Below are 143,130 nucleotides of genomic sequence, written 5' to 3'. Positions count from 1 at the left end.
TGGAATGGCTACATGGCCCAGGGGGGAACTCCAGGTTCCCACAGCAGCCTCAGTGAAAGCCTCTGCACAGCACTAGTGGAGAGATCCCGACCAGCAATCACAAGGCTGGAAGGCCCTGGGGCAAAAGTAACACAGCTAGGTGAGCTAACGACAGACTGCAGAAGATACTGATAGCTCTGCTGGGACCTATAGTGGACAAGTGTGATCTTGTGGGCTCTGACAGTGACAGAGCTGCGATTATAGGTGATCCTGCTCCCGGCTGCTGGGAAAGCCCATAACACCACTGCAGACCCCAAGGAGGGAGCGTGTCTAGGTGGTCCGCAACAGTAGGCACCAGCAGCCTGAGGCCCCCTTGTGATTGCCCCCACAACTGACGAGGGACCCCACAGGACCACTGTGACTACGAGGAGGGGCTCAGGTCCAGTCAGTAACAGCTGACAGGGTTCCTGGTTGGTGCAGTCTAAACAGCTGCTCCCCCACACACACCAGTTGCAACAAGTGGAAGCAGCGACTAAACTCTATCTCTATGTGGAGGCACAAATCCATGCCATCAAGCAGTATGAAAAAATATATTAAATCTCCAGAACAGAAGGAAAATGATAAGTACCCAGAAAACAATCCCAAAGACAATGAAATCTATAACCTAAATGATGATGATTTCAAAACAGCCATTATTAAAAAACTCAATGAGTTCAAAGAGAATTCAGATAGACAACTCAATGAGTTCAGCAGCTATGTCACAAAAGAGCTTCATACTATAAAGAAGAACCAATCAGAAATACTGGAGATGAAGAACACAATGGAGGAGATTAAGAAAAATCTGGGCTCTCTGAACAGTTGGGTCGATAATATGGAGGACAGAATTAGCAATTTGGAGGATAGGAGTATAGAAATGCAGACAGAGGAGGAGAGAGAACTAAGACTAAAAAGAAATGAAGAAACTCTCCAAGAATTATCCGACTCAATTAGGAGATGCAACATAAGGGTTATAGGTATCCCAGAGGGAGAAGAGAGGGAGAAGGGGGCAGAAGGCCTGTTCAAAGAAATAATGGCTGAGAACTTTCCAAACTTGGGAAGAGAGATGGAACTTCATGTGACAGAAGACAATAGATCTCCAAACTTTGTCAATGTAAGAAGACCAATCCCAAGGCATATAGTAGTGAAGCTAGCAAAAGTCAATGACAAAGAGAAAATACTAAGGGCAGCCAGGCAGAAGAAAATAACCTACAAAGGAACCCCCATAAGGCTATCAGCAGATTTCTCAGGAGATACCTTACAGGCTAGAAGAGATTGGAATGAAATATTCAAAACTCTGAAGGACAAAAACCTGCAGCCAAGAATACTCTATGCAGTGAAAATATCCTTCAAATACGATGGAGAAATAAAAACTTTCCCAGATAAACAAAAGTTAAGGGAGTTCATTGCCACAAGACCTCCTCTTCAAGAAATGCTCAGGAAGAACCTCATACCTGAAAAATCAAAAAAAGGAAAGGGGTTACAAAATCCAGAACAAAGGAGATAAGCAGAAGGACAATAACAGAAAGTAGCAGCTCTCCATCAGAACAGGTTAGCAAAAGTTAAATAAAACATTAAAGATAAACAGAATGGAAACACCAAGAATAAATATAACCTAGTCAGTTTAACCACAAACTCACAACACAAAAAGAAGAGGAAAAAAATCTGACAATAACAACCTAGAAGGAGAAGAGAAAAGGGATGGAATGTTTTAATTTAAGGAAATAAGAGGCTATTGGAAAAAGAACTATCTCATCTACGAGATGTGTTATACAAACCACCTGGTAACCACTAAACAAATAACAAGAGTAAAGACACAAATTACAAATAAGAAGAAAGCCAATACAGAAATTTACCTACTTGAATTAGGAATCCAGAAATCATGGGACCAGAAACAAAGGAAATGCAAAAGAACCAGAAAACAAGTGATAAAATGGCAGCAGTAGGCCCCCACGTTTCAATAATCACTCTAAATGTAAGTGGATTGAACTCTCCAATCAAAAGACACAGAGTGGCAGGATGGATAAAAGAACAAGATCCAACAATATGCTGCCTCCAGGAAACACACCTCAGCCCCAAAGACAAACACAGACTCAGAGTGAAGGGATGGAAGACAATACTCCAAGCTACTAATGAACAAAAGAAAGCAGATCTTGCCATACTTATATCAGACAAAGTAGACTTCAAAGCAAAACAGATAAAGAAAGACAACGAGGGGCAATATATAATGATAAAAGGGACACTCCACCAAGATGACATAACACTTATACACGCACCCAACACAGGAGCACCAAAATTTGTAAAGCAACTATTAACAAAACTAAAAGGAGACATCAACAACAGTACAATAATAGTAGGGGACCTCAACACCCCATTAACACCAATGCATAGATCATCCAGACAGAAAATCAACAAGAAAATTATAATTAAATGAAAAATTAGACCAGATGGACTTAATAGATATATATAGAACACTTCATCCAAAAACAGCAGGTTACACATTCTTCTCAAGCACGCATGGAATGTTCTGAAGGATAGACCATATCTTTGGAAACAAAGCAAGCATCAATAAATTCAAGAGGGTTGAAATAATATCAAGTATCTTTTCAGATCATAATGCTATGAAACTAGAAATCAACTACAAGAATAAAGCTGGGGAAGGGGCAAAAATGTGGAGACTAAACAACATGCTACTGAACAAACAATGGATTATTGAAGAAATTAAAGAAGAAATCAAATATTATCTGGAGACAAATGAAAATGAAAACACACCATACCAACATATTTGGGATGCAGCAAAGGCAGTCCTAAGAGGGAAATTCATTGCAATACAGGCTCACCTCAATAATAAAGAAAAATCTTACATAAACAACCTCAAACAACACCTAAGAGAATTAGAAAAAGAAGAACAAATAAAGCCCAAAATCAGTAGAAGAAGGGAAATAATAAAAATTAGAGCAGAAATAAATGACATTGAAACAAAAAAGACAGTAGAAAGGATCAATGAAACAAAAAGTTGGTTCTTTGAAAAAATTAACAAAATCGATAAACCCTTAACCAGACTCACTAAGAAAAAAAGAAGTCTCAAATAAATAAAATTAGAAATGAGAGAGGAGAAATCACAACAGATACCAAAAAAATACAAAGGATCATAAGAGAATACTATGAAAAACTATATGCCAACAAATTGAACAACCTAGAAGAAATGGATAAATTCCTAGACTCATACAACCTCCCCAAACTGAATCAGGAAGAAATAGAGAATCTGAATAGACCAGTCACAAGTAAAGAAATAGAAACAGTAATCAAAAACCTCCCCAAAAATAAGAGTCCAGGACCAGACGGCTTCTCTGGAGAATTCTACCAAACATTCAAAGAAGATTTAATATCTATCCTTCTCAAACTATTCCAGAAATTTGAGGAAGATGGAACACTCCCTAACACATTCTATGAAGCCAACATCACCCTGATCCCCAAACCTAACAAGGACACCACAAAGAAGGAAAACTACAGGCCAATATCACTGATGAACATAGATGCAAAAATCCTCAACAAAATTTTGGCAAACCAAATACAGCAATACATCAAAAAGATTATACACCATGATCAAGTGGGATTTATACCAGGGACACAGGGATGGTTCAACATCTGCAAGTCAATCAACATGATTCACTACATTAACAAATTGAGAAACAAAAACCACATGATCATCTCAATAGATGCAGAGAAAGCATTCAACAAGATCCAAAATCCATTTATGATAAAAAAAAAACCCTCAATAAAATAGGTATAGAAGGAAAGTACCTCAACATGATAAAGGCCATATATGACAAACCCACAGCCAACATCATACTCAACGGACAAAAACTGAAACCCATCCCTCTCAGAACAGGAACAAGACAAGTGTGCCCACTTTCACCACTCTTATTCAACATAGTACTGGAGGTTTTGGCCAGAGCAATTCGGCAGAAAAAAGAAATAAAAGGAATCCAAATAGGCAACGAAGAAGTAAAACTCTCACTGTTTGCAGATGACATGATCTTATATATAGAAAACCCCAAAGAATCCATAGGAAAAATATTAGAAACAATCAACAGCAACAGCAAAGTTGAAGGATATAAAATCAACATACATAAATCAGTAGCATTTCTATACACTAACAGTGAACTAACAGAAAAAGATCTCAAGAACTCAATCCCATTCATGACCGCAACAAAAAGAATAAAATACCTTGGGATAAATTTAACCAAGGAAGTGAAAGATCTATACAACGAAAACTACAAGACTTTCTTGAAAGAAATCAATGACGACATAAAGAGATGGAAAGACATTCCATGCACATGGATTGGAAGAATAAACATAGCTAAAATGTCCATACTACCTAAAGCAATCTACAGATTCAACGCTATCCCAATCAGAATCCCAATGACATTCTTTACAGAAATTGAACAAAGAATCCTAAAATTCATATGGGGCAACAAAAGACCCTGAATTGCTAAAGCAATCCTGAGAAAGAAGAACAAAGCCGGAGGCAACACAATCCCTGACTTCAAAGCATACTACAAAGCTACAGTAATCAAAACAGCATGGTACTGGTACAAAAACAGGTGCACAGATCAGTGGAACAGAATTGAAAGCTCAGAAATAAAACCACACATCTATGGACAGCTAATCTTCAACAAAGGAGCTGAGGGCATACAATGAAGAAAAGAAGGTCTCTTCAACAAATGGTGCTGGGAAAACTGGACAGCCACATGCAAAAGATTGAAAATTGACTATTTTTGTTCACCATTCACTAAAATAAACTCAAAATGGATCAAAGACCTAAAGATTAGGCCTGAAACAATAAGTCTTCTAGAAGAGAATATAGGCAGTACACTCTTTGACATCAGTTTCAAAAGAATCTTTTCAGACATCATAACCCCTCACATGAGGGAAACAATAGAAATAATAAACAAATGGGACTTCATCAGACTAAAGAGCTTCTTCAAGGCAAGGGAAAACAGGATTGAAACAAAAAAACAGCCCACTAATTGGGAAAAAATATTTACAAGTTATTTATCTGACAAAGGGTTAATCTCCATAATATGTAAAGAACTCACACAGCTCAACAACAAAAAATCAAACAACCCAATCAAAAAATGGGCAGGGGACATGAACAGACATTTCTCCAAAGATATACGGATGGCCAATAGACACATGAAAAGATGCTCATCATCACTAATCATCAGGGAAATGCAAATCAAAACTACACTAAGATATCACCTTACACCTGTTAGAATGGCGAAAATATCCAAAACCAAGAGTGACAAATGTTGGAGAGGCTATGGAGAAAAAGGAACCCTCCTACACTGTTGGTGGGAATGCAAACTGGTGCAGCCACTATGCAAAACAGTATAGAGATTTCTCAAAAAGTTAAAAATAGAAATACCTTATGACCCAGCCATCCCACTACTGGGTATCTATCCTATGAACCTGAAATCAGCAATTCCAAAAGTCCCATGCACCCCTATGTTCATCGCAGCGTTATTCACAATAGTCAAGTCATGGAACCAACCTAAGTGCCCAGCAACTGATGATTGGATAAAGAAGATATTGTATATATATATATATATACACACACAATGGAATACTACTCAGCCGTAAAAAAGGACAAAGTCGTCCCATTCACAACAACATGGATAGACCTTGAGGGTATTATGTTGAGTGAAATAAGCCAGACAGAGAAAGACGAACTCTGTATGACTCCACTCATAGGTGGTAGTTAACATATAAACAAAGAGAACTGATGGGTGGTTACCAGGGGAAGGGGGGGGTGGAGGGAGGGCACTAGGGGTGAAGTGGTGTACCTACAACATGACTAATAATGATGTACAACTGTAATTTCACAAGGTTGTTAACTACCATAATCTTAATAAAAAAATTTAGGCAATTACATTAAAAAAATCTTTTTGATAACTTGAAAACTTAAAGTTATACTAAGTCAAATGATGGATTTTCATTGATTATCTAGATCATCTTCAAATAAGATGAAATATTGAAACATTAACTGTTAAACATAAGTTTATTTACTTTTGGCACCTTGTTTTTATATAGTATAGAGAAGCTAAATATATTTGAGTCTGTAAATAGATATAAGAAATTGTATTATGAAAAGACATATGTCTTTAGAAATTATGAAATGATGTCTTCATTTCATATGTGGGAGACAGTTCACAAGTGATTACTTCCTAGTTTTCTCTGTAAAAGAAAGGTTACTGATGGTTAAAAATTCTGATCAATATATGTAAATGAAACTACTAGCAATAATAAGCGTAAAGAAAAAAACTCTGTGTGCAAGGAAAATGAGATGTGTTTTTGATAAGGAAAGGTATGAAGGACGTGCTTTTGTTAAGGGGAAAATAGAGTGATTTTATCCTAAAGTAGAATGACTGATTGTCCCAGAATGACAAAGAAGAAGAAAATAGGGCAAAAGCTGAATAGATTTTTTTTGAGGTAACATTGGTTTACAACATTATGTAAATTTCAGGTGTACATCATTATATTTTGATTTCTGTGTAGATTACACCATGTTCTCCACCCAAAGACTAATTACCACCCATCATAGTACACGTGCCCTATTACCCTTCTCATCCTCCTCCCTCCCCCTTCTTCTCTGATAACCACCAATGTAATCTCTGTATCTGTTTGTTGTTGTTGTTGTTGTTTTAATCTTTCACTTATGAGTGAAATCATACAGTATTTGACTTTCTCCATCTGACTTATTTCACTTATCATATTGTCACAAATGGCAAGATTTCATCATGTTTATGGCTGGGTAGTATACCATTGTGTACTTATACCACATCTTCTTTACCTATTCATCCATTGATGGGCACTTATGTTGTTTCCAAGTCTTGGCTATTGAGAACAATGCTGCTATGAACATAGGGGTGCAAATATCTTTTCCAATTAGTGTTTTCATGTCCTTTGGATAAATACCTAGAAGTGGAATAGCTGGATCATATAGTAGTTCTATTCTTAATTTTTTGAGGAATCTTCACACTGTTTTCCATAGTGGTTGCACCAATTTACCTTCCCACCAGCAGTGTACAAGGGTTCTCTCTTCTCCACATCCTCTCTAACACCTGGTATTTCTTGGCTTGTTAATTATAGCCATTCTGATGGGTGTGAGGTGATGTCTCATTGTACTTTTGATTTGCATTTTCCTAATAATTAGTGATGTTGAACATCTTTTCATGTGCCTGTTGGTCATCTGTATATCTTCCTTGGAAAAATGTTCAGATCCTTTGCCCATTTTTTAACTGGGTTGTTTGGTTTTTTTTGTTGTTGAGTTGTATGAGTTCTCTATATATTTTGGATATTAACTCTTTATTGGATACATGATTTTAAAATATCTTCTCCCACTTGTTAGGTTGTATTTTTGTTTTCTTGATGGTTTCCTTTGCTGTGCAGAAGCTTTTTAGTTTGATGTAGTCCTATTTATTTTTTCTTTTGTTTCCCTTGCCTGGTGAGACATCATATTCAAAAAGATACTGCTAAGACAGATGTTGAAGAGCGTACTGCCTATGTTTTCTTCTAGAAACTTTATGGGTTAAGGTCTTACATTTAAGTCTTTAATTCATTTTGAGTTAATTTTTGTGTATGGTGTAAGATCATTAAGTAAGTAAGACCACTGTCTACTTTCATTCTTTTGCATGTGGCTGTCCAGTTTTCCCAACACCATGTATTAAAGAGTCTTTCCTTTCTCCATTGTATGTTCTTGGCTCCTTTGTCAAAGATTAGCTGTCCATAGATGGGTGGTTTTATTTCTGGGCTCTTGATTCCTTTCCATTGATCTATGTGTCTGTTTATCTGCCAGGACCATGCTGTTTTGATTACTATAGCTTTGTAGTCTGTTTTGAAATCAGGGAGTGTGATACCTCCAGCTTTGTTCTTTTATCTCAGGAATGTTTTGACTACTGGGGGTCTTTTGTTCCTCCACTGAAGTTTTAGGATTCTTTGTTCTATTTCCCTGAAAAATGTCTTTGAAACTTTGATTGGGATTGCATTGAATCTATGAATGCTTTAGGAAGTATGGACATTTTAACTATGTTAATTCTTCCAATCCATGTGCACAGAATATCTTTCCATTTCTTAGTGTCTTCTTCGATTTCTTTCAACAGTGTTTTATAATTTTCAGTATACAGGGCTTTCATCTCTTCAGTTAAATTTGTGACTAGGTATTTTATATTCTTTTTGTTGTGATTGTAAGTGGGATTGTATTCTTCATTTCTCTTTCTGCTATTTCATCTTTAGTGTATAGAAATGCAACTGATTTTTGTATGTTGATTTTGTACCCTACAACTTTAACGTATTCATTTATTGTTTCTAATAGATTTTTGTTGCATTCCTTAGGGGTTTCTGTATATAAAATCATGTCATCTTCAAGTATTGACAGTTTTATTTCTTCCTTTCCAGTTTGGATCCCTTTTATTTCTTTTTCTTGCCTGATCACTCTGGCTAGGACTTTCAATACTATGTTAAATAAGAGTGGCGAGAGTGGGCATCCTTATCTTGCTCCTGTTCTTAGAGGGATAGCTTTCAGTTTTTTACCATTGAGTATGATTTTATCTGTAGGTTTTTCATATATGGCCTTTATTGTGTTGAGGTCTTTTCCTTCTATACCCATTTTATTCAGAGTTTTTATCATAAATGGTTGCTGAAGCATGTCAAATGCTTTCTCTGTGTCTGAGATGATCATCTCATTTTTGTTCTTCATTTTGTTAATGTGCTGTATCACATTAATTGATTTGTGGATATTGAACCATCCCTGCATCCCTGGAATAAATCCCACTTGAACATGGTGTATGACCTTTTTAATGTATTGCTGTATTCAATTTGCTAGTATTTTGTTGAGGATTTTTGCATCTATTTTCATCAGTGATATTGGCCTGTAATTTTCTTTTTTTGTGTTGTCCTTGTCTAGTTTTGGTATCAGGGTAATGTTGGCCTTGTAAAATGAGTTAGGAAGTGTCCTGTCCTCTTCAATTTTTTGGAAGTATTTGAGAAGGATAGGTATTAAATCTTTGAATTTTTGGTGGAATTAACCGTGGAGGCCGTCTGGTCCTGGACTTTTGTTTTTTTGGGAAGTTTCTGATTACTGTTTCAATCTTCTTACTAGTGATTGGTCTATTCAGATTTCCTATTTCTTCTTGACTTAGTTTTGGAAGGTCGTATGATTCTAAGAATTTATCCATTTCCTCTTGGTTATGCAATTTGTTGGCATATAACTTTTCATAGCATTCTCTTATAATCCTTTGTATTTCTGTGGTATCCATTGTAATTTTTCCTCTTACCTTTCTGATTTTATTTATTTGAGCCTCCTCTCTTTTTTTGAGTCCAGCTAAAGGTTTGTTAGTTTTGTTTGTCTTTTCAAAGAGTCAACTCTTATTTCATTCATCTTTTCTATTGTCTTTTTAGTTTCTATTTCATTTATTTCTACTATGATTTTTATTATTTCTTTCCTTCTGCTGATTTTGGACTTCATTTTTTCTTCTTTTTCTAGTTGTTTTAGGTGTAATGTTAGACTGTTTATTTGAGATTTTTCTTTTTTTTTATTGTTTCTTGCTGTAAGCCTGTATTACTTTAACCTTCCTCTTAGTACCACTTTTGCTGTATCCCATAAATTTTGGTATGTCGTGTTTTCATTTTCATTTATCTCCAGGTATTGTTTGATTTCCTCATTGAACCAATAGCTTTTCAGTAGCATTTTGTTTTATCTCCACATATTTGTGGCTCTTCCAGTTTTCTTCTTGTAGTTGACTTCTAGTGTCACACCATTGTGGTCAGAAAAACATGCTTGATGTTATTTCAATCTTCTTAACTTTATTGAGACTTGTATTGTGGCCTCATATGTGATCTATCCTGGAAAATGTTCCATGTACATTTGAAAAGAGTGTGTATTCTGCCATTTTTGGATGGAATGTTCTGTGTATATTTACTAAGTCCATCTAGTCTAATGTGTCATTTAAGGCCAATGTTTCCTTATTGATCTTCTGTTTGGATTATCTATCTATTGATGTAAGTGGAATGTTAAAGTCCACTACTATTATTGTGTTACTGCAAATTTCTCCTTTTTTGTCTGTTAATATTTGCTTTATATATTTAGGTGCTTCTATGCTGGGTGCATAGATATTTACAAATGTTATGTCCTCTTGTCAGATTGCTCCCTTGTCAGATTGTTACCATTATGTAATGCCCTTCTTTGTTGTTACAGTTTCTGTTTTAAAGTCCACTGTATCTGACATAAATATTGCTACCCCAGCTTTCTTTTTGTTTCCATTTGCATGAATTATCTCCCTCCCTCCCTTTACTTTCAGTTTCTGTATGTCTTTAGGTCTGAAGTGTGTCTCTTGTATGCAGCATATATACAGGTCTTATTTTTTAATCCATTCAGCCACCTGATATCTTTTGATTGTAGAATTTCATCCATTGACATTTAAAGTAGCTATTGATAAGTATGTACTTACTGCCATTTTGTTACTTTTTTCTGGGTGTTCTAGTAGTTCTTCTTTGTTTCTTTCTTCTCTTGCTCACTTCCCATGTGATTTGATGGCTTTCTTTAGTATTATGTTTGGGTTCCTTTCTCTTGATTTTTTGTATATTTATTATAGGTTTCTGGTTGGTGGTTACCATGAGGTTCATATACAATAACCTATGTATATAGCAATCTGTATAAAGTTGATGATCTCTTAAGTTTGACCTCTTACTAATAACCCTACACTTTTACTCCTCTCCCCCACGTTTTATGTTTTTGATATCATATATAACCACTTTTTTGTGTGTGTATCCCTTAACCTCTTATCATGGAGATAGACATTTTTAGTACTTTTGTCTTTTGACCTTCATACTAGCTTTATAGGTGGTTTATCTGCTGCTTTATCAGTGATTTTTGTTTCTTTGATAATTTTCTTATTCCTATGTGTGGCTTTTCTTTTCCACTTAAATAAGTCCATTTAACATTTGGGTTTTTAAAAAATATATAACCATACTTTTATTCAGGAATTCTTTGGTCAGGTCCACTGACTGAAAATTCTTGCATAAGTCACCCATACTGCATTGGATAAAATTTCCAATCTATTTTTAAAAGAAGAGCAGGAATTTAAGATGTGTGAAACAATCTGTGTACAGAATCTTTCAGGATGTTTTTTATTTTTTCCCCAAATCTTTTCTAATTCTTAATTATACCTTTTGCAGCAACTGTTAAAATCTGTTCACCTATATTAAGTCTTCCAAAACAGTCAACTTAGTTTTCTTACAAATAGTTCTCCTTAACGCTGAAGTTTAATCATTTTATCTGATATTTAATTACACCACATATTGCAATAACAAGCAGAAATAAGTTCAGGAGCAAACACAGCTCACTGTGGGTAAATGTTCAACACAACTGGCAAAAACAAAGTATTTGGATGTACTGGTGAGTAGCCTTCAGCCACGAGCATTCAGCATGCTATGGGTATCAGCCGGTATATTTTATAGAGAAAATGGAGAATGATGGTTAATTTAGTGAGGCACTTAAGTGAAGGTAAAAGAACAAGTCTGCATATTAAAGCCATGTTAAATCAGGAGTCTTATGGAGGTAAGAACAATATTCAATCCTAGATCTCCTTACCTCTACACTTTTTTCAGTAGCATAATACTTCTAAACTTAAAAAATCTTGAGTGATTTTAAGATTTATACATGGAATGATAATCTATTTTAAAAATTAAAGTGGAAAAATGATGAATAATCCCTAAATAACAGGCATGTCTATTCATTGCCAATTTCTCATGTCTTTAAGGACTGTGAAAACTTATTTACTCTACATGTGCTTACAATAATGGAATTCTGTCCCCATTGAAAATAAAAAATTAAGGCTTAAGATCTTACCTTTCTTTTTCTATTGTTTAATATTCAAGTGACTATCACTAAAAAGTTGAAAGGAATACAATATTTGGGGAACACAGAAAACTTTCCTGCTGCCAATATTAAAAAATAGACAAGAAATAACTAATTCCAATAATATTGTAGAGATTTGCTGTATGTAGTACAAGTGAAAGGTGAACTTAACTCATTAACCTCAATGGAGTATAGAAGGAAGAATCCAGAACTCAGTGGATGATGCTGATCTATGTTACTAACTTTGAGGGTTATTAATTTTGTGTTTTTGTCCCCAAAAGTTAGTTTTTCACCAACTTAGAAAAGAGTTTCCAAAACAATTACAAGTTGAATAAAATAATTGGAGGAAGTAACACCTTTTGTTTTTCTGCAACCTTTTGCAAATTGCTGGTCTCTTTTTCTGTGAACATTGTCATACTTTGAAGGTTTCAAGTTCCCTCCTCTTATTTTTCTTATAATTTTCCAGTTGTTGGGACTGCATATGTTTGTATCTTTCTAAGTCACATTGTCCACATAAATCCTTCACAGTCAGCAGGTGGTTTTCTGCCTCCTCAAAACTAGCCTCTAAATGAGTCAGATTTGCTGTCATGGATTCTAAATCTGCTATTAAACCTGGAAGCTGCTGCAGCTGCTCCTGCAACTCTATTAGGCTTGTCCTCTCTTTCTCCCAGCGTGCTGAAAGCATAACCACCTCGGTGTCCACCAGCTCTCCAGCACTTACACATTCCTCAACTATTTTTTGAAGTGTAGCCCACATATCTTCATACCTGCCCTGATTTTTTTCTCGACCTCTCAGTGGCCTCTAATGCAGTTCCTTATCCCATTCTTAAGAGACGTTCTTCTCCTGCCTTCAAGGACGCCATACTTCCACTCTCCCTTCCTTTCCACTCCTTCTCCTATTTCCTAACATTTAAGGCCAGTTTAGTGGTGGTGAACTCCTTCAGTTTTTGCTCGTTTGGAAAACTCTTTATCTTTCCTTCCGTTGTGAATGATAACCTTGCCAGGTATTCTTAGTTGTAGGTTTTTCCTTTCAGCACTTTTTGAGAATATTGGGCCACTCCCTTCTAGCCTGCAAGGTTTCTGCTGAGAAGTCAGCTGATAGCCTATGGGTTTCCTTTGTATGTAACTTGCTGCCTTTCTCTTACAGCTTTTAGGATTCTCTCTCTATCTTTAATTCTTGACATTTTAATATAATGTGTCTTAGTGTGGGCCTCTTTAGGTTCATCTTGTTTGGTACTCACGTGCTTCCTGTACCTGGTTTTCTGTTTCCTTCCTCAGGTTAGAGAAGTTTTCAGCAATTATTCTTCAAACAGGTTCTCTGCCCCTCTTCTCTCTCTTCTCCTTCTGGGACACCTATAATACAGATGTTAGTATGCTTGATGTTGTCCTGGAGGTCCTTTAGACTGTCCTCATTCTTTTTAATTCTTTTTTCCTTCTTCTGTTCAGCTTGGGTGATTTCCTCTACTCTTTCATCTAGATCACTGATCCATTTTGTGTCATCTACTCTGCTATTGATTCCCTAGTCTAGTGAATTTTTCATTTCCATTATTGCATTCTTCAGTTATGATTGGTTCTTTTTTATATTTTCCAGTTCTCACTGTGTTCATCTATTCTTCTCCCAAGGCCAGTGAGCATCCTTATGAGTATTAATTTGTACTCTTTATCAGGTAGATTGTTTATCTCTGTTTCATTTAGTTCTTTTTCTGAGGATTTGTTCTGTTCCCTTATTTGGAACATATTCCTTTGTCTCCTCATTTTGCCTACTTCTCTGTGCTTATATCTATGTATTAGGTAGATCAACTATGTCCCCTGATCTTGGAAATGTGGCCTTCTGTAAGAGATGCCATATGGGGCCCAGCAATGTGCTTCCCTCTTGTCACCTGTTCCAAATGTTCTAGCAGTGTCCCCTTTATGGTCTTTGTGTGCCCTTATGTTGTGGCAGAGTTGGTCTTGCTATAGACACATAGGTAAGCTAGACTAGCCCCCAGCCCAGTTGGTTGTAAGCCTCAGTTGTGTGTGGCTGCTAAGGTTGCTTTATCAGGCAGGGCAAGACACACCATGTCTGGCTGTGAGGTCTAATACCACACAATTACTGCTGTTTTGCTGTTAAGTGAGTCAGGCCCCCAGTGTGGCTGGTATCTAGGCTCAATGGTCAAAATTGCTGCAGGCCTCCGGTGCAGCTCTCTGCAGCATGTGGCTGTTGTGGACTCTCTCAGGAGTGCAGATGGGTGGGGCTAGCCCCAGGCACAGCAGTGCCCAATCAGTTCAGGTGTTGGAAGGCAGAGCAGATCCCCTGTGTGGCTGTTTGAGGTGGCCAGCGTCACAAGTCTGCTGCAGCTGGCACACCCCACTGCCCACAGGCCAACATATCCCACTAATGCAGGGCCGCATGCAGGCACACCCTACCAAGGCAAGACAGACCCACTCCCCCTGCTTCAGAGGTCCTATACACCCCTGGCTAAGTGGACCTACAAGTTCGCCACAGGCTTACTGGTAGTTGGGACCAGTCCCTGGGGCAGGCTGCCTACCCTGGCTGTGCTCAATTAAATCGGTGCTCTAGCGGGTGGGGCAAACCCCTGCATTAACAGGCTAGAGGAAAGAATCCAATGACGACTGCCTGTGTCTGTGTCAGCACTATTGAATTAGGTCACAATAATGGCTGCCACCAGTGTCTTAGTCCCTGAGATGGGGGGACCAGCTGCCTCCTGCCTCTCTGAGATGCACTCTGAGCTCAGTAAGTGAATCTCTTTTGCCAGTGGACTATGAACTTTTCTTTCTGGTGTTTTTGTGTTGATATCTGGAATGGGTGAATCTGTGCATGTGCCCTTTAAGAGCGGGTTTTTCTTTCTCTAAAGTTTGATAGTTTTTCTGGGTGTATTCCCCATTGGCTTTCAAACTTAGCAAAACCAGGTATTATAGGACCTCATCACAGTTGTTCTGAATCTAAAGGCTGGGATGCTTATTATGGCATAGATCCCCCACTCAGATCCCCCTGCTCCTCTGGGAAAAGCTTCGTACCTTTGAAATTGCTCCCAGCCGTGAAGCACCACAGCCAGAATGTGGTTTTTTCCTCAGTGGAGGTGTATTTCTGCCTCTTCCACCCCTGTCAGTGTTGTCCCTTGTTGTGGGAGTTCTTTTTATGCAGTGTCCAGATCTCTCTCAGAGGACACTGTTCCACAGGTAGTTGTAGATTTGTTGTGTCTGTGGGAGGAAGTGAGTTCAGAGTCCTCCTATGTCACCATGTTTCCAGAATCCAAACTAAATGGATATTTAAAAAATAAGTTATAGAATGTTTGTGGAAAAGGAATTTAATGTGTGTCAAGTTGCTAAGATTGAGTAGATTTATAAGATTTTTTTATGAGCCTTAATATCAGATGTACACTGGTGCAAAATTAGAATTTGGTTTTCTCTCTGTTAAAAATGACAAAGTTTTCTTAGCTTATAGGTCTGCTTTTTTAAAAAAATTGTGAAAATGTTTTTCTTTACTTTTTAACTAATCTGCCTTGGCAACCAAGATTTTATGTCCTCTCAAAATAGTTTCCTCTGCTTCATGTTGTCTTTATCAGGCCTTTGATTACTTTAGAAAACTGACTCTTCTCAATATTAAGGGCTAACATTTCTTATAGCTGTGTGATTTTCTGTTTTTGCCTTTGAATTCTTTTAAGTGTCACTTTGGTTACCTGGATAACTTAATATTGTTTCACAGTGATCTGTGATCCCAGAAAACCCCTGAAAAATCTCAACGGGATTTGTCTCTTACCTTGTAAAAGAGAGATATTAAACCAATTAGATTTATTTGATTTGTTAAATTACATGGGAAGCATTGTCAAACAAGAAGTGATGATAAACTTTCTTAGGTTATATGTGTTCGGGGACGTGTTACAAAAATAGATATTCCTGAAATTGTATGAAGTTAATAGAAATTTGTCAATACCTTCATTGTCCAGTTATGTTAAAATATTGTATGTCACAGAAATAATTAAATTTCCTTATCAAATGAACTCTCATTAGATCTTTAACCATGGCCATTTTAAGTTATTTGTCATTCATAGACAGTTATTCTTCTCAGAACGCATTTACAGTCAGCTACAGCAAGAATGCTCTGTGACAGTATCACTTGAATAACTTTGAGACCATGCCACTGAACTAAGAATTTCCAGAACTATTGAAAAAGCTGAAAGATTCATAAAACTGCTAACTGAAGAGTAAGCAGAAGAAGAATTGAATTGGTTACATGGGACTGAATGAACTAATGAGGATGGTTATAACCTTTTTGATGACTCTTTGTTTGAAACATTGATGGTTCTTTAATATTTTGTTTTACAAATTTAAGGAAACTTTTTTCTTTTTTCTGTTAAACTATCTATAACTTACAGCATTTTGATAAAGTATACCTTTGTGAACAAAGATGAAACAATTACTTTTTCTCCCTACCTTATCTCTCCAGAATTCAGAAACTCTTAGTGAGTATTCTTATTTTTATGGCAATATAGTTATTTGCATAAGTTCAATGAGAATCTTTTTGTAACAGGACACAACTAGAAACATTGGTTATATTACCAAGGCTTTGGCTTGAATATTATATTTGATAGTATGCATAGAATCAGATATGAACAGACAGCATTAGGGAACTAAGGGTGATTTTATGAAGCAAATAAAGCTGCTTGGAAACACTGCCTGGTATCTTGCTTACTGAGTTCCAAGGCTTACCAGGTGAGTAGGGAAGATCACTTCCTGGCAGGCCCAGGAACCTCAGGATATTTTGGAGACCTCAAGAAGAGCAGAATTCATCGAAATCTATAGATATTGCATGCAAAGTTTGATGGCAACTTCTTGGCTTGGCTTCCTAGCCTTGAGAGATTATTGAAAAACCAAACTGAGATTTGTTATGAAAAGATCCAGCAAAGCAAACTCAAAAGATCTATGTGGTCAGTCACTATTCTTGCTGCACTTATGTAAATAATCATGCCAATTTTAATGAACCTAGACTTATTTTGCAAAAAAATGTAGTCTTATTATGATCATCATTGGTAGAAATGGGAGTAAGTGTAGAGAGAAAAATTATGTTTAGTAGAAAACTATAGCACACTCTTGTAAGTGTTAAATTCTAGTCTTGTTCATTGTCATTAAGTTTTTGTTATATACTTATAAACTGGACTGGATCCTGAATTCTTTTAGTATCCTCCAATATCTGGATACAACTCTCCAAATTAATGTTTTCAATTTTTCTCCCTTCTGACTTGGAATCATTGAGAATCAAAACTGCCCTTCTCCGAAAGTCCTGCAAGCCGAAGCTGGATGACTTGGTACAAGCTTCAAGAAATCACCATAACAGATCATGTATGGGCAACCTTTATACCTGCTGCTGGGTAGGCCACTCAGAAAGTTCACTGGAACATGATGCCATCACCACAGACATTCAAACTGCAAACCGGGAAATCCATGGAATTACCACTTCTGTTCTCACTTCACCCCATTTAAAAAAGCTTCAAACCCAACATCTAGAAATCTCAACTGCATGCCTTCTGGACTCAGAAACAGGGTTTTTATTTATTAATCTTTGTATTTCTTTTAGTTTTATAGAAACTTTCCTCATTAAATGCCTGACTGCTAGCACCATCCAGCAAATACCCCCTACTACTAAGTCCCAATTGATCATTCAGGTGGTGCTTAATAAAAAAAAAGGCAATCAAATGAGAAATGGACTTATATTGTTCAAAGTAAAGAAGAATGTCTCTTCTTTCCTTGAACAAGGAGTGACTGACAAAGATTCTTTTTTTAATCAAAGTTTTTTACTGTTGAAGTATAATTGATATACAATATCTTAGTTTCAGGTGTACATCATAGCGATTCGATATTTATATACATTATGAAATGATCACTACAATAAGTCTAGTTACCATCTGTCCCATACAAAGCAATCATAATATTGTTGACTATATTCCCTATGCTGTACATTACATCCCCATGATTTATTTATTTTATAACTGGAAATTTGTACCTCTTAATCTTCTTCACCTATTTCACCAACTCCCTCCCTCCTCTGGCAACCACCAGTTTGTTTCCTGCATCTATGAGTCTGTTTCTGTTTTGTTGTATTTGTTCATTTGTTTTGTTTTTTAGATTCCACATATAAGTGAAATCATATGGTATTTGTCTTTTTTTGTTGTTTTTGGCCCTGAGCTAACATCTGTTGCCAATGTTCCTCTTTTTGCTTGAGGAAGATTGTCGCTGAGCTAACATCTGTGCCAATCTTCCTCTATTTTTTGTATGTGGGATGCCACCACAACATGGCTTGATGAGCAGGATATAGGTCTGCACCTGGCATCCAAACCTGTGAACTCCAGGTTGCTGAAGCAGAGCGCATGAACTTAACTACTACACCACCAGGCTGGCCCTGGTATTTGTCTTTTTATGTCTGACTGATTTCACTTAGCACAAGACCCTCTAGGTCCATCCATGTTGTTGCAAATGGCAAGACTGCATTCTTTTTCATGGCTGAGTAATATTCCATTGTATGTATATACCACATCTTTATCCATTCATCTATTGATGTACACTTAGGTTGCTTCTTTATCTTTGCTATTGTAAATAATGTTGCAATGAACATAGAGGTGCATATAGCTCTTCAAATTAGTTTTTTGGTTGTCTTTGCTTAAATACCCAGAAGTGGAATTGTGGATCATATGGTGGCTCTAATTTTAATTATTTGAGGAACTTCCATACTGTTTCCCAAAAGTGGCTGTACCAATTTACATTCTCACCAACAATGTATGAGGGTTCCCTTTTCTCCACATTCTTGCCAACACTTGTTACTTTTTGTCTTTTTGATAATAGCCATTTTGACAGGTGCTAGGTGATAGTTCGTTATGGTTTTTATTTCTATTTCCCTGATGATTAGTGATGTAAAGCATCTGTTCATGTGCCTGTTGGCCATCTGTACGTCTTCTTTGGAAAAATATCTAAATATTTTTACTTCCTTTCAATTTTGGATGTCTTTTATTTCTTGTTCTTGCCTAATTGGCAAGGACTTCCAATACTATGTTGAATAAAAATGGTGAGAGTGGGCATCCTTGTCTTGTTCCTAATCTTAGAGGAAAAGCTTTCAGCTTTTCACCATTGAGTATGGTGTTAGCTATGGGTTTGTCATATATGGTATTTATTATGTTGAGGTACGTTCCTTCTATACGCACTTTGTTGAGATTTTTTATCACAAATGGATTTGAATTTTGTCAAATGCTTTTTCTGCATCTATTGAGATGATTATAAAATTTTTATCCTTCATTTTATTAGTGTTCTGTATTTCATTGAATGTTTTGTGGATGTTGAACTATCCTTGCATCCCTGGATGAAATCTCACTTGATCATGGTGTTTGATCCCTTTAATGTATTATTGAATTCAGTTTGCTAATATTTTATTGAGGATTTTTGTAGTCATGTTCACCAGGGATAATGGCCTCTAATTTTGTATGTGTGGTGTCTTTGTCTGGTTTTTGTGTCAGGGTAATGCTGACCTCGTAAAATGAGTATGGAAGCATTCTTTCCTCTTCAATTTTTTAGAATAATTCGAGAAGGGTAGGTATTAACTCTTCTTTAAATGTTTGATGGAATTCACACGTGAAGCTGTCTTGTCCTGGACTTTAGCTTTTTGGGAGTTTTTAAATTACTGATTCAATTTCATTACTTGTAATTGATCTATTCAGATTTTCTATTTCTTCATGATTCAGTCTTGGAAGGTTGTGTATTTCTAGGAATTTATTCATTTCATACTAGGTTTTCCAATTTGTTGGCATATAATTGTTCATAGTAGTCTCTTAGGATCCCTTGTATTTCTGATGTGTCAGTTGTAACTTCTTTTTCATTTCTGATTTTATTTACTTGGAACTTCTCTCTTTTTTCTTGATGAATTTGGCTAAATGTTCATCAATTTTGTTTATCTTTTCAAAGAACCAGCTTTTAGTTTCATTAATCTTTTCTATTTCTTTTAGTCTGTTTCATTTATTTCCACTCTGATCTTTGTTATTTCTCTCCTTCTACTAACTTTGAATTTTGTTTGTTCTTTTTCTAGTTCCTTTAGGTGTAAAGTTAGATTGTTTATTTGAGATTTTTCAAGTTTTATGAGGTAGGCCTGTATCACTATGAACTTCCCTCTTAGAACTGCTTTTGCTGTATCCCTTAAGTTTTGGAAAATTGTGTCTCTATTTTCCTTTGTCTCAAAGTATACTTTGATTTCTTCATTGACCCATTGGTTGTTTAGTAGCATGTTGTTTAATCTCCATGTGTTTGTGTTTTTTCCAGTTTTCTTCTTGTAACTGATTTCTAGTTTCATACCACTGTGTTCGGAAAAGATGCTTGATATGATTTTAATCTTCTTGAATTTATTGAGACTAGTTTTGTGGCCTAACATGTGATCTATCCTGGAGATTGTTCCATGTGCTCTTGAAAAGAAAGTGTACTCTGCAGTTTGGGGATGGAATGTTCTCTGTGTGTGTGTGCGTATATAGATGTATATAAAGTCCTTCTGCTGTAATGTGTCATTTAAGACCAATGTTTTCTTATTAACTTTTTGTCTTGATGATCTATCCATTGACGCAAGTAGAGTATTAAATTCCCAAATATTATTGTATTTCTGTCAATTTCTCCCTTTATGTCAGTTAATATTTGCTTTGTATATTTAGGTGCATTAAGTATTTATGAATGTTATATCCTCTTTTTGGATCTACTCCCTTATCATTATCTAATGTTTTTGTTTGTCTTTTGTTACAGTCCATTTTGAAGTCTGTTATGTCTGGTAAGAATATTGGTACCCCAGCTTTCTTTTCATTTCCATTTGCACATAATATCTTTTTTATCCCTAAACTTTCAGTCTGTATGTGTCTTTAGATCTGAAGTGAGTCTCTTGTAGGCAGCATATAGATTGGTCTTGTTTTTTCATTCATTCAGCCACTCTATGTCTTTTGAATGGAGCATGTAGTCTATTTACGTTTAAAGTAATTATTGATAGGTGTGTGCTTATTGCCATTTTGTTGTTTTCTGTTAATTGTTAATTAATTATTAATTGCTTTTTTAATTGTTTGTTGTAGTTCTTCTTTCTTCCTTTCTTCTTCTTTTGGCCTCTTATCTTGTGTTTGATGGCTTTCTGTAGTATTATTTTTTAGTTCCCTTCTCTTTATTTTTTCTGTATCTATAGTAGGTTTTTGGGTTTTGGTTACCATAAGGTTTATATATACTAACCTCTACATATAGTGGTCTATTTTAAGTGGATAGTCACTTAAGTTTGAATACATTCTAAAAGCATTACATTTTTACTCACCCCCCTACAAATTTTGTGCTTTTGATGTCATATTTTACATCTTCTTATTTTGTGTATCCCTTAACTACTTAGTGTAGTTATAGTTGATTTTACCACTTTTGTCTTTTATCCTTCATACTAACTTTTAAAGTGGCTGATTCACTGCCTTTACTATATATTTGCCTGTACCAGTGAGATTTTGTCTTTCATATATTTTATTATTTCTAATTATAGTCTTTTCTTTTCCACTTAAAGAAGACCCTTTAACATTTCTTATAAGGCTGGTTTAGTGGTCATGAACTCCTTTAGTTTTTCCTTGTCTGGGAAACTCTTTGTCTCTCCTTCATTTATGAATAAGAACCTTGCCAGGCAGAGTATTCTTGATTGTAAGTTTTTTCACTTCAGTACTTTAAATATATCCTGCCACTCCCTTTTGGCCTGCAAAGTTTCTGCTGAAAAATCAGCTTATAGTCTTTTGGGGTTTCCCTTGTATGTGACTGGTTGTTTTTTTCTTGCTGCCTTTAAGATTGTCTCCTTATCTTTAACTTTGACATTTTAGTTATAATATGTCCTGGTGTGGTTCTATTTGAGTTCATCTTGTTTGGGACTTTCTGTGCTTCTTGAACCTGGATATCTGTTTCCTTCCCCAGGTTAGGGAAGTTTTCAGCCATTATTTCTTCATATAAGTTTTTCTGCCACTTTCTCTCTATATACTCCTCGTGGGACCCCTATAATGCAAATATCAATATGCTTGATTTTGTCTCAGAGGCCCCTTACTATCCTCATTTTTTAAATTCTTTTTTCTTATTGCTGTTCTAATTGGGTGATTTCCACTATTCTGTCTTCCAGATTACTGATCTGTTCTTCTCTATCATCTAATCTGCTGTTGATTTTCTCTGGTGTATTTTTTTGTTTAAGTTATTGGATTCTTCAACTCTGGTTGGTTCTTATATTTTATAACTCTGTTGAAATTCTCAGTGTGTTTCTTCATTCTTCTCCCAAGTTCTGTGAGCATCTTTATGGCAATTATGTTGAACTCCTTATCAGGTAAATTAGTTATCTCCATTTTATTAGGGTTTTTTTTCTGGGGCTTTATCTTGTTCTTTCATTTGGAACATATTCTTCTGTCTCTTCATTTTGTTTGGCTTTCTGTGTTTGTTCTACAAGTTAGGGGAAAAAGCTACCTCTCCTGGTCTTGAAGGAGTGGGCTTGTGTAAGAATCTCCCCTGTGTAGACTGTGTGTGCCAGGCAGCTTTGGCAGGCTGGCTGGAATTGGAGTGGGTGAGGACCAGGGGCATCCCAGAGCACATCATGCCTGCACCACCTTGGCAGCACAGCTGGATCAGGTTCAGGTCAGGGGCATCCCAGGGCATGCTGTGCTGGGGCCACTTTGGCAAGATGGCTGGAGTTGGTGTGTGCCAGGGGTCTGGGGCATGCTGGGGCAGGCTTGGCAGCTGGATAGAGCACCTGCACCACGCTCCTACCTATTCCATCAAGGTCGATGGGGAATGCAAAAAATAGCATGCACCAGTACCTCCGGCCCCAGAGAGAGTTCCAGCAGTTCCCCAACTATTTGGCAAATGCTTTAGGGTTAGTAAATAGATTTCTTTCATGTATAGTCTAGGTGCCCTTAAGTCGCTGTGTTTTTTTTTTTATTATTGTGCCCTGGGGCAGGCAAGACTGAGCACAGGTCCCTCAGTGATATCCCTCCCCACTGCAGGTCACTGTGTTGGGGGTAGGGTTCCTGTTGATACTGTGTCTCCATCTCTCCTACTGGTCTCTATGTGGTTCTTCTATCATTTGTGTGCAAACGCTGTTCATTCAGCCCTCAGGTCTTCTTCAAGAAGAATTGGTCTACACGTGGGTATAGATCTGGTGTATCTGTGGGAAGAGGTGAATTCGGGGTCTTCCTATGCTGCCATCTTGGACCCTCCTCTGACAAAGATTCTTTGCTTTGCCAAACTTTAGTGAGGCTTCTGAACCTTCTCCTAGGCCCATTTGTACACTTCCTTGTAAAATCCAGTTTTAGCAAGAACCCCGCTAAGTCAGTTTAACTGGAACTCTCTGTCCTTGATATCTGATAGAGTTTCTCATCCTCCATGATCTCCCAGGTGAAGTCTGATCACCCTGGCCTGTCTTCAGCAAAGAATCCTGTTAGGTTGGTTTAACCAGAATTTCCCTTATCCACAATATTTCCTTTTAGTAATTTTCCATCCATGGACTTCCATCCTCCTCCTTGGCTATAAATCCCCACTTGCTCATGCTGTATTTAGAATTGAGCCCAGTTTTATGCTGAGATCTCTTTCCCCCTATTACAATAGTCCTGAATAAAATCTGCTTTTACCACTTTAATTCCTGTCAAGGTCTGGTTTTCCTTTGATACTGAGAACTAAAACCCAGATCGTTGTTAGGATTCTAGGTTGTCTTATAGTTGACCTTTCCTCCAGGATCTAAAGAAGCCCTGCATGCAAAGCTAAATGTGTTCATATCAATTTCAAAGGACTCGTCACCACAACAGATCATATATAGACAATCTTTGTGCCTGGAGCTGCTGCTGTGCAGGCCACTCAGAAAGTTCACTGAACTCCCACATCTTCCATACTATGCTCTGGGGAATAACCATAACTGTGGAAAATCTTACTGAAACCTCACTGATGTCTATCACCAAAAACATTCAAACTGCAAATGAGGAAATCCATTGGAGTGCCACAGCCATCCTCACCATGCTTGAAGCCCAACATCTAGAAATCTTCTCAACTGGCTGTCCTCTGGACTCAGAAATCAGATTTATAGTCTGCCCCAACCATTAACCTTTTTTTTCTCTTATATTCATAGGAATCCCCCTCATTAAATGCCTAATGGCTTGAACCATCCAGCAAATATCCTCTACCACCAAGTCTCAACAGATGGTTCAGCTCGTCCTCAGTGAACAAAACACAATCAAATGAGAAATGGACCTATATTGTTTGGAGGAAAGAAGAATGTCTCTTCTTTCCTTGAACAAGAAGAGTAACTGACAAAGCCTCCTTCCTTGACAAAATTCTAGTTAGGCTCTTCTGAGCCTTCTTCTCTACTAGGCCTCAACCTTGGCCTGCCTTTAGCAAAGAGTCCTGTTAAGTCAGTTTATCAAGATCTTCACTCTTGATATCTGATCAAGTTCCTCATTCTCCATCTTTGATGTCTAGGTTCTTGGCCTGCCTTTAGCAAGAACTCTGTTAGGCCAGTTTAGCAAGAATTCCCCTACCATTGATGTCTCCTCTTAGTAATTTTCTATCCACTGACCCTCTCATTCTATTTATTGGCTGTAAATCCCCAGTTGTCTTTGCTATATTCAGAGTTGAGTTCAGTCTTTCTCCTCATTGCAATAGTCTCTCCCCTATTGCAATAATCTTGAATAAAATCTGCGTTACCACTTTAACAAGTGTCAGAATAATTTTTCTTAGACATTTCTTCCAAATTTACTGATGACAAGCTTATTAATAATTTCATCCAAGCTAAATTTTGCTTTTTCTTGGTTCCTCCAGCTTGATGGTGGCCTAAGTATGTGCTTAGTCTGCCTAATGGGAAATCTAACACTGTCCACTCCCACTCTTTAATTGAGACTACCATCACATACTGCCAAAGCAACATGGTTCCTATGACCTTGAGTCATTTATATCTGCTGTTCCTTGTATCTGGAATCCCTTTATCTGTCTTCAAAATTTGATGGACTAACTTTTGCTTTCCTTCAAATCTCTTCTTCAACATAATTCACTTTGGGAGGCCTTCTCTACCCCAATGTCATACTAGAGTTAGCTTGGTCTGACTTTCAAGAGCCTATTGTGCACATCTCTTCCCAACTCCGTGTTCAGTGACATTAAGTTGATAGCTTGAAATTGGCCATGATGAAAGGATTTACACCATGAAAATCAGCAAACACTACAAATCAGGGCTTTTATTTTTTCAGGGGACCAATTGTTAAACATTTACCAGCACACCACTGCCCTGCCTCCTCCCTATCTATCCCAAATTTGGGTTGGATGGCTCTCCTATGGGCTCTGATAATACCTAAAATCTATCACTATGTGCTATATGTTACTTGCCTGTCTCTTCCTCCAGGCTGAAATTTTCTTGAGGGTAGAGATACTCTATCTCTAGAATCTTATCCAGTATCTGGCTCACAGAGGGTACCAGTTAGTATTCTTTGACAGACTGGTTATCAGAATGAATGACTAGAATGCATGCTTGTTAAACATTTGCCAACCCTGAGAGAATCGTTAGCAGAGAAGACAGTTCCTGGCTGTCATCTGCAGTGATCACTTGTTTGATTGAAAAGCATGGAATCAAAGCAAAGGAAATGGATGGGATACTTTCCATGGCCTGTGCCACAAAGTTGTGACTTGATGTAGATATTTCATCTGCACCACAGCTATAGGTCTGCCCTACAGAATGGACCATGCTATCCACAGTCCAGGGCTCCCTCCTTCTCCTCTCTGTCAAGCAGCAGAAAAGACTATAGCATTCACCTCTCCGATTCACCCTCTTCTTGGCTGCCATTATTCATCAGCTACCCATTATGGTTAACATCAAGGGACTGCAATAGCATGTGGACCCTCTAATACTTGGCATAGCAGATTTCCAAGTCCACTCATATACAGGAGGTAGAAATGATACCATAAGCAGAGTTCTGGTGTGAAGGAGAATCTCTCTAAAATAGCTATGGCCAGAAGCTTAAGAGTTCTAACTCAGCTAGCCATCCTTGATCTATGACTATAAACTCATGGACAGCTAGAAGCACCCCTGGGGATTCAAAGAGTATTTATGGAGGAATACTCCATAGCCTTGCTACTCAAAATATGATCTGAGATCAATCAGCATCAGCATCACCTGAGAGCTTGTTAGAAATGCACAATCTTAGGCCGCAGACCTGTTGGATTAGAGTCTGCATTTTAAACAGATCCCCCAGGTGATCTGTATACACATTTACATTTGAGAAGCACTGGTCTATAGAACACTGAATTTTCTGAAATCAAGCAGTAAGGCTCTTACAGCCGTGGAGTTTAGGGTGTTAATGCTAATGGCACTTTATAATAATAAGTGCTCTTTATGTACCATGAAAAGATTTACATTCATTTTGTAACTGAATCAAAAAACAACTCTAGGGGCCGTACCCATGGCTGAGTGGTTAAGTTCTTGTGTTCCTCTTCAGCGGCCTGGGGTTCACTGGTTTAGATCCTGGGTGCAGACAGGGCATGGCTCATCAGGCCATGCTGAGGCGGGCTCTTACATAGCACAACCAGAGGCACTCACAACTAGAATATACAACTATGTACTCAGGGGCTTTGGGGAGAAGAAGAAATAAAAAAGATTGGCAACAGATTTTAGCTCAGGGCCAATCTTAAAAAAGAAACAAAACAAAACTCTACAACTTAGCCAATTTAAATCAACCTGACCCTGAAGCTTGAAAGCTCACCATCTGAAAGGAAGCACCCTAATAAACTCCACAGACTTGGGAGTTAAACAAAGACTAGGTTTGAGTCCTGCCTGTTCCACTTACTGGTTGAGTGATCCTGAAAGAACTACTTAACAATTCTAAATATCTGTTTTTTCGTCTATAAAGTGGTGATAATAATAGTACTTTATTTTCAAAAGAGTAGGGAGAATTAAATGAGAAAACCTATATAGTGTCTGGCATGTGGTAGTTGCTCATTAAATGTAAGTTCCCTCCCTCCTTGCTACCTGTTTTCGGAAAAGAAATTAATTTGGAATAAAACAAACAGCCCAGTCATGCCATGGCGCACCTTTGGAAATTTAACAGTAAAAAGGAAAGTAAGCACTGTTTTGTACACAATGTGATAAATTCAATACCATTTCTGTGTGGTACAATGAACTGGTCTGATGGAACCAGGGTTGAAAGGAAAACAATTACATTCTTTTCAGATGAATTGGTGGGATTTCCCTTCAGTTTTTAGACCTTCTAGGTACTATCAGAGGTGCATATTGTATTCATCCATGCTCTCTGGGAAGCATGTTTCAGCATGGTATCTTTTCCTATCAAAACACAGACATAAGCACAGACAGGAGGGAGGAAATACTGAGTACCAGGTGGGCAGCCCAGCTCCTAGACAGCCCTTCCCAATCCAGGGCCACCACCATTAAAGCTTCTCCTCTTTACATTTGTTTCCTCATCTGAATGCTTTCTGACATTCCCACCCCCACCTCTCACACTGCTCTATAAACACCAGGGGCAACTTTGTCAGAGTCTTGTTGTTGCTTCTGCTGTGAGGAAACAAAAACAACAACAACTACGCTGCAGCAGCTTCCCCTCCCCTTAAGTGTGGGCTGGACTTAATGACTCACTTCCAGCTAAAAGAATATAGCATAAGCAGCAGTGTTTGGCTAGGTCACAAAAGGCTTCACAGCTTCCTGCCTGATCTCCCTCAGTCAGATCATTCACTCTTCAGGAAGCCAGGAGCCATGCCACGAGGACCCTCAAACAGCCCTGTGAAGAGATCCACATGGTGAGGAACTGAGGCATCTTGCAAATAGCTCTGTGAGCCATCTTGGAAGTGCATCCTTTAACTCCTGTCAAACCTTCAAATGACTTCAGTCCTGGCCAACATCTTAACTCATGAGATACCTGGAGCCAGAATCACCCAACTTCGCCACTCCTGGATTCCTGACCCTCAGAAATATGTGAGATAATAAATGTTTGCTGTTTTAAGCTGCTAAATTTGGGGGTAAGTAGTTATGCAGCAATAGATAACCGATAAGGGACTTTTCAAATAATTTGTTTCCCTCAAAAGGCAGACTTATATATACTACTAGAAGCAATGTATAAAGCTGCCATTCTATGTCCCTCAGGTTTGTTTAACAATTTACCCCGCGGGAGACATCATATATCTGCTCTTCTTCGTGTATTATTCAATCAGCTTTCTATGGAGGCCAAACCGTTTGCTTAGGGACAAAACTGAATGAGCAAAATGAGCACATCCGAAACTATAAGAAACCAACCAAGGGGGACTGAAAATCTGCTCAGAAAGAACCGAGCAACTAGACATCAAGGTTGCTGGAGAAGTAAAAAGTGGTTTCAAAGAGGAGGTAAAACATTTTCAGTATATTCTGCAGAGAATAACATTGTTTTCCTAACCAACAACAAAAAGTAAACTGATATCAATTGAGAAATACTAAATTGGAAACAAATGGAAGAGCCAGCATTCTACGTAGCAAATTTTCCTATCCAGCTCACACAAACTTCCGTAAATTTGAAGATAGTGCTGTAACAGTTGATGAACTATTTGTCCTTGATTTAGTCAGCAATGAGAGCTTTCAGAACAGAAGGAAAATATGTCATCACAATCCATACACAATTACGCCAACTATCAATTGGAAATAAACATGCACTGAGCACCTACTGTGTGTCAGGGAAGGGACTCTGCATGGGGAAAGGTGGCTTACCTTAATTACCCCTACTTGGTAGCTCCAGTGCAAGTACAGATCGCTCCTCCCCACAGTGGGCGCTGCAGGCCCGCCCCCTCCTCTTCTCCCTCCTCGACACCCTTCTTCCACAAAATAGATGAGAGTAGGGGCAAGGAATCTGGAAATAGAGCTGGAAGAGGAGGGACAAATTTCTGCCACTGCTGCTAATGGGACTTCATAATAATAAATACCATTTATGGGGGGCCGGCCCCACGGTCGAGTGGTTAAGTTTGTGTGCTCCACTTTGGCAGCCCAGGGTTTCACCGCTTCAGATCCTGGGCACGGACCTAGCACCTCTCATCTAAGCCATGCTGAGGCAGCGTCCCACATAGCACACCAGAGGCACTCACAACTAGAATATGCAACTATGTACTGAGGGGCTTTGGGGAGAAGAAGAAGGAAAAAAAAGGAAGATTGGCAATTGGTAACAGATGTTAGCTCAGGTGCCAATCTTTAAAAAAAAAAATACCATTTATGTAACTTCAATATAAACTAAAGATGATATATATTCATTTTGTTATTATAACGACTTTATATAACAACTATATAACAACTTTATTTCCTCCACTCCTCTCTAATCTCCAGCCACCTGCTTATTTACCAAAGATAAGTCTGGTTCTCTCCCTCCTTGAGATTTGCTTTCTTCTTCTCTGAATTGAGGGTAACAATGCTCCCTCATGGGGTTGATCTGAGAATGTAATGACATCATGTGTGTGAGGGCCAAGCCCTGTGAAAATTGAACCCTAACATGTTAAAGTGGTGTGGAAAATGCAGGAGTCTCTTGAGGGAACAGACAATGGTACAGTTCGCCAAGAGCACAGAGGGCTTGGGAGAGAGGACTGGAAATGTAATCTGGATGCATGGGGTGGGGAGCATTGAACGCCAGCCCAGGACTTTACAAATAATGTCAGAAAATCCAGCCTAGCTAATATACTGTTGACTGAGGCAGAGGTGGGGATACTTTAACATAAGACTATCAAGAATAATATTATTTCAAGTAATAATGACAATAATAATTATCTTTTGTCTCTTTTCTCTTATTTCAAGATCTTATTTATTGTGGTTAATATATATCATGTCTTATTTTCTAGAATCCTAACTCCTAAGTTTAATCTCAAATAAAGCTGTGTACATATATAATATTTGCATTTTACTCACAACTTTCTGACAGTAATGTTATTCCAAGACCTTTGGGATGAAGGGAGGCAACAGCCAGGGCAAGCAGTGTGCCCTCCTGTTGATAGGCAGTGGGATGCCTCTGAGAGTATCTGGGTGATGAGATCGGAGCCAGTTTCAAGGATGCTCATCTGGGCAGCTGTGAGCTGTTAAAGAGAAATTATTCTGATACTTTTTAAAACAGTAAGGAAGACTTTATTCACGACTATTGCAGTAGGGGAAAGAGATTGAACTCAACGCCAAATACAGCAAAGACAGCTGAGGATTTACAGCCAGGAGTAGAGTGAGGGGGTTAGTGGATGGGAAATTACTAAGAGGAGACATCAAGGGAAGAAGGATTCTTGCTAAAGGCAGGCCAAGGACTTAGACATCAAGGGTGGGGGACAAAGAACTTGATCAGATATCAAGTGTGATCAGATATCAAGGGTAGGGGATTCTTGCTAAACTGACTTAGCAGGATTCTTGCTAAAGGCAGGCCAAGGGCAGCAGGCCAAGGAAATGGCCTAGTTGGGAAGAGAGCTGAGGGGAGCCTGACTAAGGTTTAGTCAAAGAGAGTCTTTATCAGGACACAGTGACCTGGAGAAAGGATGACAAAGGTGAGGGGAAGGCTGGGAAGCTTTTCCAGAGGTGGAGTACTGGGGGCATGGATGAGTGGCTCTCCCTGACAGGCCCTCCCTACAGTGTGGGCAGGTGCCTTGATGAAGGAAAGGAGAGAAGCAGGTCATCTGGGAAAGTGTCCTCTCAATGACCTCCAGCTGTCCAGTCAGGTCAGTGTGGTGGTCTGATAATAGCTCCCAAGGATATGTTCGTGTCCTAATCCCCAGAACCTTTGAATGTTAGCTTGTTTGGGAAATGAGTCTTTACAGATGTAATTAAATTAAGGCTTTTGAGATGAGGAGATTATCCTGGATTATCTGGGTGAGCCCTAAATGCCATTACAAACGAGTTTACAAGAGGGAGGCAGAGGGAGATTTTACACACAGAAGAGGAGACAATGTGACCATGGAGACAGAGATTGGAGTGATGAAGCCACAAGCCAAGGAATGCTGACAGCCACTAGAACCTGAGGAGAGGCAAGGAACAGATTCCCCCCTAGAACCTCCAGAGCGGGTACAGCCCTGCCAACCCCTTGATTTTGGCTCAGTGAAAGTTATATTGAATGTCTGGCCTCCAGAATTGTTTGAGAATACATTTCTGTTGTTCTAACCACCAAGTTGGTGGCAATTTGTTACAACAGCCTCAGTAAACTAATACAGTCAGGCAGAGCAATAGAAGCTGGCTGAGCCTCAGGGCTATGTCAGCATACCTGTCTTCCTGCCTGGCACACACCAGCCACTCAGTATGTGGTCATGAATAAATGGAGATGACTGCCGAGCTCAGTCTCTGAACACTCACATCCTCTCACAGGGGCCTGCAAGGAAGCAGGGTCTGAGGACCTCTATCCCGTGACTGCAGGATGCCATGTGCTCCAGAGTCAAAGGGCAGCATCTTCAGGAGTCCTGAACCTTCTCCCCTGTAAACCCAGTCAGGCCCCTTAGGGGAGCCTAAACGCAACCCTGCTTCCCATCTTGGGCATTGAATTGGAGTCTCTCTGTACCAAGGCCTTTTGGGAAACGGCTCTCAGGAATCTGACAAAAATACTCAGAATGTCGAGATCTAATTGGTCTCTCCTTCGAGGGTGGGAGATTTAGCAGGCCTATCTTGGAGAAAGTCCCTTTTTGCTGAAAATCACTGATTTCGGCTGGACGAAACAGGAACCCAATCATAAACATGCACTCACACGTAAGGCATGATCAGCCTTTACTGGTAATGGCAAAGATACTAAAAAACCTTGAGAAGATGGAGTGATCTCCAGAACATTCCTCCACTGCTACTCGTCTGTGGAGATGATGGCTTAGAACCTCAGCAGAGGTTCTTTGCTGTTACAAATTGAAGGCTGGACACTATGATGTAGTGCAGCTGTGCGCAGCCAGAGATGGGAGCAGCTGGACTGCAATTACTGTCCTATTGGCCTCCGAGCCATCTCTTCCTCTTTTCAGGAAGGGAGCCTGGGCCTCAGTGGGTTCCGGGGGTGTCCCTGCCTTGCCCCCGCCCTCTGATGCTCCTCCTCTTTCTTTCTTCAAAGTCATGCCTGCCCTTCCCTCCTGGTCTCTTTCTTCACTCTCTAAATTCAAGTCTAAATCCAAAGGTTTGCAGGATGTAAGAAAGTGTATCCACACTGGCACCTGTCAATTCTAGGGGTGCCAGAATTGAGACAGAGATGATTGCTGCCTGGCAAATGGACCTACTGTAGGTTGATGAATGTTCTTAGATGAGTTTGGAATTTACTTAATATGTGACAGGTAGTGTTCCAGCTTGCTATACGTATCATATCACAAATTGCAACAACAACATGGAAGAGCAATATTACTATCTCAGTGTAACAGATGAGGAAACTGGCTCAGATAGGTTTTCATGTCCAAAGTCACAGAGCAAATAACAGGATTGAAACAGGATGCTGACCAACATCTGTCTGACTGCTAAGTAGTATTGACTTCATCCTAAAATGTATTCCAGTCTATCAGATTCAACAGCCATGTTTCCACTCCCCAGTGCCTCCGCTAACAGCTGTGTAACCCTAATCTGTGAAATCTAAATTTCAGAACAAAATAACCCCTAATCATTAAGCCTGGGATACAGAAACAGCTATGCTCCTTCATCATACCTACAGCTCTGCCCCAACCCCACTCCCACCTCCCACATACATGTACGTGAACTTTCACACTGGCATATCCCTTGCCTGTGCAGCTCGAATGATCTTTTCTTGCCCCTCTCAATCATGGACATAGACCTCTTTTTGCCCATTTAGCTTATCTTGGCCCTCTGCCATCCATGTGCCTCAGGCAAACCTTCTTTCTGGGACCTGACTTTTGGTCAGGTGGAGCCAAATCCTGTGTATTCTTAGAACATATCCCTTCTCCCATCCCTGAGTTTCAGGAGCTTTACACAGGTCCCCCACAGTCAGGAGGCCGGGTGGGGTGTGCCCAGGGGTGAAGAAGGTGCACAAGAAAAGAAGGAGGCATGGCCTAGGAAAGGCTGACACTCTGACACCCAGGGAGTCATTCATTTGCTGAATTTACCAAGTCTTCAGCATGGTGGAGGTCAGAAACCTGCTTTGTAGCCTGGGTCTGTCTCTCTTCAGGGGCCGATTCCTTTGCCTATGCTTGGGAACCTACTGGGACTGGGCAGATTTGAAAGACTGCAGAGAAAGACTTGCCCAAGTGCACTTGTGTGGGGCTGGAGAGCCTCCTTGGAAGGTACTCATGATTTGTATATTTGGGGGGAGCCTAGGAGGCTGTTGGTAGTCAGACACCCCTGGAGCAACTAGTGAAGTGGACCCAATGAAAGTCTACTCACAGTAGAGGCTCAGAAGTCCCCAGGAAAAAATTCAAGGTACATCCACTGCTTGAGACAAGGCATGTCTGGAGAACTGGTGGGGAGATCTGGCACAAGACTATTTCAGGTCATAATGGGGGATAGAGAGGTCTGCTGCAAATGAAAATTCATCCTGAGGGAGAACAGAGCCAGGCACGATGATGACGTGCGTCCAGGAACAAAGCCTTGTCATTAGGGGAGTATAGCTATTCCAATGGCAGCACTGGGACTAGGTCTCCTGCTTGTGCCTGTTCCAACACCTCTTAGTCTAGTATAGGTAAATGGTTCAGAAATAATTATTCAATACATTACAGTGATTCTTAGATGTTGCTGCTCTTTCAGAAGCCTAATATTCTCTTTTCAAATGGCTGGTGGGAGGTATGTCCTGTGTGTCTGTCTGTGCAGATCACTGCTTGGGGGACCGGGGCTTCCAGACAGGCTTTAGGCACAAGCTAACCCCTCACCTCCCCAATGAGGTCCTGCACCCAGCTAACCTGGCGATCCCATGGACTTGCCTCCTTTGCATTCATTTTACAAGACTGAATTTTGGTCTGTGTGGAGGCAGGTTGTGAAATGGCCCTTGAGACACTCCCAGCCTCGTATCAGGCACAGCAAGTGGAATTGTATTCCATCTGCAACTGTTTTGCCATAGCCCTCGAGGCCCGTCTTGGAGAAATCTTTGTTTTTGCTGACAGCCTCGGAATTCTCCCTGATGGAAAAGGACCTTGATTTGGAAACAGATTTGCAACGCATTTTCCTATCAGTTTGCAGGGGTGGGCAGTACAGAAGATGTGCCACACTTACAGATAGGATTGTCTCTGGTTTAGTGACCTCCTTTATGATTGGACGAATGAATGCAGGAACAAACGAGTGGGTGAATAGCGGAATCCATGCATAAGCCAGTGGTTCTGAGCAGCAGAATCACGCGGAAGGCTTGTTAAAACGCAGAGTTTGGGCCCCACCGCCAGAGTTTCTGATTCAGTCGGCCTGGAATGGGGCCTGTGACTTTGCATTTCTAACAATCTCCCAGGTCGTGCTGGTGCTGATGGTCCAGGAACCACAGCCTGAGAACCACTGGCATAAGCCATCAGTGGAGACCCCATTAGGCCATGATTTTTGTGGCTGCAGACTTTCAGCCTGATCCTGCCAAGTAGCTTGCGGGTGTAATCTAAAATGAATCCTCTGACTTGGTGGTTGGGCGGTATGGTTGGGTTGCCCACTTTACCTCCCGGCAAACTCTCCTGAGTAGTATTAGTGTTAGATTTTAGAGAGTTAGAGGTGTGTGTGTGTGTCTGTGCTGCTGCCCTGACGGGTACTGCTGTCCCTTTCCACACCTCTAGTGTTGACCTTCTGCAGGATCTCTCTCTTTTGATTTTCTTGAAATCAGGGACTTTCCAAGGTGAAGGAAACAGTAGGCTGCCTACTCCCCTGAGCCCTGCAGTAAGCCCACCATCATGGTGGAATGAGAGAACCATGGGCTAGAGCCAGGTACTCTGGGGGTTTGCATGCAGGTTCTGCCTCTTGGGAGTTATGTGACATTCTAAAATATTTGGGACTTATCTGAGGTTCAGATTCATATTCAGTAAAGTTAGGATTGTCACTCTTACCTCACAATAGTGTTGAGAGCATTAAATGAGAAACCCTGGGGGAATCATTTGACACAGTGTCAGGCACATAGTAGGCATTCAGAAAATGTTAGTTCCCTTTCTACCCTCTGCTCCTCTGTCCTCATCTGATGTTTTGTAAGGAGAAGGCTCTAAGGTAAAATGTTCTCTGAGGTGGTCTCAAGGGTCTCTGACCCAGCCTGGTGTCTACCATAATAGTCCAATATGCATAAAGCAAGTGGATTTTGCAGGGGAATATTTTTTTGGTATCATGATTAATCACCACTTCTAGGTTCTGCCCTGTTTTCTCCACTCAAGCTATACTTCTCCACATGAGGTCATTGAACAGGCAATAGTAATAATAGCTGACACATATGGAGCACATTCTATGTGCCAAACACTGGGATTGGTTTCTAGGCCTTTTCTCATTTATTCACCACAACTCAATGAAGCAGTACTCTTGTGATCCATGTGACAGATAAGGAAACTCAGGCTCAGAGAAATTGAGGACCTTTCCCAAAAAAGTATTTATTAAGACCTTCCTATCACACAACACTAGGTGCTTTAAAATATATATAGAAGGCAACTCAAAGATAAGGCTGGTGTCTTGGAGGATGTGGTACACACTATCCAGGAAGGCTGAACTCCTTCACATGAAAACACTACTAAGGGTTAGAGAATGAGGGACTCATCTTTAGGTTAACCAGTTCTGGAGGCAGGAAATATATGGGCAGGAATGGGCAGAAAGGGCTTCAAGGCTAAGGTGTGGTTAAGTGAACCCACCTATAGCCATAAGAGGGATAGTATGCAAACCTTGAAACAAGTGTATATGAGAACTTTTTAATGAAACAGGAAAATGCACATTATAATGTTAGCTTTTAAAGAGGGATTCAAGATTGTATGTTCAGCACGACACATTAAAACCTATGGGAGTTGCAAAAGCAGTTCTAGGAGGACAGTTTATAGTGATAAATGCTCATATTTAAAAAAAAAGAAAGATCTCAAATAACCAACCTCGCTTTACACCTTAAGGAACTAGAAAAAGAAGAACAAACTAAGCCCAAAGTTAGCAAAAGAAAGGATCTAACAAAGATCAGAGTAGAAGGAAATGAAATAGAGACCAGAAAAACAGTAGAAAAGATCAACGAAAGAGCTGGTCTTTTGAAAAGATAAACAAAATCAATAAACCTTTAGCCAGACTCATCAAGAAAAAAAGAGAGAGAGCCCAAATAAATAAAACCAAGACTGAATCAGGAAGAAATAGAAAATCTGAACAGATCAATACCGTGTAAGGGGTTTGAATCAGTAATCAAAAACTTTCCAAAATAGAAAAGCCTAGGACCAGATGGCTTCACTAGTAAATTCTGCCAGACCTTTAAAGAATTAATGCCAATCCTTCTCAAACTCCTCAAAAAAATTGAAGAGGAGGGAACACACCCAAAGTGATTTTACAAGGTCAATAGATAAGGACACTACAAGAAAAGAAAATTGCAGACCAATATTCCTGATGAATATAGATGCAAAAATCCTCAAAAAAATATAAGCAAACCAAATTCAACAGCACATTAAAAGGATCATTCATCATGATCCAGTGGGGTTTATCGCTGAGATGTAAATCAATAAATGTGACACACCACATTAACAAAATGAAGGATAAAAGTCATATAATCATCTCAATAGATGCAGAAAAAGCATTTGACAAAATTCAACATCCTTTTATGATAAAAACTCTCAACAAATTGGGTATAGAAGGAACATACCTCAACACAATAAAGGTCATATATGACAAATCCACAACCAACAATGGTGAAAGGTTTAAAGCTTTTCCTCTAAGGTCAGGGACAAGACAAGGGTGCCTGCTCTCACCACTCCTATTCAACCTAGTACTGGAAGTCCTAGACAGAGTAATCAGGCAAGATAGAGAAATAAAAGGCATCCAAATAGAAAAGGAAGAAGTAAAATTGTCCTTGTTTGCAGCTGACCTGATCTTTTTTTTCTTTTTTGGTGAAGAAGATTGGCCCTGAGCCAACATCTGTGCCAATCTTTCTCTATTTTGTATGTGGGACGCCACCACAGCATGGCTTGATGAGGGGTGTGTAGGTCCATGTCCAGGATCTGAACCTGTGAACCCCAGGCCACCTAAGCAAAGTGTGTGAACTTAACCTCTGCCCTGATCTTATATATATAAAATCCTAAGCATTCCATCAAAAAACTGCTAGAATCAATTAACAAATTCAGTAAAGTTGCAGGATACAAAATCAACATACAGAAAACAGTTGTGTTTCTATACACTAACAACAAAACATCTGAAAAACAAATAAAGAAAACAATCCTATTTACAATAGCATCAAAAACAATAAAATACTTCAGAATAAATCTAACCAAGGAGGCGAAAGATCTGTACACTGAAAATTATAAGACTGTGATGAAAGAAATTGAAGATACAAATAAATGGAAAGATATCTTGTGTTCATGGATCGGGAGAATTAATATTGTTAAAATGTCCATATTACCCAAAGCCATCTACAGACTCAATGAAATCCCTATCAAAATTCCAATGGCATTTTTCACAAACATAGAAAATACAATTGTAAAATTTGTATGGAGCCACAAAAGACCCCAAATAGCCAAAGCAATCCTGAGAAAGAAGAACAAAGCTGGAGGCATCACACTTCTTGATTTGAAACTATAAAACAAAGCTATAGTAATCAAAACAATATGGTATTGACTTAAACATAGACACATAGCTCAATGGAACAGAATCAAGAGCCCAGAAACAAACTCCTGCCTATTCAGTCAACTAACATTTTACAAGGGAGCCAAGGATACTCAATGGGCAAAGCATAGTCTCTTCAATAAATGGTGTTGGAAAAACTGGATAACCACATGCAGAAGAATGAAATTGGACTCTTATTTTACACCACTTACAAAAAGGAACTCAAAATAGATTAAAGACTTAAATTTAAGATCCGAAACCATAAAACTTCTAGAAGAAAACATAAGGAAAAAGCTCCTTGGCATTGGTCTCAGCAGCAATTTCCTGAAAATGAGAGAAAAAGCAAAGACAACAAAAGTAAAAAGCAACAAATGGGACTACAACAAACTAAAAAGCTTCTGCACAGCAAAATAAACAGTCAACGAAAAGACAAGGCAACCTACAGAATGGGAGAAGATATATATTCAAGATTTGGGGTTTTTTTGTTTTTTTAAAGTTTGGCACCTGAGCTAACAAGTGTTGCCAATCTTTTTTTTTCTGCTTTTTTTCTCCCAAAATCCCCCCAGTACGTAGTTGTATATTTTAGTTGTGGGTCCTTCTAGTTGTGGCATGTGGGACGCTGCCTCAACATGGCCTGATGAGTGGTCCCATGTCCGCACCCAGGATCCGAACCAGCCAAACCCTGGGCCACCGAAGCGGAGCGCATGAACTTAACCACTCTGCCACGGGGCCAGCCCCCAAGATTTGTCTTTTAAAACTGGAGGAAAATATACCAGAATTTCAGCAGTAATTTCTTCTGGCTCATATATACGTATGTATATATACTTTCATGCATTTTCACAGAGAACATTGTTACTGCATGATCAGCAAATATAAACTACTAGCAAAACAGGAAAAAAAGTAATCATTATATCTGCCTTTAAGGAATTTGGTACATAAACTTTTGTAAGACCAAATGTGAGGCAATTCCTTAACTTCTCATCAGTGGTTTAGGACACACTGTGAACTTCTGAGAAGGAAGTACAGAGTGTAATCGAGCCATCAAATGATGCGCAAGATAATACAGAAAATCTGTATTGAGGGACACCTCCGTGCAAGGCAGTTAATCTTGAATCCAAACCTTGGACATAGTCATAGATTTCTGTACTCGTTTTGGTTTGCCTTACCCAGGGGAGGGAGGCCCAACAAATTCATTTTCCCAGAATAACTGTACGTTCTGACAGTCCCTCTCAAGGCAAGGAGGTCCAATTTCAAGTCTGACCACCCCAAGTGAATAAGATATCCTTACAGCACAGAAGACAATTAACATTTACTAAAAAGTAGAGTTTGGATACAGAGACAAGCATGACCATCTGAGACCCAGGTGTACAGGGAGTGGGAGGAGAGGGAGCTCAAAGCAGGTATATCTGAACCTCAGACCTTTCAGCACCCCATCTCCAGGGCAGCCCCCCAAAATGCTGCTGCCTGGAGCTGAAAACCAAGAATCATCTTGGGAGTTAATGAGCTTCCCAGGATCCCAAGGATCAGACACAATTCGTGCTCAGTAAACATTTCTTTTCTTCCTTCTGAGACTCTATCCCCACTTCTTACCCTAACCCCAAAGCTGCTCATTCCTAACACGGTTTCCTATAGGGGCCACGATTCATTTGTGGAAGATAAATGGTTCCACTCTGGGGCTAACAGTCACATCTCATACGAGGTCTAGCACATGGTCAGTGCTCAATAAATATCTGTTAAACAAATGAACAAATGGATGGATAGGTCGAGGGATGTTTGCCCAAAGTTTTATCTAGATATTATGGGTCATCAGTGTTTGATGTGCTTCTGTGGTTAAGCTGAATGGTTTTGGTTTCAGGCAGACACCTTGGCTGATGGTGACTGCAATGGAGCTGAGTTAGAAAAAGGCTGGTCTATCTGTCACATGCTCTTTATTCAAATATAAAGCCAAAAAAATAAAATCAATGGATGGGGATAAGGAATACTGGCTCTGCCACATAGTAGCTGAGTGACTGTCTAGAAACTAATTCTCTTTTCCAAAATCAAGTTTCCTCATCTCTGAAATCCAATAGTGGTACTTATATCATAGGGTTGTTTAGACCCCCTGTAAAACAATTAGCCCCATGTTTGACACAGAGCAGTCATTCAACAAATATCCATTCTCTTTCCACTGAACCTTTCCTACAGGAGACAACTTTGAGATCAACGAAATAGCATGGCTAATGTAAAAAGCGCTCAAGAGTAGGTCAGCAAGGAGGGAAATAAGTAGGTATGTGTGTTATGGTTGACTTTCACGGTCATTTCCATGTGGTAGGAATGAGTTGTCTGGAGCAGGAAGAAAAATCATAACCCCATTTTTATTTACTTAGGCATCTGTAATGTCTTATTATGCCCCGACAAGGCAATATACAGAACATTTGTCAGTGTTAGAGCTATCACTAAGTATGGGCTCTCGGCAAAGTTAAGATGCCTCTCCCATCTTCACTTCTGTAAGAGGACAGCAACAACTAGCTGTCTCGAAGTGACCATCCAGGAACATTGTGGAAGCCAATGAAAAAGCCCTCTCCATTCTTATTTGGTAGGAAAGAGGCTATATGAGGCCAAGGACAGGTTTTGCTTTTGGTTTTTCTTTTAAAAGATTGGCACCTGAGCTAACAACTGTTGCCAATCTTTTTTTTTTTCTTCTCCCCAAAGACCCCCAGTACATAGTTGTATATTCTAGCTGTAGGCCCTTCTGGTTGTGCTATGTGGGATGCTGCCTCAGCATGGCCTGATGAGTGGTGCCATGTCCGCGTCCAGGATCCGGATCCACAAAACCCTGGGCCGCCGAAGCGCAGTGCGCAAACTTAACCACTGGGCCACAGGGCCAGCCCCTGCAGGGCAGGTTTAAGAGTCACACTGCAAGTATAAATCTTCCTCCTAGTTGTTGTAGTAGTAATGATAAGAAGGGTTATTTAATTTCCAATGGAGCAGGACCAGATGTCACCCGACAGTCAAAGGTCACAAGTTCACAACCTGTAGGGCAATAAGAGAGCCATCCAAAATTAAGTGGTTTCTCTGCATCAGGCAAAGTGCTTTACTTGTCTGAAGAATTTACTGAATTTTTAAAACAAGTTTAGGAAGTTAAGATTATCATACCCATGCTGCGAATGAGAAAACTGAGGATCAGGAGTTGTCATTTCCCTAGGGTCAAACGTCTAGTAAGTGGTGCACCAGGGACTCAAGGGCAAGTCTGTCTGATTCCAAGACACCAGCTCTTAGATAAATACCATGAGAGAACTGAGGGCCCAAAGATACATATCTAATCCAAGCACAAGGGAAGAGGAAGAAATGTTCACTCCCAGGAGCCCTTCTTTAACCACAGACTTCTTGGATCCTACTTTCTGAGTAAACTGTCCTCCGCATTCTCCATTTGTCTGGCAGGATTAGGGATAGAATCAGCATCAGTGCCTGGATGCACTATCAACTCTCTCCCAAAAGGACACAAGAATCACAGAAGAGAGAGGGATGGAGAGAAGGAGCTAGAGAAGAAAGGAGCAAAGGAAGGAGGAAAAAGACTGACAAAAGCAGTTGCATCTTCTTTTAACCTTTCTATTGAGGACAACATGCACACAATAAAGTGCACAAATCTTAAACGTACAGCTCAATGAACGTTACAGATGTATCCTCCCATGTAACCAGATCAAGGCATAGAACATTTCCATCACCTCCTAAGGTTCCCTGGGGCCCCTTCCCAGCTAATCCCCACCCCCAGAGGTAACCACGGATCTGATTACTGTAAATATACTTTAATTTGCATTTCCTAGAATGTTATATAAATGGAATAAGACAGTATATACTCTCTTTTTTGGTTTGGCTTCTTCCACTCAGCATAATTATTTTGAGATTTATTCCATTTTATTACTAAGTAGTATTCCATTGCATGGATGTACCACAGTTTATTCATTTATTTATGCATATTAGAGTTGTTTCTAGGTTGGGCCAATTATGAATAGCGTTGTTATGAGCATTCGTATACAAGTCTTTGTATACAAATATGCTTTCATTTCTCTTGGGTATACACCTAGGGATGGAATTGTTGAGTCACAGACAAGCGTATCTAGCTATAGTAGAGTCAAAAGCACTGAATCTTAGACCTCTGTCCTCTGCCTAGTCTGGCTTTTTATTTTAGAGAAGTTAACTTCATTTTTCCCCACAAAGTGAAAGTTACATATACTCTCTATAGAAAATTGGAAAACACAGCAAAGCAGATAGAGGGGAATTACTCCTGTAACCCAGCCTCAAATAAGCTCTTTTCTTTCTGGAATTCGGTGTTGTCTAGTGGCTGACTTGAGAATGCAGAATCACAGCTAGAGAGCTTCTGGAAAACTAACCGAACAGACTGTGAAGCATAAAACCAACTTAGAAATGCAGGAGATGCTCTCTGTGAAGGAGTTAGATCCAGTACACTGCAGGCTTGGTTTGGACAGAGCCTCTGGTCAGGCCCAGAAAGGCAAACAACTCCATGTTCTCTGCCAGCCTTCCTGAGCTTTCTCATACACAGCACGGTGGGCAAAGGAACACACACACACGTTCTTCCTGCCCTGGCAACTGAGCTTGTGCCTATGAAGAGAAAAAATGCTTAGATCAGGTCCAAACATGTGCTACATCCATACAATGGCATACAGTGCAGTCATTAAATATGGTTTTGGAGGTCTATATTTAGTGATAGTAAAGTGTGGTCCAGACCTATTTTGGGGACATAACTTAGTGTAGTGGTTAAGACCATGGGCTTTGGAGACAGACAGTCTGGGTTCAATACCTAGCTCCAACCCTAGCTCTTTGACCTTCAACAAGTGACATCGTTTAGCTGTACCTCCACTTCAACATCTGTGAAAAGAGACGGATGATGCAGCCTACGTCCTGGGGCTGCTTTGAAGACTAAATAAGATAAAACACTGAGACACTTAGAAAAGCACTTAGAAAAAGTAAAGCTTGGTTCATGACAAACTTACCATCAACAACAGGAAATGGGCCATCAGCATTACCCCACAGTCCTTCTATATTTCTCTGGTCCACCCACTCTCACCCTTACAACTAATTAAACCTTCTCCATTCTCTTCCAACTTCCAACACCTCCTCTTTCTCATTCTCTCTACATGCAGATGATGCCCATTTACAGAGAAAATAATAGAGCGAGTCTTCAGAAGGGAGCTCCCTCATCTTCCTAACACTAAACACAAACCTGCTGACACCTGCACACATCCTGTCAGCAGTCCCTTAATTTAGAGAGATGCTCTCTCCTCCTACTGAGCACTAAGTCTTTCACCTGTGCTTTGGGTTGCAGAACCTTCTCTTTCTCAACAAATGTACACTATAATTTATTAATTAATTTACTGTCTTTTCAACCACTCACTCCCAACAGACCCTTTCTTGTAAACTATACATTTCAACAAAATTTCTCCCCGTTGTTAAAAAAAAAAAAAGGCCTCTCTGGACTCCAAATCCCACTCCTGCTACTACCCTGATGATTCCACACCCTTCTCAGCCAAACTGCTACCAATAATTGCCTATACCCCTTGTTTCCACTTCTTTGCCTTCCCTTCTCTGCTAACCATACTTCAATCCATTCCAATCCAGACTTCTGCCCTGTCACTCCACAAAAAGAGATCTGGCTAAGGTCACCAGTGACCTCCATATTCCTAAATGCAACACATACTTACCAGTCCACATCTTATTTGACCCCTCAGCACCAAAGGACACTGTTGACAGTCCACTCCCTACTTCTTAAAGTCTCTTCCTTTGGCTTCAATGACACAAGTCCCTCCTGACATTCTTTTACACTTCCCTGGCGGCTCTTTCCCTGTCTCCTTTGCAGGTTAATCCTCCTCTCCTCCACAATAAATCCTGGAGTTTCTCAAGGCTCCTTCTGATTCTATGCTCTCCTACATTCTCCCTCTGATACTCTCTGACCTGGACAACTTTATCCCCACACATGACTTCAATTACTAGCTACGTGCAATTTATATCTCCAGGCTAGATTTTTCTTCTGAGCTCCAGGTCCATCCATTGAACTATCTATCTGGCTGTCTTGGTGTTCTCAAAAGCATCTTCAACACAACATGTCTAAGACCAAACTCACAATCTTCATCCGTGAACTTGTTATTAGTGTCTCTGATCAGGACTCACAAACATCCAGTTGTACAAACCAGAAACTGAGAAGTCATCCTTGATCTCTCACTCTCCCTCACTCCCAATTCCAATTGATTGCCATGTTTTGTGGATTTTACTTCCTAATTCTGAAATTTACCATTCTCTCCATCTAAACCATGACTACCTTAGTCCAAGCTACCATCACTTCTACTCTAGATTGTTGCAATGGTTCCTAATGGGACTCCTCAATACCTTCTGACCCCTCCCACCCCTTTGTCCACATTGTAGCCAGGGTGATATTTTCAAAAGACAAATCCAATTCATTACTCCCACCCCACGGGGCTTCCAATGGCTCTTAGGATATAGACAAAACTGTTTAAGCTGGCTTATAAGGTCCTGCATATCCTGACTCCTACATACTGGCACAGCCACAAATCCCACCACACTGCTCTCCCACTGCCTCTTGAACTCTAGCCATACTGGCATTCTTTCAGTCTGTTGCTCACCATGCTCTCTCTGAACACAGCCTTAAGCCTTCTCCCCAACTCCAATCTCCAACTGAATTAGCTTCTACTCTTCCTATACCTCTCAGCTCAATAATCCTATTCTCATGATGTAATCTATACAGAAGTCGAAATATAATGAAATTTATATAATGTCATAAACCAATGCTACCTCAATCAAAATAATAAAATAATAATAATAATGCCCTCAGGGTAGCATTCCTGACCACTTTCACTAGTTAAATTCCCCTGTTTTATAGGCTCTTAGGGCATCGTGGACCTCTTCTTCCAGTACTTGTCCTTACTGCAAGTGCACACTTGTGTGGGTATTTGCATGCTATTTGGCTCCCCCACTAGACTATGAGCTCCATGAAGACAGAGCCCATGTAGATGATTTTTACCCACATCTGTTTCCTGAGCACCCAGCCCAGTGCCTGGTAATAAGCAGACCCTCAACAAGTATTTTGTGAACGAATGACTGAGTAGTCACTTTTTGGTGGTCTCTTAAAAAAGAATGGCCCCCTAGCAGGCCAGACAGATATATACTACCAGAAGCACTGTCTAAGGGTGTTTTCTGTCAAAGAGAAACAGAGCCAGACACTAATCAAAAGCAGTAAAGACAGATTTTACTCAGTACTGTTGCAATAGAGGAAAAGAGACTTCAGTATGGAACTGGGCTCAATTCTGAATACAACAAGGACAAGTGGGGATTTACAGCCAGGGAACAGAGTAAGAGAGTCAGTGGATGGAATATTACTAAGAGGAGACATCAAGGGGAGGAGGATTCTTGCTAAACCAACTTAAAAGGATTCTTGCTAAAGGCAGGCCAAGGTGATCAGGTATCAAGGGTAGGGGGATGACTTAGCAGGACTCTTGCTAAAACTGGGCTAGGCAAGCCCAGGACAGGACTCCAGACAGTGCCCCAAGACAAGGCCTAGTTGAAAAGAGAGCTTAGAAAAGCCTGTCTAAAGTTTGGTCAAGGAAAGTCTTTGTCATTTCCTTAAGCCGTTGTATTTTTCTCTATAATTATGACCCACCTTTCCTGCTAGTCTCCCTACAAAATCTATCTCCACCATTCTTTACTTATTACTGCACAGGCATTTTATCTTTGAGATATAATTTATATTCATCAAGCTGACCCATTTTAAGTCTACAATTCAATGTTTTTTAGTAAATTTAGAGTTGTGCAAACCATCACCACAATCTAAGTTTAGGACATTTTCATTACCTCTAAAAGACCCTGCATGCCCATTTGCAGTCACTCCTCCTGTCCCTGCCTCATAGGCACTTTTGAAGACCCTCATATTTGCCTAAGGATAAAAGGTACAGCCTAACCAGACAAGCAAAAATCAAAACCACCAGACGTGAAATAATTTGAAAACCACCAGGTAGTCACTGTGCAGTCTGATTATTTGCTCAAAAAGATTTACGAGAAGACAAATCACTGTGAACTGAGGAGTGGGAGGAAGTGTCAAGGAAGAGGTAGACCATTTCACGGCTTTGCTGCAAGGGGAAAAAAAAGCACAAAGAGAAACGAAAATAAAATGAGTTGAGAAATAAACAAAAGAACCAACATGTTTTCGGAACTTGCTGAAGTTCCAATATGGTGTTGTGACAGTTGGCGAACTGTTTGTCCTTGATCCAATCGGCAACTTGAGTTTCTAGAACAGAAGGAAAAGGATTAATCACAAGCCATAAAAGTTGAATCAACACTCAACTGAAAATAAACATGTATTGAGCGCCTACTGTGTGCCAGGCAAAGGGCTCTGAGTAGGGAAACGCGGCTTCCGGCGGCCCCCCAGGGGCGCTGGCCTGCCTGCTCTCCGACTGGCCGGAGCGCTGGGAGCGGGAGGCAGGGCTCCCGGGGGGCCGGCCCGAGATAACCCGGGAAGGGCGCCCAGGGCGACCCCAGTGCGGCTCCTGCACTGCCGCGGAGCCCGGCTCGGCCTTGGCCTCCCGCGCCCGACGCCCGGCTGGACCGAAAGGAGCGAGAGGGACGTGGCGAGGGGGCGGAATGCCCGGAGCAGCAAAACGTGCCCGCCGCGCTCGGTAAAATGGTCGCCTCTCCACGGCGCTCCGCCCACAGCCGCCTTCCCGCGCGCGCCCCCGCCCCCCCATTCGCCACGCTGACCACGCCCCCTCCGCAGCGCCGAGAGCAGACCCCGCCCCCGGCCGCCAGGCCCCGCCCCCCGGCCGCCAGTCCCCGAGGACCTCGGCCTGGTCCATTTCCGGAAGCGAATGTACTGCTGGCATGGCGGGGGCTGGGATCGAGGGTCTCTGAAAAGCGGGAAGCGAGAGGGAGAAATCGATTCTTATCAAACTCTGTCTTAGCCCTCTTGAGGCCCCCTGCCTGACCCTTGCCCCGCCTCTCAGCGGGCTTGCGGTAGGGAAAGGGGTCTACGAGCAGAGGAGCGAGAGAAGGGACCCTCTCCTGGCTGGACCCAGCGCTGGTCACCGCCACCCTCACCACCCAGGTCCCAGAGTGGATCTGAGCCGTGTCCTTCTCTTCCCTCGCCAGACATCATTTCCTCCCCCACGCCAGCATCCTGTTTCTTTTCCACAAAGTTGATTCTCACCCTCCCTGAGACTCAGTTTCCTCATCTCTAAAGTGGGGATGGCATTGACATGTAATGACCTCGAGTGTTTGAGAAACAAGCCCTGTGCAAAGGAGGGAGGCAGGAAGAGGGAGGGAGAGAGGAAGTAAGAAAAAGGACCCTAGAAAAGGCTCCTCACGATATGCCGGCAGATGTCCTAATTAGTGTATTGGTCAGACAAAGCACTGGAATAGATAAACAGTTCAGAAAATAATTACTGAATAAATTACACTGATTCTCAGATGTTGTCTCTCAATACCCATCTCTTCCTTAAGAAGCGCAACATTCTTTTTTCAGACTGCTGGTGGCTGGTGGGAGGTATGTCCTGTGCATCTGTCTGTGCAGATCACTGCTAGGGGGACGGGGGCTTCCAGACAGGCTTTAGGTACAAGCTAACCCCTCACCTCCCCAATGAGGTCCTGCACCCGGCTAACCTGGCGATCCCATGGACTTGCCTCCTTTGCATTCATTTTACAAGACTGAATTTTGGTCTGTGTGGAGGCAGGTTGTGAAATGGCCCTTGAGACACTCCCAGTATCAGGCACAGCAAGTGGAATTGCATTCCATCTGCAGCTGTTTTGCAATAGCCCTCGAGGCCCGTCTTGGAGAAATCTTTGTTTTTGCTGACAGCCTCGGAATTCTCCCTGATGGAAAAGGACCTTGATTTGGAAACAGCTTTGCAACGCATTTTCCTATCAGTTTGCAGGGGTGGGCAGTACAGAAGATGTGCCACACTTACAGATAGGATTGTCTCTGGTTTAGTGACCTCCTTTATGATTGGACGAATGAATGCAGGAACAAACGAGTGGGTGAATAGCGGAATCCATGCATAAGCCAGTGGTTCTGAGCAGCAGAATAACCCGGAAGGCTTGTTAAAACACAGAGTTTGGGCCCCACTGCCAGAGTTTCTGATTCAGTCGGCCTGGAACGGGGCCTGTGACTTTGCATTTCTAACAATCTCCCAGGTCGTGCTGGTGCTGATGGTCCAGGAACCACAGCCTGAGAACCACTGGCATAAGCCATCAGTGGAGACCCCATTAGGCCATGATTTTTGTGGCTGCAGACTTTCAGCCTTATCCTGCCAAGTGACTCACTACTCTCCTGGGTAGTGTTAGATTTTAGAGAGAGGTGTTGTGTGAGTGTGTGTTTGCACGCGCATGTGTGCATCTGTGCTGCTGTCCCGACAGGTACTGTTGTCCCTTTCCACATCTCTAGTACTGATCGCTGACCTTCTCCAGGGTCTCTCTCTTTTGACTGCTTCCCTGAGCCCTTCTGAGTATTCTCATCCAGCGATGAGGAAGCAAATATCTTTGATCTCAGGGTTCAGCCAATCCTTTCCTGGGATTTGGTGACATCTAGTGGCTAACCAGAGAATCTTTGCTCATAGTTAGAGAACGTTCTGGAAAATTAACTGGGCAGCCTGGAAAGCAAAAACACCTACTTGTGAATCCTCTGAGAAAGGTTTCCTGGAGGGCTTAGGAGGACAAGGTAACGACTGCTTCAGTATGACACGAGTCAAAATGGATTTCTTGCTCTCTTGGCAGCTATGACAGAAATTAGAAGTCATCCTAGAATCTCAAATCACCTCCCACTGTATCCTCAGTGTGAATTACTTCCTAGAAATGGTGCTCAATAAAAAGTGTCCTTGAATAAAGTGAAGTCAGGTCATACCAATTTGATATTTGCTTCCCGTCTCAGCATTTCACTGGGCCCCAAGCTCTAGCAGACTAAGGATAACAGTCCACTTCCAGGCTGGTCAGGAGATCTACAAAGAGATCTGTACAAGTTTATGGGCAGCTGTACTAACTCAGGGCATCCAGACCTGAAGGTCATTGAGAGGTGTAATTAACAGCCATTACGATGTGGGCAGAAGTGTGCGATAACCCGATTCAGAAGCGTTGTAATTCCCCATGGGAAGTGCAAGGTGTTGCAAATAATCATACACAATTTGTACTTTAATGGAAAGTTTAAACTACTTTTACAGGATTGGAGGCGAGGCAATCAGGAATCATGAAGGAAGCGGCTTCTTAAAGTTGCTATTTTGGGGTTTGTACAGGCCTTCAGCCATTAGAGAGCTGTAATAGGTCTCAAAATGTGGTCCTGAACCAGCGGCATCAGATTCTTAAGCACCACTCCAGAACGACCGAAACTCTAGGAGTGGAGCCCAGTAATCAATATTTTAACAAGCCCTGCAAGATGATTCTGGTGCACACTAACGTTTGAGAACCACTGCTTTAAAACAAGCCTTAAATGCCCTGAAAAACGTTAAAGGGTGCTAAGAGACTCTATTAATGAATTCATGGAGGAGACAATTATTTCTACAACATAGGCCTACTTCTTTTTTAAAACATAACAAGCTGTCTTAGATCTTCTAATTTATGGTTAAATGAAAGAAGATTACTTATTTGCTTTCACTTCTTTGCGTTTTGAAGAAGTACAAAAGCTACTTGTCTTGATAAAGTACAAAGCTAGATAAACCTAGATAGTCCTGTGGACATAATGATAAGTTCAGAAACAAACAGAAAGAAGCTCCACCTCAGTATTAATCAAAGAAATACAAATTAAAATAGTAACAGGATACCATTTTTCAACTAACAAATAGGCCAAGATCAAGAAGGATAATGTGCATCATTGAGAAGACTATGGGGGGGGGGAATTAAAAAAAAACACACACTCCTGGTGGAAACACCAACTACCATAATCTTTTTGATAATACAAATCAAATGCCTTAAAAATGTGGTGGGGAGCCCCAGCCCCAAGGCCGAGTGGTTATGTTCACACGCTGCGCTTCGGTGGCCCAGGGTTTCGCCGGTCCAGATCCCAGGCACGGACCTAGCATTGCTCATCAAGCCATGCTGAGGCAGTGTCCCACACTGCAGAACTAGAAGGACCTACAACTAGAATATACAATTATGTATTAGGGGGCTTTGGGGAGAAGACGGGGAAAAAAAAGATTGGTAAGGATGTTAGCTCAGGGCCAATCTTTAAAAAAACGAAAAAGTGTGGACCTTTGACTCAGCAATTCCACTTTCAGGAATGTATCTTAGAAATAATTAATGATATATGCAATGATGTATGTATAAAGATGCTAGTGTATGCTTATAATAATTAAAAAACTAAAAACAATTTAAATTTCAACAGAGGATAGTATAAAAGAAATGGCTCATATGATAGAACATAATAAAAATCAAGCTGTACAAGATTGTATTTCCAGTTTTTAAAAGGAAGATTTATTTAACAAGTTTCACTTAGTACAATACATCTAATGGAAATCACAATACAAGGAAAGATTTAAATGAAAGCCTCAGAATTTCATACAAACGACACGACCAAACTCCTAAAGTATTGGTATTACATCTCAAAGTTGTCCCAGATCTTTAAAAAAAAAAAAAGTAAAAGTGTACACTCACGTGCCTTACAGGATATTAAACCGAAAAGCTAGAATTAACAAACATGCCAAATGTTTTCACTTTGAATCGTAGACACAGCTCCTATAGTTGAGTTTTACAGAAAAGCATGTTTCTCAACATGCATCCAAAGGTTTCAATGTATTGTGGTATAAGAGCAACATTTAACATAAGTGAAACTGCTTTAACCTAAATACGCTTACTGCTTAGGTACACTCCTACAACATAACTAACTTGAGGAAAGCTGAAAATTGTTTTAACAGTTATGGTCAATACTGAACTTTGTTTATTACATCCTAGATGAATGTTTCAGTGTTCGAAATTACTGAGCTTGAAGTTTTAAAACAATCTTGACTTCCACTTTACAGTAAGCATGAATCACAAGCCTGTAATGCAAAACTGTTAAACTTAATTTTTGTTTTCTTAAAAAAAGAGAAAGAAAAAGAAAGAAAGAGAAAGAAAGAAAGCTGACCAAGAGTGATCAGAATCAATGATATTTCCCAGTTACCAATCATACTGGATATGCTAGACATCCCTCCCGTTCTATTCAGCTCCCATAAACGCACAGCTTTTATTCCGGAGTAGCTGTTTACTGCCCCTTCCCTGCCTAGGCGAGGTTGGACTGGTAATCACTGGAGTTCTCCTGCAGAACTTGGTCATAACCACTCATACTGCTCTGACCACCATAACCACCTCCGTAACCACCACTCAGCTGCTGGCTAGCAGGACCCCCATAACTAGACTGATTGGATAAGCCCATCCCTCCCATCATTTGGCTACCATACGCACCACCACTTGCCCCTGCTGTAGAATTCAAAAAGAGCTCTACATAGCTGTGATCGTAAGCCCCCCCGCTTGTTCCTGCAGTAGAATTCAAGAAAAGCTCCACATATCTGTGTTGCATATTAGCTTTGTCTTTTGCCATAGCTGCCACAGCATCTTCATGAGTAGCAAATTCAACGTCTGCCTCCCCAGTAACTCTGCCATCGGGTCCAATTTCAATGTGTACTCTCATGGGGTTAAGAGGTGAGAAAAAATTGTAAATATCATTCTCAGTGGCTCTGTAAGGTAACCCCCTCATGTGTACACAGTGCCCTGTGGTGCTCTGGAAACTGGACCCACCATCTCCATATCTATGATCAGACATTCCCGAAAAGCAGTAATTGAGGTCTCTTCCAAATCTATCAGACCCAAAGCCGTACCCATCATTATAGCCACCGTAATCATCATAGCCTCCATACCCTCCACCATAGGCACCCCGCCTCATCCTTTCAAATCCAGCCCCTCTGCCAATGCTATTATACCCTCTGCCAGCCCCCGGCCTATCATAGGGACCCGGCCGCTGCATAGCCATGAGCTTTCGAGGGGGGTCATAGTGGGTTCGGACTTCAGCTCGGCTACTCTTGAAGATCTCAATGTACCTGTGCCCTATTCTTTCCTTGTGTTTCTTTAAGGCCTTTTCAGCTATCTCCTGTGAAGCAAACTGCACAAAGGCCTCCCCTGTGCTCCGCCCCTGAAAGTCCACCGGCAGTGTCATCCCATTTGGCACAATTTCCAACCCTGAAAAGAACTGAACAATCTCTTCCTTGCTACAGCCAAATGGGAGTCCTCTAAGCCGGACGAAGCCATCGTTGGCAGTATCAGGACTATTCGGACCTGTATGCTTCAACACCCAATCCATTTCAACACTGTTGGACTTGAATACTTCAACATATCTGTGTCCCATGGTTTCTCTGTCCTTCTTCAAAGCCAATTTCACTTCATCTTCAGATTCAAGTTCGACAAATGCTTCACCGCTTGGTCTGCCTTCTCTGGTGTAGATGAAACGAATGCCAGATGTGCCATTTTGGATTTTGCAATCGGAGAAGAAGCGCATCACTTCGTCAGCTGAGCAGGACCAGGGTAGGCCCCTGACCTTCACCACGAACCCCTCCCTGCCTTCTGTGCTCAGCATCATGGTGACTGTTGGGCTCTTGGTGGCAAACTCAGCTCAACGCAATTTCGGTATACCTGAAAAAAATTAGAAAACTATTGTCATGGAAAAATGTTCAGGATACATAGAGAAAAAAGCAAACTATTAATACAAAACAATTACACTAAAAGCTTTTTTGTAAAACATTCATATAAACAAGACGACTGCACCAAATTTCTAACTCATTCATTTATTCAACGATTACTTATTCAATACCTATTATGTGTTGGATACCAATAATGGTGGTTATTTCTGGGTGGTAGGATTATGGGAGCTTTTTGTTTCAGGGAATGCTTTCTTTGGACACTTCTATATGTTCTAAGTTTTCTGCGTTGACCATATATTAACATTATAGTCAGAAAATACAGGGGCTGCCCCCTGGCCAAGTGGTTAAGTTCGCACGCTCCGCTTTGGTGGCCCAGGGTTTCGCCGGTTCGGATCCTGAGCATGGACATGGAACCGCTCATCAAGCCATGCTGAGGTGGCATCCCACATGCCACAACTAGAAGGACCCACAACTAAAAATACACAACTATGTACAGGGGAGCTTTGGGGAGAAAAAGGAAAAATAAGATCTTAAAAAAATATTTTAAAAAAGAAAAGAAAAGAAAAAGGCATAAAAAACAGCAACAAAATCGGTGAAAGACGTCAACATATCAAACATGGCTATATCTGATTACATAAAAATGAAAAACTTCATTGCATCCAAAGTAAGATTAAACAGAATTAAAAACAAACAATATACTTGAGAAGATACCTTCAACAAATACACGAATACCCTTATTATATAAAGAACTCATGCAAATTAATAAAATCAAGGAGATAGTAAGGCCTAAGAGATAAATGGAAAAAAGACATTATGGGGAATTCACGCATTCACTTTATGTTTTTCAGTTGCCAGGTCCAGTACTTGGCTCTGGCATACAAGGATCAATAAGCCCAGAAAGGCCTTATGGTCCTACAGGGGCACTGTACATCTTTACTAAAGACAAAGGGCAAATAAACATTATCCCTGCTACGAGAGAATTCCATGTAGGGTGAAAGGGTGGTATAAAGCAGGGATTGGTTAGGCAATTCTATCAGTTGGCGCAGAATGGTCAAATGAAACAGACTAACAGGTTCAGGGATCCGTGAACAAATTCTAAAAATTATGATGGAGCATACAATAGGAGGCGGCAAAGGAAGAGATAAAGGCTGGCAAGGTAGAGATCACATCCCAAAGGCCTTATTTGATAGACAAAGGCCAGGGACCTTTTAAGGGTTTTAAACACGGGAGTCAAGGGAAGGGAGTGACGTCATCAGAACCTTTTCAGATAGATCGCCCTGGCAACAGTGTAGCACTCAAACAGAGGGGGTTGTGGTGACACGAGCAAGATCAGTTAGAATCTCAGTCTCTCAGAGACATGTTAAGGGATTCACCAAAGGCAACAACAGTTTAAAAAACACAGGAAAGATGTGACCTACACATTCAAAGCAGTAGACTCTGCGGGACTTGATAAGATTAAATATAGGGGGAATACAGAGATGAGGACACAGGAGAGGAGTCTGGGAAATGTTCAAACCTCATCAATCATCAGAAATGCAAATTAAAACCAGAATTAATGGCCACTTTTCACCCATCAAGATAGTAAAAATTAAGCAGTGAGGATAAGTCAATGCTGACATTCAAGGTTCACAAACTAATACACTCTTAGAGGAGTAAAAGTTGATCCAGTATTTCTGGAAAGCAACTTGGAAATATGTATCATGCCTTTTGATATAGTAAATCTACTTCAGGTTATGTGCCCTAAGGAGATGATCTGAAATTCACACAACGATTTATGGAACTATATATTCTTTGCAAGGTATTTTATTAAGAAAGATAGACTATTACACACAATTTAAAGGTTACAAAAATATTTAGCAACATGAAAAATTACTTGTGCTATAATCTTACGTGACCCAAGATCACAGCTACTTTATAATCTCAACTATGTAAAAAATATATGTTCACATATCCTTCCACCCTGCTAGAATTCCTTCCAGGAAGCTGGTCAACAGAAATACTCTCAAATGTTCAATGCAGCACTGTTAGTAACGGCAGAAAATTAGAAAGCTAACTAGCCATTAACAGGAGAATGGCTGAATGAATTACACTTTATCCTTAAAATGGAATGATATGCAGCTGTTAAAAAAAAGACCTGCCCTGAGCTACGAAGATGCTCAAAATATATTAAATGAAAGAATATGCATAGTATGATCCTGCTTATTTTAAAGTATAAGCATGCATGTATATATATATGTAAATGCATATAAGATGATCCAGAGGCACATGATACAAACTTGTTTTTTAAGAAAAGAAGACCGGGAGGGGAGAAGAGTGAAGTGGATTTTCACTTTTTATCCTATGTACTTCTATATAGTTTTAATTTTTAAAAATCACTGTAACTGGAATAAAAAAACAATGTTAGAAAAAAATATATGCTTGACAAATATGTCAAATGTTAATAGTGATTACTCTGAATGGTGAGTTTACAGCTTTTTCAATTTGATTTTTCAATTTTTTGTGCATTCTTAACTTTCTACAGAGAAAGGAATTACTTTTATTTCAGCAAAAAAATAACATAAAACAAAATGTTTGTTTTTCTGGGATTTGGTATAACAAATTTTATAAAACTTTTTAATTTTGTATGTGGATGGCTTACCTGACATAGTTTGGAGACACTGGGCCTCTTGGAAAGAAAGTACAAAGTGTAAAAACTGACATAAAACTACAGCAAGGATTCAACAAACATTCGCTAATTGCCTATTATGTGCCTGGCACACTGCATCTGCGGTGATAACAAGTCTTCCTATAAACATCTTTCGGTCTGAGTGACAGATTTACGGGCTGTATTTTTGCCTGCCTAAGCTCTTGGATGACCCATCCCATTCAATGTCCCCGCAGCACTCTAGGCCTTAGCATCACCTCTGTAGTGGCAGGGAGGTTCTGCTTCGTTACTGTTATCTCCTGGGAAGGCCACCAGGGCTCTGTTGGCTGAAGTAGGAACGAGGATTCCATCTGCGAGTTAAGAATTTGTGTATGTATATGTGTGCTATACACATACTTTCTATACACCACAATGCTGAGTAGTTATCTCCGAGTGATGAATTACTTGTATTTTTCAAATTTAGAGTATACTGTTATTTTTCGAATGTTCAAAATTGAACATGTAGGTTATTGTTATAAGCAGAAAAATAAACGTTATTTAAATATTCAATTCAATAAAAACATTTATTGGGCGCCTCTGTCACACACGCAGCATTTGCCTGGATGTGCCTCCCCCTACAGACAATCAGGCAGTGGAGACTGAGTGCCTGAATGGATGGACCAGCACTCAGACCACTGGTCTCAATATCTGTTTTTCCTAATCCAGGGACGTGGTTTTCAAACGTTTTTCACCTTACGTTTTCTCTTAAGAGTCCCCTGAGACCCGCCCAGACAGACAGATAGACAAAAACACACACACAGTCACGAACGTCCACCATTTCCCCACCAGGCGCAGCAAAGACGGCTTCCCGGCACTGAGATGGGGGAGGGGGAAGCGGGGGAGGGGAAAGCAAGCAACGAAAAAGGCGGAGGCGGCCCGAAGACCCCGCTCTGGTCTCCATCATCACCACCCCCGGGGCCCCAGTTCCCACCCACACACCAACCTCTAACGATACCGGATAATTTTCCTCCTTCTTCCCTCAAACGGCTATAGCGAGATGGTAGACGACGACCAGAACTAGTTCTGCTCACGTAAGCGATTGATCACGTGAGCACCTACGTCATGTGAGATCTCGGTCACGTGAGCAACTCTCGGCTTAAACTCGGGATCACTCAAGTACCGCACTTCCTTCTGGTATGGAAATAGAGAAGGCCCCCGTCGAGAAAGGAAGAAGATGATTGGTTACGGTGCGTCTTCCGCGACTGATCATTGGTCCGCCTCTGGATAACCGTCCGAGTTGCCTGAGAAACAATACCGTCATTATTTAAGAACTCCCCGGTGATTGGTCCGCCCCTAAGGTTAAACTTAAAAGCCCAGGTTACCCATGGAAGTCTGTACTGCCTGATGACAGGGACGATGAACCTGAGGAGCAGAGCCCACCTGCTGGGCTGCGTGCTGGGGCTCCGCTCCCTGGCCCTGGTACTCTGGGGCATCCCTGGGGCCAGGGCCCTGGACAATGGCTTGGCGATGACCCCCACCATGGGCTGGCTGCACTGGGAGCGCTTTATGTGCAACACTGACTGTGAAGAAGACCCGGATTCCTGTGTCAGGTATCAGAGATATTGGGTACCCCCTTCCCTTGGCCTTTCCGTGTGTTTGTGTGGCTGTCTTGGAGGGATGGAGGGTCTCAGCGGGAACATTTAGGCCCGAGGGAGAGCTCCCCTACTGGTGCTTTTTTATCCCCAGCAACTGCCCTGGGTGGGAACTAGCCCTAAACTTTCTCCTTGTGACCCGTTCTAGAGTAGGGGTCAGGCCAGCGGCCCCTGCTTCTCCGTCTCTCAATGCGCGACCATTCAGCTAGGGACTTTCTCCATTTTACCATCCAGTTCCGTTCAGACCCTTCTCGTGAGCTGCTGCGCTACCTCTGCTGGGTACTGGCAGTGAGCACAGCCGCGGTGAGTAGGGGAGACGGAGGACAAAGATGCCCGCCATTTCTTCTCCTTTTTGGGTCACGGGTTCCTTGGCTGTAACTCGAGGGAGTTTAGAGAGACCATGGAGTCTCGGAGATCTCCCCACCACCTTGCCTTTCAGTGTGGCGTCTGGCTGGAGGAACTTTCTATATCGAAGGCGAGGGTTGAGGCTGGATAAGACAGGTATTGAACCCATCAGATCCACACATTCTTTGTAAATTGAGATAACTCTTACCTCACAGAGCCAACTCGGAAGAATCTGTAAAATAGTTCTTATTTGTCAGAGGTGAGCTTTCAATGAGATAGCCCATTTGAAATACATAGCACAGCGCAGTGCCTGATCCCTCAATTAGGCAGATAGAACAAATGTTCTTAACTGGAATCCATGGGGAAATTAATGCAAATCTGCAAATATGAGTATGTGTGTGTTTCTGGAGAGAGGATCTTAGCTTTGTTCAGATTCTCAAAGGGATCACTGATCTAGAAAAGGTTAAGAATCACTGATAGTTATTGTTAAAAACATAATAAAGACACCCGTGGTGCAGAGGTCATGGTACATCCCACTGCCCATAAGTTATTCCATAAATGGCTTTACAGATGAAGTCAGGATGTTAGTCAAACATGACAGTTAATTGGCCTTCTAAGTTTCAGACTAAGTCCATTGTGACCCTGGGGTAAAGTGTGTAGCAACTGTGCCCATCACGTTTCTTTTTGTCTCTTCCTTTTTTTCTAAGTGGTGGTTGTCCTCTTTTTGTATCTGATTATAAAATTAATGCATAATCTTTGCAAAAAATGTTGATAGTAAAGAAGAGTATAATGAAAATAAAGATTCTCCTCATTCCAGCACCCAGAAATAATCATGGTTAAAATGTTAATATGTGACCTTGCAATTTTCTTCTATGTAAATAAAAACACAGATTTCTTTTTATTATTTTCTATAAAAATGAGATCATGTTTATGTTGTTGAGTGTTAACAAGACTCTGAAGTCTGCTTGCCTAGGTTAAAATTGTAGCTTATCATTACTTAGTCATGTAACCTTGGGCAAATTAGTTACCTTTTCTAAATGTAAGCAGAGTAGAGTGCCTGGCGTAGAATAAGAGCTTCATAAATGCAAATTGTGTGTAAATACCATAATTTATTTATGCAATCTCCTGTTGATAGCTAGTCAGGCTCTTCAATTTTATTTTTATTTATTTTTGTGTGTGTAAGGAAGATTGGCCCTGAGCTAACATCTGTTGCCAATCTTCCTCTTTTTGCTTGAGGAAGATTGTCGCTGAGCTAACATCTGTGCCAGTCATCCTCTATTTTTTGTGGGACACCACCACAGCAGTGCTAGGTCCGCGCCTGGGATTCGAACCTGCGAACCCCAGGCTGCCTAAGTGGAGTGCCCAAACTTAACCACTACGCTGCTGCCGAGCCGGCCCCTTAAATTTTTTATTATTGTGAACAAACCTATGGTAACCATGCTTGTACATCATCTCAGTCTTTTTCCTTAGAAGTCTAATTACAAGGTCCAAAGGTATGCTCATTTTGTTACATATCAGATAAACTATCCTCCCCAGAAGTTTTCCAGATGCACATTCCCAACAACAGTGTATGAGAGTGCCTGTTCCCCACACCCTGACCAAAAGTGCATTTTTGTCATTCTTTTAAAACTTTGCGAATCTTGTAGGTGTTTTTATTTTCATTTTTTTAATTACTAATAAGGTTGAACATCTTTTCATATGTTAAATTGGTTCTTTGCATGGTTTCTTTTATGGATTGCCTGTTTGTGCTAGCTCCCTATTTTTCAATTGGAAAATGTTTTTGTGGTTTGTTTTTTTCTCTGTCATACACTGTGAATATGGTAGTTCTTGCTGTATGTTGGTTTTGATACCTATGTGTCAAACATCAACTTTTTTCTTTATGATTTCTGGCTCTAGCATCATGTTGAGAAAGTCCTTTCCTACGTGAAGATTATATAGTCACCTACATTTTCGACTAGTATTTTCATGGATTTTTAAAAATATTTCAATCTTTAATCCACCTGGACTTTATTGCCCTATAAAGAGTGCCACATTTATTTTATTTTTTTTTCTTTTTTTCTCCCAAAGTACCCCAGTACATAGGTGTGTATTTTTAGTTGTGGGTCCTTCCACTGTGGCATGTGGGATGTCGCCCCAGCACGGCCGATGAGCGGTGCCATGTCCGTGCCCAGGATTCAAACTGGCGAAGCCCTGGGCCTCTGAAGCAGAGCGTGCCAACTTAATCACTCAGCCACGGGGCTGGCCCTGGAATGCCACATTTAATATATACTGAATTCCATGGTACCAGATGGCTGGAAGGCTCTCTTTCTGAAGTTTCTCTTTAATTCCATTGATCTGTGTATTCTAATGCTACTGGTACTACACCAGCTTCATTTATCTTTTGTAGAATGTTTACGTGTTTAATCTTTTAGGTGAACTTTTTGAATCATGTTGCCAAGTTCCTTAAAATGTCCTTTTGGGATTTGTTCAGGGTTTTGTTAAATGTATAAAGGTGTGCAGGGAGAATTAGCTTCTTTTTATTACTGAGTTTTCTTATCCAAGAGCAACATAATGTCCCTCCATTTATTCAAATCATTTGGAAACATGATAATTTTATTCATACGGGCTCTGCATATATCTTAAATGTATCTCTAGGTATTTCAGGTTTTTCTCTTGCTTTTTTGGTTGCTCTTGTGAATGGTATCTCTTTCTCCAAATAGATTATTGTTGATATCTAAGGAAGCTGATGATTATGTTGACTTTGTAGTTTCTTACTTTACTGAACTTTTAGTTTTAATAACCTTTTCAATTTCATGTCGTATTTCTCTTCTCATTTTAATTGTTTGGGGTTCTTAGGGTGGAAGTCTTAAGAGGGGAGGGGAGGGAGAAGAAAAAGGTCCCAGTTCATTTTACCTTGCATTGGTTGTGATTACTACTGAACTATTACTGAGTTGAAAAAAATTGTAAAACCCCAAGGTGCCTAACACAAATAGGAGTACCCAACCATTTGTTTAATGAATTGTAATGATTCTTGGAATTTCTCTTTCAGTGAGAAGCTCTTCATGCAGATGGCAGACCTCATGGACTCAGAAGGCTGGAGGGATGTAGGTTATGAGTACCTCTGCATTGATGACTGTTGGATGGCTCCCCAAAGAGATTCAAAAGGCAGACTTCAGGCAGACCCTAAACGCTTTCCTGGTGGGATCCGCCGCCTAGCTGATTATGTGAGTTTATAGATAATTCTCTTTTTCATTCAGGAGACTGTAAGCACCTCTGTACCAAAGCTTGTTCAGAAAAATTTAGAAAGCAAAATAGCTGGTGTCATCTGAACATTGATTGTAAGGCTTATCATGTGGAATTTTCATCCTATCAGCAGATAGATGTTTTGCAATAGCTCTTGAGGCCCATCTTGGAGAAGTTCTCCTTTTGCTGATACCACTGAATTCTCTAGGAGGAAAAAGGAACTTGGTTTTTGACATGTATGCATATATCTCCGTATAAGTTTTAAGCAGCTATTGCAATTGTGCTATAAACTAGAATTTTAGAAGACAGAAGGAATATATTCTGGAGATTGTTAAAGAATAATAGAGCCAGACACTACTCAAAGGCAATGAGGACAGATTTTATTCAGTACTATTGCTATAGGGGAAAGAGCTGAGCTCCGTTCCAAATACAACAAAGGCAAGTGGGGATTTATAGCCAAGGAGCAGATTGAGGGGGTCAGTGGATGAAAACTTAACTAAGAGGAAATATCAGAAAGAGAGGGATTCTTGCGAAAAGCAGGCCAAAGACTGAGACATCAAGGGTGGGGGATGAGGAACTTGATCGGATATCAAGTGTAGGGGACGACTTAGCAGGATGTTTGCTACAACTGGACGCAGAAGGCAAGGTTGAGGCCTACTTGAGAAATGGACTCAAAGGAGCCTAACTAAGGTTTGGTCAAGGAGAGAGTCTTTGTCCAGATAAATCTGCCATCGCCCTGGAGAGGTAACTTTTAGGATCCCATCAGAGGAAGATTTGAGCGACTGATAGCTTTCCCTTCAGTTCTGTGCTATAGCTTACATGTAGTTTGAACTCTGCAGAATTGGAGACTTTGCTCTTTCTCCCCCAACAAATTCATCTAGATAATTTTGGGGGCTTGTGAAAAAAGAAAAAGCCACTGATACTTGGTGCAGTGTACTTGTCTCTGCCCCCAGCCTAGAGTGGTTCTCTCTTTCTACTTCTTGATTGTTCTTCTCCTATGGTGACTCCTTCCTCTCATTTCAGGTCCATGGCAAAGGACTGAAGCTAGGAATTTATGCAGATGTTGGAAAGCTAACCTGTGCAGGCTTCCCTGGGAGTTATGGATACTATGACATTGATGCGAAGACCTTTGCTGACTGGGGAGTAGATCTGCTGAAATTTGATGGTTGTCACTTTGACACTTTGGTAGATTTGGCAGATGGTATGTTTCATTCAAGAGATTTAGCCATGAGTAAAGGGAAAAACTTTAAGGCCAAGGTAACTGAGCATCCAAAGAACTAATCTTCACATTTTAAATACCCAGTCACAATACTGGAAGTAATTATTCTCAATGTGCCAGAGTTCCTACCTCTTCTCTTCCTTCAATTTGTCCATGCGTTCACTCATTCATGCATGTAAAATTCATACATGCCTAACCACGGCTAATATTGTGTCTTTTTAATTCAAGAGGACTGTGAGTCAATTACAAACAGTAATTGTAACTCTCCATAACATGACTTGGGAAAGCATCCAGATTGTCAAACAGTCACAGAGAAAGGAGCATCTTCATTCCTGCCTTTCCTTAATAAATGCACCTCCCGACAATCCCAGCAGTCCGGGAAGTACAAGACGCAATTTAAGCACAGAGCAGCCAACTGTCTCTGCTGCTCATTTAAAATATAAACATGCCTTTCCAGGCAGCCTCTTTTTAAAATATACAGCACCAACTGGAAAGTCCCTTTTTTCCCTTATTTTACCCATTGTTTTCTCATACAGGTTATAAGTACATGTCCTTGGCCCTGAACAGGACTGGCAGAAGCATTGTGTACTCCTGTGAGTGGCCCCTTTATATGATGCCCTTTCGTAAGGTGAGCTAGTGAGCCCAGGATCCAAAAGAGCCATGCTGATTTTCAGAACTTGAGAACAAAGGAGACAAAGGTCTCCTTTGAAGTCCAACCTTACTTAACAGTCTCATCCTACCATCTCCCCTAGGATCCAGCCACTTCTCACATTCCCCACTGCTATAATTGGAATCTAAGCTACCCTCACCTGGGAAGTCATCTTTGATTCTTCCCTGTGTCTCATGGTTCACAACCTAACCACCAGCAATCCTATCAGTCCTATCTACAAAAGATATCCTGAATCAGGCCACTCCTCTTCATCTCTGCTGCATCCACCTGGTCTTCCAAGCCACCATCATCTCCCTCCCAAACTGCTCTGACAGCCTGATCTCTCTACTTCCACTCTCCCCCTACCCCTGTGCATTTCCGAAGCAGCACTGGAGTGACCTTATTGAAATGTAAATGTAATCACATCACTCCCCTGCTTAAAACCCTTAATTGGCCTCCCGTTGCACTTGGAATAAAATCAGACTCCATTGATCTGGCCCTGGCCTGCCCCTCCAACCTCATTTCCCATCACTCTTTCCCTCACTGCACTGGTTTTCTTTCTGTTCCTCAAACACCCCCAAACCTATCGCTGCCTCCAGGCCTTTATGTTTACATTTTGTTTTCTGCCTAGTATGTTCATCCTCCAGGATTTTTAAATGGCTGACTCCTTAATTTTGAGGTCTTAGACCAAATGCCACATACTCAGATGGGTCTTCCCTACTCTAAAATAGCCCTCTATCCCTTCATTCTTTATCGCATTAACCAGTTCCGGTTCCTTCTAAGAGCTTAGCACTATATGGAATTATTTGTTGACTTGCTGATTCTGTCTCCCCCGCTAGAATGTAGGCTCCAGGAAGGCAGGGAACTTGTCTGACTTTATCACTGTATCCCTAGCATATGGTAAGTGTTGAATAATTACTTATTCAATATAAATATATTTATCTATTTGTATATTATTTATTTATAAATATATTTATATTATACATGTTATATTTATATTATAAATATATTTATATTAAATATAAATATATATTTATTTTATTGAATTCCTGTTATTTTCTTTTAATCTCTGCAAAATACTCTTACCTCTTTCTCAACATCTTTAACCTCGGATATTCCACCTGCCTAACTACAAACTTTTATTTATTCTATTTATATTCCTAGGATTCAGATTGCCTTATCCTATGCTTGATGAGTCCTGTGTAATTTTGCAGCTTTTATTTTTACTTAAGATCATTCTAGGGGCTGGCCTGGTGGTGCGGTGGTTAAGTTCGCATGTTCCGCTTGGGGTTTGCCAGTTCGGATCCCGGGTGCGGACATGGCACCGCTTGGCACGCCATGCTGTGGTAGGCGTCCCACATATAAAGTAGAGGAAGATGGGCATGGATGTTAGCTCATGGCCAGTCTTCCTCAGCGAAAAGAGGAGGATTGGCAGCAGTTAGCTCAGGGCTAATCTTCCTCAAAAAAAAAAGATCATTCTGGTTATTTCTGATTATAAAAGTAATACATGTTCATTTTAGAAAAGTTTGAAAATACAGTGAAGTGTGAAAAAAATTAAAATCCTCCATAATCCCAATACCTTGTTACTGTTTGGTAAATTTCCAGCATAAACTGTGTTAAAGCCATCTTAAGTAGAGATTTTAAGTTATATGGCCTACTTCTGCAGCAAACTTCTTAGAATGAAATTTCATTATATGATTTAGCTCTCCTCATGGAGACCTTTAATCTGTAAACTAAAGAGAAAGCTACTAGGGCCTCCCTTAAACTTGACTGTTTTCATCTCACAAGAATATTAGTAGAAAGTAAATAGGAGTAAACAGAAGAGTTATTTGTGTTTTCACAGCCCAATTACACAGAAGTCCGAGAGTACTGCAATCACTGGAGAAATTTTGCTGACATTTATGATGCTTGGCAAAGTGTAAAGAGTGTCTTGGACTGGACGTCTTCTAACCAGGAGAAAATTGTTGATGCCGCAGGACCAGGGGGTTGGAATGACCCAGACATGGTAAGAACCTGAGCCCCCCTGGTTCCACCCTGCACACTGAGCCTGTCTGGTACTTGACATTCAAGGTAAATTAGAAGGGAAGGCTCCTGGGAGCAGGCTTTATGTGCGAGTACTCCGTAGGGTGCCTTGGAAAGTGGCTGTTCTATCTGCGTCTAGGCAACTTGAAGAATATTTCTTCTGGCTCTTGAATTCTTACTTCATTCTTTGTCTCAGTTAGTGATTGGCAACTTTGGCCTCAGCTGGGATCAGCAAATAACTCAGATGGCCCTCTGGGCTATCATGGCAGCTCCATTATTTATGTCCAATGACCTCCGACAGATCAGCCCTCAAGCCAAAGCACTCCTTCAAGATAAGGATGTAATTGCCATCAACCAGGACCCCCTGGGCAAGCAGGGGTACCGGCTTAGAAAGGTATAGTAAATAATGTTCAATGGGAGAAAACAGGAATTGGCTGGGAACCTGTCCTCCTGCCTTCTAGTTTACAATTCATCCGAATGTTTATTTTACTTTAAGATGTGTGTACTTTAAGATGGCTTTATACCCAAGTGCCAAGCTTGTCTTGGGCCTAAATCTGTTGCATGAGAATAAGCACTGATCTTATGAGAATATTTTTTTTCATCTTGATATTATAATCAGTAATGAGGCTCCTTTTTGCTGGAATCAGTATTTACAAAACATGCTACTGAATAATTTTAATCTTTCCTAGAAGCGCTCAGATAGTTCTCACAATAAGACTGAATGCCACAAACAAGGCAGCTTACTGCCAGTTACCAAGCTATCACCCCGATTTTCTTGGCTTACTTTTCAGGAAGACAACATTGAGGTGTGGGAACGCCCTCTCTCGGACTTTGCCTGGGCTGTGGCGATGGTAAACCTGCAGGAGATTGGTGGACCTCGTTTTCATACCATCTCTCTTGCTTCCCTGGGTGGAGGACTGGCCTGTCTTCCTGCCTGCCTGATCACAGAGCTCCTTCCTGTGAAGGGAAAGCTTGGGTTTTATGAATGGACTTCAAGTTTAAAACTGCGAATAAATCCCACAGGCACTGTTTTGCTTCGGCTAGACAGAACAAACTAGATGGCATAAGAAAGCTTCCTTTAAAGTGTATATTTCGTTGACCAAGTGAATACCCCACTTCTACCTTGTCTTCCATTCCCACTTCAGCTGTTCTTTTATTTCCTTGAATAAAAATGTCCACAAGTGAGCTTTTTTAAAACTACTAAATGTATCTGAAGAGAACATTTTGGGGAAAAGCTTTTGAAACGAATGTTTAACTGCTGAGAAACAGCTGTAATTTATTGGGTACTTACTATGTGCCAGGCACCGTTCTAGAGGCCTAAGGTGTATTGACTCATTTTAACGCTCACAACCCTCAGGTAGGTACTTATCCACTGTAAATGGCAGCCAGGCTTTTAACCCTTTACACTGCCACCTACTGAGGTACTTGGATGATACTGCTTACAATCTTAGCTCAAAGGGAAGATGAAAAGAAATCAAGTGAAGGGCAAAAACTACCCAAGCAAGAATAACCTTGTTAAATGGAAGATTCAGATCTGAAACTAGAGGCAACCCAAAAGACCACATTACTGAATTTTTACGGAACAATCTTGTCAAGAAATACCCTACCACCTAGGTTCCCAAATCCCAAGGTTGGTTATAATCTAGATCCAACAAATGCAGCTGGCTTTCACCTTATGACGTAAAATACCAGACCTCCGGCCAGAGGATCCCTTCCCTTTAAGATGAATTGCCTTATCTCTTGAGGTTCTGTGATGAGGCAATCAGCCTCAAACTAGGGTATGTGGGAATGGATCATTTTAAGGAAATTTCCACATTTCAATTCCTTTTCCTACAATTTGTTTGCCTGAAGACCAACCTATAGGCAGCTTCAAGCCTGCTCCTTCCCCTTTCATGATCACCCTTCTCCCACATGAGCAAATGTATAAAGTCATGCATCTCACCCATCCAAAGTGCACGACAGTACAAAAAAATGGTACAAAAGGCCCACTCAAAATAGAAAGTGCATTTTTTTTTAGGAAGATCAGCCCTGACCTAACTACTGCCAATCTTCCTCTTTTTGCTGAGGAAGACTGGCCCTGAGCTGACATCCATGCCCATCTTCCTCTACTTTATACATGGGACCCCTACCACAGCATGGCGTTTGCCAAGTGGTGCCATGTCTGCACCCGGGATCCGAACCAGCGAACCCCAGGCCGCCTGAGAAGCAGAACGTGTGAACTTAACTGCTGTGCCACCAGGCCGGCCCCAGAAAGTGCATTTTGTAACGATTCCTTTGTCAGGTGATTACAAATTATTTTCAGTACTAATTGTCAGGTGATAAAAATTAGAATGAAATTGGTAAACCCATACTTATACATACACAGATAAACTAATTTGAAAGAAAACTGCTCCATCTCATTGAGATGCACTTCCAGTTACTGAAATGTGTAGCTTATTTGCTTTGCCATCCAGAGTTTTGTCGCACAAGTATGAAGAGCTGAACATCATTAAGAATGAAGTATACAATAGTATACCAAGAGGAAAAGGATGTAAAATTTGAAACTGTTAGGCATTTCTAAAATTGGATAGATATCCCCATTAGGTTCCACTGAGAAGTTGAATTCACTAGAAACTGCATCCTTTAGTTATTTCAACATGATGAAAATAATTTGTCTACTTTAAAATTTGAGGGGGTACTGTCAAAACGTTTAGGGGGTATGAGAGCAAGTCTGAAGACATATAATACATATAGTATGTTGCGCCTAGAGAACTGGGCCAAAACTCCTCATTAAATGACTGAAGTAGCAAATGTATGAGACAGATTATTCCGCTCTTGGTAAGCCTTACATTCACTATGGATATAATTGTTTCTGATCCCACCCTGCTAGGGAATTTCAGATCCCTACTTATGTCCCATGATAACCAATAACCTTTGCTTAACAGCAAAAGGAATCACATGAAGCCCCAAGTGATTAAAATGCCAAATTAGAGCATCACATCTGATATGAGCTCAACCAGTCAGGTTCAATCCAAAACGAGTAAAGTACTCAGAACCATGAAGCATCAGTTTCCCCACACGACGGATTTTATGGATGGCACTAGTTTGTTTCCCTCCCAAAACACCAACTGCAACCAAACAAAGTAAACATAACCTCAAAATTTTATTGTCTTCATAATAAAACAAAAGATGAGGCTTAGAACTGGATCACTTGGCCCTGTAACAGAACAGAAAAAAAAACGGTGAGCTTGGTATTTTGTAAAGAACCTCTACTCCATCGAGCAGTGTCTATTCTTAAAGGGACCATCATCCTTTAAGTGTCCTCACTGTTCCTTTCCTACTCATGCTGAAACCAATACCAAAAACCTTACACCTTCAGCTACAGAGCTAGTTATTTTGAGAAGATTGCCCCTGATCTTGATGCAGCAATAAATGAGTGGGCAGAAATGTTCACCTCTCCAAAATATAATAAAGCTACATAGAAGACTGCACCTTCCACCCATAATTAGATACCTTTCTCTTCTTATCTCCTCCAAGTTCAAAATGCTTGCATCTCTTGATAGCCAGCATTCTCTTAGATCTGCAGTTGGGCTCAACACATTCAAGCCTCAGCACAATCTTCTTTGTAGTTTTAGCCTGGAAAAAATTTAAGTCAAACTCTTCATAAATCACTGCAGAAAATCTTCCCTCAAAAACGACTGGTTTACTAAAGCAAAGCTTTCAAATGATAAGAGTTGTGACAATCGGTCTCGAGCATAGGGAGAAAATAGAAATGTGAAAACCAGTGGATTTAACAGAAAATGTGATAGCAAGGGTGGCAAGTTATTTAACTGCCATCAAGTTCTCCATTCACATCAAACATCCTAGAGGGCTCCTTATCAAATAGGCACCCACCATACCACCTTGAAGTGTGGCCATTCAGCACGTCTATTTAAATATTCCAACAATCAAAAGTGGGTCAACCAAGTCCATGCAACTATGAAACACAACTTTCACAACTCATTAGATAAGGTTAATAATTGTTACTTATGATATATTAATTCTCCAAAGACTACCTACAACTATGTCTAGAACTTATGTACATTCAACTATATTATTTAACTCAAGGTACACTCCCCACTAATACTCAACTCTTTAAGCCTGCTCCTGGAATCAGAATTCTACTACTGCTAGTTTGCAGTTCTCAAAAAGCCAAACATGGCTAGAACCTCCCCATCTTCTAAACAAGTAACCAAAAAGGTGAAAAGGCAATTAAGCATTCCTTTTTCTACCCTGAGATCAAACTATTTATTGCACCTAAATGAACACTCAAGTCATGGAATGCCATGTTCCAGGCACTGTGCTAATTAAGTGGTAACCAAATTACCTGTGGTAGAACAGGAACTGATTCAGCCTGAGGACAAATGACAAATATGGAATTCAGGAGGCCAGTGGAAGGCCTAAATGGCTATTCTAAAGAGCTTTAAGACTTCATGAGATAGGCAGCAGACAGACTGTAGCCTTCTGAGTCGAGAAGCAATAAGAAAACAATTCTTTCCGCAACGAAGAGCTGAGGATTCACAAGGACACGACAGATAGGGAACAGAGCAAGGAAAGGATTTACTCATGTACTCAAACTTCGGTCCTTAGCAAGATTGAGTATATCCCTTAACTCGATGTTTGCCTCTTCAAAAAGCACAAAAAAATATAAAGTACTGAGGAGATGCAGTATTGTAAACTGGAGTCAGACCTGAGCAGCACTTCCAGCTCCACTGCCTACTAGATGTGTCACCGCAGGTAACTGAGATAACGTGGCTGTAACTATGATGCGGGCTCGGAGAGCCAAGGAGTCCAAAGAAAGATTTCTTGGACTCTCAAGGTCCAGGAGTAGTGCTCTTTTATTCAGAGAATAACATGGGGACAGGACCCATGGGCAGTGAAGGGCTGCAATGTGTTGAGGGTAGGGCTAAATTTTCTAAGGCATGGGTACCTGACCTATTTTTACTAGACAAAGGAAAGATGATGTAAAAAGTCATTAAATGGTATCAGTGCAGGTGAGGTCTGGTTATTGTGTGGTTGTATAACTTTAGATATGAATCAGGTCATATAGGTCACCATGTAGGCCAGCACCCATTGGGCTTCTCTCCCTGGGGCAGCCTTGATCCACATCACTATGAAAACACATCACCTACATTGTAGAAGTGTGGGCTAGAGACAAATGCAAGGTCTTTACCACAGTAAGTGGGAAGCATGTCAAACAGTAATCACTACTAACCTTTTTCCGGAAAATCGGCTTAGTCTGCCCACCATAGCCACTCTGCTTCCTGTCATAACGCCGCTTTCCTGGGAGAGCCAAAGTTATTTGTTATGGCATACTGAAGAACATAAATAACAATAGCCACATGTTCAAGTCCTCTTAGGGATTTTATCTTGAGCTTTCCAGAAGCAATATTAACGCCCAAGCAGGAGGAAAAAACCAAGGTCGTATACTATACTACTACATAAATGCCACATTAAAACCAAATTATGCACAGATCGTCTTACCCTGGGCATACAGAGAATCCTTGCCCTTCTTGTATTGTGTTACTTTGTGGGGTTGGTGCTTGCCACACTTCTTACAGAAAGTCCGGCGGGTTTTAGGAACGTTCACCTAGTAAATGAACCGTTCAGAACAGACAATATTAGACGCCAAGAGCACAAAGCCCTACCTGGCCCAGCTGACGCTAAGCCATCGCACGAGGACCCGACTCTCAGATTCCTCGCTAACACAACGCTCTGACCAGAGGGTGGTCCAAGCCCAGGCACTTGAGGCAGAGCGCCCTCCGCCGAACCTCCAAGTGCAAAGAGCGTATTCACTCCACCCCGCAGCTAAGTCCACCTCTTTGATGCCATCAGTTTAATTCCTGAACCCGTAGCCCGAGCCCCTTCGCGGTCGATCCCAGCAATACTGAGTTCCTTTGGTACAATGAGTCCACGCAGGGGCCTGGACCCATCATGGGATGGCACTGTCGCCGGGAGTAGAAAGATTAAGCTGGATGCTACCGACCCCCAACCCAACATCCTACCATGTTCGCAAGAGCGCTATCGGCACGGAAAGAAAGAGGCCGGGCCGGAAACGGAAGTATATAGGCGGTTCCTTGTCGCGCTTCCTCATGGGAGTCAGTGGGAGCGACCATAGAGTCTAAGGCTCTGTGCGCAGCGCCCTCTGTCGGCTGAGAGGACTCGATTCGGAGCCGGGGGCGGGAGCTTAACGAAGGGGTCAGGCTGAGGCTGATGCACTCTCTTCGACTTCCTCCAGCCCCGCAGCTTTGCAACTTTTCCTGGCTTCTTCACTTTTGAGGACGCTGCTACGTAGCAGCGTTAAGTGAAGGAAGCAGTGTCCTTTCCAGACCCTCCAGGCTCCCTGTCCCTATCCCCGAGGGAAGCCAGGACTAGGATCAAGGGGAGGGGCCTTCCACCTCTATGTTCCATTCCCGTCCCACCTCAAAGACACTGGGAACATCTTTCACAGCGAACTGCTACTTCACCGAAGGCTTGGAGGGAGTCAGTACTCTAGTTCATCTGTCACATGGCCAGCTGGCCCATTCAACACATGTTTATCGCATGCCTATTTTGTGGCAGGCAGTATTCTAGAGGAATACAATAATCAAATAATCACGGTCGCGCTCATAAATGTATTATTACAGACTAAGTACTTTGTAAAAAAGGAATAATGATCAGCATTAAAGCAGCCCCCTTTTGTTGAGGGAGCAAGTTGGCTGCTCTAAGTTCTGAAAAGTAACAAAAGAATTGTTCAACTCCTGCAATAGCAATAATCAGGCCAAGAGAGAGAAAATAACCAGGAGCTCTTCCCTTCCCTGCATACCTGCCAGAAGGCATGTGCTAGGTTTCAAGAGAGTCCAGCAGAGAAAGACTGCAGGGTACTGAGCATTTAAAACGGATTGTCTGATAGAATTCTCACAGTAATTCCAGGAGGTAGGTGGTATTATAATTGCCATTTTACAGATAAGGAAATTGAGGCTGTAGGCTGTTGAACGATTTGCCCAATGTGGCTAGTATTTAGTGGAGCCAGGACACAGACACAGGTGATCTGACTCCAGAGCCTGGGCTCCTTTACCATTATACAATATGGCTGTTGTATCCTGGTAATTGTAATAGCTAATTACTGAGCACTTATTATATGCCAGGCATTTTCCTAACCACCTTTCATACCACCTCTTTTAATCCTAACAACCCAGGTAATATGTACCATTATTAATATTTAGCAGATGAGGAAACTGAGGCACAAAAGGCATTAAATTCACTTACCCAAAGTCACACAGGTGGTTATTTGGTGAGCTGGAATTTGATCCCAAGTAATCTAACACCACAGGTTTGCACTTAACCACAACATCACACAGGGGAAGCAGGGCACCTGCAGGGTATAGGATAATGAGGAGAGAGAATTGAGCATAGACGCAGGAGGAGGTGCCAGTGGATTAGGGGCTAAGGAACTATGAAAACCTGGGGTCTCCTGCTTGCATAACCCTCCAGGAACATCCATGGGTCCGGAGCTGACTCTCTGATCATCCCCCTTTTGTTGGATGGTCTCTGGGAATGAGATAATAAAAACATTACCACTACCTGCTACATTTCCTAAAAGTTTCTTTGCCAAACAGCCAGCCTGTAGTCTCACAGCATTTTCTTCTTCTTTCCAGGCTCTTAGGCAGTCTCACTGGCTAAGAGACATGTGTAGAGGTTTTTTTTTTTTTTTAAAGATTGGTACCTGGGCTAACAACTGTTGCCAATCTGGTTTTTTTTTCTGCTTTTTCTCCTCAAACCCCCCCTGTAAACAGTTGTATATCTTAGTTGCAGGTCCTTCCAGTTGTGGGATGTGGGATGCCACCTCAACGTGGCCTGACGAGCGGTGCCATGTCCGCGCCCAGGATCTGAACCCTGGGCCGCCGCAGCGGAGCGCGCCAACTTAACCACTCAGCCACGGAGCCAGCCCCTGTAGAGGTTTTTGATGTTCGTAACATGGAAATATGAAGACAGTGAACACGGCCCCTCTTAGTCTAATCAATCTTAGTTCTTTCTATCACACCTCGTGTGAGATGACTTTGGTTTCGATTCCCTTCACCAATCCTGCTCTATTTCGGACATGCTCCTGCTCATTAATTTTCCCTAAGATGAGGTACTCAGAACTGAAGACAGGATCTAGCTATGGCCTGGCCTTGCAGAGTAAATGGCCTGTTCACTTTCCTCTGTCTACATATTTTACTTCTACAAGGAAGCCTAATATCACCTTGGATTTTCTGGCAGCCATGTTACTGACATGACATTTCTCTTGATTACTATTAGCAAAAACCTCTGAACTATTTTCTCAAATGCTACTGCTAACCCACTTTCACCTAGAGTCCTTTGAAGTTCAATGTCAGTGCCCAGTTATGGGACATGACCCTTAGCCCTGGTAAATTACAATTTGTTGAAGTTGGCTTATCACACCAGGTGATCAAGATCTTTTGGAAACTGATTGCTCTGGTTTTATCATCCAGTCTAGCTCACAGCAGACTTGCACCACTCATAAACTAGTTAGGCTACTTTCGATATCTTCCTCAAAGCTCATTAATAAAAATGTTGAACAGGATAGCACCAAGAATAGAACCTTATATTACATTTGGAATCTTTTGAGGTGACGCTAAGCTATTCATTTGCACTATTTGGGTGCAGTCCTTCTGTCATGTAGCCAAGTGTGTAGGGGATTGCTCATGGGCAGAGGGTGAAGAAGCGCCGAGGTCTACTTTCCCCTTTCCCATGTCTTGCTCCCCCTTGTTCAGATCCCCCATTGTATGCCTGTCAATTCCCAGTCTCCACCCCAAGACGGACCTTGAGAAAGGACAGGGCATGTGACAAGTAGCGTCTGACTAAAGGGGAGGGAAGGCAAATGTCTGTGACCAACTCTCAGGCAGGTGACTGGAGCAGCGTTCAGGGGGTGGCTAGTTAAAGGATATAAATTGTCAATAAAATAGGAAGATCATGCAACACTTGGCTGCCTATCTGGCTTGTGCAGAGGTAAGGATTAACCACCCAACTATCCTACAAAATGCCTTTTAAAAAAGCATGTTGCCTTAAAAATTCTGAGGGACTTCTAGTGAGATCTGTGAACTGTTTCTACATTAGGATACAGCGCCTGGGGCAAGTAAAGATGGCAGTGCCTGATGTGTCAAGGTGGGCAAGCAGATCAGTTACCAGGGGCTCCGCCACCATTCCGGTCTGCAGCCAGCGCTGTCTGCATTTCCTAGGAGAATCCTCCAGGAGAAGATCACTGCTAGAACATAGGCTAAGATGTGGCTGAGGGAAACATTCAGGCTTCAAGTAACATACCTAGTCTGGTTTATCGCTTTACAGGATTAAAGAGAAAGGTATAAATTGAGTTAATCCTTGAGGCAGAATCTTAAATAGAGAAAATGAACATCCACAGAAAATGGGGAAGGGCCCAAGTCTTTGTGTGGGCTCACATTCAGACATTTTTATCTGTAGAAAAAATGCTTTCTTAGAAAATGACTCAGCAGGGGGAAGTCTTGTCTCTACCTCTGTCATGCGCTGTACTTTGGGGGTCCCTTCATGAGTACTCCATCTTTCACTATTAAGTTTAACTCTGAGACCCGGAGTCTCCTCGGCCTTAGAGGACACGAGACTCTAAAGACGCTCTTCTTCCTTAGTACCTTCATGTTGTGTTTGCAGGTCTGCCTTTCTCCTCTTTCCTGTAAGTCTCCACTCCCCGTGCCGACCATCCCCACAGTCCTTTAGGTATGTCGTCCCTTTACCTATGGGAGGTCAGCCTGACGACCTGTCTGCTCACGCCAGCCCCATCTAGGATCTCAGTGGCCCCAGTAATGTTGAGAAGGGTTCTTTCAGAGCAGACTCAAGATAGTAGTGTCAGAGGTCCCAAGCAAATGAAGGGCGGGGACAGCTGGGGGGGGAGGTGGAATAGGGACAGCAGCAGGGAACCAGATACCATGCTGCTGAGAAGAAGAAAAAAAAAGACATTGGTTTAAGTCAGGAAACAAAAAAAGGGAACTGAGTGGCTGTGAAAGGGTGGGGTTTGCTCAGACTGTCCTTCCTCTCTGGACTGTAAGAATATGTCTCCAGGGCCAGTGTCTTCTGAGATCGAGACCCACTTTCAAAGTCCTGGCATCTCAATGCATCTGGGAAGCAACCTGCATTAAGTCAGGACTGAGGTGGGTCTGGGGCATGGCAGGGGCTGGGCAGCAGCAGCAAGTACCTTTCGTGGGACCCATGAAGGCCAGAGAAAAAGCATGGCTGGTGCCATGTAGTCTGCTGGTGGAGGAGGAGGCTGACGGAGGGTGGGAGTGTCATCAGCCCTGGCAGTCCCTTCCAATGATTAGAGGGGGCTGTAAGGGTCCTTTCTGAGGAGGGTGGTGGGGGGACAAAAAGAGAAAAGTGACATGAGGTGACCATCTGAATAGGTAGCAAATGTTGGAATGCGGCACCTCTGCAAAACTTGGCAGAAAAGTAATACTGCCAACGGCAGAAGGATAAAAATAAGCCCTTTGGTCAAATATTGCTTGAAGACCCAAAATGTATATTTGTATCAATAAGGCCCTTAGAGGGCATTCAAAGAGGCAGACTGAGAAAACCATAAAAGCTCACATGCCGCGATAGGCCGTTACCTGTGTGAACCGGGGAAAGGCGCCAGCCAAACCAGGGTGTAGGCCACCTGCCTCGGGCTGGATCGGGCCAATATCGCCAGGATCAGAGCTGGCTTGTTGGAAACGTTGTATGAGCCAACCTCGTGGTAACAATGGGTAAGAAACTGGGCCAGAAGAAAGCAGCCTCAGCCTCAGCCCAGAGAGTATGGCCAACCCCTGAGGTCGTGGGGAAGGTTTTTCCTCTTACCATTGCCTGCCATGTGCACGGCTTTCTTCTTGTCTTCATTTCTCCTCTCCTTTCCTCCTCTCCATCCCCCTCCTCCTTCTCCTCCTCCTCTTCTCCCTCCTTTCTCTACCTATGTCCCCTCTTCATTTCCTCCTTTATTTTGTTCATTGCCGCATCCCCTGGAACAGAGTCAGTGCTTAATAAATCATCGTTGAATTGCATTGAATTGCTCTTGCCCCTTTCTTCCCCTGCTCTTTCCCCTTTTCCCTTTCCCCCTACTTGCCTCGTACCTTCCCCATAGGATTGTTGTGAGCAGTAAGTGTGTTAATATACGTAAAAGCAGTTAAAACGGGGCCTGGAAATAGTAAGTGCTACTATCTCAAAGTTTGCTATTATTTTTATTCTGCCTGAGACCTGCCAGTATCCCCAGAGGGCCTGCCCAGAGCAAAGAGTGTGGCATTTAGAATAAAAAGAACTGCTGGCCCTGATCAAGACATCCTTGGATGAGTCGCTGGACCTGCAGATGGAATCCCAGTCCAGTTTCCTTGCCACCCAGTTTTCCAAGCTCAAAGTCTCTCTCCCGTGCTGCGCATTTCCAGAAGCAGGGCAGCAGCAAAGCCCAGAGGCTGGAGTCTCTACAGCTCAGATGCTGTCCTCTGTGCTATTAGTCGTGTGCTAGTTCTGCTCCTTCCCTCATTTTGCATGCCAAACCCCTGAACTAAGGGTGCTACAGCCTCTCTGGAGCCTGTTATTTGATAAAACAATCTCACCCTCCAAATAAGCCACAAAATGCAAATACTCATGGAACCTAAAGCATTCTACCGAAGCAATATCCCTTAGGGTTAGCCCTATCTGCTCTATTCTGACCCCTTTTATATTCAGACTATTCAAACTATCTGCTTATGTTAAAGTCCAAATCCTTGTTGCTTATGACTGGTGATGTGTTTGTTTAGAATCTCTGTAAACTGCTTACGGGGAGAACTAGTGCAACTTTCCATCCACTTCTAGGGTCTTGGTGTAATTTTAAATTATCATCACTATGATTTACTATTTCCATTTGAGCAAATTTCCTATAGAGAGTTTCCTTTCAGTGGACTAGACCCATACCAGGAAGTGACTTAGGTATAAAGAGAAGATATGGCTTTGCAAACCAGTTTGGGTGTTCTCCAGAGAGTCATCAGCTACCTGCTGCTTTTTGCCCAGTGATGCTGACATGTGCTTGCTAACTCCTGGGAATAAGGGAGAGCTAGAATTTTCAGTGAGGCGGTGCCCAACGAGAAGCTAGAGAGAAGACTTTGACCTAATTCACTCCAAAGCTGCTTGGTTATGCAAATGAAGCCATCAAGGGAGGGGGAGAGAGAACTCCTCTGAGGACCCTGAAACAAATGGGCCACGTGTGACTTTCAGTTTCTCTGGAGGTTCATGTGCACTGACCGAGGGTGTACAGAGAGCACTGGAAACACAAAAGCCTTAATCCCATGCTTTCCTCCTCCCTCTGTCACCAGATGACCCTAGGGTTAATGTTGGTTATCTGACTCTCAAGGAGAAGTTCGTCTCACTGCCTTGCCTCCCTGAAACGAAAATGAACCATAGTCTATTAGCTCATCCCTAGAACAACGAAATCTAGAGAGTCAAGAGAAGTTAAATTTTAGACAAGTTGGAGGTTGGAAGGTACCGGTGTTCAAGATCACTGGCTCACTGAAAAAACAGATTCGTCTGCAATAAAAACAGAGTAAAAACTAATTTGAAATGGAGCCGAAATAGATAAAGGCATGGGGAAAGCTGGCTCTCAAAAACTGCTATTTGGAGTGGAAATTGATACAATGTTTCTGGAAACTTTTGTCAGTATGTTTCAAAATGCAAAATGCGCATACTTTTTGACTTGGTAAATGGTAATTATATAGAAATCCTAATATCATGGGAAAATAATCAGACATAATGTTAAATAAGAACTTTAGATATTTTGAGGAAAAGGTGTATTGGAGGGATGGATGGATGGATGAATAAATGGATAGATAGATAATGTTGCTGTTGTTGTTGTTTTGAGAAAGATTAGCCCTGAACTAACGTCTGCCGCCAATCTTCCTCTTTTTTTGCTGAGGAAGACTGGCCCTGAGCTAACATCTGTGCCCATCTTCCTCTGCTTTTTTATATGTTGGATGCCTGCCACAGCATGGCTTGACAAGCAGTGCGTAGGTCCACACCCAGGATCCAAACTAGCGAACCCGGGGCCACCAAAGCAGAACATGTGAACTTAACCACTGCACCACTGGGCTGGCCCCTAGATAGACAATGTGAAGAAAAATAAGCAAACTACAAATAGTATGCGAAATACAATCTCAAATATAAGAAAAATGCGCAGAAAAAAAGGGAAAGTAATATGTCCAAATATTAATGCCTCTGGATATTGAGCTTATAATTGATGCTTTCTTTTTCATATTCCTGTACTTCAAACATTTTCTATAACGATGTGTTATTTTGGTATTGAAAGAAAAATAAATGTTTAAACCAGGGAAAACAAAAACTAAACTGAAAAAGAAGGCCAAAGGGGCACAGAAATTCAGAGTGAAAGATGGACACCCCAGCAGTCACCTCGGGTCAGATGGACGGTCCTGAAAGTATTACCACCAACCTGATGCAGAGGGTAGACTTGCAGATTGGCTATCTGGCTCTCCTTTCATCATCACTCGGCCAGAATCTACTGTCTCTAGTACAGGTCAGAAGACATGATGAACCACAGAGACCCAGAAGTTTCCGAAACCAGAGAAGAAAAATGTTAACAACATGAAATGCTGAAGAAGAACCGGAGCCCTAAGACTTCTTGGAAATGACTACAGCAGATGAGAATTTCCCTGGTTAGTGCACAGCCAGAAAACTGATTTTGGCTGGAAAGTCTTCAGCACCTGTAGTGCTGACCCTGAGGCTTATCATCAATTGATTAGGTTTCACTGGGGCCTAAATAGAGCTTCTTGGAAACTTAACAAGAGCAATTAGGTTTCTTTGTTGCTATGATTATGATATTTTATAGAAGACTTCTCTTCTGGTTCCAAGGCCAGGGAATTCTCAATCAAAATCTCAATCAGAACCTGAGAGATGCTTCTTGGGACTGAGAAAAGATTTTTGGCAGGCCCAATTTAGTCCATCAGCTATCCACTCCTCTAGTTAGAGACAGTTGATAATTCTACCAGATTTCATAGTAAAGCATCAGGAAGATAGGACTGCAAAGGGAACAAGGGATAATACAAACTGCACAGTCCAACCGATCATCTGGACCTGAGTTTGCCACTTTGTCTGAGTAACTGAGAATTCATTCTGAGAGTAGAAAACTATGATCACATGTACAAGAATGTCCATGGTAGCATTGTTCAGAATTGAAAACAAACAACCTAAATTTCCATCAATAGAGGAATGAATAAATAAAATGTGATGTATTCATCATATAGAATACTTTATGCATATAAAAATGAATTAAAATGTATGAACTAGAGGTACCAAGATAAATGTCATAAAACTTTACACTGAGAAAAAAAGCAAGTTGCTAAAGAATATGTACCACTTATATAAAAATGTAAAAGAGGCAAACCGATACTAAATATCTTTTATGAATACTTACATATGTAGTAATAATATAAAAACATGCCTAGGAATGATAAACACCAAATTCAAGATATTGGTCATCTCTAAGGAGGGAGGGGACCAATTGTGGAGGAGTACACAATGAGGTTTTGATTCTATGGATAATATTTCATTTCTAAAAAACACCAGAAGCAATTACGGCACAATGCTAGGATTCTATAGAGCTAAGTAGTGAGTACGTGAGTATAACGTCATTTTCTGTACTTTCCATCTATTTGCAATATTTCATACTATAAAAGAAAGTACATTCAATCAAAGTTTTATATTCACGGTAAGCAATGATAACCCTAGGGACAAAGAATGGGTATTCCACCTAAACCTTGTGCTTTTATTCCATCAACAATGACAAAATCTGAAAATGAAACAGCGAGTGATGCTAAGAATCCACCAGTTAGGATCTCCTTGTGGAAGATTTAAAGGAAAATGCAAGAAAACCTGGCGGGACTGAGAAGAGTCCTCAAGTGGGAAAAAGTACAGTTAACAGTTAGCAGAGACAAATCATCCTTTCCAGCCTGGAGGAATATTACCCAGGAAAGTGGCCCAGGATCCTGAATTCTGTCTTACCTCCTGTACTTACCATCATTTCCTCTTTTGCCAAATGTTCCTAGAAGATGCAGAGAGGTCTGTCCCAAGTGCTTTTCGATGTTAGCCATGGAGAATGAGCGGGTGCTGAGGTGGATGGCGTCACACCTCATAAAGGCAAAAAAAAAAAAAAAGAAAAATCCATCTGGGAGGCAATGAGGTACCACAGAAACAGCAAGGACTGTGGAGTTTCAGGTGGATGAGGCTGGGCAAATCATACAACCTTCATGAATCTCACTTTCCTCATCTATTTGTTATGAGGAATAAATGAAATGACGTGTGTGAAATGCCTGAGGGGTAGACTGCACTAAGAGAAACAAGAGTGCTTTCCATTCCCTTGGGGAGAAAAGGGAAGGCCCAGAATCTTGCAGGGCAATTAAGTAATGCTTTAAAGGAGAAATAAAGACAAAACACTGCTTCTTGGATATTCTGGCTAAGTAGTTATTTGAACTATGACTGATTGGTTATTTCTAACTACCCTCTCCTGGACTCTTCCCAATCATCGGCAGGCTGTGTATTTTTCTGAATTTTGCTCTTGTGTTGTATCTCAGCGTGAGCAAAGATAGGAATGGAAGGTGGTTTAGTTTACCGATCCTGCAAGGACTATTTATAGTAATTCCTTGGCATAATGCAGTTTGTAAGATGGCTGAACTCTTCCTAACAAGCATCCTCTTTCTGAATTCTGTTGCTCATAGGGAGCTGGGAGGCTGCAAAAGGTGGCCATGTGAAAGTTCTTGCACTTGTAATTTAATAAAGAGAACGTTATAATACTGAGATTCTATATTTTAAATGAAGAGCTCTGTCTTTCTATTATTTTTCCTCTTCTTTCTTTCTCTATACGAACAACTGTGTGTGTGTGTGTGTGTGTAACATTCATGTCACTTCCGTTTCCACTCCCACCCCCACCCCCTGAGTGAGGTGCAGGGTCAGCCCTCATGGTGCATCTTTTGTGGTTGAATTGACTTTGTAGGCTGCTGAAATTGTTACCAAAAAAAAAAATTAGAACCTTCTACAATTACCCAAAAAAGCTGCAACTAGCCTCTAATGCAGAGTGTCCAACACACTAACCTTCAGGAAGATATACGGATGAATGTTTCTCCTTTCACATTATTGGTGGATGGATCAGTAGTGACTAAGGAAGAGCTACCACATTTCCAGTCTGTGTGTGTCTGGACTGGATTACAAGGAATAGCAGGAAAGCAGTCAAAGAAGGGGCCATCATGTCATGGAGATCTCAGTAATCCTCCAGCTCAATGATCTGGAGGTAGAGGCCATTTCACCCCTCGCTCAGAGGGGTGATAGTTAGTGAGAGGCTTACTTACTTCCTCATACTTAGACCAGCACTAAACTCTACCCTAACACAGACGCTTGAAAGAGAGGAAGCCTTCCTCTTGTACAAACTGGATTTGTTCTAAAAAAGAAAAAGAGCAGAGGAAGCTTCCAGAAGGACCCGTCTTACAGGAAATAAGAGCAGAGGCCAAGACTGAAGCAGATGCTGGGTCTGAGCAGGGAGTGCAACCACCAAGAGCTCACGAGAAAACTAAAGGTAAACTGCTGGGTCTGCTTTACTCAGCTATAAGAAGTACAACTGGACATGGTTTGTTGGGATGCTTCTCATCCGATTTAATGGTCATGCTACTCAATTTCTTTAGGGTTCTATTTTGTCTTCTGTAATTTGAGTCTTTGTGCAGTGATACATAATTGGAATTCACCGTGGGAACAAATGTGATATTATTACAGGGATCTTGATGAGTTGGCAGTTCCTGAGAATAGAGGATTATTACTTGGTTACCACTACCTCTGGGTAAATGAATAATTTTAATGTTAAAAGAAATCTCTTTGGAGTTTGAGCTAAATTCGAATGGCAGAAATGACTCTAGTTGGTTGTAAACTCTTGTCAGTTTGTCACTCTTGTGAGAGACCATTTAAACCAAGGAGTCAGAGAAGAGAGCTGTGTGGTAGGGTGTGGGGAAAGGTTTGCTACTTTGCCCAATTTTTTTCAAAATATCATTTATAAACCATTGAACTAATCTGCCACCAGAAGACAGTGGCATTCACATGGCGGATAAGTGGCAAAGTTGTCATTCTGAACATCCCTGGTGTTCCTTTAACCTATTTTTGTCTCCCCAGTATGATAATAGAACCTTCTACACCACAAGAAAGAGCAAACTAACGGTGTGGATAGTCTCAGGCTTCAATAAAAAAATGCTCCCTTGCTTTCTTGGTATGAGCAATAATCTGTGCTTGACAAGTAGAAAAAGTATTGCTGATCTTATTTATTCTGCTTCCATGGTGCCACTAAAAGCATAAGGAGTTTAGTTAAAAAAAATAAATTCCATTCTCCCCTTAAGAAAAGACTCACCTCTAACAAAACTTAAGGGGTTGTGGTGGTCATTTTTTTCAGTATTTATTTAGTGCTCCGTTTTTGTAACAGTATTTACATTTTCTCTTTATCTTTCTAATTAAGTTTTGGAATTAGTAATATAAGATCGTGCATAGGGGCTGGCCCTGTGGCCAAGTGATAGAGTTCACGCACTCTACTTTGGCGGCCCAGGGTTTCGCCGGTTCGGATCCTGGGCATGGGCATGGCACCACTCATCAGGCCACGCTGAGGCAGCATCCCACATGCCACAACTGGAAGGACCTACAACTAAAAATATACAACTATGTACCGGGGGGCTTTGGGGATCAAAAGGAAAAATTTTAAAAATCTTAAAAAAAAGGAAAAAAAAGATCGTGCATAAACTTTAAGCAAAAAATGATACGACGTGTGTTTTGTGTGAATAAAAAATTCAGTGGTGACTTGTAACTTTCTTTGCCTTTCTGTACTTCAGTTACCTAAACTGAATTTTTCTGGAGAACTGTAAGGCTGGACAGTAAACAAGTTACTTTTCATAAATGGTCAGAGATGGCATTCCTAAGAGTAAGACAGTTGTGTCACTGTTGCATGATCCTGTCTAAAAGAAATAATCTAAGCAAAAAGGAGAGGAAACACCAAAAAAAAAAAACAACTCCCTCCCAAAAAATTGTTTTTCACTTTTAGAACAAAGCTTCTATCCTTTGTAGCTCAGCCAGTGGGTGATGGGCAAAATCGGTTGGGCGGCAGTTAGTATATGTCCAGAACTGCAGGTGCAGCCTCCATATCCTTATTAGACCCCTTGGTTACAGACCCCAGTGGGACAATGTTTGAAAAATTACATTCACTGTCTAGGAAACTGGGAAGTGAAAGTCCAATATCTGCCTCAGTGGAGTTCTGGCACCTGCATTATCCCTTCTGGGGATATCAGAGTCAACAGCTGCACAGAGACTGTCGCTGTTCACAGATTCTGCACGTATCATAAAAGGGTGGTTATTATAAAGCTGCCTCTAGACATTGATGAGCACACAGGTACATGTCACTTGACATCCAGAGCATTCCATTGCCTTGTTCCATTGCCAGTTTAGATAAGCTCATAATATAGAATCGACCCAATTCAATGTGCATTCATTATACCTGAAAACTAATGGAGATAGGAGTTGTGGAAGGAGGACTTCAAGATAGGAAGAAGGCTCTTTGTTAGCTTTGCACATTTCTGTTCCATTTGAAACTAGGTGGCTAGGTTAAGGGGGAACCAGGAGGGATGAGGATTAATGTGCTGGGTCCTCAAGAAATTTCATTATCAACAGTACACAAGTGAGCTCCAGAAAGGAGAAGCAATGGCTGCAGTGATACTGGAGAGCATCTTTCTGAAGCGATCACAGCAGAAAAAGAAAACATCACCTTTAAACTTCAAGAAGCGCCTCTTTCTCTTGACCGTGCAAAAACTTTCCTACTATGAGTATGACTTTGAACGTGGGGTAAGTTTCTCTGCTGTGAAACCTGAGTGTCAAGGACCTGGCCTTAGATTTTCCTTGGGGAGGAGGTAGATCCTCTCTGGTTGGAGGAGGGAGGTGGAAGAGACCTAAGTACATTTCAAACTCAGCAAAATGTTTCCTAGCCTGGAACTAACTACAGCCATGCTGGGGCAAAAATTCAAAGATGCTAAGAAGCCATGTGGGAAATCTTACCACGGAATCTCACAGTTGGTGAGCACTCATTCAATGATTGCTGAGAATGAAATCCAAGACTTGGAAATCGCTTCCTTATTTTATATCATAACGGCACACACAGTCATCCACTCTTCTGTAGTATCTGTTCTCTATCTGGTAGTCAAAAAAAAAAGTTAGATGGAGAGATCTGGAAGTTGTTGTTTGCTTTTTTTCAAAATGGCAGGTCCTGATATAGAGTACAGGTGTCACCTTACCATGTTGAATGATTAGATAAGAAAATCTAATCCCCTGGTTGCTTAATCACTCTTACTCTTTCTCCATTTTCTTCCTCATTCTCTTTCTCAGAGAAGAGGCAGTAAGAAGGGTTCAATAGATGTTGAGAAGATCACCTGCGTTGAAACAGTGGTTCCTGAAAAAAATCCACCCCCCGAAAGACAGATTCCGGTAAGAAGAGATCATTGCCAGAGCGGGGGGGTGGGGGGGGGGCTGTCAAGAAACTTGGAATACTTCAATTCTCTGTAAATAAGCGGGTGATGCTGTGCAATGTGCAACATAGTAAAGCTCCCTTATAAAGTCCTTCACTCTGCTGGGCTCCTAGGGCTCTGAGTCATATGAGGTTCTTTAATAGCTCACTGTTTGTTCTCATTTCCCAGAGCCTCTCCAGGGTATAACACCTACTGACTTCTGAGTTGATTTTTTAAAAATATCATTTATTATTTTTTCCTGATCACAAGAGTAATGCATACTTATTACAGAAACTCTGGAAAATAAGAAAAAGCACAAAAAAGGAAGATAAAATTATGTATAATCCCATTAACCAGCTAAAACAAATATTAATATGTTGGTGTATAAACTCACAGGTGTTTTTCTCCACTAGCAACACATACACCCATACTAATATACATGTTATATATTTAAAACATAGACTCATACCACACATCTTGCTTTCTAACCTACTTTTTCAATTAAACAATATATGAAAACTTTTTACCACGACAATAGATACTCTTTAATAACACGATTTTCATGACTGCATAGTATTTCCTATCGTGGATATATTGTAATTTGTTTAACTGATCTCCTATTTGTTTTGAATTACTTGCCATTATAAACCATATTGGGAGGAACATCCTTGCATATATCTTCATATACCTTTGTTATTTTTTCCTTATAATAACTTCCTAGAAGTAAAATTTTGTTATTCTCTTTATGAAATACTTACACTTTGGTTATTTTTATCTTTTTTATTTTCTAGAAGTGGAATTCAAATTCCATACATTCCTACAAGTTGTATATGAGAGTATCTATTTCTCTACAGTCTTTCCAACAGCAAATATTTTAAATATTTCTCAATTTGACAGCCAAGAAAAATGGTATTTCATTGCTGATTTACTTTGCAATTTTTTTTACTCATAAGGTTGAACAATTATACATCTACAGGTCATTTATATTTATTCATTTATGAATTGTCTGTTAATATTTTTGTCCATTTTTCTATTGAAATGTTTACTTATTCCTAGTACTTTTTAAGAGATCTTGATATATTTAGAATATTAATCCTTAACTGTAATATATGTTGAAAATATTTTGTCCAGTTTTTCATTTATCTTTAAATTTTGTTTAAGGTGTTTTTTTTACCATACTGGATTTTAAAGTCTGTGTCATCAGATTAGTTCATTTTTTTTCTTTATGGCTATAACCTTTAGCATTATAGTAGAAAGGCCTTGCTTCCGGCAACATTATATAAATAACCATGTATGTTTTTTCCTCAGTCATTCATAGTGTCATTTTTTATATTAAGCTCTTGAATCCATCCAGAATTTACTTTGGTGTATGGTGTGAAACAGCTACTTAACTCCCCCCACCCCACCCCCACCAATATTAGTGGTTAAATGTTTGTCCCAGCACCATTTATTGAGTAACCTCCCTTTCCTCAATGATTTGAAATGCCCGAGGTTTTTTTGAACGAGTATGTGCTGGATCCTATGGCTATGTCTCCTTACTGGGTTATAGGAAGTACTCACTAAGAATTAGCATTGTCTGTGCAGGAAAGCCTTCTGGAGCCACTGCAAAGGACTCTCAGTACCTAAAGACATCCAGAAAAGAGCAAGGCATCAACCAATAACCATGCTTTAATCTTCTTTCATTGCAGAGAAGGGGTGAAGAGTCCAGTGAAATGGAGCAGATTTCAATCATTGAAAGGTTCCCTTACCCCTTCCAGGTGAGGTATTTTCTCTCTGCAACTCTCAAAGAACCTGTAATATAATCCTTAGGGAAGGGGTGTGGGGCAAAGGGAAGGATACTAGGTTCCGGGGAACAGAAGTACACAAGGAGGCTGGACCAAGAAATGAGACTGGCGTGGGTTGAGTGTGTTTGCTTTTCTATTTTCCCAGTCTAACATAGTTTCTTTTAGTCTCTGCACCTCAAAGAGAATCCATAATGGCACTAATTCTATGATAGTGTGTCTTGTCTATGGTAACTGCATTGAGAAAGATGCTCTGTTTGTTGAGTGAGCATTTCACTTCCTTCTGGTTCTGCCAGGCAGATAGGCATCTGTCTAATGGTGGTCATGGGGGTTGAAAAGACAGAAAGGGGAGGGAAGGAGCGGTATTAGGAAGTTGGGTATGGGGAAGGCTTACTAGACTTACACATAAACTTAAATTCTATTCTAGTCTACAATAACTGAAGAGCCCCATAGACATCTGCTTGGTAGATACAGTAGAAGCCATAAAGAAGAGCAAGCCCTTCAGATTCGATGTTCAGTTTGGCTTGCTTGTGTCCTGAGAACTCTGTAGGCCACATGTGAATACAGCACCCTCTGCAACAGCGAAAGCCAGAAAAGGAAGTGGAAAGTCTCAGGGGAGGGGGCTTTCTGTCATGGATTTATGAGCACAGCAAAACTAACAAGCAAAAAGAAAAATGTTAAAGGATCTTGTTCATGTTCCTGACTGTATCAAAGTTGACAAAACCTGTGAAGGAAGGGATTTTTGGGGGCACAGTTTTTACTACTATTGCCTTTCAACAAGATGATGTTATTTGGCTGAGCTAGTGGATAACACTAAACAGTAGATAATTCAAAATTAATTTACATTTGAATTTAGAGTCCACTCTGTGTTGTCCATTAAATCTATGAGGGTTGGAACCACATCTCCTACGTTTCGTGCACCTCCACAACACCTGGCACGATGCCTTGTACACGGGAGGGGCTCCAAAACTACTGTTTGACTTGATGATAGTGCTTAATATATACTTTTCTCTTGTTGACATAGGTTTGTGGTTCCCAATTTGGTTTATTTTGGCTAATTTTGGCAAGGGGAGGCCACTAGGCAGTGGGGGTGGGATTAGCTATGAGTTAAAATATTGCTCCATGTTATCCAAGTGAAAAATCCATATGTACTGAGACTTAAGTTGTATAAATCATTCTTACAATTCCCTTCTACCCAAACTCAAGGTTTAATAAGATCATAAAATCCTTTGTTGGATAGATACAAATCCTGTCTCCACTAAGCGCTGAGAGAAACATTATGAACTAAGTTTATATACAAATTGAAACACAAGTCAAGAGGATGGAGGAGTATTGAAAAAGCTAAGAGCTTCTAAGTCCTGCATCCCTGGATAGGAATTGTTCAGGAATTCTTCAGATAGTTCATATGACCCCAGCTCCGCTGCTCACTGAAGACCCTGCCTCTCTTTGTTTTCCACTATGAATATACAAAATTGTAGCTTAAGATTAGTTTCTTCAAGGTCTTTCTTCTTTTTTTCTGAATTCTAACTGCTGAAGTCTGTGTGTCCATTGCCCCAGGTTGTATATGATGAAGGGCCTCTCTATGTCTTCTCCCCAACTGAAGAACTGAGGAAGCGTTGGATTCACCAGCTCAAAAATGGTGAGAATTGTTTGAAAAAAAAAACTAGTTTCCAAAGAAAAAAGGAATGGAAGGAAGGAAGAAAGAAGTTGGGAGGGAAGGAGAGAAAGAGAGAGAGAAGAAAGAAAAAAGAGAGAAAGGAAGAAAGACAGAGGCAGGGAGGGGAGGAAAGAAGGAAGGAGAGAGGAAAGGAGGAAGGGAGGAAGCAAAGAAGAATAGGTGGAAGGAGGGAGGCAAGAAAAAGAGAAGGGGAAGAGAAGGAGGGAAAGAGAGAGGAGGGACTGAAGGAGAGAGGAATGGAGGAAGAAAGGGAGGGAGGGAGGGAGAGCATGAGAGAGAGAGAGAGAGAGAAATATTGTATTTTCTCTACTATTAGTTATATACTTGAGTTTAATATTCCATCATATGAATAAAAGATCACATGCTAGACTAAGAGCTTCAACCCAGTTCCGCCACTCTCTCGATAGTGTAATTTTGTAATTGTAAGCACTTCTATTTCCCTATTTATAAAAAAGGTCCCATTCTTTACACCAATTACAAGGGTGGCATGGTGTGGCATTCAATGGTTATTTCAATATTTCGAATCCTAGGTATGAAATATTAAGTTTCACAAATTTAAATAGGTGATTATGAGAGTGCTTGATGTCAGAGTAGAGAACCTGGTTTCAAGCTCTTTTCTACCACTACCAGGCTGGATGACTTCTGATAAGTAGGCCAACAAGCTTCTTTGAGGCTCAGGTTCTTCTTCGGAAATAGGAAGAATAATGATGCCTGCAGTACCTACCTCTATGGTTGTCCTAAAGGTCAACTGAGGCAATGTATGTGAAAGCACTTGGAAAACTGTAAAGCACTGTACATCTCTTCACTGTGGATAAATATTTTCCAAGGAACTATTTCGTGTTCCTTGCTTTGTGAGGACCTAAACTTGAATGTAGTTTTAGCATTTCATACAGACCGTACAGTGTGCTCAGATAAACTTGACTGTAAATGCTTGCGGCACAGGATGCATGCAGACATATGTGTGTGTATATATAGCCACATGTCAAGTGACTGAGAGATTAACTGGTTGAGTTGACATCAGGAAAGGCTGCCTAGAGAAACAGGAAGGATGGCAGACTGATAACGGCATGGTTGGGTTATTGCATGACAGCCCTTTGTCTTAATAAACATTTAGATTCTGATACTTGGTGACTAGCTATACCAGTTTTGTTCACTCCCTTGAATGCAAGTCTGTTTGGCCAAAATAAAAAGCACCAAATTTTTCAAGCCGAAAGAAGAGGGGAGAAAGGAAGAGAAGGGTCATTTATTGAATTCTTGCTATATGCCAGACACTGAGCTAGATACCTTATATTTATTACCTCATTTAATTCTGACAGCAACCTTGGGCTAAAAACAACAACAAGAATAACTACCACTTAATGAGCACTTACTATGTACCAGGCTGTGCCAAGTGCTTCAAATGTACTAGCTTGTTTAATCCTCACAATAAACTTAGGAAGTATGCACTATTCCCTGATTTACAGATGAGAGAACGGAGGCTCAGAGAGATTAAGTAACTTGCTCAAGGGCACCCAGCTAGTGAGTGGTGGAGCCTTATTCTTGCCACATCCCTAGGTCCGTGTGATTCCAAATCCTAAGCTTATTACATAGTTTTATGCTGCTTGGTTCTCACGCCCGGAAATTGCACCTGTAGTTGGCTGCAAGATATTCTAGAAGACGGTCATGTTGAGATTACAAATAGGTGATATCTTGGACCACACAGTCCAGTTCCTGGCATGTTTTGAGGTAAAAGGTCTGCTTTAGCTTGGGGGGGTGGGGTACAAAATGAGCAAACACTTCAGCAAGTGCTTAATATGATCCAGGATCTTCTCTAAGTTCTTTACATATATTAACTCATTTCTTCTTCACATTAATCATACAAGGCAGTTATTTTCATTATCCCCATTTTGCAGAAGAGAGAACTGAGGTACAGAGAGGTTAAGTAACTGGCCCAAGGGCACTCAGTAAGCAAGTGGCAGGGTCAGGCTTTGAACTCAGGCTTTAGAGTCCATGCTCTGAACCAATATGCTATTTCTAAAGCAGAGAAATATTCGCAGAGGCTGAGACAGGAGCTCCAGAGGGCATATATAGTTGTACTTCTTTGGTTCTCTCCATAGTGCCTCATACGGTGCCTTGCACACAGAAAGGGACCCATAAATAGTTATGTTAATTGATTTTGCTGCAAGAGTAAACAATCACCACCAGCTCTGGCTCCACATTGATGGATAGCTAGGATTTAGTTTGAAAATAGGGGAGGTGGGACATACTAGCTGAGGGAGAAACAAAAGAGAAAAAATGTGGCATGTACAAGTTAGTAACTCCTTTACACTTCAAATACTAATTTCAAAACCAGTTGTAGGTTAGTCCAACAAATATTTATTGAGTGCTCACTATATTCAAAGAAATGTCTGAGGATGAGAATATCCAGCTTGTAAACTTGTTTCATTGACTCAGATAGTAACCTTACTATGTTGATTATGCACTGTTTGAAAGTTCATTATGTAAGTAAAATTACAACAGGAAAAATAAAGCCAAAACAAACAAACTGAAAACACTTCAGTTGGGTCGTTAGTGTGGGTAGGGTGCAATTTTACCTTCTCTTCCCTTGGGTTTTACCGAAGGCATTTTTTTCCAGTTGTTCCAGACCCAGGTGTATGTCTTATTGAACCTGCTTGGGCTTACAACATGAACCAAAAAGTAGGAACCTTGCAACAAATACTACAGTAGCTAGGAGATTTAGGTGCAAGTCCCAGGACAGTCCCAGGTGCTGGCAATGCCAAGAGTGAGATAACCTAGGAGCCATTAAATCCCACTCTGGTGATAAGTTACTCCACTCTAGGGTAATGCACCAACTGAAAATCACTAACATGAGAAGGGGACCTCATCAGAATACTGGCCACCTCTGCAGGGGTACTGGCTGTGAAGGGGCATGAGGGAGACCACTGAGGCACTGGATCTGAGTAGTGGATAAATGGTTGTAGACAAATGCGGCTAGCTGTATACCTTAGACTGCGTACTTTATCATATGTAAGTTGTATCTCAATTTAAAAAGCAGGGCCTCAGTTACCTCATATCCAGCTGCCATCTTTTTTCAGCGGCACTTCCCATGCAAAGGTAGTATCCCTGAGGATTTGGCCATGGGCGCTCTCCTTCCATTTCCTTGAACACGACAGAGGGCACTTTGATGTTACAGCACTACAGATATTGGTCTATATTCACTCTGGAATCTCTGTTTGGTCAAGCTCAATAGAGCCTATCCTAATTGCAACTTTGAAAATAAGCAAATGACCTGACCTCACCAAAATTAATGAAAAAGTGGCACTGGCGAAATTCCAACAACCAATATGAGGAGGAATATTTCATTCGTGCCTGAAATAGAATTTTAGACATTATCCTGATGAAAACGGATATGAGAGACCAGCCCATCAAGTACTTAGAGAATGTACACCAACCATTAGTGCTTCCCAGACTGGCCTGGCCCTATGCATCCGTGAAGTAAGCAGTCTTCTCCTAGCCCTCCCACTTGGACACTCTGTGTCAGCTCGGGCTGCCATAACAAAATACTATAGACTGGGTGGCTGAAATAACAAACATTTATTTTTCACAGTTCTGGAAGCTGGGGAGTCCAAGATCAGGTTGCCAACTGATTTGATTCCTGGTGAGAACTCTCTGCCTGGCTTTCAGACCGGCCACTTTCTTACTGCATCCTCACATGGCAGAGAGAAAGAGAGAATCTCTCTCGGGTCTCTTCTTCTAAGAGTACTAATCACATCATGAGGGCTGCACTCTCATGACCTACTTACCTCCCTAAGGCCCCATCTCCTAATACCATCACATTGGGGGGCTTCATCATAAGAATTTTTGGGGGACACATTCAGTCCATGACGGACACTCTGCTTTTGCAATTCTCTCCTAAGTAGCTGGAAGTACCAGCTCTGCATTAGCCAACAAAAGAAGGGGTGTCATCCTTAACGTGGCTCTTAAGAGACAGACACTATTTGGGAATGTAGGGTGGGTTTTTTTCTTATTGAGGAAGACTAGCCCTGAGCTAACTGCTGCCAATCCTCCTCTTTTTCGCTGAGGAAGACTGGCCCTGAGCTAACATCCATGCCCATCTTCCTCTACTTTATATGTGGGATGCCTACCACAGCATGGCTTGCCAAGCGGTGCCATGTCCGTACCCAGGATCTGAACCAGTGAACCCTGGGCCTCCGAAGTGGAACATGCGCACTTAACTGCTGCTCCACTGGGCCAGCCCCTAGGGTGGGTTCTTTTTTTTTTTATTGAGTTATTGATAGGTTACAATCTTGTGAAATTTCAATTGTACATTAATGTTTGTCAGTCATGTTGTAGGAGCACCACTTCACCCTTTGTGCCCACCCCCCACCCCTCCTTTCCCCTGGTATCCACTAAACTGTTCTTAGACCATAATTTTAAATTCCTCATATGAGTGGAGTCATACACAGATTATCTTTCTCTCGCTGGCTTATTTCACTTAACATAATTCTCTCAAGGTCCATCCATGTTATTGCAAATGGAATGATTTTGTTCTGTTTTGCAGCTGAGTAGTGTTCCATTGTATATATGTACCACATCTTCTTTATCCATTCATCTGTTGCTGGACACTTAGGTTGCTTCCACGTCTTGGCTATTGTAAACAGTGCTGCAATAAACATTGGGGTGCACAGGACTTTTGGGATTGCTGACTTCAAGCTCTTTGGATAAATACCCAGTAGTGGGATGGCTGGATTGTATGGTAGTTCTATTTTTAATTTTTTGAGGAATCTCCATACTGTTTTCCATAGTGGCTGCACCAGTTTGCATTCCCACCAGCAGTGTATGAGGGTTCCTTTTTCTCCACAACCTCTCCAACATTTGTTGCTATTAGTTTTAGATATTTTTGTCATTCTAACGGGTGTAAGGTGATATCTTAGTGTAGTTTTGATTTGCATTTCCCTGATGATCAGCAATGATGAGCATCTTTTCATGTGCCTATTGGCCATCTGTATATCTTCTCTGGAGAAATGTCTGTTCAAGTCTCCAGCCCATTTTTTGATTGGGTTGTTTGATGTTTTGTTGTTGAGTTGCGAGAGTTCTTTATATATTATGGATATTAAGCCTTTGTCAGATATATGACTTGCAAATATTTTTTCCCAGTTAGTGGGTTGTTTTTTTGTTTCAATCCTGTTTTCATTTGCCTTGAAGAAGCTCTTTAATCTGATGAAGTCCCGTTTGTTTATTCTTTCTATTGTTTCCCTTCTCTGAGAAGGCATGGTGTCCGAAAAGATCCTTTTAATACTGATGTCAAAGAGTGTACTGCCTACGTTTTCTTCCAGAAGCCTTATGGTTTCAGGTCTCACCTTTAGGTCTTTAATCCATTTTGAGTTTATTTTGGTGAATGGTGAAAAAGAATGGTCAATTTCCTAGGGTGGGTTCTTAATGAGTGTGCTGAAGGTGGGGAAGGCAGGAAGCCTTAGGTCCCCTCATTAGCATATTAGCATAGCTTAGTATATTAAGCACCTAGTTGTTAAGAATTCTTGGCATGTCTACTGGTGCCCAGACCTGCACTCAAGGGTCTTCAAATCCCTGGGGGAAGGGTAATGGCATGGAGGAGGGGCAGAGGGTGGAGGTGGTGGGAGCAATCAGTCCTGGCTGGGAAGAGCATTAGGAACACTGCACAGAATTTCCAGTGCCTGGTAATAATAAAAGCCAGAGAGGCTTTTGGTTGGTTTTATTATTGTTTTAAAATTTTCTACAGATGATGCAGGCCCTTATAGCCCGCACCCCACTGGAACAGCTCCCACCACCCTGCACTTGGTGCAATGATGAAGGGGAGAGCTGAAAACGTGAGAGGTGAGGGTGGACAGGGGAGAGTAGTTACAAGCTTTCAAATCTATCTTTAGAAAAGCATCAAGATAGCACTTATTTTTTTAAGACAGCACTTTTGTTCATTTGCCTATAAAATGCACCTCGCTTCTAGGCCTCCTCCAAAGCCTTACGTGAGTGGGGTATGACTAGAAAGCTCTTAAGGACTTGAGTTGGTCTCTACAGAAGAAGGTTTGGTTTTATTTTTATCTTAAAAAAAAAAGTTATGCAGGGCTTTTTCTAAGCAGTAGATGCTGAAATGCGTATGTTTTCGAACGTGCGTTTTCTTAGGACAGCCGAGGTCTCTGCCCCAGTGCCAGCTATTGTCAATTATTTCAGTTGTCTTTGCTTCTCTGTTATCTGACAAACATGATCCCAGGATGACTTGTCTAACTGACTTCACTTTAAGGTTCTTGAGATGCCACAATATTACAAACCGTAACATCAATTCTTCCTATCTGCAAACCACTCTATTCTTTGCAAAGCACTTTGGCTTCTGGGAGATCTTTTGAGCCTCACAACTCTGTGTGGGAAATGGAGCTGCTGTGTTTATCTCCCGCAATGAGCTCAACCCACCTTCATTGCTCAATCCCCCTCGGTGGCCCTATAAAGATTGGAACCATGTTTATTCTAGAGGCAGAATCCCCTTCATCTCCCCTGAGCTTGCTCTGTTGACTACTCCATGAATGCAGAAAGCCTACAGCAGAAGTCTTCACTCAGGCAAATATCTCTAAAAGATCACTCAAGGAGCTGGGACATTGGTATATTGAAAGCTTGAGCGAGTTTGCCTTGGGCACATTGTTTCCCTTATCTGGAAAAGAACACTATAATCAACCCCTGCCTTACAGGAAGATTGAAATGGCTACCAGGAAAACACAGATAACATATTTTTGTTCTTGGGCTCTGGAGACATCAGATATTCTTATCACGTTGGTTTGGTTGGCAGATACTCATCACGACAGACCACTGAAGAGAACTGCACAGGAACTCTCCAGGGTCAGGCATGTGAGCCAACTGGTCTTGTTGTCTGCTTCCTTCAGGGTGGCCGAGGAAGGGGCAGTTGGTTAAAGCTCACCACTAAGCTCAAAGAGAAAAGCATGCAAATGGTGGATTCTCCCACACGTCACATGTGATCTGTCTCTCTTCTCTCCTGTTACAGTAATCCGGTACAACAGTGATCTGGTACAGAAATACCACCCTTGCTTCTGGATCGATGGGCAGTATCTCTGCTGCTCTCAGACAGCCAAAAATGCTATGGGCTGCCAAATTCTGGAGAACAGGAATGGAAGTAAGAGATCTGATCAATCTAATTTCTCCCTCCATCACCCTCAAAGATCTATCAAACCCAGGGACGTGGCACGAGGTTGTACATTTTGGCCGCTGCATGAAGAGCGGATTAGTGGGGGCTAAGACCCAGCCGGTGCTCTGTTCTCCAAGCTGTGCCACCTGGCCCAGGGCTGTATCCACCCGACTTTTCCTAACTTGCCTACAGGCACTGTGTCCAAGAGCAAAGTCCCTGACCAAACCTGTCCCCGGGCCTTTTCTTAAGATGCATTCTTTACGCTCACTGGTTTCTTTACTTTGCAGGCTTAAAACCTGGGAGTTCTCACCGAAAGACAAAAAAGCCTCTTCCTCCCACGCCTGAGGAGGACCAGGTATACAGGGAAATTGGGTGCTGCTACTGCTTAAATAGCAACTCACAGTCACGGTCTGAAAACACTCCAGTCTTAGAATTCCCCTGGGACCTGGCAGTGTTGGCTGGTATTCTTGCTGAGACAGGGGATTTGTCCTAGTTAGGACTTCCTCTTCAGTGGAAAGATAGAGGGCTATTGGGAAGCTCTTGGCAACCATTTAATCCAGTCACCTGTTGAAAACAAAACAAAGCCTGATTTTTTTTAACGAAAAATATTTTCAAACATAAAGTTGAAAGAATTTAATAGTGAACATCCATATACCTAATACCTCGATTCTACCACTAACATTTTACCTTAAAACTTGATTTTTTGGTTACTTTTTGAGGTCTAGAAAGCCCTTTCTCATATATTGCAGTGAGCCGGGCAGGAATTATTATGCTCATTTTACAAACAAGGAAACTGAAATTCAGAGCCACTTGGATTCCTGTACTAGTTTAGCGCCAAGAAGGTTTCCTGACTGTGGTTGTACAAGGTTTTTGTCCTGGAAGGTTGAAAAATCCTGATGCCTCGGTCCCATCCCCAGAGATTTTGACGTGATTGGTCTGAGAAACTGCCTGGGGGCAATGCTAACCGCTCCCTAGATGATTCTGATGTGCACTCCAGGCTGACAGCCCATGAACAGGTGCTTAAAAATGACTGTTGAATGAAAGCTCAATAAACTTTTTGATTATGCCTGGTTTGGGTTAGAATGGTGTCTCTAGTAAGTCAGAGAGTTGGGGAAGAAGAGGAGAGGTGCTTGATATCTAGCCAAACCACCCTTTTTTCTAACTACACAGATCTTGAAAAAGCCGCTGCCCCCTGAGCCGACAGCAGCACCCGTCTCCACCAGCGAGCTGAAAAAGGTGGTAGCCCTTTATGATTACATGCCAATGAATGCCAATGATCTACAGCTGCGGAAGGGCAACGAGTATTTTATCCTGGAGGAAAGCAACTTACCCTGGTGGCGAGCACGGGATAAAAATGGGTGAGTCCACGCCAGCCCTTCCAGCCCACCCCACACACATGCAAAATCCTGCAGCATAATTCCCCTACTCAGGATCCCAATCAGAAATTGTTCTTCGGGGCCGGCCCAGTGGCGCAGCGGTTAAGTTTGCACATTCCGCTTCGGCAGCCCAGGGTTTGCCAGTTCGGGTCCCGGCTGCAGACATGGCACCGCTTGGTAAGCCATGCTGTGGTAGGCATCCCACATATAAAGTAGAGGAAGATGGGCATGGATGTTAGCTCAAGGCCAGTCTTCCTTAGCAAAAAGAGAGGATTGGCAGCAGATGTTAGCTCAGCACTAATCTTCCTCAAAAACAACAACAACAACAAAAGAAATTGTTCTTCCCACACCAAAGGGAATAAGCTCTCCTTCCAAGGACTTCCCAGGGCTCTACACATGGCCAACTCTCTGAACCTGTAAGGTCTGGCCCACATGTTGTTGTGCACATAGAATCAATGCCACATGTGCAGAAGCTACACACTTCACTGGCCTAGCCATGCATCAGCGACATGATCCTCTTTGAGGGAGGGGCGTGGTTTATATACCTCCATTTGAGATTGGTTCTGAGCCCAGGGATACGGGCGTATGAATCTGCCCCTCCCCCAGGATGTGGAGTGCTGGTGATCTACCATATTGTCTCCTCCACAGGCAGGAAGGCTACATCCCTAGTAACTATGTCACTGAAGCAGAAGACTCCATAGAAATGTATGAGTGAGTATGCTTATGTTCCCGGCACACAATCTTCCCAGAGGAACCAAAGATAGTAGATACTTCTTTATACTTTCAACAAACGTTTGATTTCAAGATACTTATTAAAATCAGTGCCAACTGGGTCAAATGATGCCACCACCCCACGTTAGTGCCTACATCTTACCCTCACCCCAAATACTCTCTGCTTATGAGAGCTGCAGAGGTCACCAGGCCCCCCAGATCCAGAAGAAGCATGCCGAAAGAAAAAAGAGTTGCAGCCTGATAGAAAACATTTGAAAAGGTGAAAATGTCAAACTCCTGCCATGTCTTTTCTCCCTAGTCATGGAAGTGGATTGTCCTTGAGTGCCCTGTCCTTGATCCCTTCCCCGTAACCTCTGCCACCTGCCTTCGCCCTCTACTCTCCATTTCCACGAATCTTCAGTGCCAACCAGACTTTGGGGAAGGGATCCAGTGCACTATGCGCATGATAGGCACTCAATAAATGGGGGTTGAGTGAACTGACTGAATCACTGGCTGGGTGAGGCCCGGAGGGTACTCTGAGTCCTGAGCCGCTTACACCATGTCCCAGGAGCCACTCAAGCACTCTCCCTTTGCAGGTGGTATTCCAAACACATGACCCGAAGTCAAGCTGAGCAACTGCTAAAGCAAGAGGTAAGTGTGCAACCACAAGCAAACAGCATTCTCCTTGCACAAGGGACGATCCTGCTGCTGTCTGCCACCTCCAGCAAGGCGGTGTTAAGGCTGTCATTTTATGCGGTCGCAATTACACGTTTCAGTATCAAAAGCAATGAGGTTGCAGCTCAAATGTGGAAACTAGCAGTGAAATCAGGGCTTGTATTTTCTCTCAGGTTTGGGCAGGTGGAATGCAGGTGTGAGCACCACTTCCTCACACTCAGCTTTTTTGTTGTTTCAGGGGAAAGAAGGAGGTTTCATTGTCAGAGACTCCAGCAAAGCTGGAAAATATACCGTGTCTGTGTTTGCTAAATCTACAGGGTGAGTGCTACTGTTCCAAGGCCCTGGGGACAAAGGACAGGAGTGCCCCCCCCCAACGGCTCCTTAACGGTGTGCCCCTCCTACTTCCTCTGTCCCTTAAACTAAAAACTCATCTCACTTCACTTCTTGGGTCCTGGTGACCCTTGTCCCCAAGTTGCTGACTCAGCATCCACTTCTTCAGGGACCCTCAAGGGGTGATACGCCATTATGTTGTGTGTTCCACACCTCAGAGCCAGTATTACCTGGCTGAGAAGCACCTTTTCAGCACCATCCCTGAGCTCATTAACTACCATCAGCATAACTCTGCAGGTGAGTAACAAGGGCACCAGAGAAAAAGGGTGTGATAAGCACCAGGGGAAGCAACTCAGGACAAGGTGGTGAGGGGAAGAATAAGCTTCACGGGGCAGTGTGAATTAGCTGTGAAAGCCACCCCTACGATGCTGGGAAGAGGCCAAGTAGAGAGGCGGTCAAAGGCAGACCTTACACCCAGCAGGGACTGACTGCTTCTTTGGTGATTGACGCTAAGTGCGAAGGAAAAACATAGAAGAGACTGGTGATTAATCAATCAGCAAGTATTGAGTGGGTTCCTAGTGTGTTCTCAGCAATTTCCTCGGTACTAGAGGAGAATGTGGGAAAACTATTAGTCGAGGTCCTTGCTGTCAAAGAACACACGGGTTAGGGGGCCGGCCCTGCAGTGTAGCGGTTAAGTTTGTGTGCTCTGCTTCAGCAGCCTGGGGTTGGCGGGTTGGGATACCAACCCACTCATCAAGTCATGCTGTGGTGGCATCCCACATACAAAATGTAGAGGAGGACTGGCACAAATGTTAGCTCAGGGCCAATCTCCCTTACCAAGAAAAAAAAGAACACAGCTTAGAAAACATCAGAAGACAGTTTCTAAGCAGTGTAGACATTCTAAAAATGGGGAGATTAGTGAGGGCATGAATACAAGGGCAAAGCTTCATTGAGAAGGTTTGCTGCTGTCTGCCACCTCCAGGTAAGGCAGTGTCAAGGTTATCATTTTATGGGGTCCTGATTACACTTTTCAGTATCAAAAGCAGAAGTAGGATGTGAGCTAAGCCTGGGCTGAAAGGGGGGGTGGATACATTTAGTTGGGGAGTGTATTTCAATCAGTATTTTCTCTTTTTTGTCTCTGAAAACTCTTTGGTGAGGGGAGAAACTTCCCGAAAAATTTGGGTTCGTGGAGATCTTCTGGGATTCAAAATGTACTAGAAAGAGGAACGTCAGAAGTGTCTGGCTTTAAGTGAGGGTGTGGGAGGCATCCCACCCCTACACTGCACCAGCAGCATGACCCTCTCTGTTTCAGGACTCATATCAAGGCTCAAATATCCAGTGTCTCAACAAAACAAGAATGCGCCTTCCACTGCAGGCCTGGGCTACGGTAACTGCTTATTTCTCGAGGGTAGTGTGGACTGGCCAGTTGCAAGGACTACCTTTGGTGACCCAACTAAACCTTGCCTCATGAGTGTCCTTGCAGCACACCATTCTACATCAGCTGCCACAAGGAAGGTTAAGACAGAGCCAAACAAGTTATTTAATGATTTTTTCTCCCTCTGGTGGCTCCTACTGGGACTGCAAAAACAGATTCAGGGATTATTTTTTAAATTGTGGTTAAAAAAACTCATAATCATAAAGGGATTTTAAGAGATTTGTCTAGATTATCTTCTTGCTCTATGGCTGACTTGCACCTAAAAATCCCAGATTCCTCCAACCAGTAACCCCCATCCCAGAGATTTACCTGAGCAAAGATGGATTAAGAACTCCTGAGAATTTCCCTTTTACTGCTTGCCTATTTCTACCCCTAGAAGGGATTCTTCTCTATTATAGGAATTATACATACATGACTCCCAAAGAATCACACCAAGGCTTTGTTCATATAGGCTCATGGGAAATCGATCCAAAGGACCTGACCTTCTTGAAGGAGCTGGGGACCGGACAATTTGGGGTAGTGAAGTATGGGAAATGGAGAGGCCAGTATGATGTGGCCATCAAGATGATCAAAGAAGGCTCCATGTCCGAGGATGAGTTCATTGAAGAAGCCAAAGTCATGATGTGAGTTACAGCCCAAACTCAACTCTCAATCCAGTTGCTGGAGTTTAAGAATTACCAGGACAGTTCCCACTGTGGTTTAAGGTGATAGAGATTTGGGACCAGGGCCTGAGGTCAACCTTTGATTGGTGGGAGTCCTAACTGCTAAGGTAATCATTTCTCTGCCTTAGATATTGATCGAGAACAGTGTTGATCATGGGTGTGTACCATCTCAGTAGCATTTGGGGGTAAATGTGGAAAATGAGACTTTCAAAAGGAAGATGGATTCTGATTTAGCCTTAGTGTCCATTCAGCCCAGGGCTTGTTTCCTGTTCTGTTGATGGACTCCAAATCTCTGCTCACCTTCACATATTAGGCACTCTTGGGGTTTAAGGTTGGAAGAAGGAAAGTCAACTTGCTATTATGGTCCCTTATCTGCTGCTCTATTCCCAGGCCAACCCCTTTCCTCCCCAGCCCCTTTCTGACTAGTATGCAGAGCCAGAAAGGGAGGGCTGGTTTGTTGCCTCTCCTATAGGAATCTTTCCCATGAGAAGCTGGTGCAGTTGTATGGCGTCTGCACCAAACAGCGCCCCATCTTCATCATCACTGAGTACATGGCCAATGGCTGCCTCCTGAACTACCTGAGGGAGATGCGCCACCGCTTCCAGACTCAGCAGCTCCTGGAGATGTGCAAGGATGTCTGCGAAGCCATGGAATACCTGGAGTCAAAGCAGTTCCTTCACCGAGACCTGGTAGGACCTCAAAGGATTGGCCTGGGACCAAGGGCTGAGGGGGTGGAAGTAGCACAGGAAGACATATCATAAATGGATGAGAAGGACTGCTGGAGCCATCATTTCAGGTTTACCTAGAAAACACTAAAAGTTAGGTGAGCCTCTGCACCAGTGGTCAGCCAATCAAGGATCTCCAGCCTCTACACCATGAGTTCTGCCATGGTGGGAGCTAGAGGAGTCCCTCACTCCCAGCCCCCTACCAGGACAAGGAAATGGTGAGGTCATTTCCCCTCAGCGGCAGAAGGGCAAACCTGCTTCCCAATGGGGCTGCTCCTGGCACAAAGCCATCATTTGGTTACAGCAGAGTCACAAACTGGGGGCCTGTGAGTGCATTTGGTTGGTCGTTTGTTTTGGGAGTTTTTTTGTTGTTTGTTTGTTTTTTGGTGAGGAAGATTGGCCCTGAGCTAACATCTGTTGCCAATCTTCCTCTTTTTGCTTGAGGAAGATTTGCCCTGAGCTAACATCTGTGCCAGTCTTCCTGTATTTTGTAAGTGGGTTGCTGCCACAGCGTGGCTTGACAAGCAGTGCTTGGTCTGTGCCCAGGATCCAAACCTGTGAACCCTGGGCCACCAAAGCAGAGCGTGTGAACTTAGCCACTATGCCACTGAGCCAGCTCCCATTTGGTTTTTTGTTAATGTTATATATTAGTTAGCAAACACATAAAAAGAAACGTTTCATATTAAAAAACTAAACTTCCAGGTTCTCTTGAATATCCAGACCATCTTGTAACACCGGGCCCACAGTCTCACAGGCCAAGCTAACTGTTGGCTGGAGCTGAGGAGTAGCTGCTTCCCTTACACCAGCTGCGTGCTCTCCACTTTCCTGCAGTCTCCAGCCACCCCACTTCACTTTATCACTCTGCCCGCCTGCCCTCTGGAGGCATCAGAGTTTGTGCCCCTGTTTATTTCACTCAGGCGAAGGCTCAAATTGCCCTAGTCCCACCGGCAGAAAAGCAGAAAACAAACACACTTGCCTCCTGTTCTCCCTTAATTCTCTCAGCATTTCAGTGCAGGAAGGGGTGTTGTGGAATTGCCAAGGTGAATGAAATCATTCTGTGTGTCCTGAGCCTTTTCCTTATGACTACGTAGCAGGTTGCTTTACCTGTGTTGGAAATGCAACATTTCTCAGTGGCATCAACTTCCTCTGGTTAGGTGAGAAGGGGTCTCTAGTTGAAGGAGATGAGGCTTCCGTGGCTTCACTCCCCTGGTGGGCAGAAGCTCTGTGCCTTTAATCTGTGTGCCAGGGACGGGGTCTCACTGGTATCTCTCACACTACAGGCTGCTCGAAACTGTTTGGTAAACGATCAAGGAGTTGTTAAAGTATCTGACTTCGGCCTGTCCAGGTGAGTGTGCCTTTTGCATCTTCCCCTCTAAAAGGAAAAATAGCACAGTACAAACGTGAGGAGGCATTACAGTTTTTAATCCTCTCCCTTTCTTTGTTTCTCGTTCTAGTCTTTTCCAACATCTTTCTACACCTTTTCTTTCTCTGAATGATTTGTCACTTCTGTTATCCTTTTGTTTTATTGTTATATTCCTCTCTTCTCCTTCCTCCCTCTTTTTTTTAGGCTAATTTCCCCAACACCTTATCTTGATCTGTTAATCCTACTGACTTTACTCCATCCCTCCTTCTTTCCTAATCAGTCTAATTGGCACTGGCAACTGCAGAATAGAAGGAAGGGCAGGAGAAGAAAAGAGAAAGGAAAGGGCTAGAGAAGAGGAAGGGAGCACCTGTTTGATCTTATTTCACTTCATCCTTGCTGTAACCATATTGTCAATCAAGAAAGCTAAATCAGATGCGAAAACAGGGATATGTTAAAACTAACATTTGTAAAAGACACTGGTTGGCCTGTAGGTGTGTACTTGTGCAACTCCTGTGAATGTGCCAAGAAAATTTAAGCAAAATCAAGCTCTCCAAACCCTAAGAGTAACAAGTCCTGAATCCTTTGCAGGTATGTTCTGGATGACGAATACACAAGCTCAGTAGGCTCCAAATTTCCAGTCCGGTGGTCTCCACCAGAAGTCCTGATGTACAGCAAGTTCAGCAGCAAATCTGACATCTGGGCTTTTGGTGAGTGGATAAGATCATACGGGTTATGCAGCTTAAAGGAAGAGCAATGCAAGGGAGAAACTGACCTTTTGTAACCTGCCCAGAGAGATTGTTATTTGTTCTTGCTTTCATTCACCTAATCCTTAGGGAGTGTTTCCTGTGTCAGGCACCACACGGGTTTCTGGGGATAAAAACCGTAAACTAGACACGATCCCTGCCTTCCTAGAACTTACAATATATTGAGAGGAACAAACAATTCATTCCATATTCGACAGCTTCTGAATACTGATTACGTCCCAGGGACTCTGCCAGACCCTCTAACTACAAAGACACATAAGATGCTGTCTCGCTCCTAGAGGAGCTAATAGTCTAGTGCAACTCGGATCACCCTCCAGCGTGGTTAATGCTATAGCAGAAGTTTGGACAAAATGCAAAAGGCACGGGGCGGGGGCGCGTTGTGGGGGAACAAGCTGAATCTAATCTTTGAGGCTGATCTAGGAAGACTAGGACTCCTACTACTCAAAAGACTGCAAACTGACTTAATCCATTTTTTTCATCTTCTAGGGGTTTTGATGTGGGAAATTTACTCTCTGGGGAAGATGCCATATGAAAGATTTACTAACAGTGAAACAGCCGAACACATTGCCCAAGGCCTCCGTCTCTACAGGCCTCATCTAGCTTCAGAGAGGGTATATACCATCATGTACAGCTGCTGGCATGAGGTAAGTGTTTTATTGAGACCTCTTAAGTTATTTCCTTGAGGGGGCTGGCCCAGTGGCGCACTGGTTAAGTTCGCACGTTCTGCTTCGGTGGCCTGGGGTTCGCTGGTTTGGATCCCGGGTGCGGACATGGCACCGCTTGGCAAAAGCCATGCTGTGGTAGGAGTCCCACATATAAAGGAGAGGAAGATGAGCACAGATGTTAGCTCAGAGCCAGCCTTCCTCAGCAAAAAGAGGAGGATTGGCAGTAGTTAGCTCAGGGCTAATCTTCCTCAAAAAAAAATTATTTCCTTGAACCTACTTTTCCATTCAGCCAGCCAGGCACTCAGTCCCCACTCTGCCTGGTCTCATGGCAGCTGGCACAGACTGACAGCTGCACACATTCTCAGACCCTGGCCTGCACCCCAATCCTTTCATGGCCAGAGGCTTTCCCAGGCCCACTCCAATTCTCACTAAAGTATCATTAGCAGACCCCAATATCAATTCAGCTTTAGGGAGAAAGGGTGTTATGGGGCCATGCCACCTAGCATAAGCAGGCAGCCAAAGGTACTCAGACAAGTGTATGGACATTAAAAAAGAAAAGTCATTCAAATTTGTGTTCATTCCTTTGGGAGTCATTGGCCTCTTCTATTTTACTAGCTGCCAACCTTTTCTGGATGAAGTCCAAAATGAAATTTTTTTTAAACCCTAAGGCCTGAAAGGGAACTAAAATAGGTAGTGCTTGTGGTTTTTTTCCCTTAATACGATGCATTACGGGGTATGCGGTAGACGTGGTATTCTGAAAATAAGGAGCCAGTCCCACTAACACTAAATGCTTTGCTGCTCTCACTTTGGGTTCTTTCGGAGGAGCCTTTTCCACTTTTCAGTAGAGCCTTAGCAACCTTAATTTGACAATCTAAATCTCTAGTAGGAAGTGAATGCTCAATCTTAGTTCTGCCCCAGACAGAACTAAGACAGGGAAAAACAGTGTCCAACAAGCACATATATATGAATCTAGAGCCCACCTGGTGGGGTGAAAAGTCGGTATCTGAATCAGACCATGCTCCTTTCCCTTTCACAAATGACTGAGCTCAGAAACAAAGCGTGGAGGAGAATGCCTTGGAGCCATTTCTCTTCTCTCTCCTGTGCCATGGAGGATTCAGGGTGATTGGCTATGCTCCCTCCCAACCAGGACACCCTCGCTCTGCTCGCTGTTTCAGACAGGCACTGTCTCCACAGCCTGTTTAAAGTAGTAGTCTCGGAACTGGATGCACATCAGAACCCCTGGGGAGCTCTTAAAATTGCAGATGACTGGGCCTTATCTCCAGAGATTCTGATTAGGTATGTCTGGAGCGGGACCCAGAAACGTCTTTCAACTTCCCAGGAAATTCTGATACTCAGCTAGGTTTGGAAACCACTGAGTCAAAGGAACAAGAAACTGATAACTGTTTGGTTCTGATGGATCGTGACCTTTCTGGCATGAATATGCCCTGAATCCCTAAATACCTCAGGGGCTTATGGACCATGGCAATCACAAGGGGCCTTAGTCTGGAGGCCGGACACTGCTAAGGTTCTCAGGTGCTCAGTATCTCCGCCCAGTGATGCAGCCTGTGGTCTTTTTTGTTTTGTTTGTTTTTGAGGTAGATTAGCCCGGAGCTAACATCTGCCACCAATCCTCCTCTTTTTGCTGAGGAAGACTGGCGCTGAGCTAACATCTGTGCCCATCTTCCTCTACTTTATACGTGGGACGCCTGCCACAGCATGGCTTGCCAAGCGGTGCCATGTCTGCACCCGGGATCAGAACCTGCAAACCCCGGGGCCACTGACGCAGAACGTGTGCACTTAACTGCTGTGCCACCGGGGCAGGCCCCATGCCTGTAGTCTTGAAATGTTAATTCCTTTGTTAACTTTCGCTATAGGGTGATAGGAACAGTGTTTGAAACCAAACTAAAAATTATCACAACATAAAGGATTTCAGTTGTCAACCACTTTAACTTGTTTGGTATCCATTTTTCACTTGAGGATCCGAAATAAGAATGCAGTGGTGTAGAATCATGTAACGAATTTTCTCTCAGTTTTAATCAATATGTTTGTCAGTTTAATTTGCAAATTGTCCTCATCACATTAATAACCTGAGTTACTAAGGATGAAAAGTACACAAGCACTTCATGGAGCGCTTCTATTTCTTCTCCATTTTTTTTGTAATTGACAGGGTATGCTACTGGGCATATAGTATATGCTTAACAAATATTTGTTGCTAACTCATTGCACTTCTCTTGACTTCTAGATTCTAGCCCACTATAACACTACTTTTTCTTTCATTTTAGAAAGCAGATGAACGTCCCACTTTCAAAATTCTTCTGAGCAACATTCTAGATGTCATGGATGAAGAATCCTGAGCTCACCAATAAGCTTCTTGGTTCTACTCCTCTCCTCCACAAGCCCCAATCTCACTTTCTCTGAGGAAATCCCAGATTTACAGGCCCTGGAGCCTTTGTGCTCTCGCTGAATCCACAAAGGTCCCTCTCTACATCTAGGAATGCCTCTCTTCTTTGATTCCCCAGGATAGTACCTTCTGAGCAAAGGCGAAGAATTATTGTGCCTGGTATTGTTCCCTAGAGAGGAAATTTCCCCAGAATATTAGACAGACTGAATTTGGGATGAAAACAGTTAGGGGGAGGGAGGGATGTAAATAGCCTCACAAGGGGTCCAACAGCTCTTTGGGTACGCACTAGAGCTTGGGGGGAGGGAGGCAGAATTTGGCAAGAATAAAACGGTGTCATAAAAATGGGAGGGGAGGGTGTTTTGATAAAATAAAATTACTGGAAAGCATGAAGGCTTCCTGCTATCTCAATTAATCAGGCAGCCTCCCTGAAGCGCCCTATCTCAGTGTTCCAGAAAACTACTGTGTGGCATTCGTTTGGCATGTTCCTACCTTGAGAACTCGACAGGCTCCTCGGCATTTAACCCCTCTGGCTCTTGGAAAAAACTGCCTCTGAATCAGAGACGAACTCACAAGCCAAAGCACAGCGCCTGGCATACAGTACGCATGCCATATTATCGAGATGAAGCTGACCGTTGGGAACAAATTCTGCTGGAGCCTCTCTTCCCTCTGCCAGGAGGGGAAAACTCCTTCAAAGAACTTCAGCCAGGGCCCCGGGACCGCTAAGTGACTCGCCAGCACGGCGGCTGGGACAGAGCGGGCCGATTTGGCAGCGGGCAGGGGCGGGGCCGTTGGGCCGCCCAGGGATGGGCCACGTGGTCGGAAGTCACTTCCTTTTTTACACTAGTTTTTTTTTCTTCCTTTTTCTAATAACGTCCCGACAGCGTGACGGCGCCGGGCGGCAAGCCCTGAGCCCTCGGGCGGGGTGGGGGCGGAGTCGCCGCCGCGGGAGGCGCGCAGGGCGGCGGGGGCGGGGGCGAGGGGTGGGGGGGGGGGGGGTAGGAGGCGGGCCGCGCGCCGACGCAGTGCGCTCGCGGGGCGGGCCCGGGGCGGGCCCGGGGCGGCGGGTTGTGGTTCCGGTTCCGTCGCGGAGACACGTGAAGGTCGGGGAGCTGGTGCGGACTCCGTCTCGGCACGCGGAGCCGCGCTGGGATGGATTCCTCCTCGTCTTCCTCAGCGGCGGGGCTGGGCTCGGTGGACCCGCAGCTGCAGCATTTCATCGAGGTGGAGACTCAGAAGCAGCGCTTCCAGCAGCTGGTGCACCAGATGACGGAACTTTGCTGGGTGAGGAGCCTGGAGCTGGGACCTGGCCACTGGACCTACTTTCCCCCTGTCCTTGTCCCGCGGGACTCGCCAGTACGCCCGGGATTTGGGGAGGAGGGGGGGCCCGGCAGTACCCCGTGGTTTCCTCGGGCCGAGCCGGAAGGGAGAGAGGGTGAGTCCACTTCTCAAGGGACTGTCACGCCGGACCTCGGCTTTGTTGGTACAGAGGACTGAGGATCATAGACGACTTATGCCGCTGTCCCAACCAGCACTTTAGGCACCAGAGGTTGAAGCTGCCTAGTGCCAGTCACTAAGACTGATGAGACCCTCCCCCCGCCCCAATACTGGGATTTTACTTGTGGAACCCTGAGTCCCAGGGCGTCAGTGAATCACCTGTTCCTGGACCCTTCAGGGTTTACCCTGATGACCCAGTTGCTCTAACTTGTCCCCATGACGAATGAGTGGCCCTAGCCCACTAACTATAAAAGTGGTGTAATCTCTCCAACGTATACACTTACTTGCCTTCTTGTTGGATTGTTGTGTAATACCAAGGCGTTTCGGGTCTGAAGGTTGAGGAATTGAGTGTGCCCTGTGAGGAGACTTTGGCAAAAGGCTGGAAGGCGTTTGCAGCTTGGGATCAAAGTGTTCTCTGGCTGCCAAGGACAGCATAACTGCCCTGGCTTGACATACAAAGTTCACAGAATTCAGAAGCCAAGGATAATTTTCCTTGGAAGTGGAGGGTCTAAGGCTTGTGTACACAGCAGAGAATAATGAACAAAATTCATTTGAACCATTTAACTTGAGCTGTCTACAGTGATTGGTTTCCATAATCCTTTCCCCATAAACTTATGGTATTGCCGGACTCTGACCCTTAAATGCTTGCTTAACTTCTGTCTGCCTTGGACCAGACTGCTTTGATTCTTTTAAAAAAGTCTGATTAATCATTACATTTGGACTAGGAGGGGGTGTGGTTAAGGACTCCTTTAAGAATCTATAAGCTATGGGCCCTTTGGGAAAATTCATACAATTTTCCATTCATCTTGAGGGGATTCAAGAACCTCTGGCTTAAGTAGACGAGGTTATAGAATCTCAGGTCAGAGATTTTCCTTTCTTCTTTGGTAGGTTTTAGGGTGTCTTGCTGCAATGATTTATCCTTTCACCCTTTTATCCTGCAGTTAATTTAAAGGCATTTAGTGCAAGGGGCGTTGCGGAGTTGTAGCCAAATTCGGCGAAGGGTTACTTCACTTGTATTTTGCCATTTTTTTGCTCTAGTGTCTCAGCTCCACCATCTTCTGGCCCTATGACTTTGAACAAAGTATCTCTGTGCCACAGCTGCCCTCTTTGTAAAGTGAGGATTAATAATAGTATCTATTCCATAGGGATGTTGTGAGATTTGAATGTAAGATTGTAGAAAATTGCTCGCCACAAAGGAAACTGCCAAATGTGACTATTCTTAACATATCAGATACTGTTTTCGGGTGAAGTTTTTCCTCTAAGCAACAAGAAGTTGCCCCCCTCCCCCTTTTTCCAAGTTCCTTTTGTGATTCTGTATCTTGTTCTGATCAGGAGAAGTGCATGGACAAGCCTGGGCCAAAGTTGGACAGTCGGGCTGAGGCCTGTTTTGTGAACTGCGTTGAGCGCTTCATTGATACAAGCCAATTCATCTTGAATCGACTGGAACAGACCCAGAAGTCCAAGCCAGTCTTCTCAGAAAGCCTTTCTGACTGATCTCAGCATTACCTTTTGGAAAAGAAAGGTAGTTCAAGAAATGAAGAGCGATTGATGGGATGGTTGAAGAAAAGGCTATGGGAGATTCTTCCCACCTTTGTCACTCTTGGGACATCCTGTCATCTGAGAAGGAACAAAGACCAATTTTGTGTGTGTGTGGGGCTTGGGGGTCATATGGGTATTTGGTTGTGTTTTTTAATGCTAATCTTGTGAAAACAATTGACAAATGAATGGAAGACTCTACTGGATGCATATTACTGTATATGGGACTGTGCTTTTCTCCAAGTCCCATTAACTGCTTCCTATAATTTTGATAGTGGAACTGCTTTCTATAATTTGATAGTGGGACCACATGGATAAAATCTGTCATTTGCGTGGACTCATTTCAGATTTCTGGGGAGACTGATACACATCTTGGTGTCTCTCAGAAAGGGCGGCAGTGGGGGAAGAGTAATTTGGTACTTAACTATAGGCCTCCTTATCTAGTGTTTAATTTAACTATCAGTGCTGGCAAAAAAAAGGCTGTGGAATGTTCATACAGTACATTTCAGCTTTCTAGATTCTCTCTCTCCCTTATACTGTGATTTACTTACATATCTATATGAAGTGTGGTCTCGAGGTAGTACAGGTAGCCTGAGAGTGTAGAGGCCTTTAGTTAGAAAGGAGTCTACCCAGTGAACATAATTCTCATCACTAAACTGCCACGAGGAAGAAATTAACTTGCCCTGTATATCAGGGTCCAAAAAATTCAAAGATGTGCCTAAATAAGCTATAAAGACTTAGGCCAGTCAAAAACTAACAGCAGTTTCAGGTAGAGGTGCATGCCTAATGTAAATCAGTGTAGGTTCCATTTACTGCGTTCTTTTGATCACTGAAATAAAAGCTTCTACAAGATTCAAGTCTGTGATTGAGAAGGCTTTCTATTCTGGTCATCAGCTGCACCCTGGAGAGATTTGGTGTGGGCTGCTTCCAAGGCTGAAATGTAGTCAGTCTGAGTACCTGCCCTCTGCAAGGTACGGCACAATATTCTAGGGATCCCGGACCTTCTTGTGAGAAAAGAGAGCCTTGAGATGAGATGGGGAGGGAAGCAATTTAGTGCTGACAGTCAGTTCCCTGAGTGTACTGGAAGAGGTTACAGTGACTGGATTCCCCTCCTCTTACTTCAAATCCCAGTAGACTGGAGTATAGACCTAAAGTGGAACTTCTTGTTGGGAGCCTTTAGTGCAAATCCATGAAAGATGGGCAAATACATTTTTCTAGAAGCCTCAAATCCTGGTTTAACTTCCCCCCATATAAACACTACAAGGAAATTTTTAAAAATCCTCATGCAAACATGATTCAACAAACATTTAAGTGCTTACTCTACCAGACACTGTTTTTGGTGCCAGGGATTCAGCAGTGCACAAAAACCACATCCCTGACCATGTGGAGCTTATGCTCTAGTGAGGGGAGACAGGCAACAGACAGAAATCATGTCATTGTGATGAGGGCCATGGAGAAAAAGCAGAGCGAGCACGTTAGGGAATGTTCGTGGGGCGTTGTGATTTTAGATGGTCAGAGAAGGCCTCATTGGGCAGGTGGCATTTCAGCAGAGACCTGAAGCAACTAAGTGACCAAGCCGTGTAGCTGTCTGGGAGAAGAACATTTCAGGCAGAGGTGATGGCAAGTCCTCAGGCCCCAAGGTAGGAGCCACATGCTGTGATGCCAATGTAGAATAGTCAAAAGGTCAGTATGGCTGGAGTAAAATGATTACGGAGAGTGGGAAGAAAGAAAGTTGGAGAAACATGCGTGAGAGGGATTGGGGCTGGGGGCCGGGACGTGCACTGGTCATGCAGGGCGTTGTAGACCATTGTAAGGATTCGGCTTTTATCAAGCAAGGTGGGGAGCCATTTGGGGAGGTGGGGAGGGGTTTTAGCAGATGAGTAACATGATAGAACTTAAGTTTTAGGAGAGTCTGCCTGCTGTTAGGAGAACATGTACATGGTAAAGAAGTAATAGTAGCAGCAGCAGCATACTGGCATTCTGAAGTCCAGGAGAAATCAGGCTTTTAGGGTGGATAGCCGGCATACACCTTGTATCTATATGCCCCTGTTGATTGTCTTCCCCACAAAATTTAGTGTGTTCACGTAAAACCTCAAGTCATAAAGGAAGGGTGCTTTAGTCTTTCCTTCATTCTTCCTTTTTATTTTATTATATACTATTTATTTATTTTATTACTATATATCATTATTCCTTCTTATTCTTCATTTCATATTAAAATATTCTCATTACATTTAGACACAAATGTCTTTGTTTTACAGTATTATTACTTGCTCAGGTTATATACATAATGAGAAAGAGGGTCTGTCAGAGTCATACAATGTGCTTGAGCACCAAGTATTGTTCGACACTACTGGGCACAAGCCAATGGGGAAGAGAAGAGAACTTTTGCCCCCTCCTCAAGAATGTTAAGTACCAGAGCACACTTTGAGTTTTTGTTTGTTTTGTCAATCTCAGAAATTTATTTTCAGAACCTTGATAGAAAGGTGGTACTTTCAGCCCTCATGACATATGAAGTCCTCATTTCAAATATTCAGGGTAGGAAACTCAAGACTCAACTGTAAAACACGAGGATTGGGTTAGCAGACACTTTCTGCAATGAAATCTTACTTGAAAGCCTAACATATAAAATAGAAAAGCAATTGCTCTGGTGGCAGGGCTGTCGGGAGGCCTGCCACTCTTGGGTCTGCACCCCACTGCCTTGCATCCCTCCCCTGGTGCCTAAGGCACTGTCTCAGGAGCTCTCCATGATGTGAAAACGAACCAGACTATCCCCGAGGCCCTTGCCCATGAGTCCGTGAATGAACGTTAGGGATAACAGATACAAAGAAATCAAGCAAGACCTTCGTATTTATGGTAACAAATAAATCTCCATAGTAGTCTGAGTTAAAAAACGTAACAAGTCAATAAACCCCATGTAAAATAGCTTTTACATGGAAAGCAATTGATGGCCTTTTTTTTTAAACCGATTTTCCCTCATATCAATACCTTAATAAAAAATCTTGGCCTAAGGAGATTTTATTCCAAAACCACCCAGTACTGCTTCTCTTAAGACTCCTCATACTTTCAGCCTTATTTTTGTTGGCATCTTCTGGACTCAAAAAGGGTTGATGGGGGCCGGCCTGGTGGCGCAGCCGTTAAGTGTGTACGTTCTGCCTCAGCGGCCCAGGGTTCGCCGGTTCGGATCCCGAGTGTGGACATGGCACCGCTTGGCAAGCCATACTGTGGTAGGAGTCCCACGTATAAAGTAGAGGAAGATAGGCACAGATGTTAGCTCAGGGCCAGTCTTCCTCAGCAAAAAGAGGAGGATTGGTAGCAGATGTTAGCTCAGGGCTAATCTTCCTCAAAAAATTAATTAATTAAAAAGAAGGTTTTATGGAGAAATGTCTGGTAACCTTCAATTTCATTCCGTGGAAGAGTAAGGATATTGTTTAGATGTATTAATCTCAAGTCAGAGGGCAACAGGTACAGACAAAAAGGGACATCTCAAAAGTTATGGAGTAAAAAAGGCCAAAAATCATGGAAAGGAAAGCATAAGTGGTACCACTAAAGTCGCTGAGGGTCATATGCTGCCATTCCTTGAAAAAAATGGCAGAGCAGGTCATGATAGCAGTAGACAAGGAAATCCGACATGGGAATGACTGCAGAGGTGCTGAAAATATCCAAGGCCTGTTCAGATCATTCATTTGAATCGGCTCACCCAAGTCAGAAGACAAAGCAGGACTATCCAGTCCAGGGCTGGTTTTGTGATTGGCTTCCCTAAAACAGCTGCTTCAAGTCAATGCCCAAACTTGATACCTGACACACAAAGTGAGCCAAGAGCAGGATGAGAATAGACACTAGGAGGTTAGTCTGGCCATCTCGAGGTCCCACTATGAAGACTGCAAGTGGAACTGATCACACAGGGCCAAAAAGATGAATCCTGTGATACGAGAAATAAAGAAATCTTATTTCAAAAGAAGTAATTGAATTACTATTTTTAGTCCTTATATAAGAAATGCTAAAGCAATTTGACAATTGTCATTACATCCTGTAACACCTTAACAAGTGAGCAGCATTTGAGCAATTAGCCATTTAATGTATGAATGAATAAAATTTGTATTGTGTGTCTAAAGCTATATCTTGCAAAAATCACTTTCAAAAAGGCAAAGCCTATACATTATAGTTATGGTACTTTCTGCTACACAGAAATACATAGAAGGGACAATTAGGATATAGAAAACCAGGATCCGGATGATTCAGGAACTCTAGATGAACAAAAGGGCCTAAAGAATTTTGAGATGTATCTGCAATATAGTGATAATAACAGCTATGCTTTATTGAGGGTGTGCATGCTATTTGCCTTGCATTGTACTCAGTGTTTTACATGGATCATCTTTTTAAAAATTGCAACTCTATGAGAGAGGAACTATTAGTACGATAACCATTTTACAGGTGGAGAACCTGAAGCTCAGAGAAATTAACTTATTCAAGGTTACACAGCTAATAAGTTGTAGGGATGGAATTTGAACCCAGGCCATTTGACTCCAGAGCTCATGATCTGAACTACTAAAATAAGCTGCCTCCTAATATATTTAAAGATAGGAAGTAATGTTTGTCTAAAAGGCAGGGCCAGAATTACTGGAACATTTCATCCTAGAGATAGCATGGTGTAGTGGAAAGAAGGTAAGTTTTAGGGTTAGGCAGAACTGGGTTCAAATCCTGACTCTGCCAGCACCTGTGTTACCTTAGGGAAGCCACTTAACCTCTTTGATTCTCAGTTTCTTCATCTATAAAAGTGAGATGATAATGCCTGCCTTACAGGGTTGAAAAATGAGATCACATACAAAGCACTTGGTACACTGTAGATACTTTCATGGTAGCTATTATTTATTATTATTATTCAGAACTGAGCATCTTTGATAACCCTGGCAGAGTCATTGTGTGGGAGAACAAGAAGAGAAAAGCAAGAAGTCGGTTCATGAAACTGACCAGTTGAAGTGGCAGAGCTAATGGAGCATATGATATTAAGAATTTTTAGTTTTATCTTGCAAGCAATAGAAAATTTAGAAATAAGCCAAAAAAAGATAAAATATCATTTGAGTTTTAATGCTATACTTTGATAAGGGAAGGAAGAAGGAGTAGAAAGAAAGGAAAAGGAAAGAGTGGGGAGTCAGGGACTCAGCAGTATTTGTTAAACTGTGCTTCAGACTGGAGTCAATTCCTTAAGGCCCCAAGCATTCAATATATAACAGGACTGACCTGTGTACTAAACCAGCGTTGTTCAAGTTACAACTCTAATTTGGTCATGATATTGCTAGATGTGCTTTGTCACTACAAAGGAAACATTATCAACACCGCCTAGTTCTTTTTCCGAACAGCTGTCCTTCATCATCATTCTTTGGCAGGATAACCACCAGCTTGAAAGAGTTGATCCCTGCTTTTCAAGCACTTCCTTCTTTTTTCCTTCCCTCAGGCAGGTCCCAGGCATGCTTGCTTTTCTTTGTTTTTCTTAAAGCTGCCAATACCTCGGGGTTCTTCTTCCTATCAGATTAACTATTATTCCTAATTCACCCTGTTCTTCCTACTCAAGACAAGCACATAGGCCCTTAGCATGTTCAGGGTTATGCTCTGAGTCACTATGGGAAAATAGACAGGGGACAACACAAAGAATCAATATAGGGAAATTGCGCAGGTTACAGAATTTTACAATTTCCAAACACTCACCTCTGATTCATATTCCCTTCCTTACTGATACGGTGATTACTAAGATCCTCCTGTCTTTATTCTTTAGTGGGCTTCCATCAAGCTTCCCCACTTTGCACAAAACCCAGAAGCCATAAAATAAAAGGTTGTTAATTTTGTCTACATAAAAAAATCCTGAACAGCAAGACTTCCATAAAGGTAAAAGAAAATCAACAGATGGGGAACAAATATTTGAAACTTGTCTACAAAGGACTAATGTCCTTATTATATAAAGGGCTCCTATAAATCAATAATAAAAGGTCAATGATTTAATAGAAAAATGGATATAAACAGACAGCTCAAAGAAATGGAAATATAAATGACTCGAACATGTGAAAAGATGTTTATATTTAAGAGAAATTTAAAAACCTACACTGAGATATCTCTCACCTATTAGACCGGCAAAGCAAAAGTCTGACAACATACTGTTGTGTGTGTGTGTAAGGGAACAGGCACTCTGTTAGGCTATAGTGGGAGTGTGCATTGCTACCACCTCCACAGACAACAGTTTAGGAATATCTACCAAATTATAAATGTACAAGCCTTCCATTCCAGAAATCTGACTTCCAGGAATTTATCCTACGGATATATTCACGTGCAAAATGACATACAAACAAGGTTATTACTACAGCACTGTTTGTAATTGAAAGGGACTGGAAACAACCTGAGTGTCTCTCAGTAAGCTATTGGTTAAATAATGTTCCACAAGATACTTATACTATATAGCTATAAAAAAGATTGAAGAGCCTCTTTATATACTGATATGGAATGAGCTCCTACGTATTGTTGTTTAATTAAAACAGTAAGATTCAAGGCACAATATGCTACCATTTGTGTAAAAAGAGAGGATTGAACTATATGCACATTTGCTTGAACAAGCATAAATGATCTCTTGAAGGATACTGTTAATTGTTGCCTCTAGGGAGAGGAACTGGGTGGTTAGAGGGTGTGTTGGGAGGGAAGCTTCTTACTATATACCTCTTCTCTATGCCTTTTGAATTTTGAATCATGTGAATGTGTTACCCATCTAAAAAATAAATCTTATTTTAAAAAATAAAATTTCTCCCCACTTCAGAACTCTGGACTTTATTACAAACATAGTGAAGAGGTGTGATGGAAACCACTTCCAGGAATAAAGCCCTATATTTCAACTACAATACTTTCAGATGCCCACTAGTCTCAAATAGATTACTTATATATCTAAAGACTTCAAGCAGGGCTGGGAAAAGGGTTGGGTAAGGCATTTGCCTTGTGTACAAAATTTAAGGGGGTGCCAAAAAACTCAGTAATCAAGATAAATAGTATTTTAATGCAATATTTCCTAAAATAAAAATTAATGCAAAAAATCCATGATGAAAAAAATATCAAAATCTTAAAGAAAGACAGGATCAACAACAATGACATACCGAGCCCTACTGGAGCCTGAGGCCAGAAGAAAAATGTGGGCCCCAGATACATGTTTTTATGTATTCTTTTTTTTTTTTTAAAGATTTTATTTTTTCCTTTTTCTCCCCAAAGCCCCCCGGTACATAGTTGTGTATTCTTCGTTGTGGGTTCTTCTAGTTGTGGCATGTGGGACGCTGCCTCAGCGTGGTCTGATGAGCAGTGCCATGTCCGCGCCCAGGATTCAAACTAATGAAACACTGGGCCGCCTGCTGCGGAGGGCGCGAACTTAACCACTCGGCCACGGGGCCAGCCCCTGTATTCTTTTTTTTTTTTTTTTTTTAAATTGCTGTAACACTGGTGTATAACATTATATAAATTTCAGGTGTATATTATTGTATTTCGTTTCCTGTGTAGATTACATCGTGTTCAGCACCCAAAGACTGATTACAATCCATCACCACACACATGTGCCTAATCACCCCTTTCGCCCTCCTCCCTCCCCCCTTCCCCTATGGGTAACCACCAATCCAACCTCTGTTGCTGTGTGTTTGTTTGTCATTGTTTTTATCTTCTACGTATGAGTGAGATCATATGGTATTTGACTTTCTCCCTCTGACTTATTTCACTCAGCATAACACAGTCAAGGTCTATCCATGTTGTCACAAATGGCCGGATTTCATCATTTCTTATGGCTGAGTAGTATTCCATTGTGTGTATATACCACATCTTCTTTGTCCATTCTTCCCTTGATGGGCACCTAGGTTGCTTCCAAGTCTTGGCTATTGTGGATAATGCTGCAGTGAACATAGGAGTGCAAGTATCTTTACACATTCATGTTTTCATGTTCTTTGGATAAATCCCCAGCAGTGGGATAGCTGGATCATATGGTAGATCTATTCTTAATTTTCTGAGGATACTCCATACTGCTTTCCATAGTGGCTGCACCAGTTTGCACTCCCACCAGCAGTGTATGAGAGTTCCCTTCTCTCCATATCCTCTCCAACACTTGTTGTTTCCTGTCTTGTTAATTATAGCCATTCTGACTGGAGTGAGGTGATATCTCATTTTAGTTTTGATTTGCATTTCCCTGATAGTTAATGATGTTGAACATCCTTTCATGTGCCTGTTGGCCATCTGTATATCTTCTTTGGAGAAATGTCTGCTCAGATCTTTTGCCCATTATTTAATTGGGTTGTTAGGCTTATTTTGTTGTTGAAATGGATGAGTTCTTTTTTTTTTTTTTTTGAGGAAGATTAGCCCTGAGCTAACATCCACTGCCAATCCTCCTCTTTTTGCTAAGGAAGACTGACCCTGAGGTAACATCCATGCCCATCTTCCTCTACTTTATATGTGGGACGCCTACCACAGCATGACATGCCAAGTGATGCCATGTCCGCACCTGGGATCTGAACTGGTGAACCCCGGGCCATGAAAGCAGAACATGCGAACTTAACCGCTGGGCCACTGGGCCGGGCCCTATGAGTTCTGTGTATATTTTGGATATTAACCCCTTATCAGATATGTGATTAGCAAATATCTTCTCCCAATTGTTAGGTTGTCTTTTCATTTTGTTGATGGTTTCCTTTGGTGTGCAGAAGCTTTTCAGTTTGATGTAGTCCCATTTGTTTATTTTTTCTATTGTTTCCCTTTCTCGGTCAGACATGGTACTTGAAAATATGCTGCTAAGACTGATGTCGAAGAGCATACTGCCTATGATTTCTTCTAGAAGTTTCATGGTTTCAGGTCTTATATTCAAGTCTTTAATCCATTTTGAGTTGATTTTGTGTTTGATGTAAGATAATGGTCTTTCATTCTTTTGCATGTGGCTGTCCAGTTTCCCAACACTATTGAAGAGACTTTCCTTTCTCCATTGTATGCTCGTGGCTCGCTTGTCAAAAATTAGCTGTCCATAGGTGTGTGGGTTTATTTCTGGCCTCTCGGTTCTGTTCCATTGATCTGTGTGTCTGTTTCTGTGCCAGTACCATGCTGTTTTGGTTACTATGGCTTTGTAGTATATTTTGAAATCAGGGAGTGGGATACCTCCAGCTTCGTTCTTTTTTCTCCGGGCTCCTTTAGCTATTCGGGGTCTTTTGTTGTTCCATATAAATTTTAGGATTCTTTGTTCTATTTCTGTAAAAAATGTTGTTGGAACTTTGATAGGGATTGCATTGAGCCTGTAGATTGCTTTAGGAAGCATGGACATTTTAACTATGTTAATTCTTCCAATCCAAGAGCATGGAATATCTTTCCATTTCTTTGTGTCTTCTTCAGTTTCTTTCAACAATGTTTTATGGATTTCACTGTACAGATCCTTCACCTCTTTGGTTAAATTTATTCCTAGGTATTTTATTCTTTTTATTGTGATTCTAAATAAGATTGTGTTCATCTTTTTCTGCTACTTCGTTGTTAGTGTATAGAAATGGAACTGATTTTTGTATCCTGCAACTTTACCATATTCACTTATTATTTCTAAAAGCTTTTTAGTGGATTCTTTGTTTTTTCCCTATTTGTTTTTTGTGTCTCTGTTCTGCTTTTTAGTTTAGTGTCCACCCTGAAGTTTGTATTCAGAATCTTGAGTAAAACATTTTCTGATGGCCTCTTATTTCCTTAGTCTAAACTGATTCAGTCCCTTTCCTCCTCTCGTCCTAAGTTATTGTTCTCATATCTTATTCCAACTTGTGTTGTGAGTTTGTGGTTAAAGTGACAAGATTGTCTTTGTCTTTGGTGTTTTCCTTCCCTTTATCCTAATGCTATAGTTGAATATTTGCTATCCTATTCTGATTCTATGTGTCTCCTTACTCTGTGTTTTGTGACCCCTTTCTCCCTTTTTTTCTTTTTTCAAGTATGAGGGCCTTCTGGAGGATTTCTTGTAGGGGGAGTCTCATGGCTACAAAGTCCCTTAGCTTTTGTTTGTCTGGGAAAGATTTAATTTCTCCCTCATATCTGAAGGATATTTTTGCTGGATAGAGTATTCTTGGCTGAAGGTTTTTATCTTTTAAAGTTTTGAATATGTCATTCCATTCTCTCCTAGCTTCTAAGGTTTCTGCAGAGAAATCTGCTGAAAGTCGGAGAGAGGTTCCTTTGTAGGTTATTTTCTTCTGCCTTGCTGCCCTGAGTATTCTTTCTTTGTCATTTATTTTTGCCAGTTTTACTACTATATGCCTTGCAGTAAGTCTTTTTACATTGACAAATCTAGGAGATCTGGAAGCTTCCTTCACACATGTTTCCCTCTTATTCCCTAGATTTGGGAAGTTCTCAGCTATTATTTCTCTGAGCACGCTTTCTGCTCCATTTTCCTTCTCTTCATCTTCTTGAATACCCATAATTCTTACGTTGCATTTCCTCATTGAGTCGGATTTTTCGGAGACTTTCTTCATTTCTTTTTAGTCTCAGTTCTCTCTCCTCCTCTGTCTGGAGCCATTCAACATGTCTATCTTCGATTATGCTGATTCGCTCCTCTATGGTGTCCACACGAGCATTCAGGGAATCCATATTTTGTTTTATCTCTTCCATTGTGTCTTTCATCTCTAATATTTCTGATTGATTCTTCTTTATAGTTTCAATCTCTTGAGAAGTAGCTCCTGAACTTGTTGAATTATTTATTTATATTCTCTTTTACCTCATTGAGTTTTTTGATGATAGCTATTTTGAATTCATTGTTGTTTAGTTTACTTATTTCTGTGTGCTCAGGACTGAGTTCTGGTGCTTATTGTTTTCTCTCTGGTTGGAGATTTGATGAAGTGCCTGATGTTGGAAGGACAGGACTTTCTCATTCTGATATTATTTGGTTGCAGTTACAGCCTATTGCCACTGGGTGGGGGGGCGAGAGCCACATATTCTGAGCCCTCCGCCTTCAGCCAAGATGGCATGGTATGGGTCGGGAGAGGGGCGCTTTCTCCTGCATGCAGTCCAGGGTTTCCTGATCAGCTCTCGCTATCTGGTCTCCTGGGATCTTGGCTTGATGAGGTCACCCCGCGCAAAAGCTTTTGCCCTGTTAGAGGGCCTCCCTCTAGGCTGCAAGGGGCCCAGGGAGTCCTGGGTGGTCCCATGGATGTGCGACCCCACCCCACTCCTTCCCTCATGGAGCCTCCTGCAGCAGCGACTGCAGTCTTTAGGGGAGGGAGCGAAGTTCTCTCTTACCCCATTCCAGCTCCTCAGAGGGGGGATCCAGCCTCTCTGCCCTCTGTCATGTGGCCACCACGACTCTCTGAGGATTTTGTGCTGTTAGGGTATTATCCGTTGGTATATGGTTGCTCCTTTTTGTTGTATGTTGGAGGGGAGAGAGTCCCAGGCAAGTTCACTCTGCCATGATGCTGACATCCTTTAGTGGATTCTTTAGGGTTTTCTCTATATAAAATCATGTCATCTGCAAATGGTGACAGTTTCACTTCTTCCTTTCCAATTTGGATCCCATTTATTTCTGTTTCTTGCCTGATTGCTCTGCTAGGATTTCCAATACTATGGTAAACAAGAGTGGCGAAAGTGGGCATCCTTGTCTGGTTCCTGTTCTTAGAGGGATAGCTTTCAGATTTTGTCCATTGAGAATGACATTAGCTGTGGGTTTGTCATTTATGGCCTTTATTATGTTGAGGTACTTTCCTTCTATATCCATTTTATTCACTTTTTATCATAAGTGGATGCTTTGTCTTGTCAGATGCTTTCTCTGCATCCATTGAGATGATCATGTCATTTTATTCTTTATTTTGTTAATGTGGTGTATCACGTTAATTGATTTGCAGATGCAGAATCATCCCTGCACCCCTGGAATAAATCCCCCTTGATCGTGATGTATGATCTTTTTAATGTATTGTTGTATTCAATTTGCTAGTATTTTGTTGAAGACTTTTGCATTAATGTTCATCAGTGATATTGGCCTGTAATTTTATTTTTTTGTGTTGTCCTTGTCTGGTTTTGGTATCAGGGTAATGTTGGCTTCATAGAATGAGTTAGGAAGCTTCCCCTCCTCTTCAATTTTTTCGGAGAGTTTGAGAAAGATAGGTATTAAGTCTTCTTTGAATGTTTGGTAGAATTCACCAGGGAAGCCATCTGGTCCTGGACTTTTATTTTTGGGGAGGTTTTTGATTACTGTTCTGATCTCCTTACTGGTGACTGGTCTATTCAAATTCTCTATTTCTTCTTGATTGAGTTTTGGAAGGTTGTATGATTCTAAGAATTTATCCATTTCTTCTAGACTATCCAATTTGTTGGTATATGGCTTTTCATAGTATTCTCTTATAATCTTTTCTATTTCTAAGATGTCCATTGTAATTTTTCCTCTTTTACTTCTGATTTTATTTATTTGAAACTTCTCTCTTTTTTCTTGGTGAGTCTCACTAAAGGTTTGTCAATTTTCTTGATCTTTGCAAAAAGCTAGCTCTTGGTTTCATTGATTTTTTCTTTTTTTTGTCTCTATTTCATTAATTTCTGCACTGATTTTTACTATTTCCTTCCTTCTGCTGATTTGGGGCTTTGTTTCTTCTTCTTTTTCCAATTCCTTTAGATGCACTGTTAGATTGTTTATTTGAGATTTTTGATGTTTGTTGAGGTAGGCCAGTATTGATATAAACTCTCTTCGAACCTCTTTTGCTGTATCCCATAAATTTTGGCATGTTGTATTTTCATTTTCATTTGTCTCTAGGTATTTTTTTATTTCCCCTTTTGTTTCTTCATTCACCCAATCATTGCTCAGTAGCATTCTGTTTAATCTCCACATATTTGTGGCTTTTCTGATTTTCTTCCTGTGGTTGATTTCTAGTTTCATCCCTTTGTTGTCAGAAAAGATGCTTGGTATTATTTCAATCTTCTTACATTTATTGAGACTTGTTTTGTGGCCTAATATGTGATCAATACTGCCGAATGTTCCATGTGCATTTGAAAAGAGTGTATATTCTGTGGTTTTTGGACGGAATGTTCTGTATGTATCTACTAAGTCCATCTGGTCTAATGTGTCGTATAAGGCCAATGTTTCCTTATTGATCTTCTGTTTGGATGATCTATCCATTGGGGTAAATGGAGTGTTAAAGTCCCCTACTACTATTGTGTTACTGTATATTTCCCCTTTTATGTCTGTTAATAATTGCGTTATATATTTAGGTGCTCCTTTGTCGGGTGCATAGACATTTACAAGTGTTATATCTTCTTGTTGGATTGTTCCCTTTATCATTACGTAGTGCCCTTCTCTGTCTCTTGTTACAGTTTTTGTTTTAAGGTGTATTTTGTCTGATATAAGTATTGCTACCCCAGCTTTCTTTACATTGCTATTTGCATGGACTATCTTTTTCCATCCCTTCACTTTCAGTTTGTGAGTGTCTTCAGATCTGAAGTGTGTCTCTTGTATGCAGCATATATATGGGTCTTGTTTTTTTATCCAATCAGCCATCCTATGCCTTTTTATTGGAGCATTTATTCCATTGACATTTAAAATAGCTATTGATAAGTATGGACTTATTTACGTTTTGTTACCTTTTCTATGGGAGTTTTAGAGTTCTTCTCTGTTCCTCTCTTCTTCTCTTGTTCTCTTCCTTTGTGATTTGATGGCTTTCTTTAGTATTATGCTTGGGTTCCTCTCTCTTAATTTTTTTTATATTTACTATAGGTTTTTGGTTTGTGATTACCATGAGGTTCATATATAATAACCTATGTATGTAGCAATCTATATTAAGTTTATGGTCTCTTTAGTTTGACCTCTTTCTAAAATCTCTACTCTTTATTCCCCTCCTCCCACATTTTATGTTTTTGATATCATATCTAACCTCTTTCTGTGTGTGTATCCATTACCCTCTTATCATCGCAATAGATAATTTTAGTACTTTTGTCTTTTGACCTTCATATTATCTTCATAGGTCATTGATCTGCTACCTTTACTGTATTTTTGCCCTTACCAGTGATTTTAATGCTTTTTTTTTTTTATAATTTTCTTATTCCTATTTGTGGTCTTCTTTTTCCCACTTAAATAAGTTCCTTTAGCATTTCTTGTAAAACTGGTTTCTTGGTGATAAACTCCTTTAATTTTTGCTTGTCTGTGAAACTCTTTAACTCTCCTTCCATTCTAAATGATGACCTTGCCAAGTACAGTATTCTTGGTCGTAGGTTTTTTCCTTTCAGCACTTTAAATATATCATGCTACTACCTTCTAGCCTGTAAGCTTTCTGCTAAGAAGTCAAATGATAGCCTTGTGGGGCTTCCTTTGTATGTAACTTGTTGCTTTTCTCTTGTAGCTTTTAGGATTCTCTCTTTATCTTTAATTCTTGACATTTTAATTATAATGTGTCTTAACGTGGGCCACTTTGGGTTCATCTTGTTTGGTGCTCTCCATGCTTCCTGTTCCTCATTGTCTGTTTCCTTCCTCAGGTTAGGGAATTTTTAGGCTATTATTTCTTCAAATAGGTTCTCTGCCCCTTTGTCTCTCTCTTCTCCTGGAACACCTATAATATGGATGTTAGTACACTTGGTGTTGTCCCAGAGGCCCCTTAGACTGTCCATGTTCTTTTTAATTCTTTTTCCTTTCTTCTGTTCAGCTTGAGTGATTTTCTCTATTTCATCCAGATCACTGATCCATTCTGTGTCATCTACTCTACTGTTGATTCCCTCTAGTGAATTTTTCATTTCCATTATTGTATTTTTCAGCTTTTATTAGTTCTTTTTTGTATTTTCCAATTCTTTGTTGAAGTTCTCACTGTGTTCATCTATTCTTCTCCCCATTTCAGTGAGCATTCTTATGACCATTAGTTTGTACTCTTTATCAGGTAGCTTATTTATCTTAGTTTAATTCTTTTTCCAAGGATTTGTCCTGTTCTTTTATCTGGAACATATTCCTTTTTCCCCTCATTTTCCCTACTTTTTTGTGCTTACTTTTATGTATTAGGTAGATCAGCTACACCTCCCTTTTTTGGAAATGTGGTTTTATGTAGGAGATGTCTTATGGGGTCCAGCAGCATGCCCCTGCTTTTCTCCCATGCCAAATGTTCCAGCAGTGTCTCCTGTGTGGGCTGCATGTGCCCTTCTGTTGTGGTGGGGTTACTATTGCTGAAAGTGTGCTATTGTGCAGGTAGGCCGGGTTGGGCCCTGGGCCCACTGGTTGTGAGGCCTGGCCACATGTAGCTCCTACAGGCATGCTTTTGGGCAGGGTAAGCCCCCAGCGTGGCTGGCTGTGAGGTCTGGTAGTGCTCCACTACTACAGTTTTGCTGGGGAGTGAGTCAGGTCCCCAGTGTGTCTGGTTGTTAGGCCCAGGGGCACACAACTGCCGCAGGCCTCCAGTGTGGCTCATTGCACAGCCCTGCAGCACTCAAATGCCTTAGGTGTGCTGATGTGTGGAGCAGGCCCCAGGTGTGGCAGCATGCAACTATTTCAGGCATTGGTAGGTGGGGTAGATCCCTGTGTGACTGTTTGTGAGACCCAGCAGTGCAAGTCTGCTGCTAGCTTGCTGGTGAGCACAGCCAGTTCCTGGGGTGGGTTGCCAGCACTGCCTGGCTGTGCTCAGTTGCTTCAGGTGCTCTAGTGGGTGGGCCAGACCACTGAATTAACAGACCAAAGGAAGAATTCCAATGGCTCCTGCTGGCATCTGTGTCAGCATGTCTGAACTAAGTCACAATAATGGCTGCCACCAGTGTCTCAGTCCCTGGTGGTTGGGCCTAGCCTCCTCTTGCCTCTCCAGAATGCATTCTGAGCTTAGTAACTGAGTCTCTTTTACCAATGGACTATGCATTTTTCTATTTGGTGTTTTGTGCTGGCGTCTGGGTCAAATGAGTGAGTGTTGGCTCTTTGAAAGCAGGTTTTCCTTTCCCTGAAGTTCCATAGTTTTTCTGCATGTATTCCCCACTGGTTTTCAAAGCCAAGTATTTTTGGATCTTGTCTCTCTTTTGCTGGATCTAAGGGCTGGGGTGCCTAATGTGGAGCTCAAATCCCCTGCTTCTCTGGAAAAGCTCCATACCTTTGAGATCGCTCTCAACTGTGAAGCACTGTGTCTAGGGTGTATGTGAATTTTTTTCCTCAGCAGGGCTGTATTTCTGCGGCTTCCACCCGTTTCTGTGATGTTCCTTATTGTGGAGGTTCTTTTTATCCAGTTTCCAGATCTCTTTCAGAGGAAATCGTTCTACAGGTATTGCAGGTTTGTTGTGTCTGTGGGAGGATGCAAGTTCAGAATCCTCCTATCCCTCCATCTTCTAAACTCCTCTATATTCTCTTCAGGTGAAAGGATAATTAAAATTTTTAACTATTCTGGGGCTGGCCCAGTGGCACAGCAGTTAAGTCCACGCACTCCACTTCAGCAGCCCAGGGTTCACAGGTTCAGATCCCAGGCACAGACCTATGCATTGCTTATCAAGCCATGCTGTGGCAGGTGTCCCACATATAAAACAGAGGAAGATGGGCACAGATGTTAGCTCAGGGCCAATCTTGCTCAGAAAAAAAAAATAATTTAAAATTAATTAATTAAAAAATTTTTGACTATTCTTTCTTTTTGGGTGAGGAAGATTGGCTCTGAGCTAACATCTGTTGCCAATCTTCCTCTTTTTGTTTGAAGAAGATTGTCACTGTGCTAACATCTGTACCAACCTTCTATTTTTTGTATGTGGGATGCTGCCACAGCATGGCTTGATGGGCGGTGTATAGGTTCACACTCAGGATCCAAACCTGTGAACCCTGGGCTGCTGGCTGAAGTGGACTGCATGGACTTAACCACTACACCACCAGGCTGGCCCCATTAAATATCCTTTATGAGATTTGGTAAGGAGCTTGAATTTTTTTCCTATCACATTCATAAAACTTCTTTTATTCCATTCGTGAAACAAGATATTTACCTGTTTTTGAAAGAGCTCAGGGGCCAGCCTGGTGGTGTAGTGGTTAAGTTTGCACGCTCTGCTTAGGTGGCCCAGGTTCATGGGTTTGGGTCCCAGACACAGACCTACACCACTCAACAAGCCATGCTGTGGCAGTGACCCACATACAAAATAGAGGAAGATTGGCACAGATGTTAGCTCAGGGCCAATCTTCCTCACTGAAAAAAAAAAAGAAGAAAGCAAAAGCTCAATTTTTTCTGATTACAAAATTAATACGCATGTTGACTGCAAAACATTCAGAAAATACAGAAAAGTATAAGGAAGAAAATGTGCTAATGGAAAGAAAAACAAAAGGAAGAGAAGAAAAGCTAAATAATCAGCCTTTTAGTAAAATTTAGAAATTGCTCTAATAGAACTTCTGCTGATCATTTTAATAAGGCCTATCTCCTTAAGATAAAGCTTCCACCAGTGAAAATGCTACATCTGATGGCCAAGACTAGGCCAATGTGAAAGTCAGATTGGCCATATCTGTCTCCTTCCACCTATGACTCTCTGGTGGGATAAAATACTGAGATGGACAATTTGCCCTGATTAAAAAAATTTTTGTATTTGAATGAAATCAGCAAAAATGGCAGAGTAGGAAACTCCAAAAGTCCTTCATTTTAGAAAAGCAGCAAAGAAATTGGCAAACATTGTTGAAATCAACTTTATAAGAACTCTGGAAACTAACCAAAAGTTTACAGCACTATACTTGTCAAGTGACATCACAAAAAGTGGTAGAGTAGAGAATTCCAGGGTTCTGTCTCCACAAAAACAACTGATAAGTTGTCAAATACTGCCAACTTTTGCATAACTCTGGAAACTAGTAAAAAAAAAAACTTATAACAAGCAAGGGAAAGCTTAATGAAGAATGATGTGGCTACACTGCAGGAAAAGAATGCTGTGATGTTTTTAATCACCTGCCTACCAACTCCCCATTCCCTGAGTCAGCAGCAGCGATGAAGACCACATCCTGCACTTCCAGCACAGGTTTATATTGCCAGAGGGAGCTATATGGACCTTATTCCTAAAGATAGTAATTGTGTGTTTCAACTGGACTAGTTGCTCCCTCAAGGACTGGTGTAAGAGCCTGCCATTATGTAACCTGACTCAGAGCATTCCTAGGACTTCCTGAGGGCTTTTGCCAAAAGCATTTAAAGGCAAAAGTATTGTCTGGAACAGCCTGGGGAAAGAGATAACAGTGGAAATGAGCAATAGGCAGACTGAAAAACCTGGGAGAGAAGAAGTTTGGAAAGGAAATATGTGAGAGGATAAGAGCTTTTAACAGCTCTCACGTATATCAGGGCACTGAGAAAGCCAGATGCATGCCTAGAGTTAGACAGAAAAGGCCTGAGAAGACTAAGCTTTCACCTCTGGCTGACCTTCAGGATTCACACAAGCGGGACCTGGAGGCTAAGGCACAGTTTTAAACAAACTGGCTAAACATTGAAAGAGTCCCCAACACAGAGCCAATCTGCAAAACTTGGGAGAGTACTTTTTTCTTTCTGTCTCTTTTTTTTAAGATTTTATTTTTCCTTTTTCTCTCCAAAGCCCCCCAGTACATAGTTGTATATTTTAGTTTTGAGTACATCTAGTTGTGGTATGTGGGAAGCCACCTCAGTATGGCCTGATGAGCAGTGCCATGTCCACACCCAGGATCCGAACCGGTGAAACCCTGGGCCACCAAAGGGGAGCACACAAACTTAACCACTCGGCCACGGGGCCGGCCCCTCTTTCTCTCTTTTTTTTCCTTTCTGTTTTTATTTTCTTTGCTCCAGGCAGTTAAGGAAATTCTGTCAAAATACTAGTTGGCCACTAAGCCAATAGAATGCAAACTTCACTGGCCCTATTATAGAATAGAGACTCTACAGAAATATTAGTGTATGTTAGTATCCTTGATAGTGTCCCACAAGTCTCTTACGCTCTATCAATTTTTATTCTTTTTCCTTTCTTCTCCTCACATTGGATAATCTGGCTTGATCTATCTCTAATTTCACTGATTCTTTCTTCTGTTTGTTCAAATCTTGCTCAAAACTATTTCCCCTAGTGAATTTTAAATTTTAGTTATTATACTTCTCAACTCCAGAATTTTTTTTTGGAGAATTCCTCTTTATAATTTCTGTCTCTTTATTGATGTTCTCTATTTGGTGTGACATTGTTCTCCTGGTTACCTTTGGTTCTTTGCTGTTGCTTTTCTTTAGCAGCTTGGGTATATTTAAGACAGTTGTTTTAAAGTCTTTGCCTAGTAAATCCAATGTCTCAGCTTCTTCAGGGACAGTCTCTGTTAATTTCTTTTTTTCCTGTGAATAGTCCAGAGGGAGAGGAGAGAAAGGGGAATAAAGGATATTTGAGGGACCGGCCCCATGGCTGAGTGGTTAAGTTTGCGCGCTCCCCTTCAGCAGCCCAGGGTTTTGCTGGTTCAGATCCTGGGTGCAGAAATGGCACCAATCATCAGGTCATGTTGAGGCAGCGTCTCATACAGCAAAACCAGAGTCACTCACAACTAGAATATGCAACTAGTACTGGGGGGCTTTGGGGAGAAGAAGAAGAAAAAAAAAAAAACGATTGGCAACAGATGTTAGCTCAGGTGCCAAACATTAAAAAGAAAAAGAATATTGGAAGAAATAATGGCAGATAACGTGCCAAATTTGATGAAAGACATGAATGTACACATCCAGAAGCTCAACAAACTCCGAGAAGGTTGAAATCAAGAGGCCCATACTGAGACAAATTATAATCAAATGGTTAAAAGACAAAGGGAGAATTTTATTTTGTTTTGTTTTTGTTTTTGTTTTTTTTGAGGAAGATTAGCCCTCAGCTAACTACTGCCAGTCCTCCTCTTTTTGCTGAGGAAGCCTGGCTCTGAGCTAACATCCGTGCCCATCTTCCTCTAGTTTATACATGGGATGCCTACCACAGCATGGCTGCCAAGCAGTGCCATGTCCGCACCCGGGATCCGAACCAGCGAACCCCGGGCCGCCGAGAAGCGGAACGTGCGAACTTAACTGCTGCGCCACCGGGCTGGCCCCGACAAAGAGAGAATTTTGAAAGCATCAGGAAACAAGTGACTCATGATGCATATGGGAGCCTCAATAAGATTAACAGCCTATTTCTCTTGAGAAACCATGGAGTTCAGAAAGCAATGGGATCACATATTCAAAGTTCTGAAAGGAAAAAAAACCCTGTCAACCAAGAATTCTATATTTGGTCAGACTATCCTTCAAAAATGAAGTCGAAATTTATTTATTTATTATTTTGGTGAGGAAGATTCATCCTGAGCTAACATCCATTGCCAATCTTCCTCTTTTCTTTCTTTTTTTGCTTGAGGAAGATTAGCCCTGAGCTAACAACTGTGCTGACCTTCCTCTATTTTGTATGCGGGATGCCTCCACAGTGTGGCTGACCAGTGGAGTAGGTCTGCACCCAGGATCCGAACCTACTACCCTGGGCTGCTGAAGCGGAGTGTGTGGAACTTTAACCACTCAGCCATGGGGCCAGGCCCTGAAGTAGAAATTTAGACATTCCCAGATAAACAAAAACTGAGGGAGTTTGTTACTAGTAGACCTGCCCTTCGAAAAATGCTGAAGAGAATTCTTCAAGCTGAAATGAAAGGACACCAGATAGTAACTCAAAGCCATATGAGGAAATAATGAACAACAACAAAGGCTACTACAGAGATAAATGTAAAAGTATCAGTTACACAACATATAAAGATGTAATTTGTGACATTATAACATAAAGGGGGGACAGAGCTATACAGAAGTAGAGTTTTTGTATGCAATTGAAGCTAAATTGGTATCAATTCAAATTAGATTGTTATAACTTTAGGTTGTTATATGTATTCTCCATGGTAACCACAAAGAAAATATCTATAGAATATACACAAAAGGAAATGAGAAGGAAACCAAAACGTGTCACTACAGAAAAAGGTAACTAAACACAAAGGAAAGCAGTGATGGAGGAAACGAGAAACCAAAAAACTATAAGACATTCAGAAAACAAACAGCAAAATGGCAGAAGCAAGTCCTTCCTTATCAGTAATTACTCTAGATGTAAATGGATTAAACTCTCCAATCGAAAGGCAGAGAGATTAGCAGAATAAATAATCATTGAGTCAAAGAAGAAATCACAAGGGAAATTAGAATATAACTTGAGACAAATAAAAATGAAAGCAAAATATAACAAAATTTGTGAGATGCAGCAGAAGCAGTGCTAAGAGAAAAATTCATAGCTATAAACACTATTTTTTTTTTTGAGGAAGATTAGCCCTGAGCTAACATCTGCCGCCAATCCTCCTCTTTTTGCTGAGGAAGACTGGCCCTGAGCTAACATCCATGCCCATCTTCCTCTACTTTATATGTGGGGCACCTGCCACAGCATCGCTTGCCAAGTGGTGCGTAGGTCCGCACCCGGGATCTGAACCAGCAAACCCCAGGCCACTGAAGCGGAATGTGCGCACTTAACCGCTGCGCCACTAGGCACACCCCAACACTTACATTTTAAAAATAAGAAACATCTCAAATCAATACCCTTACTTTACACCTTAAGGAACCAGAAAAAGAAGAACAAGCTAAACCCAAACCTAACAGAAGGAAGGAAATAATAACAGAGTGAAGATAAATGACATGAGAATAGAAAAACAACAGAGAAAATTAATGAAACCAAAAGTTAGTTCTTTGAAAATATCAACAAAATTGAGAAACCTTTAGTTAGACTGACTAAGACAAAAAGACGAAGTCTTAATAAAACCAGAAAAGACAGCGGGGATACTACTGTCAATTTTACAGAAATAAAAAGGATGATAAGAGAATACTATTAATGATTTCTACACCAGCAAATTGAACAAGGTAGATGAAGTGAAAAAATTCCTAGGAACACACAACTACCAAAACTGAATCATGAATAAATAGAAAATTCCAACAGAGCTACAACTAATAAGGAGACTAAGTCAGTATCAAAAACCTCCCAACAAAGAAAGGCTCTGTACCAGATGGCTTCACTGATGAATTCTATCAAACATTTAAAGAAGAATTAACTCCAATATTTCTCAAACTCTTTCAAAATATATAAGGAGAGAACACGTCTTAACTCATTCTATGAGGCCAGCATTACCCTGATACCAAAGCCAGACAAAGATATTATAAGAAAAAAAATTACAGACCAATATCCCTTATGAACATTGATGCAAAAATCTTCAGCAAAATACTAGCAAACAGAATTTAGCAAACTATTGAATGGATTATATGTTATGACCAAGTGGGAGTGATTCCTGGAACATAAGAATAGTTCAATATATGAAAATCAACCCACATAATGTAACATGTTAATAGAATGAAGGGGGAAAAAACTACATGATTATCTCAATTGCTGTGGAAAAGGCATTTGACAAAACTCAACACCTTTTCATGATGAAAACATTCTACAAACTAGGAATAGATGGAAACTTCAACATGATAAAGTCCATATATGAAAACCCCACAGCTATCATCAGACTGAATGGTGAAAGAGTGAAAGTTTCCCCCCTAAGATCAGGAGCAAGACAAGGGTGCCCGCTTTCACCACTACTATTCGACATGGTATTGGAAATTCAAGCCAGAGCAGATAGGTAAGGGAAAAAAAAGGCATCCAGATTGGAAAGGAAGGAGTAAACTTATCTCTGTTCACAGATGACATGATCTGATACGTAGAACACCTTAAAGATTCCACAAAAAAAAAAACCCTGTTAGAGCTCATAAACAAACTCAGCAACATTGTAGGATATGAAATCAACACACAAAAATCAGTTGCATTTCTGTATACTAACAATGAATAACACAAAAAGAAATTTAAGAAAATAGTTCCATTTACAATAGCATCAAAAGAATAAAGTATGCATGAATAAGTTTCACCAAGAAGGAAAAAGACTTGTACATTGAAAACTACAAACATTCATGAAAGAAATTAAAGAAGACATAAATCAATAAAAACACATCCCATGTTTATGGATTAGAAGACTTAATATTGTTAAGATGGAAATACTACCCAAAGTGATCTACAGATTCAATGCAATTGCTATCAAAATCCCAATGACAATTTTGCAGAAATAGAAAAATCCATCCTAAACTTCATGCAGAATCACAAAGGACCTCAACTAGCCAAAACAATCTTGAAAAAGAAAAAAAAAAGTTGGAGGACTCACACTTTTTGATTTCAAAACTTACTACAAAGTTACAGTAATCAAAACAGTGTGGTATTAGCATAAGGACAGACATATAGACCAATGCAACAGAAAGTCCAGAAATAAACCCTTGCATACATGGTCAACTGATTTTCCACGAAGGTGCCAAGACCATTCAATAAGGGAAAGGACAATCTCTTCAACAAGAGTTTTTAGGAAAACTGGATAAGGATATACACATGCAAAATAATGAAGCTGGACGCTTACCTTACATCACATACAAAAATTAACTCAAAATGGATCAAAGACCTAAATGTAGGTTCTAAAACTATAAAACTCTTAGAAGAAAACATAGGGGAAATCTTCATGATATTGGTTTTGGTAACGATTTCTTGGATATGATATCAAAGGTACAGACAACAAAAGAAAAAAAATAAATTGGGTGCCATCAAAATTAAAACTTCTGTGCATCAAAGGACACCATCAAGATTATGAAAAAACAACCCACAGAATGGGAGAAAATATTTTCAAAGCATATATCTGATAGTTAGTTTCTAGAATATATAAAGAGTTCCTACAACTCAATGACGGCAAAAAATAAAAACCAACCAGCTCAATTTAAAAAATGGGCAGGGGCCAGCCTGGTTGCCCAGTGGTTAAGTTCGCACATTCTGCTTTGGCAGCCCGGGGTTTGCCAATTCAGATCCCAGGTGCGGACATGGCACCGCTTGGCAAGCCATGCTGTGGGTAGGCATCCCACATATAAAGTAGAGGAAGATGGGTGTGGATGTTAGCTCAGGGCCAGTCTTCCTCAGCAAAAAAAGGAGGATTGGTGGCAGATGTTAGCTCAGGGCTAATCTTCCTCAAGAAAGAAAAAGGGCAAAGGCAGCTGGTCCCCTGGTTGAGTGGATGAGTTTGTCTGCTCCACTTCAGTGGCCCAGGGTTTTGCTGGTTCAGATCTTGGGCATGGACCTAGCACCGCTCATCAAGCCATGCTGAGGTGGTGTCCCACATAGTACAGCCAGAAGGACCTACCACTAGAATATACAACTATGTACTGAAGGGTTTTGGGAGAAGAAGAAAAAAAAAAAAGATTGGCAACAGATGTTACCTCAGATGGCAATCTTTAAAAAAAAAAAGTTGGGGGTCAAAGGACCTGAATGATGATTTCTCCAAAGAAGATATACAAATGGTCAACTAAAAGGTGCTCAACATCACTAGCTATTAGGGAAATGCAGATGAAAACCACAGTGATAAGGATGGTTACATGAGTGTTCTGTGCAAGCTGCTTTGACAAGAGTGTTATTTCAAGGAATGGATGTGATTCCTCTTTTGTAATGCTCTAGGGATTTGTTAAAAATACATAAAATGAGGATGTATAGAAGTGCTAAAAAAACACAATGAGATACCACTATCCACCCATTAGGACAGCTATTATTTTTTAAAAATGGAAAATAATGTGTTGGTGAGGATGTGGGGGAAATTGGAACCCTGTGCAACGTCAGTGGGATATAAAAAAGGTGCAGCCACTATGGAAAACAGTTTGGTGGTTCCTCAAAAAGTTAAAAATAGATTTACCATATGATCTAGTAATCCCACTTCTAGGTATGCATCCCAAACAACTGGAAGCAGGGACTCAAACAGATACTTGTACACCAATGTTCACAGCAGCATTATTAACAATAGCTTAAAGGTGGACACATTCCAAATGTCCATTAACAGATAAATGGATAAACAAAATGTGGTGTATGCATACAATAGAATATTATTCAGCCTTTAGAAAGAATGAAGTTCTAGGCCATCCCCAATGGTCTAGTGGTTAAGTTCAGCACACTCCACTTCGGCAGCCCGGGTTCAGTTTTCAGGCATGGAACACCACCACTTGTCTGTCAGTAGCAATGCTGTGGCGATGGCTCATATAAAAAAAAAAAAAGGGGGGGAAGATTGGCAACAGATGTTAGCTCACGGCAAATCTTCCTCAGCAAAAAAAAAAAAAAAGAAGAAGTTCTGATACACGCTACAAACTGGGTGATCCTTGAGAACATTATGCTAAGTGGAAGAAGCCAGATACAAAGGACAAATATTGTATGATTCCACTTATATAAGGCACCTAGAATAGGTAAATTCACAAAGAAAGAAAGTAGAATAGAAGTTAGCAGGGGCTAGGAAGAGCGGGGAATGGGGAATAATTGCACATCTAATTGTGTAGGGGAGGTCTGAGGATGTAGACATAGACACATTTAGAGTCAAATGAACCTGGGCTTAAATTAAGTATTGGCTCTGCCATTTACTAGATGTGTGACATGAGTCAAGTTAATTAACCTATTTTTTTTTTTTTTTAGGAAGATTAGCCCTGAGCTAACATCTGCTGCCAATCCTCCTCTTTTTGCTGAGGAAGACCGGCCCTGAGCTAACATCTGTGCCCATCTTCCTCTACTTTATATGCGGGATGCCTGCCACAGCATGGCTTGCCAAGCGGTGCCATGTCTGAACCTGGGAGCTGAACCAGCGAACCCTGGGCCGCCCGAAGCAGAATATGTGCTCTTAACCGCTGTGCCACCGGGCTGGCCCCTAATTAACCTTTTAAAAATCTCAGTTTACTCATCTGAAAAAAAACCAGGATCATAGTTGCACCAAACTCACAGAGCAATTGTGAGAGTTAAATGAGATAATGCACACAAAGAACTTAGCAAAGAGCTTAGCACCTAGTAAGTGCTCAGTGAATGTGAGCTATTATTAACCTTAGAACAGTTCTTGGCACACAATTCAATAAATTTCTGTTGAAGGAATACATGCAACTGCATGATAAAATTTATTTAAGCCATAGTTGGGGGGGGAGGGTAAAGGGAGGGGAGGGTTTTGAAGGGGGTGGGATCCAGAAGAACTTATTAGAAAGACAGCAACATTACAGAACAGAACCCAGAAAAATATTCTGTACATGTTTGACAATATGATGGTATGTCTATGACACGTTTGTATCTGTACATGAGTGCTGCTTCTTGCATCAGCTCTCCTCTACCATAATTCGTGCCCTTTGCTTTCTTGCACTTTTCATTCCCTTCTTCCCTAAGGAGCTGGAAGTCTGGCAATAAAGGAAAAATGGCATATGTGTATACCTGTATCTTAAGGGTAATTTTTGCCTCCTTCCATGAAACTCTTACTGTATTTTAAGCATTTAGTAAATATTTCAAATCAAGTCTGGCACATTAGACTCAATTAACATTTGTTGCATGATTAATTTACAAGCGAGCAGTTACTATGCTCCCCTCCTCCACCCATAGGGATGCTCCTTGTGACACGTCTTTTTATTTAAATTGAGGTCATATTGGTTTATAACAAATTTCAGAGCACTACTTTTATTTATCTAATATTTATATCTGATTCTCTTTTAAAAATGTTTTGAAGCAGCTTTCAATGTTACTAACTGCACAACATAAAACTAATTAGGGAATTGGGAGAGAATGTGGTTATTTAAGAAAAGAGAAACATCAACATTTGCCAGTAAGGTTCGCAGTTGTTAAAAGTGGGTCGTAAAACTGGTTCCGAGTTTCCTAGCAGCCATCAGGAGAAAAGTTAATTACATAATTCACATTGTGCGTATGATTCAAAACACACAGTTACTCAGCTATTTCAGTTACTGAAAATAGAATTTTTCGTGTGTTATTATTAAAGAATTATTTTTTGATATAATAAACGCCTTTAAGAATATTCTACAGCAAATGAAAAATGAATTTCATTGGTCTATTTTGTATTACGACCCTTGATGTAGCCGCACGACGGACGTAAGGCCAAAATAAAGATCAGCCGATGTATTCTAAAAGGGACCAAAACGATTTTGTCTAGGTCTGAAGCTCTGGTAACTTAGCTTTACGAAATGAAAAAAATATCATGTATCCAGAAGACATGATTGTACGATAATAATTAGTCTTCCAAAAATACTTATTCCTTACGGTTAAGTTTAAGCATTACACGGTAGAGACTTCACGACTGTAATCTCTAACAGGTACCTCTAATGCCTCTAATATTATCCCTGTGTCTTTAAGAAGGAGATCGTTGACCTCATTTTATGAAAGTTCTGGAATCTTCCAGGTCACATGACTAAACGGGAAGCCATTTTATGATCTACCAGTAGACCATGGAGCGCCCTGAGGGACAGCTTTCCGCTCCGTCGGAAAATGATTCACCACCAACAGCTTCAACATCAGAAGTCCTGAGGTCCCACGACCCCCAGATTCTTGGGGACCGTGGAGCCAAGGCTGCAGGTGACCTTGGCGCCGAAACTCCTGGCGACCAAGACACCCACACTGCGGCGGACTCCAGCGCCCCAGCAGATGCCGATGGCGGCGCCCAGGCGGCCGCTGCTCTGGACACCCTGCTGGAGGGGAAAGGTAGGCGGCTGCGAGTGTCCGTCCGCAAGTTTAGCATCTCCTTTGGGAGAAGCGAACCGCTGCGAGTTTGTCTGTGCGGCGAGCCCGCTCGGGGAGAGAGAAGTGGCATGACTTGTGTTTCTGTCCAAAGGATGGAAAACAGTGATTCTGTGGAGGCGAAGGGAGCCACTGATGATGTTAGAGGCCTTTGGGCGCCGTTTCTAGTTAGTGCGTTTTTGCGGCGGTGTATTTGTCACCAAGCGAGGTCGCCTCGCCACGGGACAAATTGGCCCAACCTCGCGCGTTCGAGGAGCGGTAACGCTGTGCCCTGGTGTCCCTCGTGTGGCCGACCAGAAGGTCGCCCGCCCCTATGTAGAGGGAGTTCATTTGGAAGCCTTGATTGGCGAGGGCCCCGGGCGGTGGCGCCCCGCCGCCCTCCGCGCCTCCGCGCCTCCCCAGCCTCCTGGCCGGCCGTGCACGAGGCTGGCCGGCCGCCGCCTCGTGGCCGCTGGCCGGCCGCAGAGGCGTGGCGAGGCGACGCGGGAGAGGCGGCGCGCGCCTGCTACCTGTCGCCGCGCTGTCCGCTCGCCGCCGCCCGGGAGCCCGCTCGAGCCCCCGCCGGAACCCCCCAGGCAGAGAGGCAAGTCCCGGCGCGGGCCGCACGGGTCCGGAGGGGCGGGGGGCAGGGCGGTCAGAAGGTTCCCCGGGGCGCGGGGACGGAGGACGGTCAGCGTCGGGCAGTCGCCGCGCTCCCCTCCGCAGCCCGCCCGGACCACGAGGAACGAAGGCTGGGGCCCTTGGCTCTGCAGGAGGGTTTCCAGGGAAATGGGATCAAAGCCTAGGCGCTGGACGCTTCCCCTGGAAACTTAGTGCTCCGCGGTTAAGGATGGAGTGGTCACTGCCTCCCAGCAGCAGCCAATGGCTGTGACGTTGAGAAAATGCCAGTTCGGGTGACTGCTGCCTGGAGCATGCAGTCAGGCGCCCTCCAGGCGGCTGTAACTCTAATTCAGGTTCTGATTCCCTTGGAGCGAAATGGAGCTGAGGATGGACGGTGGAGAGCGGCTGGTCCTGTTAATTTAATTGGGTACCAAAGAGTGCTTGCTGGAAAAAAAAATGGAAGCCTTTTTAGAAAAATAAATACGATACAACCAGTTAATTGGGTAAATGCAAGTAACAAATTTTAAAAAAATAATGAAATCTCATTTCAACTAGGGTTGTCCACCTTCTCTGAAATAGTTTCAATTCTTTAATTCTTTCATAAGAGAGGAGTTGCCAGAACGGCATTGAAATGAACAAAATGCCCTAGTCTTAGCTCTGCAGAGAAATCTAAAAGTTACTACTGATCTGATAAAATCATGCTTCGCTGCTAGTTCTTCAAGTAATCTGTATTTCTGCTCCCAACCTTAAGTGTTTGTTATTCTTTGCTGTTAGGCAATGTGCCCTGTCCCAAGATTTTTTATCTACTTTTTTTTTAGTTAACTTTTTTCCTTACGTTTACATTTAGTTTTTGCGTGTGTGTGTGTGTGTGTGTGTGTATGAAGCAGGAAGAGAAGAAATGACTACCACGGATAATCAATGTCTCTTTTTCTCTCTCTCCCTCCTGCTGGGTGTCTGATTTTCCATTGCTGACCTCTCTTGTGCTTTCTGGTAGTTTCTGAAATGGTACTAAAGGAGTGAAATAATAATTGGTGAATGATTTTGTCGTCGTAGGGTCTCAGATTCACTTGTATGTGCTTAAAAACAAGGTTCCAGTGCTTTTCAGTGAGATTCAAATTCAAAACTAAGAGCCCAGTTAATGGTTTACAGGGTATTAGTAGCTCTACATTAACTGGAGTTTTAAATCTAATTTAAGGTGAAGATTTTATAATTTGGTGTAAAGCATAGTCCTTAGAACATAAGAAAACTTTGTCAGGTTTCGTATATGTATATTGCTTTCTTTCCACCTTTGAGAAAAAATTTCCTCAGAGGAAGTCTGGGCCCTAAAACCCGAAATGCAAGCCACTACAGATACATTCCAAATAGATGGAAAATGAGATTAAAAATAAAGATTAATTTGGAGATTATTCGCTTTACAGGAGATGTATTTTTTTATATAAAGGGATCCATCTTAGGATTCCTTTCAACAGTTTTTAGAGCTATTTCAAATAAGTGGTGGTTGTGAGGATTAAAAGAAATAATAGACATAACACACTTTTAGTGCTTGGCGCATAGAATTCATGCAGTTAGTGTTTGTGATGAATACATCAAATTGGGTTTCGCCTTGTATCACCCCTTCAGGGATGCATCTATTCCATGAAGTTAAATGTACTCACACAGAGAGCCCGGCCCTAAGAACTGGACTCCTTACTTTTCCCCGAGGTAGCTCAGAGTTGTTGATGCTGACTCTAGAGTCATGAAAAGCTGCCTGCTCTCCCATGGTTTAAGTCCTACCAATCCATTAAGGATTGGTGAATGAAATATTGAAAATTAAGCTCTTGCTTCCTTTGCATCATCAGAACATTTCTGCCAGTGGTTCTGGTTGACTGCAGCCTTGGGTGGGCCCTCTTCGCGGCAGAGGTGTGTGGTTTGCTTTGGTAGCCACTGCTGTGTTGATGAATTGTGGTCCTTTACCTGAGTCTAAGAATATCATTAAGAAGACTCAACCGTATTTCATAACAATTCCTTTTTTTTTTTTAAAGATTTTATTTTTGCTTTTTCTTCCCAAAAGCCCCCCGGTACACAGCTGTATATTTTTAGTTGTGGGTCCTTCTAGTTGTGGCATGTGGGACGCCACCTCAGCATGGCCTGATGAGTGGTGCCATGTCAGCGCCCAGGACCCGAACCGGCGAAACCCTGGGCCACCGACGTGGCGTGCATGAACTTAACCACTCGGTCACGGGGCCAGCCCCAACAATTCTTACTTCATTTGTTATCATGCAATTCCAATTAACTTTGGAAAATCTGGACATATTGAAGGGGAGATGAGGTGACTTTTAGAAATAATCAAGTTATGGCAAATAAGGTATTTCAGACCCGTACACACATCGTTCCGGTGAGAGTTATAGCCAAGATCTTGTACAATTTAAGCAGTACTACCTGAAGTGGTCAGCAGAGGGAGCAAGAGGAGTTTTTGGTGACTTACTGTTGGTTTTGTTTTTGCTTTCATGAACTTAAAGAAGAGATGAGTAGAAGCCAGGATGAACCTCCTCATGAACTTGAGAACCAGTTTATATTGCGTCTGCCTCCGGTAAGAAACCTTTGCATCTCAGACCAAATATCTTCAGCACATCCGTATTAGTTCTGCTTGGATTCTGTAGCATTTCTGTTTAAGGTAGGCTATAAAAACTGAGAACATTTGTTTCCCAGGAATCGTTTTCTAGTAAGCAGTCCTGTCCTAGTGTGTACTCTTTCAGTGGCATTTCTTTGTGCTGTATATGCCACCTATCATGTGAGTTGATTTCCCGGCAGACAGCTGTGGCAGTGATGGATTCAGTCACTTATCACAGACACTAGCAGCCTGTTCCCTGGAGAGCCAAGATAAGACTCTCCTAAAATCCTTTCTGTCACCGCAAAAGGGGCGGTGAGAGGGATAAGCACTGTCTCCTCAAATTCACCACCAAGCAAGGCTGCGGAAGCTCGTCTCAGCATCGTATGAGGGTCTCTTCCCCGTCGATACCTGTATTCAAGTGTCATTTAGTCTAAGAAAGCTAGATTAAGGATGGGCTTCAGAAGGGTGTTTCTCCAGTTAGGGTTAGTCAATATACCCAGTAAACTGCAGCCAAGCCTTTCCTTAGCAACTGCAGCTAAGGGGCAGCAGTGAGAGGCAGGAATGGAGAGGTAGGAGAAAGCATTATCTATAGCTACTAAAAGAGGACAGTGAGCTTAGAGACAGCCTCATCCTAACTTGACTTACACAGTGCACGGTATCTCAGGCATATGGCGTCACTTCTAACCTTTGGGAGGTTTAAGGTCTCATCTAAGGGGGGACTGTCTCTGACATATCTGTTGTATTAGCTGCCAAGTAGACAATTCATCCTTTTGATTTTTCAATTTACCTCCTTTTTAGGAACATGCTTCTACTGTCAGGAAGCTACTACGTTCCAGAAGTGTCTCCATGAAGGATAAACTGAAAATTGACATATCTCGTAAGTAGTTAATATCCATTCACCGGACGTTGAACAGTAATTTATTAAGGGATTGCTGTGTGCCAGGCGCCATACTAGATACTAAGGATGTGACAAAGAACAGAATATGGTCTCTAAGAGAGACTTAAGTCACTTCCATCTCTTCTTTTTGGAGGAAAGGAAGTAGAGATTATGCAACTTGAGGTAATTATCATAGTGTGTATAAGGAAGAACTTGGGGCTCAACTGTGCGATTCGCATACTGCTGACTGTCTCCTGCATGCCAGCTTTGTGATTTCTGACTGTCCAGGAAATGCCGAATGTACTGCTCTTTGTCTACAAACGTGACATATCTTTCTCTTTTAAATAATATGTATTAGGTTTTTGAAATACAGAGAAATATATAAAGAAGAAAATTAAAAATGACCCATAATTCCACTGTTCAGGTCGCCCTTGTAGACATTTACAAAAAAGGTAATGAAGTTCATGGTTAGAAAATTCAAACAAGACAGAAAAGTTCACAAGGAGACGTGCAGCTCTCCCTCACAGTGCCCCAACCTCAATGCCAAAGATAAGTAGTAATAACCATTTCTCCTCATCTTTCCTTATGGACAAAATTTTTATGCATAATACCAACATTTAAATAATCTTTCTATATTTTAATTTACACAAAAAGGATCATGTCAAACATGGTTCTGCGTCTTTCTCTTTTCACTTCATATTAGAAGATTACACTTGAATCCTCTTGTGTCAAAAGATATTCATATTTGAGACATCTGGGCAAGATTCAGAGTTGTCAGTATATGAATATATGTATATATTCAGTATATGTCTATTGTGTATAATTTTATCTTTGTGAAGCTAACCAGAGATTGTAACTTGAGGCTTATTAGCACCATTCTTGGATCAACCCTTCCCTCACCCAGCCTTTTGAAAACACGCGTGTACAGTGACACAATTGAATGCTTCTAATGGTGTCAAAATGAATGGATTTGAATGAATGGAATTTGCCTTTCAGGATGAGAAGGAAACATTTACTACTGCATCCACGTTTAGTTCACAGCCATCACCAAGAAATTTAGCTACTTTTGATTGAGTGGCATAAACTGGGAAAAAAGAGCCCCATGTACTGTGCCGCCTTTTCTCTGGGAAGTTACTAATTGCGTACACAGTTCTAGCATTATGAAGAAGAGTAGGTTTCACTGAAAGACTAGTCCATCCCACATAAGTCTTCGTTATTCAAACCCTAGGAGGCTTAAGAGTACATTGGGAAGATGTCAACTTTCATCTTTCCTGCTTCTCTTCAGCTGATGGACGTCATGCAGTTGTGGAGGTGGAAGCTGTCTCACTAACTGCTAAGCTGGTTGATTTGCCTTGCGTTATTGGAAGCCTGAAAACTCACGATAAAAACACCTTTTATAAAACAGCAGATATTTCCCAGGTATGGATGAGTTTTCTTAATCTAGTAGCTTTTGCATCCTTCGAGAAATCCCTCTCTCCCTTCTTTTATCTTTCTTTCAGCACTCCTTTCCACTTGGTGAATGGCTGCCTGTCGTTTCTGATTTCCAGCTCAATTGTGCAGGAATACAATATCACGTTCTGGTTTAGCATTTGATTGATAATTTTCCGTTACTTTATTTTATCCAAATAGCTTTTAGAGCCCCCTCTTTGCCGTTTATAGTGACTTTCATTATTTGAAAAATATGAACATCTGGGATCTTCTTCTGAACTTTCTGCTAACGCAGCACGCTGTTAACTCTGGAGGTTCACCTTGGTTCTTATTCGTCATCTCTACTGTTGATTTCTTGTTTCCTTTCTAAGTCAAAATTCTAAGATATATCTGTTTTCAACATATTCCCTCTACAGCGGTAAGCACTCGAGCTAAAAACACTCAGAGTCCATATACAGTGTTGCCGAGACAGAGAGAGAATGAATATGAATGTGTGTAATACTTGATTTTCTGGAAATGCCAAGTAACATGCTCCTTGCTTCTATGCTCCAGGATTTCTGGTGGTAAGAATGCTCATGATTCATTCCTAACTCAAGATTTATGGTCATAGTCAACTTCTTTGTCTGTTAAATGTAGATGCTTGTGTGCACTGCTGATGGTGATTCCCACTCTTCTCCGGAAGAACCAGCTACCTCTACTGATCTTAAAGTAATCGGGAAAGATGAAAGAGAGGGAGAGAAAAAATATGTCTGGAAGCATGGCAGTAAGTCACCAGCCCCTTGCTCATTCCAGCAGACTGCATTTATCTGCTGAATCCTAATTACTAGTGAGCCAGGGACCTGTTACCACACTTAGGTGTTTGGTTCATTAAGCATCCAGACACTCTTAAAAGAATGAGTCATGTCATGAGCCAGTGACTTATAAGATGACCTTTCTCTTTATCAAATTCAGATAGATATGTGGCTACCGTCAGTCATATACGTGTTTCACCATGTTGAATTTATTTTAGTTACTCCACCACTTAAGAATGTCCGAAAGAAAAGATTCCGCAAAACAAAACAAAAGGTTAGTTGCATGCTGTTTCTGTGTCTACTGGGTGGATTGGAAGAGGATTATGGTGGGGGAGACAGTCAGTTGAGGATTAATTTGTTCATTTATATGTTCAATAAGCATTCATTGCAAGCTAAATGTCAGGCACTGTGTGCTAGCCACTGGGAATATACAGTGAACTAAACCAGACTTGATCCTTGAGGTTAGAGGCTGGTCGGTAAGGGTATCTGGATGTGTCGTGAATTTGAAACTTCTGCTAATGCTTTTGGTTTTCAATTGCAAGATCTAGTTTTAAAGTGAACCCATTCAGAACCTGAGAATTGGGAATTGTAGTTATATTCCTCACCTTACCTCAGACTTGTAGAACCTTGGGCAAGCTACAGGAGTACTGTGGCTTGGCTTCTTTTTTAAATTACACTTTTTATTTTGAAATAATTGTAGATTCCCATGTAGTTGTAAGAAATAAAAGAGAGACACCGTGTACCCTTTATCCACTTTTCCCCATTGTAACTTTTTGCAAAACTATAGAACAATATCACAAACAGGAAATTGACATTATTACAATTCACCAATCTTACTCAGATTTTTCCAGTTTTCCTTGTACTCCTGTGTGTGCGTGCCTCTGTTTAGTTCTCTACATTTTTATTCCTCTGTATGTTCCTCTGCACAGCCAAGATTCTAAACAGTTCAAACTTGTCACCATAAGGATCCCTCATTTTGACCGTTTATAGCCACACCACCTCCTTCCCACCCCACACCCCCAGTCTCTAACCCCTGGCAGTCAGTAATATGTTCTCCATCTCCGTAATTTTGTCA

The 143,130-nt window shown here is 41.6% G+C and overlaps 6 protein-coding genes and 1 long non-coding RNA gene across 11 annotated transcripts in view; 4 read left to right on the top strand and 3 right to left on the bottom strand.

Annotated features, from left to right (window-relative positions):
* Positions 1–50,023: 50,023 nt before the first annotated feature.
* HNRNPH2 (heterogeneous nuclear ribonucleoprotein H2) lies at positions 50,024–56,014 on the bottom strand. Of its 2 annotated transcripts, none has more exons than XM_014828562.3 (2): positions 55,885–56,014; positions 50,024–52,238 (listed from the first exon to the last, which is right to left on the bottom strand). In XM_014828562.3, exon 2 carries the CDS (start codon positions 52,183–52,185, stop codon positions 50,836–50,838), a length of 1,350 nt encoding a protein of 449 aa, XP_014684048.1. In that variant the 5' UTR covers positions 52,186–52,238; positions 55,885–56,014; the 3' UTR covers positions 50,024–50,835. The 2 variants fall into 2 exon arrangements, with proteins under 2 accessions (XP_014684048.1, XP_014684047.1); XM_014828561.3 differs by having other exon boundaries at positions 55,873–56,009.
* An 8-nt stretch (positions 56,015–56,022) lies between these two features.
* GLA (galactosidase alpha) lies at positions 56,023–65,175 on the top strand. Of its 2 annotated transcripts, XM_014828563.3 has the most exons (7): positions 56,023–56,479; positions 59,895–60,069; positions 61,112–61,289; positions 61,844–61,935; positions 63,800–63,961; positions 64,175–64,372; positions 64,770–65,175. In XM_014828563.3, the coding sequence occupies exons 1-7, from the start codon at positions 56,274–56,276 to the stop codon at positions 65,034–65,036; spliced, it is 1,278 nt and encodes a 425-aa protein (XP_014684049.1). In that variant the 5' UTR covers positions 56,023–56,273; the 3' UTR covers positions 65,037–65,175. The 2 variants fall into 2 exon arrangements, with proteins under 2 accessions (XP_014684049.1, XP_044619521.1); XM_044763586.2 differs by lacking the exon at positions 64,175–64,372 and having other exon boundaries at positions 56,150–56,479.
* Positions 65,176–67,096: 1,921 nt separating this feature from the next.
* RPL36A (ribosomal protein L36a) lies at positions 67,097–70,127 on the bottom strand. The gene is made up of 5 exons (XM_014828582.3): positions 70,002–70,127; positions 69,481–69,586; positions 69,212–69,279; positions 67,471–67,593; positions 67,097–67,174 (listed from the first exon to the last, which is right to left on the bottom strand). The coding sequence occupies exons 1-5, from the start codon at positions 70,110–70,112 to the stop codon at positions 67,154–67,156; spliced, it is 429 nt and encodes a 142-aa protein (XP_014684068.1). The 5' UTR covers positions 70,113–70,127; the 3' UTR covers positions 67,097–67,153.
* Positions 70,128–70,436: 309 nt separating this feature from the next.
* Positions 70,437–73,852, bottom strand: LOC139042597 (uncharacterized). Its single transcript, XR_011499551.1, has 3 exons — positions 73,743–73,852; positions 71,245–71,350; positions 70,437–70,565 (listed from the first exon to the last, which is right to left on the bottom strand). It is a non-coding gene; the product is annotated as an uncharacterized lncRNA (long non-coding RNA).
* Positions 73,853–74,005: 153 nt separating this feature from the next.
* BTK (Bruton tyrosine kinase) lies at positions 74,006–105,623 on the top strand. Of its 2 annotated transcripts, XM_044763850.2 has the most exons (20): positions 74,006–74,156; positions 80,397–80,578; positions 82,699–82,869; positions 83,407–83,505; positions 85,214–85,282; positions 86,864–86,945; positions 93,988–94,116; positions 94,416–94,483; positions 95,299–95,486; positions 96,153–96,215; positions 96,812–96,866; positions 97,129–97,208; positions 97,390–97,517; positions 98,533–98,607; positions 99,107–99,278; positions 99,790–100,006; positions 101,323–101,387; positions 101,994–102,112; positions 102,656–102,813; positions 105,117–105,623. In XM_044763850.2, the coding sequence occupies exons 2-20, from the start codon at positions 80,525–80,527 to the stop codon at positions 105,186–105,188; spliced, it is 2,064 nt and encodes a 687-aa protein (XP_044619785.1). In that variant the 5' UTR covers positions 74,006–74,156; positions 80,397–80,524; the 3' UTR covers positions 105,189–105,623. The 2 variants fall into 2 exon arrangements, with proteins under 2 accessions (XP_044619785.1, XP_044619786.1); XM_044763851.2 differs by lacking the exon at positions 80,397–80,578 and having other exon boundaries at positions 74,016–74,156.
* A 649-nt stretch (positions 105,624–106,272) lies between these two features.
* On the top strand, positions 106,273–109,122 carry TIMM8A (translocase of inner mitochondrial membrane 8A). Its single transcript, XM_014828557.3, has 2 exons — positions 106,273–106,516; positions 108,062–109,122. Exons 1-2 carry the CDS (start codon positions 106,385–106,387, stop codon positions 108,221–108,223), a joined length of 294 nt encoding a protein of 97 aa, XP_014684043.2. The 5' UTR covers positions 106,273–106,384; the 3' UTR covers positions 108,224–109,122.
* A 29,739-nt stretch (positions 109,123–138,861) lies between these two features.
* TAF7L (TATA-box binding protein associated factor 7 like) overlaps positions 138,862–143,130 on the top strand; it is a 14,091-nt gene continuing 9,822 nt past the window's right edge. The window contains exons 1-5 of one of the 2 annotated variants that reach the window (XM_044763893.2): positions 138,862–138,938; positions 139,758–139,836; positions 141,122–141,255; positions 141,901–142,027; positions 142,274–142,329. In XM_044763893.2, the coding sequence (XP_044619828.2) occupies positions 138,873–138,938; positions 139,758–139,836; positions 141,122–141,255; positions 141,901–142,027; positions 142,274–142,329 (462 nt within the window). In that variant the 5' untranslated portion in view covers positions 138,862–138,872. The remainder of the gene's footprint in view (positions 138,939–139,757; positions 139,837–141,121; positions 141,256–141,900; positions 142,028–142,273; positions 142,330–143,130) is intronic. The other variant, XM_070502572.1, reaches the window with a different exon arrangement.

The sequence above is a fragment of the Equus asinus genome, chromosome X (genome assembly GCF_041296235.1).
Source record: "Equus asinus isolate D_3611 breed Donkey chromosome X, EquAss-T2T_v2, whole genome shotgun sequence".
Classification (NCBI taxonomy): Eukaryota; Metazoa; Chordata; class Mammalia; order Perissodactyla; family Equidae; genus Equus; species Equus asinus.
Note: the sequence above shows the minus strand (reverse complement) of the source record. Positions and strands in the feature narration are given on the sequence as shown.

Bases quoted from the DNA above. Each gene is read 5' to 3' on its own strand.
- RPL36A (XM_014828582.3), bottom strand. From the start codon at position 70,112: ATGGTCGCTCCCACTGACTCCCATGAGGAAGCGCGACAAGGAACCGCC. The intron at 67,594-69,211 runs GTTAGTAGTGAT...AATTTTTTCCAG, and splicing joins AGCCGATTTTCCGGAAAAAG to GCTAAAACTACAAAGAAGAT. The intron at 67,175-67,470 runs GTATCTAATTAT...GTTCTGTTACAG, and splicing joins GAGGAGATAAGAAGAGAAAG to GGCCAAGTGATCCAGTTCTA.
- HNRNPH2 (XM_014828562.3), bottom strand. From the start codon at position 52,185: ATGATGCTGAGCACAGAAGGCAGGGAGGGGTTCGTGGTGAAGGTCAGG.
- BTK (XM_044763850.2), top strand. From the start codon at position 80,525: ATGCTGGGTCTGAGCAGGGAGTGCAACCACCAAGAGCTCACGAGAAAA. The intron at 82,870-83,406 runs GTAAGTTTCTCT...TCTCTTTCTCAG, and splicing joins AGTATGACTTTGAACGTGGG to AGAAGAGGCAGTAAGAAGGG. The intron at 95,487-96,152 runs GTGAGTCCACGC...TCTCCTCCACAG, and splicing joins CGAGCACGGGATAAAAATGG to GCAGGAAGGCTACATCCCTA.
- GLA (XM_014828563.3), top strand. From the start codon at position 56,274: ATGACAGGGACGATGAACCTGAGGAGCAGAGCCCACCTGCTGGGCTGC. The intron at 56,480-59,894 runs GTATCAGAGATA...TTTCTCTTTCAG, and splicing joins GACCCGGATTCCTGTGTCAG to TGAGAAGCTCTTCATGCAGA. The intron at 61,290-61,843 runs GTATGTTTCATT...TTTCTCATACAG, and splicing joins TTTGGTAGATTTGGCAGATG to GTTATAAGTACATGTCCTTG.
- TIMM8A (XM_014828557.3), top strand. From the start codon at position 106,385: ATGGATTCCTCCTCGTCTTCCTCAGCGGCGGGGCTGGGCTCGGTGGAC. The intron at 106,517-108,061 runs GTGAGGAGCCTG...TGTTCTGATCAG, and splicing joins AGATGACGGAACTTTGCTGG to GAGAAGTGCATGGACAAGCC.